We start from the raw sequence: 144,179 nt of genomic DNA, 5'->3' as shown, positions 1-144,179 counted from the left end.
ATTTGATTAATTGATTTGGAACACTGTCCCTGATTCAATTTGGCTGAATCTGAATCTGAAATGTGATGCTGATTCAGACACAGCTTTAAATATTTTTCTACATAGATTCATAGATTCATACTTTGAGGTACCAGCACGGCTTGTGAACGCTGTGATGCTGGGGCACATGGAGCATCCCACAGGAGTGCAGGGGGACCCTCCATGTGCTTGGCCGTGATCCCAGGTCCACTTCCGGGTCCACTGGGGAGCACACAGGGGGGCTTCCTGTGCTCCCCCAGCTCAGTGATTGGCCTTGGGGGGACCCCGGGTACCCCACCCAGACCCAGGAAGCACCAGTCACCAAGCCAGGGGAGCGCAGGGGGGCCCCCCAGCATGCTCCCCAATGGACCCAGAATTGGACTGGAAGTCCTACTGGTCCACTTCTGGGTCTGCTGCCGAGCACACTGGGGAGTCCCCTGTGCTTCTGTGGGACACTCCATGAGCCCCACCACTGCAGCATTCACAAGCAGCCTGCTACCTAGAGGTATGTAGAAAAAACATTTAAAGCTGTGTTTGTGTCTGAATCACTGAATCTTTCCAACCTCTATGAATCAATTCGGAGGGTTCTGATTCGATTCAGAAGGATTAAAGGGTCCCCTGATTTGATTTGGACTCGGAGATTCAGCCACCGAGTCAGGACGAATCTCGACTGAATCAAGGACCAAAGTTTCACACAGCCCTACAAGCTACCATACAGTGTGTTATGGGGGGAATTGTTAACACAAAAAGTAATAGAGAAAGCTGTGATAACCAGCCCCACTCTCCACCTGAATCCCCATCACCCAACTTCAGTTTTCTTTAAATGCGAACTCTTTAAGGGTCTACTGCAACCCTCCTGTCTACTGGGTCTCAGTGGGAACTACGCCTTATCTGCCATTGCCTGAATAGGTATTGGGGCTCCTGCAAAACTTCCCTGTCATCTCTTCCTAGGTTGCACATAGTAGGTATTTGTTACAAAACACATTGCAATGTATACCACTAGAATTAGACAGAACAATCTGACTACTAGTTTCCTAATATGGAAAACATTACACTGAACATGACCTTCTGACCAAGTGCAATGTTGTGATAATAAAATGCCTTTCTCATCTGCATCACTCAAGGAAAGCCTGTGTATGCCATGAAGTTTTAGCTGTGCTATCAATCTTCAGTAGGAAGGCAACTTGAAGCTCTGCTTAAAGAACTGAACAAGTCTTCTTAGTCTTTGTAATACTAACTGTAACTGTTTTTGCATTGTAGACATTAATTTCCAGATTAATCTGTTCATTTTTCTGAAATATAAGAAAATGTAAGTTTTAACAAACTGTGGTTCACACTGTTATGGAACTGCAAGCTACTTTCAAATCAGAGATAATAAGCCATCTGTGAAGTTATAGCAATAAGGCCAAATCCTTAGCTGGTGTAAATCAGCCTGATGTCATTTAAATCACCTGACGAACTGACTCAAATTGAAATTACAAATCAATCTGCCCAAGTGACTTTCTTCCATCTGCTAACTTATGAACTGTAGATATTGTAAGTTACACAATAATTAAAACAGTGAAGAGTCGGAATCTTTTGCATCACAAAAACAAAGCATGGTCTTTTTAATTAAGACAAATAATGTTTGTGGGAGTTCACATTCATATAAAACACATGGTGGTATTTAAGAACCCGATCTAGAAAATGACTTGGGCACTTATAGTAGCAGTTAGGCAAAATTTAGGTGTTTAAATCCAAGTAAGCAATCCAAAACATGTGCCTGGTTCTTGAAGCTCCCCCTACATTACAGATATCGCTCAATTAACTGATCGATTGCAAAATTACCTTGAAACCAGCTATACATGCAAAGCAGCAGGGCTGTGCAAAGTTTCAGTTGCTGATTTGATTTGGTGGAAATTTGGCCCAATTTGGCCAAATTTCTGAATCCAAATTGAAACAGGAGACCCTTTAATCTCTCCAAATCAAATTGGAACCCTCCGAATCAATTCTGAGAGATTCAGAAAGATTCTACAATTCAGATGTAGAGACAGCTTTAAATGTTTTTTCTACATACCTCAAGGTACCAGGTAGCTCATGAACACTGAGATGGTGGGGTGGATGGAGCATCCCACAGTCCACTTCTGTGACTGCTGGGGAGCACACAGCCCCCCCACAACCGTGCAACCCTGGTTTGGTGACTGGTGACTCCTGGGTCTGGGGGGGCACCTAATCATGGAACCAGGGAGGTATGGGGAGGGCCAGAAGTACTTCTGGTCCACTTCTGGGTTTGCCACCAAGCATGTGGTCCCTCTCCCTGTCGCTCCTGTGGGATGCTCCATCTGTCCCACCATCTCAGCATTCACAAGTCATGCCTGGTACCTCGAGGTATGTAGAAAAAACATTTAAAGCTGTGTCTATGACCGAATTACTGATTCTCCAAATCAGCATTGAATCTTCAGATTTGGATTCAGCTAAATTGAGTTGGGGACAGTGATCTGAATCAATGAATTGAATCACTGTCCCTGATTTTGGCCAAATCTGAACCCGAATCGAATATGGCCCATTTCACACACCCCTACAAAGTAGCTATCACACAATAAAAAGCTCCAACAGCTAGAAAGTTAGACTTCAAAAATGTGTACTAACTTTATAGCTGATTGCTATTGAGTTTTAATTTGCATATGTAACAGGGTCTCCCCTACAGCTGAGAGCCTGTCAGCTGTGATCTACAAGGCTCAGGGGGTGTGTGAAACCCCTGGGACCACATGAGGCTATGGGCCCTGGCTGTACCTCATGTCAGCTGTGGAGACTCTTGGTCCTGGCTGCATATGGCCCCCATAGCGGGGATCCCCCATAGCAAAGGGGGCTCCCATCTTTGGTTGGATCCTTTTTGCTGATGCAGGGGGAGCCCAGAATCAGGTTCCCCCCCTACACCAGCAATAAAGGTGCAATTGGATTTAATGCATGATCCCACAATTGTGCCTCCTGCCATGCACGTGTGGCATAGCAGGAGGTATGATTGTGTGGATCATGAATTAGGTCCAATTGTGCCTTTACCTGCACTTGTAGAGGGGGCATTAGAGGCCCAAGAGGCTGCAGGTGCCTACATTTTTCCCTTGTAAAGTTACTGTATTTTATCACATACAACATGCAACCCCCCAGGGTATGTACTCCCCAGAAAAAAATGATTGTTTGCCCAGGATAGAAGCATCCAGATGTAGTGAACAGGGGCAGTGAACAGGGCAAGCAATTTGCAGGCAATTTACTGGTCAGTTTGCAGGTCATTTTACCCCCACCCTCCCTCTTTTCAGGGGAGAGCCTTTCAGCTTGTTGTGAGGAATCACAGAAAAAAGAACCCTTCGGGGCCAAGGAACAGTAAACAGTGCAGCTTTCAGGCGAGTTCACTAGGGAAGGTATGCTTGGAAGAAAGCATGGTATCATGTAGTTGGGGTGCACACAGCTGAACATGCACCCCCTGAGATTGGTGGTAGACTCCCTGAGATTGGCAGCTGCTGCCAGTGCTGCTAGCAGTGCCTGCAGGCAGTCACTAATCGTTAGTCAGTGCTTGCCACCCTCGACCTTCACTGCCAACACCGCCGCAGCTGCCTTCCAGGAGCTCACCGCCACCATGCCCCCACCTCTGCCACTGCCGCTGCCACCTGTGGGTGGTCGCCGTGCCCCCCCCAACCTCGGAAGGTACGAGACATTCATGGAAGAAGGGCAGTAAGAGAAGAGGCAGATTATGAGACCCAAGGAAATGGCTGGAGGACGTCACAATGCCAGAGCCACTGCCTCTGCTTGCACCTGTGAGGTTTCTGTCTAGACAGGACCGCTCCCTATCGAAGCTTTCACCCAAGTCCAGGTTTGGTGTTGTGGGGATTGTGGCTTGCAGGTTCCTTCTGATGATGGTCAGATGGGGGAGTGCCTGCGATGTGAGTGATTCCTCCTGGTGGTATCTCTCAAGCAACAGGCAAGAGAGCTACAGGAGGAGGTAGGGAGACTCCAAAGCATTCTCTGCCATGAGTTCATTGCTTTGATGCTGAAGGATACCTCTGGGACTGGAAAGGAAGAACTGCCAAAGGCAATGCTAGAGAAGAGAGAGGACGTGGACTTCCAGGAAGGTGGAAGCTGGTGACCTCTGGCAGCAAGCAGAAATCTTCATTTCTATCTGCAGCAGTTCATCTGGAGAATAGGTATGGAGTGCTAGCAATAGAGGGCGAGAAGCACATTCCATTGATGGAGGACAGGACAGGCCTCTCAAGGTGGGAAGGATCAAGATAACTGCCACCAAGAAGAAAAGGGCGGTGGTAGTTGGAGACTCCATTTTGTGGGAGAGGGAGGGATCCATTTGCCAACTTGACTTGTTATCTCAAAGCCTGCTGCTTTCCCAGAGCCCAGATCCAAGATGTCATGGAGGGATTATCAAGACTCATCTGACCCTATGACTACTACCACATGTGGGCACCAATGATACTGCCAGGGGAGACCTGGAGCAGATCAAAAGTGGCTACAGGGCTCTGCATGCAGGGTGAAGGGGACAGGGGCTCAGGTGGTATCGTCTTCCATCCTTTCAGTGAAGGCAAAGGGGCTGGGCAGGAGTGGGTGCATCTTGCAGATCAATACCTAGTTGTGTAGGTAGTGTCATGAGCCTGGGCTTTAGCTTCTTTGACCATGGGATGATGTTCCAAGAAGGATTGTTAGGAAGAGATGGGATCCACCTGATGAAGAGAGGGAAGATCATCTTCACAGGCAAGCTCATTAGCCTAGTGAGGAGGGCTTTAAACTAGGTTTGCTGGGGTACAGAGACCAAAGCCCTGAGGTAAGTGGGGAAGTGGGTGACCTGGAGAAAGAGCAAGCAGGAGTGGGCAACAGGAGAGGTGTTCTCATTCTTCCTGAGAAATCGGGGCAATCAATTAATAAACTCAGGTGCCTGTACATGAATGCACGGAGCTTGGGAAACAAGCAGGAACAATTGGAAGTCCTTGCACAATCACAGAACTATAATGTGATTGGAATAACAGAGACTTGGTGGGATAGCTCGCATGACTGGAGCACTGTCATGGATGGGTATAAACTGTTCAGGAAGGACAGGCGGGGAGGAGAGGAGGAGGAGTTGCACTTTATGTAAAAGAGCCATATGATTGCTCAGAGCTCCAGTACAAAACTGGAGATTGGCCTGTCAAATGTATTTGGGTTAGGGTCAGAGAAGAGAGCAACAAGGGTGATGTCATAGTGGGGGTCTGCTATAGGCCACCAGACCAAGAGGAAGTGATGAATGAGGGTTTCTTCAAAAACTAGCAAAAGTTTCCTAATCACAGGCCCTGGTTCTCATGGGGGGACTTCAATCACCCTGACATCTGCTGTGAGAGCAATGCAGCAGTGCACAGGCAATCCAGGAAGTTTTGGAGGAGTGTTGGGGACAACTTCCTGGTGCAAATGCTAAAGTGGCCAACTAGGGGCCATGCTTTTCTTGACCTGCTACTCACAAACAGGGAAGAATTGGTAGGGAATGTACGAGTCAACAGAAACTTCAGCAGCAGCGACACAAGATGATTGAATTAAGGGTCCTGAGGAAAGAAGGCATGGAGAGCAGCAGAGTAAGGACCCAGGACTTCAGAAAAGCAGACTTTAACTTGCTCAGGGAACTCATGGGCAGGATCCCCTGGGAAGCCAGTCTGACAGGGAAAGGAGTCCAAAAGAGCTGGCTGTACTTTAAAGAAGTATTACCGAGAGTGCAGGGAACTCAGGGAACTTTTGATGGACAGGAAGACTACTAAGTGTGGCAGAAGATCAGCTTAGTTTAGTAGGGAACTCTCAGTAAACTGAATCACAAAAGGGAAGCTTATAAGAAGTGCAAACTTGCAGAAATAACTAGGGAGGAGTATAAGAGTATTGCTTGGGCATACAGGGATGAAGTCAGGAAGGCCAAAATGCAATTGGAGTTGCAGCTAGCAAGGGATGTGATGGGTAACAAGAAGCATTTCTACAAATATGTCAGTAACAAGAGGAAGATCAGGGAAAGTGTGGGTCCCTTACTGAACGGGTAGTGTTCAATGCTTTGAGTTTTTATTTATTTATTTTTTTTAATCTGGGAATTTTTCAGGGTTTATTTTCCAAACATAAAAACTGGGTTGAAATCGGGATAAAAAGAAGAAAAGAAAAAAATCAGTTTAAATTGGGGAAAAGAATAATACATTCCCGTGGCGGTGAGGGAGGGAGAAAGGCTGGGACTAGGGAAGGGGAAGGGTGCAGCACAGCACATTGGCCGCTCCCAGGGCTTCAGCAGGGAGCAAAGTAGAGGGAACTGTCAGTGGGTGTGGGCCACCCCCAGGCAGTGGCTCCAGCCACCCTCCCCCAGCCTCCGTGTGGCTACTGCAACCCCCTGCCCCACGTCCAGCCAGAAACCTGTGCCTCAGGTAACTGGCACTTTTAGCTTACCAGCACCCCTAACAATTCCCCACTTGTGCCGTTTAACAAGGATTTTTACTGTATCCGGTAAAACCGAGTGAACTGAAAAATGGGTGTAAATAAGTAAAAACAGGTGTAAATCTGAAAAAACTGAATAACTTCAATAAAAAAATCAGGGAATTTATCAGTGAAAATCAGTAAAAACTGAAAATGCAGAACACTATGAATGGGGGAGGCAACCTAGTGAAAGGATGCAGAAAATGCTGAAGTGCTCAATGGCTTTTTCACCTCAGTCTTCACAAGCCAGGTCAGCTCCCAGACTACTGCACCTGGCAGCACAGTTTGGGGAGGAGATGAGCAGCCAACAGTGGTGAAAGAACAGGTTAGGGACTATTTAGAAAAACTGGACATACGCAAGTCCATGGGGTCAGATGCGATGCACCTGAGGGTGCTGAGGGAGTTGGCTGATGTGATTGCACCATCTTTGAAAACCCATGCTGATTGGGAGAGGTCCTGGATGTTTGGAAAAGAGCAAACATAGTGCCCATATTTAAGAAAGGGGAAAAAGGAGGATCCAGGGAACTACAGACCAGTCAGCCTCACCGCACTCTGGAAAAATCATGGAGCAAGATCCTCAAGGAATCCATTTCTAAGCACTTGGAGGAGAAGGTGATTAGGAAAAGTCAGAATAAATTCACAAAGGGCAAGTTGTGCCTGACCAACCTCATTGCCTTCGATGATGAGATGACTGCCTCTGTGGATGCAGGGAGACCAGTGGATGTGATTTACCTTGATTTTAGCAAGGCTTTTGATATGGTCTCTCACAACATTCTCGCAGGCAAGCTAAGGAAGTACGGGCTCCATGAATGGATGTAAGGTGGATAGTAAACCGGCTGAAGCTTCGGATTCAGAGGGTATTAATCAATGGCTTGTTGTCTAGTTGGCAGCAGGTATCAAGTGAAGTGCCTCAGGGGTCGGTCCTGGGGCCAGTTTTGTTCATTATCTTCATCAATAACCTGGAAGATAGCATAGAGTGCACCCTCTGCAAGTTTGCAGATGATACCAAGCTGGGGAGAGTAGTAGATACACTGGAGGGTAGGTCTGGGATTCAGAGTGAATTGGAGGAATTGGGCCAAAAGAAATCTCATGAGGCTCAACAAGGACAAGTGCAAAGTCCTGCACTTAGGATGGAACAATCCCATGCACCAGTATGGGCTGGGGGCTAACTGATTGGGCAGCAGCTCTGCAGAAAAGGATCTGGGAGTTACAGTGGGAAATAAGCTGAATATAAGCCAACAGTATGTCCTTGTTGCTAAGAAGACTAACAGCATACCGGGCTGCATTGGTAAGAGTGCTACCAGCAGGACAAGGGAAGTGATTATTTCCCTCTATTCATAGTTTCATAGTTGGTAGGGTCGGAAGGGACTTGAGCAGATCTTCAAGTCTGACCCCCTGCCATGGCAGGGAAGAGTACTGGGGTCAAACGACCCCAGCAAGGTGTTCATCTAGCCTCCTCTTAAAGACTCCCAGGGTAGGAGCCAGCACCACTTCTCTTGGAAGTTGGTTCCAGATCCTAGCCGTCCTGACAGTGAAGTAGCACCTCCTGATGTCTAGTCTGAACCTAACCCCCGCCAGCTTGTGACCGTTATTTTTAGTCACTCCTGGTAGTGCTTGGGGGAACAGGGACACCCCCAATGTTTTCAGCCCTGGTGAGGCGACATCTGGAGTGCTGCATTCAGTTTTGGGCCCCCTACTACAGAAAGGATGTGGACGTATTGGAAAGAGTCTAGCAGAGGGCAACAAAAATGGTGAGGGAGCTGGGGAACATGACTTATGAGGAAACACTGAGGAAACTGGGCTTATTTAGAGAAGAGGAGACTGAGAGAGGATTTAATAGTAGCCTTTAACTACCTCAACGGGGGTTTCAAAGAAGATGGAACTGGACTGTTCTCAGTGATGTCAGATGACAGAACAAGAAGTAATGGTCTCAAGTTGCAGCAAGGGAAGTTCAAGTTAGACAGGAAAAACTTTCTCACTAGGAGGATAGTAAAACACTGGAACAAGTTACCCAAAGAGGTTGTGGACTCTTCATCCTTGGAGGTTTTTAAGACCCAGCTAGACAAAGCCTTGGCTGGGATAATCTAGTTGGGGATTGTCCTGCTTTGAGCAGGGGGTTGGACTAGATGACCTCCCGAGGTCCCTTCCAACCCTAACTTTCTATGATTCTATGATTTCTGTTCTGCAGTGCAGCAACATTACTATTCAGACAGATGAAGGAGTTGGTTGACTTAATAGCCTACTGTCCTTCACTCCACAGGTGTTAACTATAGCCTCTCCTTTATAATTATTTTGATATTCCAATAATACAGCTAACCCTTCTTAGGATACTTGTGTGTCTGCTAGCTGCTCCTGTTAGCCTAAACAGGAAAAAGAGGGTGAGTCAACTGAAGATTAGGTTTTGTCTCTCCTCTGTGCAGTCATAACTGTGGAAAAATCTTTTTTCTTCATTCTGCCTTTCAAAAACAAGGCGTGTAACATGGATTGTTAGGGGCTGGAAAGATCATCGCAGATCATTGGGTCCAGCTCTTCCGCTGTAGGCAGAAAGACAACAGGGGTCAAGTGACCCCAGTGAGGTGACTGTCCAGTCTCCCCTTAAAAACCTTCAGGGTAGGTGACTGCACCACCTCTGGAGGGAGTTTATTCCACAGTTTGGACACCCTAACTGTGAAGGAGTTATTCCTGGTATTAAGCCTGAAGCGGCCTTCCAGAAATTTATATCCATTGGTCCTGGTCTTCCCCAGGGGTGCCCTAGTGAACAAGTGTTCACCAAGCTCCTGATGCACTCCTCTGATATAGTGGTAAGCCACTATCAATTCCCCTCTCAACCTTCTCTTCTTTAAGCTAAAGAGGCCCAGGTCCCTCAGCCTTTCATAGTTTCATAGTAGCTAGGTTCAGAAGGGACCTGAACAGATCATCTAGCCTGACCCCCTGCCACAGGCAGGAATGAATGCTGCGTTCACAAGACCCCAGACAGGTGATCAACCAACCTCCTCTTCAGTTTTCCCAAGGTAGGCGTAAGGACCACTTCCCTGGGAAGTTGGTTCCAGATTTTGGCCACCTTAACTGTAAAATATTGCCTTCTGATCTCTAACCTAAACCTATTCTCCATCAGCTTATTACTATTGTTCCTCGTCACCCCAGGTGGTGCTGGGGAGAAAAGGGCTCTGCCTATTTGCTGTTCATCTCCCCTGATGAGTTTGTAGGCAGCCACCAGCTTCAGCCTCCTCTTGCTGAGGCTGAACAGGTTCAGGTCCCTTGGTCTTTCCTCGTAGGGCCTGTCCTGCTGCCCTCTCACCAAGTGGGTGGCCGTCCTCTGAACCCTCTCCAGGCTGGCCACATCCCTTTTGAAGTGCAGCACCCGGTACTGGACGCAGTACTCCAGCTGCGGCCTGAACAAAGTCACATAGAGGGGGAGTATCACCTCTCTGGACCGGCTTGAGATGAACCTTTGGATGCATGACAAGGTATGGCTGGCCTTGCTGGCTGCAGTCTGGCATTGGTGGCTCATGGTCATCTTGGAGTCAATAATGACTCCAAGATCCCTTTTCGCCTCTGTGCTTTCAAGAAGGGAACTCCCCAGCCTGTGTGTATGCTGTGGATTCCTCCCAAGGTGCAGCACCTTGCATTTGTCTACATTGAACCCCATCCTAGTCTCGTCTCCCCACTTTTGTAGTCTGTCTAAATCTATTTGCAGCCTCTCTCTCCCTTCAAGTGTGTCCACCTCACCCCACATCTTAGTATCATCAGCAAACTTGGACAGCGTGCTTTCCACCCCCTCGCCCAAGTCGCTGAAGATGTTAAACAGTGCAGGCCCGAAGAGCGACTCCTGCGGTACCCCACAGCTCACATCTCGCCACGTTGAGTACAACCCATCCACCACTACTCTCTGGGTGTGCCCCATCAGCCAATTTTTTTACCCATCCGACTGTGTAGCCATCAATGCCACAGTCGCTTAATTTATTGATGAGGATGGGGTGAGAGACAGTGTCAAAGGCCTTCTTAAAGGTCAGAAAGACTATGTCCATGGCGACATCGTCATCCAAGGATTTAGTTACTTGGTCATAAAAGGTTGGTCAGGCAGGACCTGCCTTTGATGAACCCATGCTGATTGCCCCTGAGCATGATCTGGCCTGCTGGCCCCCCACAGATGTGCTCCTTGATGATTCTCTCCAAGATCTTCCCAAGCACCGAGGTGAGGCTTACAGGCCTACAGTTACTTGGGTCCTCCTTCCTCCCTTTCTTGAAAATTGGGACCACATTAGCCAGTTTCCAATCCCCCAGCACCTGGCCAGATGACCACGAATGCTCATACAGCCGGGCCAAGGGCTCCGTGATGACCCCTGCCAGCTCCCTCAACACCCTTGGGTGGAGGGCATCTGGACCTGCAGATTTAAAAATGTCTAGCCCTTCCAGAAGATCCCTAACTATATCTGCACTGACTGAAGGCCTGACAGAGCTATCCCCAAGATTGTCCCTACCTCTGGTAGGTGGGATATCCCAGTCCCTGTTCAAGAAAACAGAGGCAAAGAAACTATTAAAAAAATCAGCTTTCTTGTCTGGCGTAGCCACAAGATTACCGTTTGCATCTTGCAGGGGCCATACATTGCCTGGTGCCCTCTTCTTGCTCCCAACGTACTTGAAAAAGGACTTTTTGTTGTCCTTAATCCTGGACACTAGCCTGAGTTCCACTCTACCCTGGCCTTCCTAATGGCCCTTCTACACTCACGGGCCGAGGAGGAGTACTCCTCCTTGGTGACAGCTTCTCCCTTCCACTGGTTGTACTCCCCCCACTTTTAGTCCTCAGGCATTCCTGAATGCCCTTGCTAAGCCAAGGGGGTTTCTGAGCACTCTTACCTCCCCTGCTTCTCTCAGGGACTGTTATTCTTTGGGCCTGGAGGATTGCCCCTTCAGGTACAACCATCCCTCATGGACTCCCATCTCCTCTACCTTCTGGGCCCTCAGTGCCTCCCCAACTAGTCTCCTGAGCTCATTGAAGTTGGCCTTTCTGAAGTCAAGGGCTTTAGCTTTGGTGTGAGCCTGTGACGCCCCGCGTTGGATAATGAAATCCAGCAGGTGATGATCGCTATTGCCCAGGTGGTCAAGGACCTGCAGTCCCCTTACCAGGTCATCCGCCATGGCCAGGACCAGGTCCAGCAAGGCGTTACCCCTAGTGAGGTTGTGCACCTCCTGGATAAGGTAAAGGTCCTGTAACACAGCCAGAAACCTACGCGAGCTGTCTGCTCCTCCCAGCAAATATCTGAGTAGTTTAGGTCACAATAACATCCCTTGACCTAACTGCCTCCATAAGCTGACTGGATAAGTCCTGATCCAGCTCTTCCCCCTGGCTGGGTGGTCTGTAGTAGACACCCACTGTAAGGTCCCTTTTGCCATGCCCCCCTTGTAGTTTGACCCATAGCGTCTCTGCCCAACTCTCCTCTAATCTGAAGCTAATCCTTGATGATGTGAGGTGCTCTTTGACATAGAGTGCAACCCCCCCACATTTCCTCTCTGTTCTGTCTCTTCTATATAGGGTGTATCCCCGAATGCCCGCTGCTCAGTCATAGGTGGGGTCCCACCAAGTTTCTGTGAGCCCTACTAAGTCTGGGTTCTTACTCGCAATCAGGAGGCACAGTTCCTCCTGCTTATTCTCCATACTATGAGCATTAGTGTAGAGGCACCTGAGTCCTCCTGAGGGTGCATATACCTCCCTCCCACTCCCAGGACAGTTGTGGCCCCTTGCTCCCTGGACATTGTTGCTTACCTGGGCTTCCCTTCCTCTTGCCACCCCGCATGCTGGTGAAGCATCCTCTCCACTCGAAGCAGCCCCTTCCCCCCGGCGAAGCTAGTTTAAAGCCCGCTGTACGAGATCAGCCAACCTTTCCTCATATGGCTTGACTTGCAAGTTTCTGATCATACGGGTGGCTCGTTTCACATATCCTAACGTGGGCTGTATGCCAGATAATATGGTATGTAGGGGTGTGTACATACATACTAACTTTCTGGCAGTTAAGTCAACCTAACTTTTTAAAGTTGACTTAACTCTCAGAGCATACACATGTATGTGGAGTACCGTTGATTTAAATGCAGCACAGGATAATACTCCTCTGAGTTGTGTTATCTTGAGTCGCATTAGTTAATATTGCCACGTGTCACAAGATGGCTGCCACCATGTCAAGAAGCTGTTTGTGTGTATGCTCCAATATGGCTTAAGTTGACTTAGATAAATCACCTTATTTAAGTGGACTTAACATGTGTGTATGCACCCTAGGTGTCTAAAGTTTTGCTACTACACATGCCCAGAACTGCTGCTATCATAGCTGCTCTGAGCAACTCAATCCCTATTTCCCACTTAAGACCACTGGGGATTTTCAAGCTGAGCATCCTGATAAGCCTCAGTCTTCTAAGGCACCATTTCCAGCATGCTTAACATACACAGACAGCATTAATTTCAGCACAGACCACAGCAGTTATAGCTGCTCCCATCTGGGGAGATGGCTAATGATGGTGCTGCAGCCGAGTTTTTACCTATAACTCGGTAGATGGATCACTCATCCAGGAAATGGATGACCTGAGATCAGGTTGAGGAGACTTGAAGCCACATCTCCCACCTCCAAGAAGAGTCACTCACCATCACCTCCAAAATAGTGTAGATGGGGACTGCTGATTTTGCATTCATTTCAGCCTGTGCACGGTCATTGCTTGCCACCCCCCACAACCTTGCCGCTGACACCGCCAGTGGCATCTGCAGGTGGTCGCTGATTGGTGCTGGCCACTGCCAATGCAGCCAGTAGCATCTGCGGGTGGTAGCCAACCACTGGTCAGCGCTTGCCATCCCCCCTCTCCCGCCACCGACACTGCTGCAGCTGCCTGCAGGAGCTCACCGCTTGCCGCCGACCTGCCCCCCCCCGCCACCTGTGGGCAGTCGCCGTGTCCCCCCAGCCTCCAGGGGCATGTATCGTTGTGGCTATGTGCTTAAAATTTCCTGGGGCCAGAGTAAAGAGAAATAAGCAAGAAGGAGAATTATTACTCTGTAGCTGAGTGATGAGGAAGCTTCTATGGGATGGGGGAACTCTGAGCCCTTGTCCATGCTCCTAACACTATTTCTGCTGTTTAAATTATACAGCTATATAGAATACAATGCCTAGGGATTATATAACCTAAGAAGCAACCAGACTGCTTCAGAGCTAGCTCACTACAGTACATTGTATCATGTAAATATACCTTTAGTATCATGCTGAGACACAGCCAAAATGCAAAACAGGTATTAGCAGAGAAAAACATAAGAAAAAAAAAATGGAGTTGTTGATTTGCCATCACCTGCATCATGAAAAAAACCTTCAGGCAATCTAGCAATTGGAAAATGGAGGATATTTTCAAGGAAAATGAAAGCTAAGCACTAAATGGGTAATAAACTGTTATTGTTATGTTTGAAAATTTCCTGAAAACTCTAAATGTTATAGAACAGTGGGGGAAAATCTTGAGATGGGGAAGACACAGAAATACAGAAGATGCATAACAGCCTCTGCAGACAGTCACCTATGTGTTAATACAACAGCTCAGTATTTGAGTGAAAACAATCAGTGACAGTCAAAGCCAGTCTTTTTCCTGTCTTTATGTCCTCTGAATTTAAAATAGCCTTCCTTTGCACAGGAGAACAACTGGAGAAAGTGGGGATAACTTACACTCCACATAGTGAGAACTGCATGGTCTGCATTCAGAGTCTGAAAACAAGGAGGATCGGGGATGAAAGAGTTGGGAAGATTTCCACTACATTTGGAGACAGTCTGTATGCAAAAAAACTGCTGGTGGGCTGGCTGGCTGGCTGCCTGCCTGAAAGTATGTACACAGAGCTGTTCTGCAGCACTCTGCCATATGTGTGAACTTTGTGCTACTTTTAATGTTTTTCCATTCTCTCCATTCAAAGCAAATAATAAAGACAATGGGCCTATTCCTGCTGCCACTGAAGCCAATAGAATTTTCCCCGTGAATATCTAAGTCGGAGATCTGGGGCTTACTGAATCATTTCACATCTCAGCAGCTAAGCAGTCTAAAAAAATCTGTGTCAAGAGTAGGGGGGCCATCATAGAGGACAGTCCGGTTGTCCTCTGTCCTCTATTGATATGAAACCAGATGCCTTTATGTCCTCTATTTTTCAGAGACAGAAAGAAGTGGGAGCTGAAAGAAAATGAAGGCAGTTCCCACCTTCATGTCCTTGCTCAGGAGCATGAGGTGGCAGAATGCACATGTTTGGCCTTGATGGGCATTTCATTTTGCATCTATGGGGGACATGTACACCTACGGAAGGATCAGAACTGATCCAGATGTAAAGGAGAACAAACAATTTTACAAAAATTAAAATATATTTTACATGGAGCAGGCTTGCCTTATGGAGCTTAGGTTGAGTCCCAGGCTTGAAATCTTGCTGTTTTGATTGGTGGAGCCCATCCACCAATCAGGAGGCAGCAAGAGGAGTTAAGTCATGCCCCTTTCCTGAGGGGAGGAAGAGAGGAGCTCCCCCTCCCGCCCCCCCCTGCCGTGGACCTGATTGAAGACTGCAACACTTAGGTCCGGAAAACTTCAGGGGAGGAGCCCTGGAGCATATAAAAGGAGCTGCATGCCCAGCATGAGGGGAGCACGTCGGGGACAGAGAAGAGCAGGGCTTAGAAGAGCTGAGGAGAGCTGCTCAGCAGTAGCCTAGTAGCGCCCCTGAAGACTTCCATCAATGGGGAACGGCGAATGGCTCCAGCAGCTACGCTCTTGGTGTGCAGACCCTGGGAGCTACATGAGGTGGCTCAGGTCTGCAACCTCTGGCGTGCAGCCAGAGACACGGTGCACAGGCTGGGGCACGGAGTAGGGCCTTTGGAGCTCTTGGGCGGCTCAGGTCCTCAACCCCCGGAACAAGGCAGGGAGCTCGGTGCAGGAGGCGCTGCATGGACGGTCCAGGAGCAGACCAAGCCTGGTGCTACATGAGGCAGCCCAGGCCTCCGACCCATAGCAAAAAGTTGAGTCCAGGGACTCAGACAGTGCTCGGGCTACTGAGCCAACAGACAGGGCTGAGCTCAAGGCCCCAGAACCCCTGTATAGAGGAGCCCTGTTCCAGGGGACAGCGACCCTGCTGAAGCCCACTGCAGGCGAGAGCAGCCTGGCGCAGAGGACGAGGACCACCCTCCAGGCCTGGGAGCCCTGAGTTGCAGGGAAAAGAGGATTCCCACAGGGGAGGGGGAGTCTCCCCTGGTTAGTTAAGGGCTTCTGAAAGTGGAGGTCCCACTGGGAGGGCCCCCCTAAAGTTACCAGCTACCTTGCAGGGCTTTGGAAAAGCCCAAGGGCATTGGGGTTTCCCCTTGGGATTAAGTTTATCTCTGGGGTTCTTGCAGCATAAGTGGTGTGATGGCATGCCTCATATTTTGTGAACTCTCATGTTTGTAAATTAGTAGATTAGCAGAGTCTAAGGGCTCTGCTGGGACCCCCTGTTGCTATTATTTCACCTGTTGTTTACTTGTATTTATTTGTGGCTTATTTATTGTTCACCCATACTTATCTACAGTTTATCTATTGGCTATCTATGTTTATTCTGGGGTTTATCTGTTTCAGATCAGATACTTACCTGTGACTTACCTGTATCTGGAGCACTGGTATGTCAGGTTTTATGTCATTTATCCAGAGGGTAGTGTTTATGTTATTTGTTTAGATATATATCTATATATAGATATATATTGTACATATGTTTATATCCATGTTCCTTTTCCTTGTGTTAAGGTAAATACATTTGTATACAGTTATGTCCCCTGACTGTCCTGGCCTGGTTCTATAGGGATGGAAGGAAACGGAGCGGTCTGCAGTTCCCACCCCACATGACACCTGCCAGCTAACAATTCCCTTCAACTGGAGAAGGGGAGTATATACCCGAGTTACCTGGGCTACATACAGAAACCATATGTAATCCACTGGAAACAAGCTGAAGTAGCAGTGGGGTTTTTTTTCTTTACTCATAGTATTTTTCAAGCCTTTTCATGGAGCTATGAGTGAACTGAAAAACATTTTAAGGGCATGGCGCGATGCTTAAAGCATTTGAATGACAGGAGAGCAATGACTCCATTGGAACTAGTCCATGTCAGTGTAATTCATAAAATAGCCTGGACTGTGAGAGACTTGCTTAAGCAGAACCCATAAATACAAACAAGGAAGCCAGGAGGCACTATTATATGTTTATATAATCCATGTTGTACATGTCACTTGATACTATAACAAATCATTTGTATCTACCATCTGACATACTTTAAAACAAACAGCAGAAGAGTGATGTTATTTCAAAACAATGTGTTAACCAGTCTGATATTAGACTGAATCTGGAGATATTACTGGATGGCAATGACGACTATTTCAGTGCATAGTATACTATCAGTATGATTTATCATTTTATGATAACAGTATTACAGTTATCAAAATAAGAAGAGCTAACACATCAGTTGTAAATCTGAAGTCCACTCTACTTGGTTTAATTATGCTCATCCTTCCCACAGGCCTATTTAAATTTCCTCACTATGCTTTCCTGTAGTTTAAGAGTATTATAATATATATCCTAGTACTTTTAAGGTTTCATACACCTTTATGAACACCATTAAGCCTCATGTGAAAACATTATTAATTGCATTTTACAAATGGGGAACTGAAGAACTGAGAGGTTAAGTGGTGCACTCAAAAGCACACAGAACATTAGTGTCCAAATCAGAAATGAAACACAGGAGACTTGACTCCTAGATCCTTGTTTTAACCACTGAAAAATAGCACTTTCATCAATGAACTTTCTCCCTAATACACTGTGGGATGGTATTCCTTTTACTAATATTTTCCTTTTAAAGATAACAACTTCTTAAACCATTTGACTAGTTTTCTGTGTAATACAGTGATCTTATTGAAGTAAATATTTCACAGTGTAGAACGTATGCTGACAAGAATGACCATGTCTAAAATACAGAACTGTTTGATATGCTGTTCCCTTGATAATATATACCTTCAATAGTTTTCCCTCTAAAAACAAGTGCAATTCAATATTAAATGCATCTGCAGAAGCCAATTATCTCTCTGAAGGTTGGACTTTCCTATCAATAGAGCGAAGTCTACTGAGGCATTTAGATTTTCTCAAATTATTTTCACCTTAACTGAACACTAGGGGTCACATGTAGATAACCACTGACACATTCAAAAAGATAACCAGAAAAATTAAACATTCCCTCAACAATTACAGAGGCACATCAGGGATTCTGCTGTCATGTATCTGCATGCCAATTTGCTAAGCAAATAAAGATACAAGATTGAATTGTACATTCTTTGTGACTTCAATAGGACACCAAAAGAAATTAATTAAAGCCTGCAACATACTGGACATGGGACCAGACTAACCTTTTGCCCCTACAGAGGAACCTTCTCAGCCACTCAGAGTTCTGAGAATGCTTGACCTGTCCCTCTCATTTTCTGTGCTTCCTAGCTCAGGAAGACTGAGCACAGCACCTTCTGTCCTTGATCTACATTAGTCTTGAGTTAGCTGCAGAGTTCTTTTAGGAGCTACATTCAGAAGTAGCAACACTTTTTTGAACTGGGTATTTTTCAGTTTGTTCAATCTATATATCTTTTAACTTTCAGAAGTTCTTAGCTTTGAGAAGCATTCTGTGTCTTCCATTATCTTTTATTAACACTCAGCAAAGATGATGAATTATTTAAAGCAAAGTTAGAGAAGTTCAAGAATTTCAGTGGACCCAAGATAATGCTACTGGGGGGCTATCATTACAATATATGGGTTCTTATAATTCTCTGACAGCATCACTGCAAAGAGATTTTAAAGTGTGTTTACTCTTGGGTGGTCAAATTCAGTCCTACTACAAGGAAGTATTAACTTTAGTAATGTTGCAGAGTTGTATCCTTTTACACTTGGATGGACTATGACAAGATAAATTAAGCACTCTCTCATCACTGTTTTCCAACCACATCATCAGACCCACTTCTGAGTGTACAGCTGTGTCTGAACTCATTGACAAATATTGGTATGGTTCATAGCACACTGAATCTCAATTGACTAAATTTAATGTATTTCTACTATCCCTAAGCCTTGGGAGATACTAATTCTAAAACAAGGTCTGGTATGTTTAAATATATCGTAATTCCAGTTTTATATTAATTTCCAGTACTGCATTGCTAAAGTAGCATATAATAGAAGTTAGAGAAAAAATAACCATTGTGTCAACTAGGTTATTTCTATGCCTTTCTTCCTGGTAGTACCCAGTTGCTTCCTACAATATAGTTTCCAATGATTTGTCCAGTGTTTTTTAAATGTTCTAAGTACTGGAGTTTCCACAACTTCCTTCGGGAGACTATTTTGCAATCTAAAGTCTCTCACTGTCAGAAAGGTTTTCCTGACATTCATCCTAAAATTTCCTTCTCTTAATATAATTCTGTTACTCCTAATTATATGCTTGTGTAAATAATTCCTTCCCAAAGTTGAGGCCTGAGGATTGTGGCTGCTCTGAATGTACAAGATGAAGGAGGAGGAGGGGACAAGAGTTCTCCATTTTATTCCTGCTTTTGCATTTCTGCACAGTCGGTGCATCTACATGTTCATTAATGTGCTGTAATTATGGGGCATTAAGTTAGTACCTGTAATTATACTTTTTAGTGATGCTAATGCACAGTAGACTAACTCTTCTGTGCTTTACTGCATTAGCATGGGTTTTACCCGCTGCGCTAATGTGCAATAGAATTAGTCTACTGCGCTCAAAGTGTCTTGTATAGACTCGCTCAGTGGCTGGGTTTAGTTTATTTGGGAAACTGGTCCTGCTTGAACCTTATTACCTGAAAGATATAAAGGTAATGTATACGATAGTCTAAGGAAGCTTCTTTTATTTTGGCTATACATTCTGATCTTCATTTGATCTTAACTTCTGAAGAGCAGATGGGCATCCCAGCTCCAAAATAATGAAGGGCTAATTTATGCCCATTTGATATAGTCAAAGGCACTGTGGTACTGCCTTATTCTAGGGTTATTTTGGGATCTTCTACCATTGCTCTTGCTGGTGTTGTGATGTGAAATAGCTGTCCATGCCTATTAAATACAGCGCTACCATCCTGCACACACGTTTTATTTTAATCCTTTTCTGAAAATGCTCCTTTGCTCTTAACCCTCTGTTTTACACAATTGCTTATAAAAGTCTCTATTTTTATTTGCATTTTCTGAACTAGAAACTGAGCTGCACCTGTACTTTATTGTTGATAATTCAGTGGGTAGTGGGTAGCAGTATTTCCTCTGAAGGTGGGGTGGCATGGGTGCAAAGGTGTGTGGTTAACAGCCCACAGGTTCCAAGTTTGAGACCATAGCAGAAGTGCTTACAGCATGGCCCTGTCAGGTTTCCAATAAGTACTTTGTCACAAGGACACAAAAAAGGAAAGGAAGTCATGATATGCAACAGTTCTAGGAGTTTCTGGAGGGAATGTCTTTTGAATGAGATATGAAGCTATTTGTAGTAAAAGATTTCTGGCAATAATGAGGGAATTAGATTTGTTGCTGTGGTCAAATTCTAATTTACAACTTTGCTGGGCTGACCTACATTTCCCCAGTAGTTTCAAACTACATATGTTATTCTTTACTTCTTTCTCAAAGTGCTGTTCAGAATTATTAATAAACATGGACCTGTGTACAGGACCTCCACCTGACACAGGAGGTACATGGTCCCACTAGGGGGAATGCCATACTGGATCTGGTATTGGCAATGGGGGATGACATGGTAGCGGACCTACAGATCGGTAGCCATCTGGGGGACAGTGATCACCTAATAATACAATTCACCATAAGACGTCGAGTGGGTAAAGTAACTAGTAGGGTGAAAGTGCTAGACTTTAGGAAAGCTGATCTCAATGAACTCAGGCGATTAGTCAAGGACGCACTGCAGAGTAGGAGTTTTGAAGTGATGGGAGCCCAAGAAGGGTGGCTGTGCCTTAAGGAAACGATCCTTCGGGCACAAAGCAAGACGATCCCCGTGCGAGGTAAAAGAGGGAAAGGGGCCAGGAGGCTTCCCTGGCTGACCAGAGAAATCCAGGGCAGCCTAAGGGCCAAAAGGGAAGCACATAAAAAGTGGAAACAGGGAGAGATCACCAAAGACGAATATACTTCCTCTGCTCGTGCTTGTAGGGAGGCAGTTAGACGGGCCAAAGCTACCATGGAGCTGAGGATGGCAACCCAAGTAAAAGACAACAAGAAATTGTTCTTTAGATATATAGGGAATAAAAGGAAGGCCCAGGGAGGAATAGGACCCCTGTTAAATGGGCAGAAACAATTGGTGACGGACAGGGGAGACAAGGCTGAACTCCTCAACGAGTTCTTTGCCTCAGTGTTCCTAAGTGAGGGGCATGACAAGTCTCTCACTGGGGTTGTAGAGAGGCAGCAGCAAGGCACCAGACTTCCATGCGTAGACCCTGAGATGGTGCAGAGTCACTTGGAAGAACTGGATGCCTTTAAGTCGGCAGGCCTGGATGAGCTCCATCCGAGGGTGCTGAAGGCACTGGCCAACATCATTGCAGAGCCACTGGCGGGACTATTTGAATGCTCGTGGAGCACGGGCCAAGTCCCGGAGGACTGGAAAAGGGCCAAAGTGGTCCCCATTTTCAAGAAGGGGAGGAAGGAGGACCCGGGCAACTATAGGCCAGTCAGTCTCACCTCCATCCTTGGCAAAGTCTTTGAAAAAATTATCAAGGCTCACATTTGTGAGAGCCCGGCAGGACAAATTATGCTGAGGGGAAACCAGCACCGGTTTGTGGCAGGCAGATCATGCCTGACCAATCTAGTCTCTTTTTATGACCAGGTTACGAAACGCCTGGACACAGGAGGAGGGGTGGATGTCATATACTTGGACATCAGGAAGGCCTTCGATACGGTATCCCACCCCATACTGGTGAACAAGTTAAGAGGCTGTGACTTGGATGACTACACAGTCCGGTGGGTGGCGAATTGGCTGGAGGGTCGCACCCAGAGAGTCGTGGTAGATGGGTCGGTTTCGACCTGGAAGGGTGTGGGCAGTGGGGTCCCGCAGGGCTCGGTCCTTGGACCGATACTCTTTAATGCCTTCATCAGTGACTTGGACGAGGGAGTGAAATGTACTCTGTCCAAGTTTGCAGATGACACAAAGCTATGGGGAGAAGTGGACACGCCGGAGGGCAGGGAACAGCTGCAAGCAGACCTGGACAGGTTGGACAAATGGGCAGAAAATAACAGAATGCAATTCAACAAGGAGAAATGCAAAGTGCTGCACCTAGGGAGGAAAAATGTCCAGCACACCTACAGCCTAGGGAATGACCTGCTGGGTGGCATGGAAGTGGAAAGGGATCTTGGAGTCCTAGTGGACTCCAAGATGAACATGAGTCGGCAGTGTGACGAAGCCATCAGAAAAGCCAATGGCACTTTATCGTGCATCAGCAAATGCATGACAAATAGGTCCAAGGAGGTGATACTTCCCCTCTATCGGGCACTGGTCAGACCGCAGTTGGAGTACTGCGTGCAATTCTGGGCACCACGCTTCAAGAAGGATGCGGATAACCTGGAGAGGGTCCAGAGAAGGGCCACTCGTATGGTTAAGGGCCTACAGACCAAGCCCTACGAGGAGAGACTAGAGAAACTGGACCTTTTCAGCCTCCGCAAGAGAAGGTTGAGAGGCGACCTTGTGGCTGCCTATAAGTTCATCACGGGGGCACAGAAGGGAATTGGTGAGGATTTATTCACCAAGGCGCCCCCGGGGGTTACAAGAAATAATGGCCACAAGCTAGCAGAGAGCAGATTTAGATTGGACATTAGGAAGAACTTCTTCACAGTTTGAGTGGCCAAGGTGTGGAACGGGCTCCCAAGGGAGGTGGTGCTCTCCCCTACCCTGGGGGTGTTCAAGAGGAGGTTAGATGAGTATCTAGCTGGGGTCATCTAGACCCAGCACTTTTTCCTGCTTATGCAGGGGGTCGGACTCGGTGATCTATTGAGGTCCCTTCCGACCCTAGCATCTATGAATCTATGCATCTATGGCTGCTCTGGTCAGATCCCAGATTACTATGGCTTCACATTGGGTGAAGTGACTGCTTTTTTTGTGATAAAGTACTTAAGACCCAATTATCGTGCAGAAGCAATGTTAGTATAAAACTTGAGTAGCTGTGTGACCTCTTTATGTTGAAATACACAACTTTATCATAAAATTTGCCCATAGAAACTAATACCTTTCCCCACATGGTACTAAAACACACCAGTTATATTAAATGGTTTGACACATATAATACCAGAAAATCCAGAAGAAAATGGTTTCTGCCAGGCCACACTCCCTCCAACCTATGAACATCTTATCGGGCTTATCAGGCACAAGACACAAAGCCACATGACTTGCTCCACATGACTGAATCCACCAAATCTGTCTTAAATTTTAGTGCATCAGGACAGCAACCTGGTAAACTTTGTAGACACTAGGATAGTGCAGGGGTGTTCAATGTGTGGCTCTTATAGAGAAGATTGAGGTTTGTTTACAACTTGGAAATGTACTCTCTGGGCTGTCTAAATATTTCAATTCAGACTTTTTCCTGTATGGGTGAAGCTAGCAAATACTGCCTCTCAAACTGTCACCTATTGTTTGCCCCCCAGTTCTGCCTGCATGAGTGGAGTAGTCAGTACTGTCTGCTCTCTGCATCACAGTGCAACGTAATGCTGGCTGCTCTCCTATCACCCCTTGGGGCTCTTACTTTGGCTAGCTAGGAATTGAGCCTAGGAGTACACCTAGTACAGAGAAGCTCAGGAAAGATTCTCATGGACAGTTTATGGAAATGAAAACAACGCCAGCAAACCAGTTAGTTGGCAGACACAAGTTAAAACAAAGCCCGGGCTGAGTTCGAGTATTACTGTAGCTCAAGACAAACAGTTCATGGATCTTAATCCTAAACTTGTCAGGCTTTGAATAACAGTATACTATTCATTTTAGTGAAGGGAAAATGATTGATCTGGGACCTTTGTCTTAGCTTTGGTCACACCTGAAAACTTTTTGGGGTAGCTTCTCCTTCTTGCTATCTATCTTCACCCCAGGGTACTCAAGGAGCTGGCGAGCATCATAGCACAGCCTCTAGCGCAGATCTTTGAAAACTCTTGGCGCTTTTGGCGCTCTGGTGTAGTGCCCGAAGACTGGAAGAAGGCCAATGTGGTGCCTATCTTCAAGAAAGGGAGGAAAGTGGATCCGGCTAACTATAGGCCCATCAGCCTGACTTCTATCCCGGGGAAGATCTTAGAAAAGTTTATTAAGGAGGCCATCCTTAATGGACTGGCTGACGCCAACATCTTAAGGGATAGCCAGCACGGGTTTGTTGCGGGTAGGTCTTGCTTGAGCAATCTCATTTCCTTCTACGACCAGGTGACCTATCACCTGGACAAGGGAGATGAGATTGATGTCATATATCTTGACTTCAAAAAAGCCTTCGATCTGGTGTCCCATGATCGTGTTTTGGAGAAACTGGCCAATTGTCGCCTTGGGTCCTCCACGATCCACTGGCTGGAAAATTGGCTCCGGGGTCGGACCCAGAGGGTAGTAATTGATGGAAGTCACTCATCGTGGTGTCCTGTGACCAGTGGGGTCCCCCAGGGCTCTGTCCTTGGACCCATACTGTTCAACATCTTCATTAATGATGTGGACACTGGAGTCAGAAGCGGACTGGCCAAGTTCGCAGATGACACCAAACTTTGGGGCAAAGCATCCACACCAGAAGACAGGCGGGTGATCCAGACTGACCTGGACAGGCTCAGCAAGTGGGCGGACGAGAATCTGATGGTGTTCAACGCCGATAAATGCAAGGTTCTCCACGTTGGGAAAAAAAACCCGCAGCATCCTTATAGGCTCGGCAGTGCTGTGTTGGCTAGCACTATGGAAGAAAGAGACTTGGGGGTCATCATTGACCACAAGATGAACATGAGCCTGCAATGCGATGCTGCGGCTAGTAAAGCGACCAAAACGCTGGCTTGCATCCATAGATGCTTCTCAAGCAAATCCCGGGACGTCATTCTCCCCCTGTACTCGGCCTTAGTGAGGCCGCAGCTGGAGTACTGCGTCCAGTTTTGGGCTCCACAGTTCAAAAAGGATGTGGAGAAGCTTGAGAGAGTCCAGAGAAGAGCCACACGCATGATCAGAGATCAGGGAAGCAGACCCTACGATGACAGGCTGAGAGCCCTGGGGCTCTTTAGCCTGGAAAAGCGCAGGCTCAGGGGTGATCTGATGGCCACCTACAAGTTCATCAGGGGTGACCACCAGTATCTGGGGGAACGTTTGTTCACCAGAGCGCCCCAAGGGATGACGAGGTCGAATGGTCACAAACTACTACAAGATCATTTCAGGCTGGACATAAGGAAGAATTTCTTTACTGTCCGAGCCCCCAAGGTCTGGAACAGCCTGCCACCAGAAGGTTGTTCAAGTGCCTTCATTGAACACCTTCAAGATGAAACTGGATGCTTATCTTGCTGGGATCCTATGACCCCAGCTGACTTCCTGCCCTTTGGGCGGGGGGCTGGACTTGATGATCTTCCGAGGTCCCTTCCAGCCCTAATGTCTATGAAATCTATGAAATCTATGAAAATAATTTATTGCATTATATCCATATGACTCATTCAAATGAATATAAGGAATGCCTTTTCCCCCTATAAATTGTAATGCTGAAAAAGAGGCCAGTTTCGTATTTATTTAGTGGTAAGAACTATTGGAGATGTTTAAAACTGTTCAGTAGAGACTCCAACCAAAGGACTAAATTTTAATAGGATAAGGATTTTCTGTCTTTCTGATTCTTTATTATAGACAATGATTTTGAACTAGGACTCATGCTTATTTCAGTCTGTTATCATGAGGGGCATGTGAAAGGTAGATAGGTGGTAACATAAGATTCTTGTTCAAAACAAGAAAGAAATAGTTAATATATGGTACGTAGCATTGAAAGCAAAGAGAGGGCCACATGCACAGACAATTGGGATGACTCATTAGCAACAGACAATTTTACCATATGGATGCCCTGGAACAATTAATACAAAGGTCTTAACAAGTAATCCAATTTCTATATAAATATGCTTGGATTGGCATTTAGGTTAAGTTTAACATCCAAGACCAGGTTTTGGACATATTTCCAAACCACATTTGAAGATTGGATGTAAAAAGAATTATATAAAATTGATAAGCCCTCTTGCTACAGCGAGAGGCTTCCTATGGACAAAGGTGCTGATACCGAAACCATTATTCATGCAAAATACCCAATAAAGCAATGGGCATTAGGCTTTAGGATTACAGAACTATACCCATACAAAAACATAAGTAACTTTAACAATTTTTTTTGTTTTGTCATGCCAGAAGAGGGGCAGAGAAAGATAGATAGCCATGGTTCTTGTTTTAAGAGCCCAAAATATCTTGGTAGACAAAAATATGCACTTGGGGCCACTTCAAACTCTTACTGCTGCAGAGGCAGAAGAGTGTGGGTGTTTTTTGGTAATATTTTAAGATAATTCATCCTTCAGGGTCATAATCTCCCCATTGGCAATAATATAGATTGAATCGCACAGTACCTTCAGGCAGCAGGTTCATAGATTTCATAGATGTTAGGGCTGAAAGGGACCTTGCGAGATCATCGGGTCCAGCCCCTTGCCCAAGCAGCAGGAAGTCAGCTGGGGTCAGATGACCCCAGGAAGATAAGCATCCAGGTATTTCTTAAAGGTGTCCACTGCCCAGATTAGGTGCTTGCACTACTTTGGGGGGGGGAGTCTATTCCAGACTCTGGGGACTCAGACGATAAAGAAGTTTTTCCTTATGTCCAGTCTAAAACAGTCTTCCAGCAGTTTGTGACTGTTAGACTTGGTCTTCCCTTGAGGTGCCCTGGTGAACAGATGTTCTCCTAGTTCCTGATGCACACCCCTTATGTACTTACAGGATGCCACCAAGTCCCCCCTGAGCCTTCTCCAGGCTGAAGAGTCCCATGTCTCTCAGCCTTTCCTCATAATGCCTGCTCTCTTGACCTCTAATCATGCACATTGCCACTCCCTTTGCCAGACCCAGGAGCCAGCTTCCTCATGAAGACCAGTCAGCATTTAGTTCCAGCTTTCAGTCCATTTATTGTACATGTAAGAAGCCTGTCATCACAGCAAACAAAGCAAGCAACAAAACAAGCAAATGTGCAAAAACAAACAAAAGTCTGACCTCTGATCTTTCCTCCAATCTAGAGAAAAGCAACCTAGGCTCTGTGCTTTGCTGTCCACATATCAGCCTCTTCTCTTCCTCCCCCTAAGCTTCCCTCTCTGGGAGCTTTTAACTTCCTCTGGGCCAGCCAATCATCCCTGTTAGCTGGTCCCATGCCCCTAGGCAGGTAGACTATTACCCATTAACCCCCTGCAGCTGGACTCCAGCCCCTTAGCCATGCACCATTACACTTCCCCCCTTTCCAAGAGTGGAGCCTGGGATACACCCTTCCAATTTTTTAGTCCCCTGCCCTTCTCAAGAGAAGTCTGCATTTGCATGTGCAGACTCAGTGAGGTGGTGTATTGAAGAAAAATGAAAGGTTGCAGGGACAGGTACCACTTTGTCAACCAGAAGTTGGCCTCCCACATAGCATTAAGCCATGTTAAAGGGGTATCCACCCCTGTCACTTACGTTAATGCAGGCTGTGAATACGGGCAGCGAGCTAGCTCTGGCATGTTGGGCTCCAATGCATCACTTCTGGAGCAGTGTGGCCCTGTGGACTGGCATGTGGCAAAGGGGCAATGAGGCTTCTGGCTCAAAGGAGAGGCCCCGGAATTGTTTTGGAGTCCTCCCAGAGAAACACGCCATGGAGAGACCAGCAGGTAGTTGGGGATGTGGCAGCTGACACAGTAGTGCAAAGCAACTGTTGGAGGAATGTCATGCCCAAAGAGGAGCCTGTGAAAGATGCAGGGATGAGCAGCTGGAGTTCCAGTGAGAGGAGCTGGAGAGAAAACAGATCCAAGTCAGACGAGGCTAGGGAGCATGGTGCCATGGCAAAGGGTGCCAGGCAGGTCACCTGGAAGTGTCCCTCATAAGGTTGGGGGGAGCAGTGAAGGGCTAGAGGGCTGGTTGACCCCAGATAACTGAGGATAAAGGAAAGAGACTGACAAAAGTAGAAGAGACTCCACAAAAGAGCATTTGGGCCCAAGGGATTACCTCAGAGCATGCAACAGTGGCAGCTGATATTTCCATTATAGTTTGGTGTTTGGACTTCAAGCTGCTGACGTCAATTCAGGCCCTGGATGTGGTAAGGGTGGGGTATAAGGGAGGTTGGAACCTCATGAAGAAGCCAGGGTGTAGGACCCAAGAAGTCACCTGCAGGGTGTCCTAATAAAATACGATCAAGTCGTGGCAGTTGAGAAGGAATAGTTACCAGAATACTTGGGTGACACACACTGGGACCCACCCTGTCATCACCAGTGAGTAGGGCATTAGTCATGAGGGACCCACACCCTACAATACATATCACTGACACTGGTCCTTCACCTGTTGGGCAGCTTCAAGATTTTCCTTTGTGAGAGCCCCCACCAGGTCCAATGCTTCCCATAACTTCAAAAATACTGGACTATGTTTTGTGTTGCGGGCCCCTGGGCCTGTCAAAATTCTTGCGACAGGTCTAACATGCCCTGGAGCTGCCTCCCACACAGTAATTCAAGATTACTCCATGGAGGACTGTGGAACCTCTAGAATGGCGAACAACAGGTATGGTAATAATTGGTCCCAAAAAATTCCAAGGCTCCTCCATGACAAATTTCCTCAATATCCCCTTCAGTGTTCAGTTAAGCCTTTTGACTAAGCCATCCGTTTAGGGATGGTACGCCATCCGTTTAGGGATGGTCTTTACCAAATGGACCTTCAATAAGCCCTAAACTAGCAGTTTCTAAACTGTGGGTTGCAACCCCAAATGGGGTTGCGACATCAGCAGATGGGGTCACATTAAACAGAGATCTAGGTTTTCCAATTTGTGCAGGAAAACAGAGAAAAATTCAGATTTTCTCCTTCAATGGAAAAAACTGAATTTTCTCCTTTAAAGGAGAAAATCAGATTTCTATATTAAAAGAGAAGAACATGGGAAAACATTAGGGCTGTCTGAAGCTTCAGCAGCTGTTTCATTTCAGAGGTGTTTTGGCCTGTTTCAGTGCCCAAAATACTGAATCCGAATGGGAACGGGAGACGGAGAAAAAGCTCTGAAACGAAATGAAAGCATCTAAAACATTTCAGAAAATTTTGAAGTTTCAGAACTGAGCTTGCAGGGAAACAAAAACTAAGAAGAGGGAGGGGGAAGAAGGGGGGAAAGGACTGCTCTGCTATTGACATCTGTAGCTGGCCAGTGTCTGCGGTCTGTCCCTGAGGTCCCTTCCAATCCCAGTGCTTTGGGGGAGGGACGGAGAAACACCATATAAGGCTCTGTATGTAAACTCCTCTCTGCCATTTCTCAGCTGTGTCTGCGTGTTTGCAGCATGAGCAGCAGCAGAGAGCAGCATCTGGAAGCTTGCAGCTTGCTAGTCCCTTCCTACCAAGTTGTAGCCATTCCTTTCCCACTTACCCTTGCCTACCTTCCCTATTGTTATCCCTTTCAACTCTGCCTTCCCCAAAAACCCTGTTATTTATTCTTGTTATTTCCATCCCCCCTCAAACAAAAAGAAAGCTGTGCTTTCCCTGGCAGTGTCTCATCACGGTGCAGGAAAGCACTACATATATACACACACAGACACATATTTTCCAGCACACCAAACATGAAGCGTGCTGGAAAGGCAAGCGCCAGGTCTTCTGGAAGGGGAGCAAGAGGGGGCAGAGGGAAAGCTCTAAGTTCCCCCCCACCCCGCAAATTTAGACGCAACCTTTTTTTACCAGGCACGAGGCTTCTGCTGCTAGTGGCAGCAAGGAGGAGGGAGCAGTGTCTCCACCTGTACCACTTCCACTGACACCACTTATAACGACCATGAGTTCCAGCATGACAGTCTCCTCCACCCCAATTTCAGTTCCCAGCCTAAGCTTTCCACTGCCAGAGGAGGAGCTGGGTCTGGAACCAGAGGAGCTGAGTGCCATTGCCAGGGAAGCACTGGGGAAGGAAGGGGAATCTGAGTTTGTGCTCCACACTCCTCAAAGTCCCCCTAGAGCCAGGTACCAGAAGGCACCTCGGAAGAGGTTGAGGTTGTGGAGGCAACTGGCTCAGCTGAGTCACCTCCTCCTGTTGTGCTGAGGAGAAGGATAAGGCAGAATCCCCAGCTGCATCCCAGAAGCAAGGGGGTAGTGTACTGTGGCATCATTTTGAGGTGGCAGTTGATCCCAGATATGCTATCTGCCAGCACTGCCGAAGCAAGACCAGCTGGGGCTACGAGGCAAAACACTTCAGCACCACAGGGATGCTGATGCATCTCAAGAGGCACCACCTCCTTCCCCTTGCTCCTCCTCAGCCTGGCACCAGGGGGAGTATACCCAAAGGGGGAAGTCCCCCTCTCACTCCAAAGACTCTGTCCCACAGAAGTGGAGGCAGGCCACCCTGGATCAGTAGAAAAAAGGTGGACACAAAGGGGGGCTCATTCCAAAGGTGAGCAAGATCACCTAAAGCATTGGAGTGATGCTTCCTCTGGATGGCCAGCCCTCCTACTTAGTTGAGCAGCCAGGGTTCAGGCAGCTCATGGCACTTGTGGCCCCATCATACCGTGTGCCCACATGCGCCACCTTCAGCAGGACAGTGGTGCCCTCCCTGTATGAGGCATGCAGGGAGTAATTGAGGGAGGAGCTGCACAAGGCGGGTCCACAAGTGGCCTTACACTTTACCTCAGACATCTAGAGAAGCTGGGGTGCAGATCATGCCTACCGCTCCCTCACAGGGCACTGGTGCAATCAGTCAGGCTGTTGGTGGGCTGTCCTTCAAGCACAGGTGATGGATGAGTCCCACACAGCAACAGAGATCATGGGGGCCATGAACTGCATGGTGTTGGGATGGCTCATTGAGCAGGGCGAGCTCACCCCTGGGTTCATGGTCACTGACAATGGGGCCAATATGGTCAAGGCAGTCCATGATGCCAACTTTGTTGGCATCTGCTGTGCGGCACACAAGTTCCACCTTATAATCAGGGATGCCTTGGAGGGGGACAGAGCTGCTGGTGAGAGTGCTGTCACAACCAGCACGCTCATTTCAAAATGCAGGAAGGTAGCAGACTACTTCTACCAGAGCATCAAAAGGCTCAAGATGCTGTGGGACAAACAGGCAGAGTTGAGCATCCCAGCATAAAATCATGCAGGATGTGGAGACTCAGTGGAACTCCACATACTTGATGCTTAAAAGGCTGGTCGAGCAACAGAAGGCCATCCATGAGATGGCCTTAGTCAGGGAGATTGGGATCAGCGACCCCTTAACAAAGTTGAGTGGGATACCATCTCCCAGATCTTGGTGGTCCTCAAGCCATTCTTTGAGGCCACAGAGCTTCAGCCCTAGTGATGCCCTCCTTAGCCAGGTGCTCCCCATAGCAAGGAAGCTTTAGAATGAAATGGAGAAGTTCCAGGGGATTGATGTTCCTGGCTGGGGCAAGCCACTGTTACCAGAGGTGCAGGCACTGGTGAAGCGGCTAAAGAAGGGTATCAAGAAACAGCTGGATCCGTTGCGGTCCAGTACAGTCCACGTGCTGGTGAGCATCTGCAACCTAAGAGTGAAGGGGAGTGTCTGTGGCAGTAAAACCCTTGATCACTGGACAGAGGTGCTGGTGATCAGAGTCAGGGACGCAGAAGGGCAGAGGTGGGGGGATGTGGAAGAGGGAGATCTACTTTCCCGGGCCAGCACTCCATTCACCAGCCAGTCTCCTCCTACATCACAGGCACTGTCAATGTGGGCCAAAGGAATGGCTTCCATGTTGGGGTCCCAGCATTGGGCAGGTAGCACCAAGGCCTTGGTGGCTACCTATCTTACCAAGGATGTGGAGCTGGTGCTCTGCAACCCCTTGGCATACTGGGCAAGCCACAGCCACATTTGGCAGGATCTGGCTACGGTTGCCTGGGAACACCTGTCCTGTCCACCAGCCAGTGTTCCAAGCGAGAGGGTGTTCAGCATTGCTGGTGATGGTGTGACACCCCACTGCATCTCCTTGGATCTTGGTTTGGTGGAGCAGCTGGTGTTCCTGAAGATGAACCTCCCGCTGCTGGGGTTCCCCAAGCTCCATGTGCAAATGGAGTGAGTGCTGCCCTCCACACTCCATCTGCACCTATTTCCTTTTTTTATTTGGTTTGGTTTCACAACCATTTAATGACCCACTCTCAGAGCTGTATACACTCAATGTATCACCAGTCAGCAGGGGAAGAACATCTCCCTGCTGAGCTACCATGCCAGGATGAACTTGGAGGTATGGCAATGTGGGTGGGGGGCAGGAGGGGGCACAGGCAATGCGGGGGGGAGGCAGGTGCCCTCTGAGATTGCTGTGTCCACAGCAGGGTGCAGGGCATGGTGCTGCAGTCGGGGTGGAACAGCTCCAGGCAGGAGCTGCCTCTGTGGTGCAGTGGGCAGGACCCAGTGCAGGAGAGAACATCATGCCAGCTTGCCTGGTGAGGTGAGGCACAGCAGCAGTGCCAGTTATGCCACTGCTGCTTCAGCTGGGAGGCCATAGCAGCATAGCACTCCCTCTCATGCCAGGTCCCACCCACTGGGCTGTGGAACCCCCGAGGGCAGGGCAGGGAGCCCCAAGCCCATAGTGGGCAGCCTGCATCCTCTCCACCTCTCCTGTGGGCTCCACTCTGACTATGCTGCCTGCATGTGAGTGGACTGGGGGGGGTCACGCTCCGCTCCAAATGCAGCAGCTGCCACCTCCTATGGGTGGCAGCTGGGGCTCAGGCACTATTGGGGGGAAAGGAGGCTGTAGGCCCTGGTCCTGGGGCACCTGGGGAAGTGGAGGGTTGTGGGTCAAAAGTGAGGAGCCATGCTGAGGAAATGGGGTCATGCTGAGGAAATGTTGGGAAGCACTGCCTTAGACCTCTTGGAGTAACTAGGACATGAAGACCATGCCCTGGTCAGTTAAAACTTCCATAGGAAGACCCATCTGGGAGAATATCTGTAGTAGCTCAGAGGCCACCATTTGTGCTGAAGCTGAGTATATCACCACAGCCTCAAGGTTGCGGGTGACATAGCTGACCAAGAATAGAATGAACTTGGATATCCTCAAATTGGCCTCCAGTGGTCCTACTAAGCCCACTCTGATTCATATAAAGGGTATGCCGTTCGAAAGAACAAGTACCAGTGGGGGCCTTAGAAGCAAGCCAGCAGGCAACCAGCTGGTACTTGGGGAAGGATGCACTATAGTCCTTGATTTCCCAGTATATCCCAGGCCAAAAATCCTCCATCCTCAGTCTTTTCCTCCCCCAAATGGCCCTTTCATTGTACATCATGGGCCAGATTCAAAGCCTGGCTTAAATACTGGTACAGGACTAACAGTTGGAACTGCCAGGTTGCTGTGACCTTGATTTTGGCCACACTCATCAAGAGGTCCCCCTCCAACTCAAAAAGGGGGTTGTGGCAGGACACTGTTCGTGCCTGCCACTTTAAGGGCCTGGAGCTGGCAGCTGCCAGATGCCTGATGAGGGCAGCCATTTTGAATCAGGGGCTGCCCATATAAATAGGGCAGTTCTGCTGCGGAAGGCCAGGCAACAACATTGCCTGGCTGGAGGGCTGCTGGTGTCATCTGGAGATAAGGGAGGAGCTGTAGGGGATGGATTGGAGGCTCCTGGTCCTGGGCATGACCTAAAACTGCACCCTGCTGGGAGTGGGTGGCCTGGTGGGGCTCTCAGTGGCGTGGGAGCTCCCAGGGAATGCCAGGCCAGTTACCACCCTGGTGATAGGTGGGTTGGGGTGCCTGAACCCCTAGTCCCCACAACCAGGTGGGTTACCCCTTGTTTGGAGGGCGGGCCCCTAGAGAGAGAGAGGCCATAGACTCAGGCCTGTCTGAACTTCCCCTGACTAGTCCATGCTGGGGCCAGGACCGGAAGGGTCAGAGGTCTGGGGGCCCACCACAAGGAATGCCCAAGAGCTGCATGCCTGGGGTCCCAACTGGCCTGAAGGTGGGCCAGGGCTAGCAGCCAAAAGTCCTAGGGGACCACACCCAAAGGAGAAGCAGTTCAGGGAGCTACGCTGCCTAGTATGAAAGTGGACAAGACCGCCAGAGGAGAGGAATCCAAGCAGGGTTCAATTAGTGGGATTCTGGGGCCCAAAGTGGGGCCAGTGATAGTGAGAACATCGTGATGCCATCTGCAAGGCTTAGGCTGTGGTGTAGGGGAGGAATGGAGCGCAGATAGTGCCCCCTGGCATTGGGGCAGGAAATGGGCAGCCTCCTGCTCTATTAAGATCAATTAAACAATTAATTCCAACAAGGCATGGCAGACAAGAATGCAGGAGGTTAACCCAGAAACAGGTGGGCAGGCTGCAGGGAAAGCAGCCCTGAATAGGCCCCCTGTTACAGGGGTCCTGGGCTTCAAAATGTACATCCACTATGGCCCAATTGTTCATGCAGAGGGGCATATACTGGCTCCTCCCTTTGATCATGAATGAAATCCAGGCTTTCCCCTCAAGTTCATTCTCCTGAGGAGCTCCTGAGGTTCTCTGATCTGCATCCTTTGGAGGGGGGTCCAGATTGCATTGACCCCCCTCTCCTAAGCATTTCCTCTGGCTAGCACGAGCCTCTTGCTTGACCCACCTCTGCTCTCAACAAGATCTGGATTGAGGTCCAAAGAGCTCAGGGTCCAAAAAGGGAAATATCTCCCTCAGCTTTGGTTCCATGGGATTGGGTCAGCTTAGTTTCTATCTACTCTTTGGGCCCCAGTCTCACCCCATAACCATGGGAAACACTAAATGGCTGGCCACTAGGGGTGCACCAATAAAGATTTTTTGGGCCAATACTGATGGCTGATTATTAATGAGCCATATTGACCAATACTGATCCAATTGCCAATATGCAGCCTGGCAGCTTGGAGAGCAGTATCCAGCCAGTAAGTCTGGGGTAGGCGGGGGAAGGGGCATGGGGGGACAGATTCAGGCTCCCAGGGTGATGGAGGGAGTAGGGCTGGGGCAGGCACAGGCACTGCACAGCTGGGACAGGGCAGAGGATGGAGCCATGGCTCATCCAGGGGGTGTGGATGGGGTGGCTCCTGCCACTGTGCACACCCCCAGGGAAAGCATGGGGTGGGGGGGGGCATGTGCCCCCTGATCTGTACACAGGACAAGGCAGGACTGCCTACTGCATGCTCAGGGTTGGGCTCTTCCCAGAAGCGGGGGCTGGGCTGGGGCTGCGCTTGGGGCAGGGGCAGGATGGGTGGCAGCAGCACTGGGAGAAGGATTATGGGATGGCTACGATGAATACTGGGGTGGCTGTAGCTCTCCCCATAGCCCCCCTCCCAGCACCACTGCCACTCACCCCCCTCGCAGGAATGCAGCTTCAGCTCAGCCCTCCCCTGCTGGGAAGAACCTGGTGCCACCCCCAGCCCACCCCATACCCTGCGCATTGATCTGGGGGGCATGTACCATGCCTCCCCCAGGGTTGTGTACAGAAGCTACCCACTGGGCCTCCTGGATGAGGTACAGCTCCATCCCATGCCTCACCCCAACCTGGCTGGGCAGCACCTGCCCCAGACCCACTCCTTCCCTCACTGTGGGGACCTCAGTTTGCCCCCACCCCCATGCCGCTTCCCTCCCACAACAGGCTTACTGGCTGGACACTAGTCTCCATGCTGCTAGGCTAAACCCCTGGCTGAATGTATGCTGAGACATGGACATGAGTGTACCCACAATCCATCTGTGAGCAATCCCAATACTGATGGCCCTTCTCCCCACATTGGAAGCAAGTCTTTTGAGCCTCCCTTCTTCTTCCTGGGCTGAGGTAATGCCCCAGGTGGCTTTCTTCTCTGGAGAGGCCACTCAAGGGCTTCCTCTTGACTGGGGACTCAGAGGCGATAGAGGTAATCCCCCTATTGGACACCTAGAGACCTGGCCTGTGTTCCCCATAATCCTGGCTTCCTCAAGCCTGGAAGCTGCTGGCTTCTCCAGGAATCCTGACAGTCTAACACTACCCCCATGAAATCCTCTACTTTTCATGTGGCTTCCTCCAAGCTAGTCACCCAGTGGTGATATCCCCACTTTTGGGCTTTGACTGGGAAGATGGCACAGAATTTAAGTCACCAGTTCCCCTATCTCTGCAGCTGAACGAGTCCGGGTGTAGCCAGCAAGTGCACAAGTCCTTTAGCTTCTGGACCATGCATTCAGGTCCCAAGTTTCCAACCAAAACTTGCAGTGACAGGCCTCTTCTGTAAGGCACAACTGGTCCAATATGGCCACCTTGACAGCACTGTAATCCTGAGCTGCATCTGCTCCCTGGGCCTTGAGTAATCTACAGGTCCAAACTTAGTGAGGACCCCACCTTCTACCCTCAGGGGGCCAGGTGACTCACCAGTGTGGATGGGGGTCCATCTTGACTCCAAATGCTGCTCCTGCTCTTTCTGGAAATGCTATTGCTGGAGTTGGAGCAGCTGACAGCTGTTGCTGTTGCTGCTGCAGCCTATCCAGCCACTTTAGCTCCTGTCTTCATGGTTGGAGTTGGATTTAGGTGCCTGAATTATCCACCATGCATAGTGGTTTACTACTCCCTTAGCTAGAGCCAGGATCCAGATTCTTCATAAAGGCCAGTCAGCTCTTAATTCCAGTTTTCAGTCTACTTGTTGTACATGCAGAAAACCTGTTACCATAACAAACAAAGCAAGCAACAAAACAAGCAAGCATTCAAGAACAAACAAAAATCCAACCTCTGGTGTTTTCTCAGACCTAAAGAGCAAGAGCCCAGGCTCTGTGCTTTTTCCATCAACATATCGGCCTCCTCTCAGCTCCCCTTTCTGTGAGCTTTTAACTTCCTCTGGGTCAGTCAATCAACCCTGTCAGCTGGACCCATGTCCCTAGGTGGCCAGGCTATAACCCTTAATCCCCTGAAGCTGGGCTCCAGCCCCTGGGCCATGCACCCTGTTACACCTCACTTCTCAGTTTCAGTGAGAATTAGCCAGCACCTAACAAGCCAGGGCATATATTTAGAGGGTGAAAAGTGCACATTTAACTCTGTTGTGAGAAATCATTTGAAAGTTGTCCAGAAATATAGTTTCTTTTCAGTAAATTCTGAATCCTCATTCTGTGGGCATTTACAAAAGAAAAGAATGTTCCAAAGCAAGGCAAAGAAGCATTATAAACCCCTCCCAGACCCTTCCACCTTTTTTTAACAGATGGGGAATTAGGAGCTGGATTCACACTAATTTTCATTGAAGCTTAGGATTGTAAGTGCCTAAATGCAGGTCTACACTGCAGCTGAAGGTATAACTACAGCTCAACTTAGAGCTAACTCAGGCATGTCTAATTTGGGTCCTGCTAGTAGCAGCAAAGAGCTCATTAATCACAAAAGCATTTACCAACTTCTCAGGTGAGTGTTGTAGTCCATGCTGAGCTCTGTCCTGCCATGGCTATACTGCTAGTGGTTCCAGAGTTACCTGATTTCAAGTTAGCCTGGGTATGTTTACCCTGCAATCACACCTTTGACTACATTTTAGACACCGAGAGTCATTAAGGAATACATGTTTCAAAAGCAATTAAATGACTTGTCCAAGGTCACAGAGGAAGTCTGTGGCAGAGAAGTAAAGTGACCCTTAACCACTGAATCAAGCCTTCTACTTCATTAAATACAGTATTCCAGTGCTCAAGGAAAAGAGAGAAGGCATGAAGGACTGGGATTACTGGCAGCCTTAAACAGCTAGGGCAGGGATTGTCAACTGGGGGTATGCGTACCCCTAGGGGTACTTGGAAAGATCCCAGGGGGTACACGTGGGTGGGCGGGGATGGAGTGCTGCCACCCACCACTCCACTCCACAACCTCCCAGGACCAGGGCTAGGGGGGGCAAGAGCCAAGGCACCCCTCTGCGGGCCACACAGGCACCACCTGGCCAGCTGGATGCGGTAGGGGAGCCTGCACACAGTGGCTGCTACCACCATCCACCACCCCATGCCACTGCCCACTGTTTTCCCATGTCCAGTTGCACATGTGGCTCCACAGGTTGCTGACAGGTGGCGCACAATTGGCTGGGTGTGAGCAGAGGCGGAGGGAAGCGCCACACTCAGGAGGAGGCCCTGGCTGATGCCTGTACTGTTGAAGCCGATGGCTCCTGCCTTCCATGTGTGAGTGTCCAGGATCCTGGAAGGGCAGGGCAGGGCAGGGGAGGGGAAGAGCCCAGGCCACTGTCCTGGGGAAGTGCCTGCAGTGTGGAGCCAGCCTGGGCCAGGTGTGCGCCTCAGGCCACCCCCTGCCCTCCTTGTTCCGCATCCAGCTGCTAGGGGTACACTTAAAAAAGGTTGAAAACCCCTAAATTAGGGGATGAATGAGATGAAAGAGGAACCAGATATAAAGCAGTTTATCTTTGGATTTCATTGAAGCTAAGCTAGTATATGTCAGCTGGGGATCTGTACTTCATACCAAGCTTTCCCCATTGTACCTCATTTTATAACAGTGGTGCCTCATCATTAGCTTTTCTCTGAAACCAGGAACTGTGGTGCTTCATTAAATGAACATCATTTCCATTGGCAGTAGTAGAAGTTATGCCTTTTACTGAAAGGAAGCTTTTTTTTTTTCCTATGTGCAACTTACTGCATTTGCAAAGTTGCTAAAGGGAAATAATCCATTAGAGCTCTGTATTTAACAGCCCCATAACTAAGATGGTGCTCTCCCCTACCCTGGGCATCTTCAAGAGGAGGTTAGATGAGCATCTAGCTGGGGTCATCTAGACCCAGCACTCTTTCCTGCTTATGCAGGGGGTCGGACTTGATGATCTACTGAGTTCCCTTCCGACCCTAACATCTATGAATCTATGAAGATCTGCAAAGAGGGAGATCAACATATTCATTAACACTGTATTTCCTAATTTGTCATAAAAGCCAGTATATTCAGAACAGCCTCATAGAAATTACAAAGCTGGGACCAACCCTTTGCCATAGCATGAACACTTCAGCAGATTATGCTTTACAGTGCAAATAACTCAAGCAATTAGGCTTCCATCACATACTTCAAGCACTGATTCTACCATCTGGTAGGCAGTGCTGTTGGGCCACTTTTCCTGGTTTTCCAGAAATGTATCCTTTTGATTAACCTGACCTAGATTAACCTCTCGAATAATGCCTTAGACTATCCAATTCCCTCTTTGCTGTTCATGCCATCCAGTATTTGTCTGAGTAGCCAGTTGTTATAACCCCTTAAAAAATCAATCCATGTAAATAAGCAATTGCAGTAATTAGGGAGAGCACAGTTCTGCCTCAAATATTTGCTCAAGTGAGTGTTGATCAATATAAAAAAGTGAAAGAAAATGAATGTTACATCGAATGGTGGTTTCTGTCATGCTGTAGAAAGGGACAAGTCCTTAAAGAAGCCATGGTAAGGCTATGGAAAGAAGGAAGTGATGACATCAGGTGCTGCCTGCTGTCTATAAAACATACTCTATGGAAGAAAAGGCTGGGGTCATTATTGGAGGGGATGTGGCTGAAAGGAGCTGCACTAAATGGTGTATGCTCCTCCTCCAAACTCTAGCTGATTTTCAGAAGAGCTTGTAAAAATGAGTGTTAAAGCAGAATTTTTATCCTTTGAGGTTTTTTTAAGACACAGCTAGACAAAGCCTTCAGTGGGATGATATAGTTGGGGATGGTCCTGCTTTGAGCAAGGGGTTGTTGGACTAGATGACTCCTGAGGTTCTAGATTCTATGATTCTATTAGTCCAAGGAAGCACTAATTCCCAATTCCTATGCAGAACCAGTGACTCCTCAAGGCTGCAAACTCTGGGACTGGATTTCACTGGCAGTATAGCTACTGTTATGATGGGGAGAGGCCGGAGCAGAACTCTCTCGGCATAGCTGACTGGGATCACTGAGTCCTGAAGCCTATCCCCATGCATTTGTGGTTCCCCACTGTCTTTTAAAGACCCATCCCTTGCCTCTCTACACTCTCATGGTGCTGGGGAGTTTGAGTGGACAGCCCAAGATCAGCAAGAACTGCAGAATTTGTGTGTGAATACATTCCCTTCCCTGAACATATAGGCAGCTTGCTTGTGCTGCAGTAAACAGTACAACCTGAACTTCCATTATCTTCAAAGGAAATAAGATAGGGACCTGAGAAGCTAGGAATGAAGTTACAGAAATAAATTAAAAAACACCAGATTTTTTTTTGTCTCTGCCAGCAATGTGTGATGTCTTTATGAAGTACTTAGCTTCTGCTATGTGCTGTAATCAGGTATGGTCACTCTTGCATCTGCAAAATACTTTAAGTCTTATCCTTTAGTAGCACTGTATTAAGCTTGTGAAGGTAAGAAGGCACACCAGAGACAGTGAGACTAAGGCAACTGTTTGTTTAGGGGATTATAGCAGCAAGTTATTGGGCTTGTCTACAAGTCATTGTAACAAGACACTGTTACTGTGCCATGCTTTAGTACTACCTTTTGGAAACACTAAAACACGGCCCAGTAACTGCCTGTACCACACTGTACAAGCAGTTCACACTTAAATTTCCCCACTACATTGCCATAGTGGTACGCTATAAGCAGGGAGCATGCTGCTATGGCAACATAGCTAGTTTCATACTTTCATAGTTATAAGGGACTGGAAGGGACCTTACAGATCATCAGGTCCAGCCTCCCTGCACACATGGGCAGGAAAGACTGCTGGGATCAAATGATCCCAGCAAGGTGGATGTCAAGACATTTTTTGAAGATCGCCAGGGTAGGTGACTGTGCCACTTCTGGGGGGAGCTTGTTCCAAACCCTTGGCACTTGGCTTGTAAAGAAGTTTTTCCTTATGTCTAGCCCGAAGCAATATAAAGCGATCATGTGTAAATCTGCGAGATCGCCACATTGCTGTAGCATGCTGTATGGTGACGTAGCGTGTCACTACATCACCATAGGCTAACACTCTAGAGCATCTTTGCATTGTTGATCTTGCCATGAATTTGGATTAGCGTCTTTGGCTGATGGAGGGGGTGAGAAGTAAATCTACACTATAGACAGGCCATAGGGAAAAAAGAATATTCCTATGTAGCGTGCTGATTTTTTCTTGAAGTAAAGAATTTAAGAGCACTTGTATGTACTACTCACATGGAAACATAATTATCAAATAGCTTACGCTCAGAATTAGCTTTTGGGAAAGGAAAAAAAAATTTCTACAAATCCTAATATGACTAGAAACTTCTTTTATTGCAAAGCATCACTGAAAAACAATTTTGGGGTTATATTTATTTTAAATCCCAAAAAGCAAGCATTGTCTTAGCACATGAGAACAAGTAAAGGGTGCAAAATGAATTCATGAAAAGCAGAGTGAATCTGATTAGTTTAAATTTCGATTGCCCAAACTGAAGGAAAAGTAAATATTAAATAAACAAGGGACATAAAGGCATGCATATTGATCTGGAAAAAGAAAAACCTCCAAGGTTTTAAATCTCAAGTTTCATTAGTACAACAGCTAAAGTAATTTGAATTGAGAGTGCATATTCAAATATCTTTCTAGAAGAGGTGAGAAGTCCTCAGCTTCACTGGGGCACTGGTTGGCCCCCTTGCAGTGGGAGTATAAGCAACTTTCTGCTTACCTTGTGCTGAACCCTGGGAATGCTACATGAGATTAAATTGCTCATGCCTGAGTGCACAATTTCTCAGTATTTTATCATTTGATCAAAAGATCAAACTGATACTTTTTCTCTGTCACACTGGCTTGGCACCAGGGGTATTCTGAGATTATTATGGAAACTGAATTTTGTTTTACAACTCCCACATTCAAACCTGTGCCAAAGACTCTGGAGCTCCTATACAGCAGAAATTGAATAATTTAAATTTTTAAAGGCTGATCCTCAGGTGATGCAGTCATAAGTTCCTCTTTAACTATTCCTGCCGGACTCAAAACATGTCCTTTTTAATATTTCTGTCATTAGCAAAACAAAGACATTTTCATTCATTTCAGAGGGAACTTTCCCCCCTGACTTTTGGCATTTAGGAATCAAAAATATTACATTAAAGACAGGTAAAAAGCCTTTCTGTCCAACAGCATTCCTTGATTGATGCTGATGCTGCTGATGGATTCTAAGATCTTGCAGGTGATATGTAGTTACTGTAAATATCACATATCACTGTGTTGGTTGACCAAATTCTAATCTAAAATATTCTGATATAAATCCAGAATGACTCAGTAGACTTTAAAACCTTTATCCTAGTGTAACTGGTTGCTGGTTAATGAGTGTATTCTTGAATTATGCTTATCAAATGTTATATAAAAGTTGAAGCCGGCATGATTTCACATTGAATATACAGAGCAAAAATAATTTTTCTATCACTTGCACTCTGATAGTTATTTACAGTATTTTCTTAAGAGAACTGCTTCACTTCCTGATCTCTAAAATGTTACTTTACAAATGTTCATAAAAGCAGAGCTTTTTCTGATAATATTCTATTGCTGATTTTTACCTATTTGATTTAGAACCATTTGAGAACCATTTGATTGTGGTATGCAGGTTTCATTCTTATTAAGGGGAAGGTGGTTAAGCAGTGAACGCAAATACTTCTAATATTTTCATGATTACATGATTACTGCTGATAAGTAGTTTGTAGCTGAACAGAATAATGCCAACTCCTGAAAACTGAACACGTTTGCCTGATGTCACTTGCTAGCGTAAAGGATGGATAAGATAATGGAACCCATTTTGGATTCCCTCTCGTTAAGCTAGTAGAAATTGTGTACATTATGGAAGTGGCAACATTTCAAAGACTGGACTAGTTTTCTGTTTCCTTATACCTGGTCCATTCATTTATACCAAGGAATTCAAAATGAGAGTAAAATATTTTTAGCTTGGTAGTATTTTACATGCATTTGGCCCCTGTGTATAAGCTGCTCAAGAGATGGAACAATGGAGAAGATGATCTTACTGTATGATTAACAATGAAGTTTCAATAGGGGTAGATTTGCTCTTGAAATAAAAAGGTTTGATTCTACTCCGACTTACAATAATAGACAAAGGAACTCCAGTAATGTTAATGGACTTCTGCCAACATAAAATTGATACAAGTCAGAGTTGAATAAGATCTAAAAGAAGATTTTAAAAAGGGATCCATTCTGGTCAGGAAGTAGCAAATTGCTGACAGATGGATCCTAAATGGATAGCAACACTGAACAGAGATTTTAACTGTCTGCTATGGCCCATTTCTAATGCTGTACCTCAATAAATCAAGAGAAACACTTAGTGGCCACCATACATAATTGTTCTTATTAAACAAACTTCAGAAGATTAAATACAGAACCCAGAGACAATACTAATTTCATGAATGTGACTTTCAATTTTTTTCCACCACTATCATACCTTGCTTGGTAGGAATTGGTAACTTATGTAAATACTGCTGGGCAGTGTTGAGATGGTCTTATCCAGCAAATAGTTGTGATTAGTGCCAAATTTAGTAAGTTTTTCTTTTAAATGCAGACAGGCTTTGCAAAAATTAACCAAAAATCCACATTGTGCCCCCCCTTCCCCCCCATATCCCCTCCATCCCCCAATTTCTTCAGAAGTGTCCAGGTACTTTGTTATGTTCCACATTCATGAATTCATTGTACTGAGTCTTAATATCCCAGCAGGGATAAACAGATAGTCATATCTTAAAGTTGTCTAATCTTAAGCACATGCTATTAGGATACACTTTGTCCTGATCGGTAAAAGGGAAATGTACAGCTGAAGAAATCCCAATGGTAAGACTTCTAGGCTAGTCTGAGGTTTTTCCTGTAAATGGGGTTTTTCCTGTGCTTTAAGTTGCAACCAGTTGCACTTCTACTAAACAATACTAGTCTAAGCAAAAGTGTTTTCTTTAAAAAAGAAAAAACAAACATCTTTTAAACTTTTCTGTAGAACAGAGGAAATCTAACAGACCTAAGAGCTCTGCTTTTCTTTTCACCTAATTATTTTTGGCTAGCTGTCTTAATGCTCACTCTTTATTTACTGATAACTGCTTTGAACCCCTGTGAGTTCATATGCCAAACCACACACTCTGTCACATCCACATGGCTAATTTAAATTGTCTGACTACTGTCTCTAATCTTCAAAATATGCAGGGCCTAATGCTGCTGTCTCTACTCAGAAGGGGCAATTATGGTATTACTGCCACAGCAAGGACTTCAGGGATTGCAGTGTCCATTTTGTTCAACATATTCTGACTGATCACAAAAATGAATTACATCCTATAGGATTTATTCTTGAAAGACTTCATGGCATTGTGATCACTAGATGACACTGAAATGGTGGCATTCCATGTGGTTAAAGACAAGAAAAGGAAGGGAATTCATTTTCTAAAGCTGCTCTTGAAAAAAATTTGAAATGACAAAGGACCAGATTATGGAGTAATACAATTGGATTTCCAGGGGAAGAACATAATCTACGACTTATTAGTTATAAATAAGATTATATTATTAATTCAACATTCATGTGAATGCTTCATGTATTACACTATATTGTGAACAATTCAGTAAATAATTAACTAGAAATGTTATTATTAAAATATCAGTATTTACCAACAGTAATCAAACCAAATACCATTTTTAATTTCTTTTTCTAACTCTAGAGCCCTTTGATGCAAGATATTGTTATTGTTGACTCTTGTCCTTTTATAGAATACAACATTTTCTGATAGTTCAGCACATGTCCTTATTATAAAGATCTGCAAATGCAGCCTGTGGGAAATTCATGTATAGTGTACTTGAAAACCTGCATCCTTTAAAACATGCCATCTATTTAAAGTCATCCTTTGGTGGTCTTCTTATAATAAAGATAGCTATACTGATTTTATGGGGGGAGTGGGGGCAGGACAGGAAGCCTGCCTTTCAATTAAGAGACTCATTGTCATTTACAAGAAACGAATCTGGTGAAGTAAGTGATATGAAGGCCACTCCTAGATTATAGAAAGGTGTATATTTCCAGGAAAGTTCATCTCTTTAAATATTTTGAATGCACATTTCCACTTCTCCCCAAACAATTAGCAAGCTAGGAGTGCATCAAAGGTTAAACTGCACTCAGTTTGTAAACCTGAATTACTTAGAAGTTGATTAGATGTGACTTTTCTCAATCAAAATCAAAATGATTCACATCCCAAGGTATTACAACTGGCTATACAAGTAGGCAGTAGCAAAAATACTTGGATCATTTTATGATTCTGATTATGACAGGCAACATCTATTTAAGCATTATGAAGCCCTTTGATTATTTTTTTCACCAGGATATTCAGCTAAGCTAACTAAAATACTTGCAAAATGACCCAGATACTAGATAGCAAAATTTTGCTATCTGAAATGCATTAACATATGGATTTGGTATGCAGGCCTACTTCAAGCTATTTCATCAGAAAGTAGTAAGCTGACCTGATTTTATTATTAACACAAGCTGCAACGTGACATTCTTCACACACCTTCTTTAGAAGGGATGTCCTTTGGATTCAAGTCTGTATCTTTCTGTTCCCATTAACAGTCTGCCAGTTCATTCCTGAACAGCCTAAAGCAAACATTTAAAAACAGAAAGGGAAAACAAATGAGAGAGAGAGAGATCTGAGACTCAGGGGAAGAATTAGATTTTCTTATAGTTTTTCTTTAAATCTGGCTCTGAGGAGTTTATTATTATTTATTTTTTTAAATAGTGCCATAGGCATTCCTTAGGCAGGGAGAAAAACGTTCAGCTTTCTTTTCCAGAGACAATTCAGATGTCTAACTTTCTTCTTCTGCAGCAAAACATGGTTATCCCATAAGAAAATGTGATTCCCCTTATTTTCATCCTATGGTCTCATTCTCATAAATTAAACAGAAATTCTGTCACTGCTGTGATTACCCAGAGGTATTTCTCTGTATTTTGAACATTCCATTTGGACCTGTTGTGTCACAGTTTCATATGTTCATTCTTTTGTTTTTAGCATTTCTGACATGATAAACATTTTCCTTTCATTATGGTAAATGAAAATGTCACTGCCCTCAGCAGACTTGGGCTGTGATTCAGAATTGAGACCCTATACGAATTTATTTCAAATTCAAGTTTAAATACAAAGCCAGTATCTACCATAATAAATATAATGAACAGTGTCCATCTGGTTCAAAATCTAATCTGATCATACAAAGCACCAGTAGAAAAATACTCCATTAATACTGCCTGTTGTTGGTACTGTGTGCTCTGTCTGAAAACATCTGTCAGTACTTTGGTTCCTGATCTTTATTCAAGCTTTATAGTGAATATAGCAAACCTAAGCATCTATGCCTAGTTCTATGTATCTATACCTAAACATTTCTGATTAGGTCATTCATTTTTATTTGCATCAAGACTTGGAGTATACCATGCTGTGATTACACACATGGGTTTCTTTTGGTAAGTTAATTGTGGAAAACATATATTCTACCACTGGAGTAGATACAGAGGATAATGGTAATAATTCTATCAAAAGCAAAGAATCTTAAGAAGCCACTGCATTTGTCAGCTAAAAGGTTTTTTTTAATATGCATAGGCATTGCAGTTTGTTGTATATTAAAGTATAATTTTAGAAACAACCAGTGATAAGGGCATTATTTCCCCCTTTGACTCAGAACCCATTTAAAATAGTCTATTAGACTGTCATGATTCATAGATTATTAGGGGCTGGAAGGGACCTTGTAGATCATTGGGTCCAGTCCCCCTGCACTAGGCAGGAAAAGACAACTGCCCCAGTGAGGACAACTGCCCCAGTGACCCCAGTGAGGTGACTGTCCAGTCTCCTTTTGAAGATTTCCAGGGTAGGTGACTGCACCACCACTGGAGGGAATTTGTTCCAGTCTGGACACCCTGACTGTGAAGGAGTTTTTCCTGGAATTGAGCCTGAAGTGGCCTTCCAAGAGTTTGTATCCATTGCTCCTGGTCTTCCACAGGGGAGCCCTGGTGAACAGCTGTTCACCGAGTTCTTGCTGTACTCCCCTGATGTAGTGGTAAGCTGCTATCAAGTCCCCTGTAGGCTGAAGAGGCCCAAGTCCCTCAGCCTCTCCTCATATGGCTTGTCCTGCAAATCCCTGATCATACGGGTGGCTTTTCTCTGGATCCTCTCAAGTTTTGTTGTTTGCCCTGCTGGCCACAGCATCACACTGCCGGCTCATGTCCATGTGATGGTTGATCACTACCCCAGGTCCCTTTCAGCCGTGATCCAAGTCAAATCATCGCCACCAAACCAGTAGGCATGTTGGGAATTGTTTGCCCCCAGATGGAGAACATTACACTTATGAGTGTTGAACTTCATCTGGTTCTGGTCCGCCCAACTCTCCAGCCTGCCCAGATCTGCCTGTATCTACAACCTATCTTCTGGCATGATCATGCTCCCCCATAACTTGGTGTCATCCGCAAACTTGGCCAGCGAGCTTTTCACCCCCACATCCAAATCATTGATAAAGATGTTGAAAAGCACCAGTCCAAGCACAGACCCCTGAAGGACACCACTGGCCACTTCTCACCAGGACGGCACAGATCTGCTCATGAGAATGCCCTGGGTCCTACTATACAGCCAGTTTTCCAACCACTGAACTGTTGAGCAGTTAGGCCCACAATCATCCAATTGTTCCGCAAGGATATTGTGGGATACTAGATCAAAAGCCTTTTGGAAGTCTAGGTACATAATGTCAACCTTCTCTCCCATGTCCAGGTGGCGAGAGACCTGTTCGTAGAAGGAGATGAGATTGGTAAGACAAGACCTACCCATGATGAAGCCATGCTGGCTGTCATTCAGAATCTTACCCTCAACGAGCGTATCACACACAGATTCTTTAATTAGTTTTTCCAGGATTTTCCCTGGGATGGAGGTTAGGTTGATTGGCCTATAGTTGCCCAGGTCCTCCCTCTTCCCCTTCTTGAAGATGGGCGCAATGTTGGCCCTCTTCCAATCCTCAGGGATCTCCCCTGTGTGCCATGATTTCTGAAAGAGTTTTGCCACGGGATCTACGATGACCTCGGCCAGCTCCATCAGCACTCTTGGGTGAAGTCCATCTGGTCCTGCTGACTTATAAATGTCAGGTTTTTCTAGATGGTTTTGCACCAGCTCAGCATCCACAGTAGGAAGGCTATCATTCCCACCATGCCCCCTGTGATCCTTATCTTGCTTATCTTTCCCCTTGGTCCAGTGAAATACTGAAGCAAAGTGGGCACTCAGGAATTCAGTTTTTTCCTAAGTGTCTGTTACCAGCTGTCCCGAGGTGTTAAGCAGGGGTCCCACACTTACATTTGTTTTCCTTTTGCTCCCTACATACCTAAAGAAGGACTTCTTGTTGTCCTTGACTTCCTTGGCTAACTTAAACTCAGTCACTGCCTTAGCTTTCCTAATCATTTCCCTGCAAGTGTGGACCACTGTTGTATAGTCCTCCTTGAGGACTGTCCCTAGCTTCCACTGTATGTATGCCTCTTTTTTCTTTTTCAAGAGGACTGTGATGTCCCTATTGAGCCAGAAGGGCTTGCCAGCCCTTCTGCTACCTTTCCTCTTCATGGGAACGGTCTCTTTTTGTGCTTCAAGGATCGTGTCCTTGAGGAAAGACCACTCTTCATGCACCCCATTTGCCTTCCGTCTCTGGTCCCGCATCGCCTCCCCTACCAATGCTCTGAGCCCGTTGAAGTCAGTATTTTTGAAGTCCAGGACTTCAATCCTGCTAGTTGATTTGTCAACCTTGGGGTGGACAGTGAACCTGATGAGGCATTCCCTGGGTCAGAAAGAGCTCCTTGACTACAGTTAAGAAGCTACATGACCAATCCGAACTAGCCAAGTGTTCTTCCCAATCTGTCTGAGGAATTGAAGTCGCCCATGACAACCAAGTCCCTTGCATGCATGGCCTCTGTCAGTTCTTGAGAGAACTCCATATCAAGCTCCTCCACTTGGTTCAGTGGCCTGTAGTAAACTCCCACAGTTAGGTCTCCCTCTCCTCATCCCCCTGAAGCTTGACCCAGGGAGTTTCAAGCTGCTTATCTTTGGAGCCAATGTCAGCCTCCAGAGAGGTGTACTGCTCCCTCATATAGAGAGCTACCCTCCGTCTTTTCTCCCTGCTCAGTGCCTTCTGTGCAGGGTGTAGCCCTCTACAGCTATGCTCCAGTCATGTGAGGAGTCCCACCAGGTCTCCATGATCCCTACCAGGTCATATTGCTCACTAGAGAGCAGGAGGGCTAGCTCCTCCTGTATTTCCCATGCTCCTGGCATTGGTGTACAGGCAGCTGAGGCCCCCAACTGACATCCTCAATTTCCTGGGATGCGGTGGGAGAACTATTCTGTTAGCATTTTCAAAAACAGTTATCATTGTGTCTTCCACATGGGAGCTTTCCTATGTGCCTGTCCCCAGGCATGCTCCACTTGGAGTTTCCCTGTCCCCCAGATAAGAGATCCGGGTTTTCCATTTCCCATGGACAAATGGAGTAAAACACGGACTTCCTCCCTTACCAGAATAAAATGCGGATTTCTCATTTTAGCAGAGAAACCCATAGACTTTGCCATTTTGCACGAGCTCCCTGCAGGCTGGCAGAGTTCCAGCCTAGAGGGGGCTGGCAGGGGGTGCCATGTGCACATGCACGTGGCCCCAGGCAGCCTGGAGAGCAGCTCCCACAGGACAGTAGGTGGGGGGACTGAGGCCTGCCTAGGGAGGAAGGTGGGAGGAGTTGGGCAGGGCTGGGAATGCCGCTGGGCGCTGCGTGGGGCTTGGGGCCCAGGATTGCAATGCACAGCCACAGGGCTCCAGCACAGAGTGGGACAGGGCCATGGGCAACTTATTTGTGGGGCAGGGATGGGGCCGGTTCCTTGCTGCCACATGCACTTCTGGGGGTAGGGGGAACCTGCGCCCACCAGATTTGTGCACAAGGTGGGGGTGGAGTATGCTGCCTGCTGCGGGCTCAGGCTCCAGCCTTGCTGCCTTTCCCCAGGGCCTTCACAGCCCAGCACGTGACCTAGTGCTGCAGGGAACAGCAGAGCCACACAGATCTCTTTGCCACTGCGAGCTCCGTGCTGCCCTGGTGATGCATCCTGTGTGCACAGGAGCAACAGCGTGAGGTTATGCCACTCACTGCAGCCCTGCACGCAGAGGATGCATCACCAGGGCAGTGCAGAGCTTGCAGTAGTGACAGCTTTCCTGCGCAGCTGCACTCTGCCCAGCAACACTGCAGGGCAACACTGGGTCGAGCCCACCGGACTGTGGAGGCCCTGGGAGAGGGCAGTACAGTGGGAACCCAAGCCTGCAGGGGGCAGTGGGCCCACCTCACACACAGATCACACGGATCGGAGGGGGGGGGCATGGGTCCCTCCTGCCCACCCTGGGAGTGCATGCAGGAGCGGGGAGCTGCCCCCTGCCTGAGCCCACAGTAGGCAGGCAGTGGGCAGCGGGGGCGGGGAGCCGGACTCTGTGCTCTGCTCCACTGCAGCAGCAACAGTCTCCTGCAGTGGGCAGGGACCCGAGTCCCTGGCCCCGTAGTTCTGGCAGCTGGGGTGGGGGAGCAGGGTGATGGAGGGGTGAGGGGCCCCAGCTCTTTGTAAAAAAAAAAGCCCTAGCACACCAGGTGCTGCCAGGCAGGGGGTGATCCCTGCTGACCCCCACTGCCCCATACTATGTGGGGGGCTCTTCCATGAGCTCCCTGACCCCCCCTCACTCCCCCAGCGCCCCCATGGGTGCCCCGCCAGGGCCACCCCTGGCCTTTTAAGGAAAAAAATGAAAACCCCCCAGATCCACTGCTCCCTGCTGTGCCCTGCTGCCCCCAAAGCCCCATGCCCCTCTGCATGAGCCCCCAAAGCCCCAAGGCCACTGCAGGAGCAGTGAGTCCCAGGGCTTTTCTTGGTTGTTTTTTTTTCTTAAAGGGCTGGAGCCCCCTGTGGGCAGGGTTGGGGGAGCGGGGGGGGGGGGTCGGGAGGCTCGTGGCAGAGCCCCCATAGAGCGTGGGGCAGTGGGGGGCAGCAAGGATTGCCCCCCTGCCCAGCAGCACCCAGTGAGCACTGGGGCTTTTTTTTTTTTTTTAAGTACTGAGCTGGGGCAGGTGGGGCAGCCATGAGGGTGGCTGTGGGAGCAGCCAGGGGTTGGGGGGGTGCTGGAGGAGCAGAGGGGTTGGGGGGCTGGTAGGGGTCCCCCCATGGTCCCCTCCCCCGCCCCTAGTATTTACCAGCTTGGAGTCCAGCTGCAGCTCCCTGCTGCAGCCACCAGGGACTGCCCAAATCATCAAAGCTCTATGAATCTTTTCCAGAGATTTGGAGAGCTTTGAATTGATTTGGACCTTTAAATTGGTCCCGATTCAATTCAGATTCAGAGATTTGGCTACCGAATTGGGCTGAGTCTCCTCCGAACTGAATCACCACCCAAAACTTCGCACAGCTCTAATGAAGATATTGAACAGTATGGGTGCGTCCACATGAGTGCGCACATGCCTCTTACCCCGCCTCAAACCCCTTTGAGGCAGGGCAACAGGGATGTGCTGGAACAAAAAAATGTGAGATAATTAGACCGCTGGATATCCAGGGGTCTAAAAAAAGTGAAGTTTTAAAAAGTGGGGCAGGGCACAGCCCCCCCGAGGCTCCTGACCCTTGCTGGGGCTGGCCCTTCCCCTGCAAGCCCACTTCAGGCCCCTGACCCCTGCCCTGGCCGGCCCCATCCCCCACCAGATCCCCCCAATTGCTGCCCCCCCACCCCATACTTAAAAAAAACAACCCCCAAAAACCCTGGCACTTACCTGCAGTTGGAGCTGCTGTGTGGCTGACTGGGGCCCTGCCCGCACAGTGCGGGGCAGGCTGACAGCCCCAGCAGCCCCAGCCCACGCCCTGCTGCCCCTCCACTGTCCTGTGCTGCCCAGGGGGGCTCTGCCAGAAGGCCCTGGAGCCCCCCCACCCCTGCTTCTATGGTAAGCAGAGGCTTTTTTTCCCCATTATTTTTCTGGGGTATTTTTCTGGGGTTTTTTTAAGTGATGGTGCCTGGGGTTGTAGGATAGCCATGGGAGCCTAGTGGTGCAAGTTGGGGGGGATGAGGCTGGGTGGGGCAGCTACTGAGGGGCCTGGGGGAGTGGGGGTGGGGCTGGGTGGGGCAGCCATGAGTGGGGCTGCAGCAACTGGTGGGGGATGGGGCCAGGTAGGGCAGCAATTGGGGGGGTGGGGTGGGGCATGTAGGTCTTGCAAGGGGCCATACCCCTTGTGTGGGGGTTGAACCCCCTGTTGGGGGGAACCCCCTTTTGGGGGGCATATCCCTTGTGTGGGAGCTGAACCCCCTGTTGGGGGGCTGAACCTTTTGTTGGGGGCCCGTACCCCTTGTGTGCAGGTTGAACCACCTGTTGGGGGGTCATACCCCTTGTGAGAGGGCTGAACCCCCCTGTTGGGGGGCCGAACGCCTGTTGGGGGGGCAAACCCCTTGTGTGGGAGCCAGCACCCTGTGGGAGTGCAGGAAAACATGTATTCATGAATTCATGAAAAATATATTTAGAGTTCACTTTATTATTATGATAAGAGACTTGCTTTAATACTGTAGATATATCAATAAAACATTGTCCAACTGATTGCTGCCTCTGTCCTGCTCTCTGTCTTTATAGTGGTCTTTTGTTTTACTTGTGAAGGAACAATGGATTTAGGGGTATTTTACAGAGTGACTTTGAGATTTTTTTTTTATCAGGGATGTTTCAGTTTTCCAATAGGGAACACCAGAATTCCTGCTAGGGAGGCCAGTGGCAGGACCCTGCCTGCTCAGAGCTGGCATCGTGGACCCAGCTGGCCATGGCTGACCTCTTGGACATATGGGGCCAGGAGGACATGCTTTGACAGGTCAAAGCAGGCCACCACACCCAGAACATCTTCCGGGTGATAGCTGCCCAGATGGCCGGGCAGGGGGCACACATGGCAGTAGTGCTGCACAAAGGCCAACCCTGCAACCACAGTCCACTGGCAGCTGTCCCAGAGGGGCAGATACCTCTACCGGCTGTGCAGTCCCTATCCAAGTCTGGCAGGTGCACAGCAGGTCACAGCCAGGCAGCTGCCCTCACTGCCAGACTGCTGCAGTGGGTAGAGGGTGCAGGGAACTCTCAGGGCTGCTTCAGCAGTCCAGCTAGCACAAGGGGTAATGTCCCCAGGCACCAATTGGCTGGGCTCAACAAGCTCCTGAGAGCAAGTATCCCTGAGCTACTTGCCAGGGCGGCTTTTTATACTACTGGGGCCAGGATAGGGAAGCTTTTTATACTGCTGGGGACAGCACAGGTGCTGGCCCTGGGCTCTAGCTCCCCCTGGCTGAAGATCCAGGAGGAGCCAGACAGGGTTATTTTGCCCTTAGCGGCACAATTTGCTCCACAACAAAGTGCTGTCCGAGTACGTGCACTGAAGCAAAAAGCCCCGGCTCAAATTTGCACCGCTTCTATTTGAGCTGTTGCAAGTGCACGTGCTTGTATGTGTGGATGTGCCCTATTGGTCCAAGGACAGAGCCTTGGGAGACACCGCTGCCCACATCTCTCCAGGAGGAAACCGACCCATCTACCACCACTCTCTGGGTGCATCCCATAAGCCAGTTTTTCAAGCATCTTACTGTGAAAAAATCCACATCACAGCTACTCAGTTTGCTTGTGAGAATTGGGTGCAACACTGTGTCGAAAGCCTTTTTAAAATCTAAGTAAATAACATCTATCTCCACTCCTGCATCTAAGCACTTTGTGACCTGGTCATAAAAGAGACCAGGTTAGTCAGGCAGAATCTGCCTGCTATAAATCCATGCTGGTTGCCCCTTAACATTGTATTACTTGCTGACCCCCCACAAATGTGATCCTTGTCCCTAAGGAAAGTCTTGATCATTAGGGATAAGATTATCTTTCATTATCATGGGTTATATCACAGCACTTTCTAGCTTTTGCAACACCTCAAAAGATAAAAAATGAATTATTTCTTTAAAAAAAGTCAGAGATTGCTTGTACACACCACGGGGGTTTAATTTGGTTTAGTTCTCCCTAAATTGAAATGGTGGGTTTTTTAAAACACCATTTCAATTTAGGGAGAATTAAACCAGCCTAAACCCCTGTGGCGTGTACACAAAGGTAGGGGCCTAATCCTTACCTGCCTCTTCAGCACTGGGGGTGGGGAGCGAGCTGCCAGTGGGCTGCTCTGAGCTGCTGGCAGGCCAAGCAGTCCCAGGCAGCACCTGCCTGCTGGCACTGGGCCTAGGAGGTCCCGAGGGGTGCCACAGTGCTGGAGGGAAGCACTAGCTTCCCCACAGCTGCGGAGGGAAGCACTTGACTCTCACACAGCTTGGGCAGGTAAGCTCGGGGGAAAAGGAAAAAAAAAGATCATGCTCACCACTCTTTTTTTTTCTCCAGTGGAGCCTGCCTGCATGGGCTGCCGCTGGGTCCCACAACCCCTGAGCTGCATGGGGCCCACCAAGCCCCAAGCACATCGGCTTCTAGGGCCCTGTGCACTGTTGCACTTTGCAAACTAAAACACCTCAGAGGTGTTTTATCTTAGTATGCATCAAAGTAATTTAAAGCGGAATATGATGCCGAGTGTGCAAGCAGCAATGCCATTAAGTGGAATATGCCACCAAATGTGCAAACAGCAACACCATTAAATCAGTGCAAAAGGGCATTTAAGCCACTTTAAAGGCCAATTCTGTGGTGTGTACAAGGGCCCAGAGACTCCAATCCCAATGCTGAGAAATACATCAGCAGCTGCAACTTGCACCCAAATCGGTCTGCTTGGAGCTCTGTTGAATTTTGCCCAGTCTGGGCCAGGCTTAGGTCTTGCCTAGTCTTCTGTGACACATTCCAGATGGAGGACAACCCAAAATGTTAGCATTGTTTTCAGAGCTCTGGACTGACTCTCAATCCAGCGTACAAGATGCATTATCCTGATACAGCTCACAGATAAGATCAAAATGTTGGAAATTACTATCTCACTTACAGGACAATTAAATCTCTTTTTAAAAACACTTCCTAAACTTCTGATCTAACCATTAAACTGACTCAAAGCATGTATGTTTTCATGATCATTTCCCATACCCCGTTCACTTTCCTTATATTCAGTATAGGCATTTGACTGAACACTTTTACTCTTAGGAATGTCTAAGTATTTTTGTTATAGTAGATCCATTTGAACCCACTGGGCATGCCACCACATGCAGAGGCATGCGCTTGCAGCAGCAATAATAGTAACAGCACAAATTTGTGCTGATACTTTTTGCTGCAGTGCATGCCCCTGCATGTGCACTTTGGTGTGGGGCAAACTGCTCCACTTTGGGGAAACTGCCTTTTCCCCGCTCCTCTCAGCTCCCAGTATGCTAGAGGAGCTGCGGGACAACTAAAGGAGCGGAGACACTCTGGCTGCCTGCCAGAGCATGAGCATTCCCTCTAAGCTGCGCAGCGTGCACAGCCGCATAGGCATGCCTAGCAATGCGGCATGAGTGCGCTTGCGCAGCTGCACATACCACACAGCTTAAAGGGAATGCTGCAGAGCATCTCCTGGGAGGACCAAGCCTCTATGTCTGCCGGTGCACACGTGCACCACGCTGCTTTTTTCGCTTTTATTTTTTTTTTTTTAGCTACCGGAATTTCCCAGTAGCAAAATTTGTCCCTGAACTGCAAATTTGCAGCATGGGGACAAATTTGTATAATGGGATTGTATAAATTGCAGATCTCTACAATCAAGCCATTGCTAAGCCGCCTCTATCACTTCTGGAGATAGTTTTGGTACTCTTTCGTTGCATAAAAGGACATTGCATGTCAAAAGGCTTTATTTTCCACATTGGCTTGCCAGCCTATCACTTTTTGTTATTGTATAATAAGGGAAATATTCATTTTTAATAATGGATGCAAACCAAGTTTTATTTCCAGTTATAATAAATAGATTTTTACCAGAACAAGTCCATTGACTTCAAAAGCATTCATTCAGAGTTATATCCTGGTAACTGGCCTTATGAGGGAATTTTTGATGCAGGCTTTTTTTTTTCAGTTTTTATGCATGATGAAATATAATTGTTCATCAGAAGCCATCCTCCCATTGGCTACTACACTGCTATAGTAGCAGGGTGCAGAAATTCCTTTATTTCAATGATTCCTGAAGACAGTCCAAAGAGAAATGTGAAAACTGTAATGCCATTAACGTTTGTGTTAAAAAAAAAGTTTAACTTCACAAATCTATGGAAGAAAGATGATTTTCCATTGGTTGATTTGGGACTTTTGGTTTGGTAAATGTCAGCAGCCATTAAAAATTCAGTATGGGGCACAGGGGGCCAAATTATCACAAGTATAATTCTAACAAATTGGTCACTGGCTGAGACCAAAATATATTGATATACCTGGAAAAAATAAAACAAACTAGACCTAAAGCATGATAAATAGTCTTTGCCTTGACAAACCAAGGTGCCTTTTCATCTGTCTTTCATTTCTTACCTTATAAAACCAAACTAATGATTTGTTGTAACCACAAAAGCTTTCAAATTACCCTCAATGTGTAATTTTTGTCAAGTATGCAGTAAATTTAAATTTGCACTTCTTTTCCTCACACCAATGGAAGGTTTCTTCTTTTTTGTACCCATGTATGTATTTGTTTTGTTTTTACTGTGTCATATAAGAGTTCTCCTTGTTTGTAGCTAAGGATTAGGTTATCTGTGCTCTTTGGCTAACACAGTTCTGCACATGAGATATGGGCATCTAAGTTGTAGCCACTTCTTTTGGAACTTCATTCGTTTTGATGTCGTTGCATACAGTGAGCGATAAATTAATTCTTATGAAGCCAATACTGCAATTATAATATTTAAGGAATTCCTTTTGGTTTGGTTATATTTATTTTTCCAAACATTTTGTTTGAGAGAAAACGAGATTGCTATCTACTGTTTCCTTATTTTTTGCAGGAAAGCAAAGGGTTGTTGACTTCCTCTCCCCTCCCTTCCTTCCTTCTTTCTGAAGGTACTGTACTCATCTGAAAAAAGAGAACGAAATGATTGTTCCTGTTCTCTTTCTTAAGTTGTTTCAGACACTGTCCCTACTAGTTTTCAAAGTTTATTGCAATCTCCACACACGGGGGGAGAGAGAGAGAGTACAGAGAGTGAGAGCGATTGCCAGCAAGAGAGCAGGTAGGGAGTATAGGGCAGGGATCATTCCAGATTCAGCAACTGGTAAGTTATTCATGAAAGTATTTTTGCTTAATGCTTTAGAAGTTTAATATACACCTTTATATTCAGGAAAGTAATTTATCAAATACAGATTTTTCTTGTTAAAAAGATAATGATTGTGCACACTGGCATACAGTATATATTAAAACTTTGGATATCAATAGTCTGTTTTCTCGATACCACCATTAGTAGCATGAAGCTTAATCTAGGATATGTTTTCAATTAACTTGATGATATTTGCAATGTTAAATTGTATAACTCCTTGCTTATGAAGCTGGATAGGTGACTTCTTACCAGGAGTCTCTGTAGCTTATTATAGGCTTCATTCACTCTCTGTTGAAGTTTTGAGCAAGCTTCACTATGGCCATAGCAGAGGTAGAGATAGGTAAGTGGGTAATGTATGACTAGTGTGTTTTATGTATCACCTGCCATTAACATCCCAAGAATTAATTAAAATGGTAAATCAAGCTACTGAGCTTCAACCAGTGTGTCAGAAATGAGGATGAATTGGTTTTTTTTATAAACAGAACTGAATTATGTGCGAGTATATGTGTGTATATCTCAGCACTTGTGCAAATGTATATAGTCTGAAAACTGTGCCATTTGACTACTTAAGCAAATTCCAGTTTCATTTGAAAACCAAAGACTTAACATGACAAAGTATGTGACCAATACTAAGATTAATTACCAAGGCTCATGAAATGATAGACTAAAGTGCTGTGCATGCATTTACAACCCTTATCTACCACTGGCTTGTCAGCTACAGTTTCCGAGTATCAGATACAAGATATTTAATGTAAGCTAGCAAAGGTTTACTGCACAGCAAATACTGAAATTTAAGCATGCATTTTATTTGTTGTAAAGCAAGTGAACAGAAAGATCAGCAGAGACAACAAAGATTAGAATAGGTGATCAGATTTCTGTGAAAAAGCCCAATCATCTCCTAGGTTAATTCTTATTTGCAAGTGGAGACTTCCTGATCTTTCGTACCTTTTGTTGGATGTTTAAAATCTCAACAATGTTGTTCTAAATAGGGTGCGGGAACAGGGCATCCCAGAACTGATGTAGACAGTCAGCTTTGGCATCTAGTAGAGCCTCTGAAGTCTGTGGGTACTAGAAGTGACTGCCTTTTCTCAGGAGAGGCATATTTTGCCCTTCTGATTGAACAAACCGTTCAACAGATCCTTTCACCCTCCCTCTGCCTCCTTTCTATGAGTTTTTCCATTGCAGGTAGTGATTTACCCCAAATTACTAAGATCTCCCTTACCCCCCCCCGGCACATTTTAACATAGTGATAACAGGAGGAGTAACTGTTTACAGATATCAGTAGTGAAAAGCATCAGCTTTGTCTAGTTTGGTGCAATTATGAGCTTTATTTAGATCATATTTCTCCCACAAAGAGTTATGCCACTATTATAGAGACCTCTTTTCAAATGCACACATGAAATAGGTTGGGCATGTTTTTCATTTGGGAAATTGGTTCCCATTTAGCTGATCAATTGTCTGTTTTTCCTGACCAAGCGTGGATTTAAACAATCAAATGGGGATTTAAGCACCTATTTTGGCAACTGCATTTGAAGATTGGATCTTCACCTCTACATCAAACAGAGAAGCCACTTGCTTAATCAACAGGTTCTGTGGTTGTTAAAACAATAAATAAATCTCAAACTGCCAAATGACCATGAAAATAGCAAACACCTCTAAGTTCTGAACTAGTTGGATCCAGAAGTTTGTTTCAGCCTACAGTAAAGACAGGAGCCAACTACACAGTTTATATTACAAAGTTTGAAAAATTATAAAAAATCATGGATGTTTGAGGTCATTGTTTGGGTTCATGCTTCCAGGCCTTTCTTCAAGAGCTCTAGGAAAAAGGCAATTCTACAAGTCTAAATGAAAAAATAAAACCACCCTTCCCCAAGCATAATTTATATTTGTAGTAATTAGTCAAAAGTAATATTATGCTATTTTAAAACTCACTTCCTCATTAATATTCTATTAAAATAGCCCTGCAGTGTAATACTGCATAATTGAATTGTAACTGGAAAGTGGAAGCTTTGCATTTATTCTTGGATTTCACCTTTCAGTTTCATTTTTGTTTGATGCAGTATTTCAGTTTTGGTCACTTGCAGCTTTTTTTGTACATTTTTATTCTAAGCACATGACAGTAGCATTTTATATAAAGACAAATTTATAAAACAGGTGCACTTCTATTTGAGAGTTCAGGAAAGGGAGATTTTTGGTTGATATGTTCTTAGCTCACATTGAGAGAGAGTAACAGGCAGAGAAGCATCCCTTATGAAAACAAAAAACTTTGTACAGAATAGTAACTGGTTTATGGCAAAAAGTTGAACGTTTGTGAAATGTGGTTTTAGTGATTCATTTCTATACATCATTAAAAAAGAAATTGTTTTCATGGAAGCAATGACAGATATTTTTTTAACATGCTTAAAAACTTGTTTTTTAATAAAGATACTAGTAACTTTTGAGAATTGTTAAAGTTGAACCATTTCATTTTAAATAATGAAAAAGTCATCTTGAAAAGTACTTCAATAAAAAATGACAATATGTTCTCATGGTAGATATACATATAAGTGAACCCAATCCCACAGCCCTTAATTTCTGTGGGCCCATGGAAGTCCAAGGACAAAGAACTTAATCAAAAACCCATCAATGTCAATCGGTATCTTTCTGTAAATTTCAGTAGGCCTTCTTTTGGGAGGCAAGAACTGTGGACTTAGGGGTAGATTCTCTGCTAACATAAATTCATGTCAATCTGTGTGTTACCAATGGCAGCGCATAGATTTTCATCACTAGAGGAACCTGTTCTCTGGCACTACATGTTTAAAACACAATATTTCTTCTCACATTTTAGCATCTATTTTATGGTTTTTCAGCAGTAGGAGAATTCAGTCATTTAATTATCTGGTATTTTACACAGAAATCTAGAAGAATCTCAACCTAGTGCTTATAATGTAGATATACAAAGTGCCTAGAGCACTGGAGGACACATATCCAGAAGAGATATGCATTGGTGTGCCAGCATGATGCACGTGTGCGCTGGCAGACATTGAGGCTTGGTCTATTTGTGAGGTAGAATTATGATGGAAGAAAAATTGATGGTAGGTTCAAACCAACAGCTCAAAACAAAACAAACTTACAGCATAGATAACCAATCATAGAACATTCATCACTGTGGCTCTGATATAGTAAAGACACCTGTATGAGTGGACCATTTCAGAAATGCAGTAAGTGCTATATACAGCCAGAAAGTAGTTGAAAGAATTAATTAGTATTTAATCAACAGAACTTCGACACATTTATTTCCTGAAAGCCATATTTTCTCCTAAGCATCTTCTTGGAAAATATTGTTAAACCAAATTAACTGTTAAACCTTTTTAAAAAAATAGTTTTTCCAGTCCCGCTCCCCATTCCAAGGGAGCTACTGAATAGGGTGAAAGAGCAGGTCGGGTCAGAGAAAAGAGTATTAGCCAGAAAAATAAACTAAAGCTTTTAAATAAAGGAAGGATTTGCAAAGAAGTTAGCGGGGGAAAGCAAACACTGGGAAAGCCAGATACCACCCTTCTGTTCTTGTAGAAATAGTTGACAGTGCTAAAACTAAGCTTAAGCTAGTAGTTACAATGCTGGTAAAGTTGCAATGGTATATTTTAAGAGTGATATTGAGTGAAAGGGTTAACAATGTTTGCCCAATCAAGAGACTGGACTAAAGGAACATTCAGCAGTTATCTATGATAACTATTGTACTACACACAGGATGTCTGACTTGCTTGTGTATCCATTTGGCAGGGATATTGTCTTGCGTATAAAATTCTAATGATTCTAGGAAATAATCCTATCTTTTTGGAAAATGTGTTTAACATTTTTGTTTAATGATCAGCTATCTTAAAGCTATGCACCAGAGTCTGCACTACCCTGGTTTGGTTAGTCAGAAAAACATGTCTCTTATAAACTGATGACTATAAGGGTGCTGCAGTGGGGATTCTGTGAAATGAAACAATTGCACTAAAACTGGTCATGTATTAAAAGAAAATATTTGAGATATTTCTGAATTTTTTTTGAAAATGTATAAATATTGCCCTGTTTGGTGATGCACACTCTCTTTATTGATTTATTCCCCATTTCTTTTTCATAGTTTGGAGACTTATATTACCAGTGGCACTCAGGGATTCGAACTGGGCAGGAACAAAATTATTTTCTTTCCCAGCTGCATCAAGCAGAGCAAATACTTTTTGGTCCCCCTTTTTAGATTTAATTAGGTGAAAGCAAAAACAGTTTAAACAATTTAAGGAATTTAAAAAATAAATTCCAGTTTAAAAGAAATGGGAGGGGGGAATGTTTCACTGACTGGAAAGCAAACTTACCTGCCCTCCTATGGATTTTTGCAAATGGATTAAAACTGAAAATATCCCAATTCCAGTGGCCTATTGAAATTGGGAATGTAAGGTGTCATTTCATATGCACAGGATTCCAGAAGCCAGAAAAAGAAGCTTTTGAAGATTCCTGCTCTAAAATTATGAGAGATACAAGGCAAAATCAGTTAAGAAGTCTGGGGAAAGCCTCACTTCTCAGTGAACAGAAAAATCCACAATCCACTTTTCTATAATTGGTTAGGAAGAAGTGTGATTGATTTGAAATTTGTAGCTCTACTTCAACAGAACTGCATTGCTTTGTTGGTGGTGGGTGCTATCACCATTATTATTATTATTATTAGGTAATGCTGTACTAAAAGGAGAATGCTAGCATCTATCAATAAGATACTAAGGACCTGATCTTTGGGGCTAGGGACAGAAATTACACATAAACCAGTATAAGTGATCAGAAACCGGTTCAAATATGAACATAGCACAAGTTCAGTTCACATAAACCACTTTCAAAATGGCCAAAACATATTTAAGATAAACATGGATGGCTGCAGTATCAGACTTAACTGATTTAGGTTAAACTGGTTTATTGAACTTCTGTTGCAGATCCTCTCCAGATTCAAGTTAACTCACAGTTCCCAGTATCCCAGGATGCTTTGCACCAACCCTGCAAATCTCCTTTCACAGGGTGGGTGGGCTTTGAGCACTTTGAGCTGGGGCAGAGTAGGCCCAGGCTGACAGCCGGCTTGTGGGGTCAGCCACATGGCTTCACAGTTTCCACACTAATTCTCCAGCCAGCCCCTCTGCTACCTGATGCTGCCACCCGGACCCCGGGGCTGACCCCCTGAGCCTGCTGCCAGCCCAGGGCTGCTCCTCCCCAGCTCAAATTGCTGTGGTCTCAGGTTCATCTGTAGATGCTGCAAATGAAGTCAGAGTTTATTGCTGCACCATAATAGCATAATGAAAATAATATACACAGTTGGAAAGGAATTTAGATTTATGTCCTCCTTTTGGAGGGGTACAATTTCCTTTGTTTCTAATGAGCAAAGTAATTTGTTAGAGCAAGCTATCGAGGCCTCAGGCTCACAAAGGTTCATGAGTAGAGATTTCAGCAACTGTGCAGAGTCAAAGCAGGATTCATGTCTTAATGTAAATATTGTGGAAAACTATAGTGAAGTCACTGAATGGGGATGAACTGACAATAGTACATTCCTAAGTTTAACAGGAATTAGAAGTGCTCATCTCATGGAAAAATATTCACAGATGTGAAGGAAAAAAGTGTTCTGCAGTAGTACAATTTATGCTTTAAAAATATGGGGAACCACAGAACCATGTAAAGTTTACAACCAATTTCCTTGCTTAATAATGAACTCAAAAAACTTGTTCCTATTACCAGAAGTAGTACAGATTGGAAGGCAGTAGGTGCATCTACATGTTCATTAATGAGCTGTGGCTACCGTGCATTAAATTTAGTACTTACGTACAGTATCATAGCAAGGGGCATGCAAGTGGGGTGACCGCCCTGGGCGCCAAAGTGAAAGGGCACCAACAGGCACTGCCCAGCCAGGTTGGGTGCAGGATAGAGCCACGAGTGGCTTGTTTGTGGGTGTGTGGGGACAAGGGGAGGCCAACTCTCACCACTGCGTGTGCTCCTGGGCAAGCATGTGGGGCATGTACCCCGTGATCTGTGTGCAGGGTGAGGGCGGGCTGACACTGTGGGCTTTGCCTTGGGCACCAAACTTCCTTGTCGCACTGCTTGTATAATCAAGTACTAAATAAATGTGCAGTAACTGGAGTTACTGTGCAGTAGCACCAGAGAATGCCTTTTAAGTGATGCTACTGTTCAGTAGCCTAATAAAACTGCATAGTAGCATATAAGTACTGTTTGTGCTGTGACACATTACTGCACACTATTATTAGGTTACTGTGCTGTTAGTGTCTCGTCTAGATGAGCCCAGTTTCACCTGAATGCTGGCTTTGGGGAATGTCAATGGAAACAGAACAAGACTTCTATCTCCGCACATATAGAGCTCCCACACTTTGTTGCAGGAGATGCAAGATGTCCCTCAACCTACATTTAGGCCACAAGTCAAAAAAATGTAATTGAATGGGAGTCAAAAAAATGCAATTGAATGGGGCCTATTACCTTTGTTAAGTCACCAATTCATTGTCTTTTCTTCTCATGGCATAAAGCTTTCTGCAGCCAGATTGGAACATGATAATCTAGCCCAGAAGAATGACATAGTTTTCACCCATGATCAATGACAGGCATCCTGTGAGAGCATCAGGATCCAAGATGACTTTAAATGAGGAACTTCACTATCTCATCCACCACTGACAAAAAGAGGCGTAACATATTTAATCCAACAGGAAAGAGGAGAGAACATGCTCTTATTAGTAAAAATTCACACAAATTAGTTTGACCATTTGTCTTGGGGTTTCACACTGCCCCAAATCATTCTAGACTCTAAATGCTTTCCACCATCTCCAGCAATAATGAAGGATATTTCATGAAACCTCTGACAATTGCCCCTTTTCAGGGTAAAAACTCTGAATGACTGTTTATTAGTTTTATTTACTGTTTTAAGATCAATTCATTTTAGAAGTTGGCTGTTTGCCAGCTTTGTGGATGCGTGTCCGTGTAGTAGGAATTTAGTTGCTTGAGCATTATTCTTTTGACAGAAAAGACTTGTTTAAAAAACTAGTCCTCTGGGATTACTGATGGCTAAAATGATTGATAATGGCCTAAAAATGTTATTGGAGCTGTTTGAAAATACTTTCTAAATGCTGATGAAGTTTCAATTTAAAAGGATGCAATTATAAAGATTTTTTTTGGTAAAAATTACTTTTCTTTTTTTTTTTTTTACCAGATAAAACAATTGAATATCATCATATTCATGATGCTAGGTTACAAATGAACTGCAGTTTCCATTCTGTGCTTCATTTTTCAATAGACGTGCCATTTTAAATTGCATTGGGTTAAAACTTAGTCTTTTGTGTATTCCCCTCCACCTAAATTGATTTAAAATCATTTATTTTTAAAGCAAAACTTGGTGTCAATATCAAGTTGTTTTTCAGGTGTTGCTGCTAAGAATGGCTTGTTCTTAAATCCTTCATTTTTGCTGTCACTGAAGTTAGTAAAATAATAAAGTAATAAATAAAATAATAACACAGGACATATTTTGGTAGATCACGAGGAAATACTGGCTTCACCTACTACTCAACTAATTATAAGGTTCAACTTTGGCACTACAGGGTAAGGGAAAAGCCAGAGAGGAAGTTATCTTAAATTACTTCCTTGAAGGTTTTTGGCTTGATCAGTCAGAAACACTTTTTTTTTCATTAGGGCTAGAGTACTGTGAAGTGAACCCTGCTCCTTCCACAAAAATCAGCCGTTCCTTTGGACCTCATATGTATGAGATAAGAATCTAAAAAGTATAAGTTCTTTTTTTCTGAATTTTTCATTCAAATAAGAATAATTATTTGCTTTTCATCACTTATAGGCTTATTTATTATGCCTTATCAAAGAAGAAATGCCAAAGCATACAAGAAAGGCCACCCTGGAATGAAAGTTATATGACTGCAATTTGCTCATCACATCCCTTGTAGTCACATATTTGCCCTAGGGTTCAGTAGAGTACATAGGAGAGGACAAGAAGAGCAACAAGTTAAGAGGGGCATCAAAATGGCCCCCTATCCCATGGAGTCCATGCCCCAGCAGCATTGCTGGGCTAGGGACTCCAGAACAGTTCCTGGCTGCTGTTGCTTTTATGAGCCACAGAGCTGGGATGGGCAGAGCACGCACAGCAACAACTCAGCAGGGACTGTTTAGAAGTTCCTGGCTGGGTAAGGTTACTGCCCCCCCCCCCGCCCCTCACAACTTTTGCACCTGTGCCCTCCCTCATCCCTGCTCTCAAAACCTGTTCCACAACCATGCCCGGCTCCACCCCTAGGGCGCCCTCCTATCTCACCTGCCACACCTTCAAGGAAATATAAATAAATAGGGAGGCTGCCCACAGACCTTCATGTAGCTCTGGTCCCACTGACTCCCACTGACTCCCTGGCACCCTACTAGTCCTCACTGATCCCTACTAGTCCTCACTGATCCCAGGCCCCTGGCTGGGCCTCTGTAGCTAAGTGCCTAGCTCCAAATCCTTCCCTTTATCACGCCCCATGCCTCGCAGGTGTTACAGGTATGTTGTCCCTCTTTTGAGGCTTTGGCCTCCTTGGCCTCTGCCCCTTTAATCTAGCTAGGCCTTCTAGCCTAGGCCCGCTGAATTAGACCTGGCTTTGAGGCACTAGCTTCATTTGTCCCTTCTGTCACTGGGCCCTGGCCCCTGTATACTGAGCCCCTGGCTCCTGTGTGGCTACACCCTCCCTGGCACCAGGCCCCTGCCCCCTGTGCTTTAGCTTGCCCCCGGTAGGGTTCAAGGCAATCGAATGTCCCCTGGGTACCAATGAGGCCTCCTTACCTCCCCTTCCAGCCTCATCCCAAACCACCAGTAGCACACAACATAAACACAAGTCCCTGGGCTATAACATAACTCACACTGGAAGTTGCCTCCTGCTCCTTTAAAGAGTATAGGCCTTCACTCACTATTACAGCATCCTGGGCTCCACTGTTCCTGCAGGCAGTTGCAGCAGGCAGCCAAGCATCCCTGAGGGTTCTCCTGGGCAGAACCTCCTTCCTCTTCCAGCTGCCAGGGAGAGAAACCCCTGTTATGAGTCAGCCTCAGCCTCAGCCTTAGGCCTATGAACTCCCAGGGTCCTGCCTACATCTGGTCAGCAAACCGCCAGCAGGTGCCTGCCAATTGCTCCATTAACCTGTTGCTCTGGTGACCTGCAACTGCAGTGTCCTGCCTAGCCTGCAGTACTCCCTGGCTGGGCTGCTTCTTCCCTTAAAGAAACAAAGAGCCCCAGGCTTTCTGTTACATACGCATCCGACCCAAAGCAGCTGAGCCCTCACAGTTCTTCAACACTTACACAGTTGTCAAACTGAATTGTCAAAGGACTTCAACGTTTGTCACTATTATATCAGTTAACCCAAAAGAAATTATGTAGGAGTCTTTGTCATGGTTTCTCTAGCTGCCAGATGGGTCTTCTCTGTCCCATCCAAGTCTCATATCCATACACCAAAGTCACTAATATCACTGCCTTGCAGACCTTCAGCTTGGCACACAGTTGAATCCCCTCTACCTCCACACTTGCTTACTGAGCTTGCAAAAGTCCACACTAACAGATAAAAGAGCTCATCTTCCCATTAATACTGGTACAACCATTCATGAATGACAGGTAGTGCATTTCTGCCTGTGTTTATAGAAGACTTGACATAACTTTTTCCAGGACTTTGTTGGTATATGACCTTTGTTTCCCTCAAGTTTCTGGTTTGCCTGAAGCTGGCTTCAGAGAAAACTAATTGTTTCACCAATAACTGGTATTTGTCCTCAGATGTCACCAATGCACAAATCACCAGCATGCAGGAGTGTTGCTGGATGGTTTAGTCATGTTAGGCCTTACCTGCAGTCTAGAGAAGCCAAGTAATTTTGCAGTGATGCTGAATGTACTTCTTCACTCATCTGGATGTGAGTGGGCACCTCTCCCAGTACACAGAATCATAGAATCATAGAAACACAGACCCAGAAGGGACCTGTAAAATCATCAAGTCCAGACCCCTGCCGTGAGCAGGAAGTTACTGGGCTCAGATGAACTTGATAAGGTGCCTGTCCAGCCTCACCTTGAACACCTCCAAGGAGAGTGACTGCACCATGTCTGCTGGGAGTGTTTTCCAGATTCTGGTGACCCTTACAGAGAAAAAGGTTCTCCTTATGTCCATCCTGAATTTGCCCTCTACTAGTTTATGCCCATTGGTCCTCATCCTCCCTCGAGGTGCCCTCCTGAAGAGTTGCTCTCCTAGTTCTTGATGTTCCCCCCGATGCACTTGTAGGCAGCTATCAAGTCACTTCTCAGCCTTTTCTTTCTCAGACTGAACAGGCCCAGTTCCTGCAGTCTTTCCTTATAGGGCCTACCCTCCATGCCCTTAAGCATATGGGTGGCCCTTCTTTTTACCCTCTCGAGTTTATCCACATCCTTCTTGAAGTGTAGTGCCCAGAACTGGGCACAGTACTCTAGCTGAGGCCTCACCAAGGCCAAATAGAGAGGGAGGAGTACCGCCCTGGATCTATTGGCCACACATCGGCTGATGCACACCAGAGTTTTATTTGCCCTTCTGGCAACCTCATCGCACTGTTGGCTCATGTTCATCTTACAGTCAATCGTGACCTCCAGGTCTCGTTCAGATGCTGTGCCAGCCAGTGTACCACCACCCATTGTATAGTTGTGGTGAGAGTTCTTCCTACCCAGGGGGAGGACCTTGCACTTCTTCCTGTTAAACCTCATCTAATTTTGTTCCACCCATAAATCCAGTCTGTCAAGGCCATCCTGTATCTTTGCCCTATCCTCTCGTGCCCTATCCTCTGGCGCCATATCTTTGCCCTATCCTTACAGATACACAAACTAGAGTTGACAGGATGCATTCTTGTTTCACTCCATTCATGATGAAAAGTTTGCACAGGCCACAGTCAATCCCAATTTGCTATGTGTGCCCTCATGGAACTGTGTAAGCAAAGTTAGACTCGAGCAGAGCTAGAATTTGTCAGCCCCAGCCAGGAGAGATTTCCAAATACATTATTGCACTCTTACTTCTCACTTTTGCCCTGGTAGATTTTAAGAATGCTCAGATCCTAAAGGACCTTTTCTGCCTTATTTGACAGAAGAACTGTAACCTCTCCTGATGTCGTGATCTTGCACCTTTGTACACAAATTATAAGTTAAACCAGGATTTAAGAGTGGACAAACATGCATCTGTCTTCGAGTAACCTTTCCATTTGGTCCAGGTGCAAACATTACACTTTTACTGGTATAAGTGATCAGAAACCAGTCTATACCTATAACAGAACAGAAGTTTGGCAAACATGGACTGGCTTAAAAATAGTGGAACTCAGTCTAAGATTTGTACCCTGCCACCAAAGGGCAAATGTGTGTTGTGTTCACTATCAATCTAAACGACTCTGCTTACAGAAAGCTGCATAATTTAGATTGATTCTGTCTCAGGCTTTTTGAATACCTGTACCTAGCCTTGGTGGTTGAGACCAGGTAAAAGTAAACAGCTACGATGGGTAAGCTGTGGCCATACAATATGTATACCAACTTGTATTAGTGTGGTTTAACCCCTGATTTTTTTCCAGAGTAATTCTAAACTGTACTGAGTATATTGGGCTGTACTGAGTGGGACTCTATATTGCATGTTCTGCTCCTTAATTATAACACTCATGAATATCCAGGAACTCATTTCCAATTTATTTCTTGGCCTCTCCATGTAACACAGTCAAAAAAGCATTAATGGACTATAAAGGAACTGATCAGAGACCACCATGTCATTAGATAGGCAGTACTGAATCTATTTGAGGGTAATTATTGAGTCACTACTGACTGATGATGGCTTAAAGCTAGAAATGCAAATTAACAGTGATTAAATCTCATCCAAGCAGTTTCTGCAACAGTAAACTCTTTTCAGGGTCCCCTACCACCACTCCGCTTCATCTTTTAGTTTCATCACCACCTCTTGCATCTTTTTAACAGCATGCTCAAATGCTGTACCTCTGACTGAAATGTAGGCAAATAAAAGCATCAAAGACACCATTGGCTCTCAGAATAATAGTTAACACAGAACATTTAAATCACTTCTCAGGGAAATAAAGCTTCCTAATTTTAAAAACAGTAGGACAGTGGAAGAAGTTGCCTAGGGAAGTCGTGCAATCACCTTCTGGGTACATATTTGACATGGATAACTTAGGAGCAGTGAATTTTGCATCTGCAATGGGACCAAATAAGTCCCTTCCAACTCTATGAAAACAAGAGTGGATACACTAAATGTTGAGACTTTACATCCCATATTTTTATGTGATCATCCTTTCCAACTAATTATTTTCAGCACAGCATTTTAAGGTCTAACTTGAACTTGGGGAGACTTGTGATCTGTATGGAAAAAACATACCAAAATATGTCCATGTACTGCACTACTGCCTACAAAACATGCAACTACATAATGACTTTTCTGTGTGCAGCTAGTTATCTACTTTGTGCACAGTCAGCATAATTGCCCAGGCAGCTATAGGTGCTTGTGCATTGCTACTTTGCAAAAGTTGGCTGTAACTGTTTTTGTGGGGCATTTTCCTGGGAGGCTAGATGGCAATGCAGTTAGATGAAGTATAGGAGTTGGATTAAGAGAGCTAAATTCTGTTCTTTGTTCTGTCATACACCTACAATATCCTCAGATGTAATGCACTACTTAAGTGCTAGGTTGTGTCTGAATTGCTCCTATCTGGAGTTTGGTCACCTGTATCCACTTAGGATCCAGAACCTGAAATATTCTCAAGATTTTATGGCAATGGTAGCCTTCGCACTACACTATACAGATAATGATTAGAGCATTAGCTCCCAGACTAGGAGACCAGACTAATCACAGGATTAGGCACTAAGTAGGAGCTTTTGGAGTCACAATTTTGGACTTTTAAACTTTACCTAAATCCTGGTTTACGCAGTTAAGTCTTTTTTGGTGGCCCAACACTTAGCTGTTCACTAGATCAGATCTAGAGTCAACAATATTCTAGTTATTTAAAGCTATGAGAAGACCCAGTAAGAATATAACTACCCAGATCAGAATTTGGCCAGTACAACAAGTAACACTCCAGTTCTTATAAAGTCAGTGGGATCTTTAACAATCGCAATTTTCATTTGAAACTGAACTGAGTTTTCATAATTGTAAGAGTGCATAAGGAAAGCTATTTATGCTGTATAAGTGATCAGGGATGCATGATTTGTGAACTAACGTTTAGGAACTGAGAACTGAAAGACATTAGTGGTGGACAGATTATCAGTACTATTGTCAGTTTCTAAACCTGAATGAGGCCCTCTTGTTTCAGTTCATCTTAGATCCACCAGTCTTACTGGAAGGTTTGACTCCTAAGGTTTCAGTATCTTTGAATTTCATTTTGAGTTCCATAACTGAACAAATTCAAAGCCAAAACAAAAAGTGAGATCCTGGCTTTGTTGAAGTCAGTGGTAAAACTCCCAATGACTTCAGTAGGATCAGGATTTCATCTGATTCTGAATCATTTTGGAGATTTCATATGGAAGCTCATCAAAATTACCAGCGCTCTGTCTAGAGTGGTTCCCCTTCTCTTCAGCTGACTTCCCCCCCCCACACATTCATTTTACCTGGTGCTCCATGGGAGGTACCTGAAGCATTCAGGGATTTCATGGGCCTCTAGTCCATGAAAGACATTTCTAAAGACTCATGATTAGGAGACAAACCCAATGGCCAGCTTCAATATTGAAGTGAGGAAGGAGGTAGCTATAAACTCTTATCTGGGTAGAGTCGAGGATACCTGGCTACTCTCCTAGCTCTAAAAGAAAACAGAAGCAGAAGAGGAACTACAGTGGGAAGGAATGATCCCAGCCAGTATAATTCCTCTTTTGAAGGGCAGTGAATGGGAGTGAAAAGGTTCAGTCTCATAAAAAAGCTGCAAAGTAGGATTGTCTTACAGATTTAGCTTTTTTACTCTGGAGGTATTTCAGGATCCCACTAATCACCAAAAAATCAGTATGGTACACCTATTGAGAAACTTTTGCAAATTGATTTTCATACACACAGCATTTAACTGTTGTGTTTGATAAGTGATATGTTTGTGTCCAGAGTCTTCCATTGCTCTCAACTGTTGGATGTTAATATGGTTCCAATTTTTACATGAGAGCTCTTACAATTCTCCATTTAAGATATTTAAGAAAAGTATCCTGTCAGATATCACATCATAACTTGATGTCCTAATACCAGATCCTGTCCTCATACTTACACCCATGCTCTCCACTGAATTTAGTGGGGTAATATGGGTGAAACTGAGGGCAAAGTGTGTTTCACCATATAGTAGAGATTATGAAGATTTTTTTTTAATATTTTCATGCACACTAGATATAATATAAAGCTCCATGTATTAAAAGGGTAATGTTCTTAAATTAATTTTAACAATAAAAGCTAAGAATTGACAGATCCCACACAGTAGGAGGGCTGAAGATGTAATAGGTAAAAATTGGCACCATAAATCAAATTCCACATGAACTCCCATTGACTCTATATGAACTACGCTTAAGCCATTATTTAGTATATTAAACCTGTTAGCTGGATCTAGATTTATAGCTAGTAGCAAATATGAACTATATCTATTTATTAATCAGTCAATCAATCACTTAAATACTTTAGTCCAAGAATACTACTTGGTGCCTGAGAGTCTGTACAATTACTTAGGCATCTAATGTTTGCTACTGCTCATGCTCAGAAGTGTATGATGTTGGCTCCAGGTTTACAAATAGAAAGCCTGGGATTCACAAAGCAGGTGTCCCTGTGTTTAAGGCCAATGAGAGCCCAAGCTGATTAAGTGCACTCTAAGCATACTTAACATGCTGACAGTGTCAAGTTCAGCATAAAGCACAGTGGTCACCTCTACTTTTGTTAAAAAAAACCCAAACAAAAAGAAACATAGCCAGAGGAGATGGCACTGTGACTGTTTCATATAACACTCCGGTGGCTAGAGCACTTGCTTAGCAAGTGACGGACTTGGGTTCATTGCTCTCCTCAGTCTGAGGGAACTGAAATCTAGAGTTTCCAGGTGTCTGCAGGGTTGCCTCCAGGGGCAGTGATAGGGGTTGGGCTGCTAGCAGGCACGGATCCAGAAGGGGTGCAGTGATACAGTCAAACCCACCTTTAAACCCCCAAAGCAGATAAGAATTCCAGCACCTCCCTTCCTCTTTGTGCTTAATGTCACTTCCTGTCCCCTCCTCTTACATTCCCCCCCTCCCCACCTGCCGCTGCCCCAAGCTGACCAGAGCCACTCCTGCTCTGCCCTGCCTCACCCAGCTGTGTAGGGAGCTGGGACTCAGCTAGGAATAGCAGCAGTGGCAGCAGCAGTTGGGCTCCTCCTTCTTGTGTGGTTCCCCCTGGCAGCCCAGGACCAAGCTCAGTGAGGGAAAAGCTGCCCACACTACCACTGTCCCCACATGAGCCTTTACACAACCTGGTTGCGGCAGGACAGGAGTGGCTCTGGAGCTCCACTCCCACCCCAGGTGGGCCAGAAATAATGGCGGCAGCAGCCGGCTGGAGGGAGGAGATAGAGGGGAAAGGAGTATGTACTGAGATTGGGGTGGAGGGTGGGATTCTTACCTGATTCAGGGACCTGAAATCCCCAGTTGTTACTGTTCCTGTGGCATGGTCTGCCTGCCCTTTTTAAGGGGGAAGGATAGTGGGGAGGACCTGGAAATGGGGGTGCCACCACCCCTACAGCTCCAGTTGCTGCACCTGCACCTTCTTCACAAGATTCTGGATCTGCCATTTGTTTCCAGGGGCACCAAAAGCTGCTATTTTTGCCCCCCCCAACTCAGTGCCTGGGGCTGGTGCCCAGGTCACCCCTGCTTTGTTATACTATTGCCCCTGCCCTGCCCAGTCTCACCTCTAGCCTCATAGTGAGAACACTCTCCTAGGGTATATTAGATGTGGGTTTGAACTCCTTCAGACTGAGGTGGCAAGTGCTCTAACCACTATGCTATTGTATAAAGTTCACACCCACCACTTGTTTAAAAGGAGAGAGTGACTCAGTTCCCCATACCCAAAGATGTGACCTGTGCACCTAAGTGAGGGAGCAAGTTTCAGGCTGTGAAGTCCAGTTTTAGTTTGGGATAGATATGCAATTTCCCCTATCTCAGAACCTGACTAGGCATCCATCCACTAATCATGCAGTCACAGGCATCTAATTCTCCCCCTCTACTGTATAGGGAATGCATGCAACCAACTTGTTTTTCTGAATCCCATCCTCTGAACTGGTACTCAGTCTCATCACAACCATATCTTTGCTTTAGTACCCTATTCTCACTCTTTCTCCCACACCTATTACTACAGACATGCTAACTTGCTACCTGCTCCTGTTGTCCCAACAAACATTTCCATGAAGTATTCAGTCCACAGAAACACAGAAGCTTCTTCAACAGGAAAAAAGATAATTAAATATTCATATAAGTCTAAAGTGTCATGCACTCTGCTGAGCCTGCTTGAGTTAATGACACACCACACATAAGCGATTCAGACTCAAATCATTTTGGAGAGATTCGGAGATTCGGAAGGCTTGCAGCAAACAGAAATTGAGAAGAGGGAGGGGGAATGAGTTATCTTCCATATATGGAAAAGGCTGAGAGAGGGGGAAAGACTGCTCTGCTATTGACATCTGTAGCTGGCCAATGACTGTGATCTTTCTCTGAGTTCCCTTCCAATCACAGTGCTCTGGGGGAGGGACATAGAAACAACATATAAAGCTATGTCTGAAGTGATCTATGCCTTTTGTAAGCTGTGTCTGTCTTGGAGCAGCAGCTTTTGAAAGGCTCTGGCTTGCTAGCTAGACTCTTGCTAGCCAGTCTCTTTTCTTGTAAGTTGTAGCCAATCCTTTCCTACTTACCCTTGCCTACAATCCCTATTGTTATCCCTATCCATTCCTTTCAACTTATTCTTCCCCACAAATTTTCTTGTTTGTTCTTGTTAGTCTGTCTTGATTCTTTCCCCCCACAAAATAAATCTGTGTTTTCCCTGACAGTGTGTCATCACTGTGCAAGATAGCACAACATATATTACACACACACAAACATTTTGCAGCACACCAAACATGAAGCATGCTGTAAAGGCAGATGGCAGATCTTCTGGCAGGGGAGGGAGAGGGGGCAGAGGGAGAACTGCAAGTTTCACCCCCACCCCGCCCCAAACAGAGATGCACCCTCTTTCCTAGCAGTGATGAGTCTTCTGCTGCTAGTGGGAGCAAGGAGGTGGTAACAGTGCCTGTGCCTGCATCACCAACACCAACACCACTAACCAGCAGCAGCATGACATTCTCCACCCCAATTTCAGTTTCCAGTGTGAGCCTTCCAGTGCCAGAGGAGGAGTTAGATCTGGAAGCAGAGGAGCTGAGGGCCATAGCAAAGGACATTCTGGGGAAGGAGGGGGAACCTGAGTTTGTGCTCCACATCCCTCAAAGTTCCCCTAGAGGCAGGTCTCCTTCTCTGGAAGGCACTTCAGAGGAGGTTGTGGGGGCAGGTGGCTCAGCTCCTCCTGTTGTGTGCCTGTGCCTGGTGAGGAGGGGGATAAGGCAGGATCTCCACTCTCAACCCAGAAGCAGGTGGGTAGTGTAGTGTGGGATCCTTTTGAGGTGGGAGATGATCCCAGGTATGACACCTGCCAGCACTGCTGAAGGCAGATCACCTGGGGCAAGGACATGAAACACTTCACCACCACAGCAATCTTGCTGTATCTCAGGAGGCATCACCCCCTTGCCCTTGCTCCTCCTTAGCCTGGCACCAGTGGGAGCATGCCCAAAGGGAAATCCCCCACTCGCTCCAAAGCCCCTATTCCCCCAAAGTAGAGGCAGGCCACCCTGGACCAGTGGGGGAAAGGCGGACACAAAGTGGGGTGCATTCCAAAGGTGAGCAAGATCACCCAGAGCATTGGGGACATACTTGCTTTGGATGGCCAGCTGTTCTTCTTTGCTGAGTGTCCAGGGTTCAGGCAGCTCATGGTGCTCATGGCCCCATCGTACCAAGTGCCTGCATGCACCACCTTTAGCAGGATGGTGGTGCCCTCCCTGTATGAGGCATGCAGGGAGTGCTTGAAGGAGGAGCTGTGGAAGGCAGGTCCACAGGTAGCCTTGCACTGCACCTTGGATGTCTAGAGCAGCCGGGGTAGAGATTATGCCTTCCTCTCCCTCACAGGGCACTGGTGCAATCAGTCAGGGCATTGGTGGGCTGTCCTTCAGGTGGAGGTGATGGATGGGTCCCACTTGGCAAGGGAGTTCATGGAGCCCATGAACCACATGGTGCAGGGTTGGCTTGTTAGGTAGAGCAAGCTCACCCACAGGTTCATGGTCATCAACAATGGGGCCAATATGGTCAAGGCAGTCCATGACGCCAACTTTGTTGGCCTCCGCTGTGTGGCACACAAGTTCCACCTCATACTCAGGGACACCTTGGAGGGGGACAGGGCTCCCAGTGAGGTCACCATCACAATCAGCCAGCTCATTTCAAAATGCAGGAAAGTGGAGGGCTACTTCCACCGAAGCATTAAGGTGGGCAAGATGCTGTGGGACAAACAGAAAGAGCTGAGCATCCCATAGCACAAAATCATGCAGGATGTGGAGACTCAGTAGAATTCCACATACCTGATGCTAGAAAGGCTGGTGGAGCAACAGAAGGCCATCCATGAGCCTCAGCCATTCCTCAAGGCCAAGCCATTCCTCAAGGCCACTGTGAGCCTCAGCACTGGCGATGCCCTCCTTAGCCAGGTGATCTCCATAGTGAAGGAGCTTGAGAATGAAATGGAGAAGTTCCAGGGGATCAGTGTTCCTGGCTGGGGCAAGCCGCTTTCACCAGTGGTGCAGGCACTAGTGAAGCAGCTGAAGGAGGGCATCAAAAAACGGCTAGATCCGTTGCGGTCCCCATGCTGGCTGGCATGTGTGACCCAAGGGTGAAGGGGAGCATCTGCAGCAGGAAAACCCTCAATCACTGGACGGATATGCTGGTGAACAGAGTCAGGGAGGCAGAAGGGCAGAGGTGACGTGGAAGAAGGGGATCCATTTTCCCATGCCAGCACTCCAACCATAAGCCAATCTTTTCCACCACAGCTGCTGCCAATGTGGGCCAAGGGCATGGTTTCAATGTTGAGGTCCAGAGGCACCAGATCCCACCATCAGGCAGGTAGTGGGGAGGCCTCAGTGGCTGCCTATCTCACCAAGGATGTTGAGCCACTGCACTGCGACCCCTTGGCCTATTGGGCAACCTGCAGCCAGGTGTGGCAGGATTTGACCACAGGTGCCTGGAAACACCTGTCCTGTCCACCGACCAGTGTTCCAAGTGAGAGGGTGTTCAGCATTGCTGGGGATGCAGTAACACCCCACCGCACCTCCTTGGATCCTGGTTTGGTGGAGCAGCTAGTGTTTCTGAAGGTGAACCTCCCACTGCTGGGGTTCCCCAAGCTCCACGTGTAGTGCCGCCCTCCTCACTCTTTCACCTATTTGCTTTTTTATTTGCTTTCAGAACCTTGAGGTGCAATTTCACAGAAACCCCTGCACCTATCTCCTTGAAACGTGGCATGCTTCATGCCCTCAGAAGGAGCTACCATCCCTGCTTTTTAAATCTGAATCTGCAGTAAAATGACAAAGTTATAGGTATTTTAGTGATTTCCCATTATAGTCTATGCCTGAATCTCTGAATCGGCTGAATCAAATCGGGACAGTCATTTGAATCACTGAATTGAATCACTGTCCCTCTGAATCGGCCAAATCCAAGGTGAATAACTGCTGGTTCGCCCTAATGCATACTTACTGCAACAACAGGTACTAGGTCAAGTAACAAAAACTAGATACTCTGCAGCTTGCCAAGAGACAACCAGTCTTTTTGTTTTTGGTACAAGTGCAGTTGTGCTGCTGTGGAAACCTCCAGGAACCTGAGGTGTTTTGCAGCACTTAAGCCTCTAATATGCAGTGATGCAGGTATGTGTTCAAAACAGATCCAGTGAAACAAGGAATACAGTATTATCCCCAAATCCCCAAATGTTTAGCCACATGAAAACACAACTAAAACCATGTCTTTCCATTATAGCTGCTTCACTGTCACGTTAAGTTGTTTAAAGCCGTCAGGAAATATGTTTTAATCTTTCAAGTTTATGCATGTACTAAAACATCAGCCACTACTTTTTCATCTTCTGCCTTATAAAAGTTGTTAATATTTAATTAAATGACATGTCAAGAATTCCAGCTGCTTCTTTCTTCATACATGCAATTAATATTCCAAAAGTGTGAAATATTAATCATGGTTCTAGTGAATTAAAAGGGGAAAAAGTTACCAATAGAAAATGAAACCCAGTGACAAATTATATGGAAAATCATGCAGGACTTTCCATTGACTTCAGTAGGATTTGGATTAGGCCTGAAAAATACTTTCCAAATCATTAGTTCCACTTTACAGCATAAATGTTGATGAGAAACGCTTTTTGCTGGAAAGAAGAAGTCTTATCCTGCAGCCCAAAATCAGCACATAAAGGTAATTTCCCAGAGAGAAGTGAAAAGACAACCAACCTCTTCACAGGACCATGTTCATGCAGGGAGAAAAACCTGACTTTACCCACATCCTGATTTCAAATAATTCCAAATCATGTTTGCCACCAATGTTTTCTTATTTCCAATTCCAATACTACCAGTAATGACAATTAGTGAAAAGGAACAAAAATAACTAATCACCAATCTCTTATCGTAAATATACTTACTTAGGAAAACACTGACCTAATTTATGAAAGCATATTCCACAAGACACTTCAAAACTGATGCTCAGATCCTACTGACTTCTTCTTAGACAAGATCCGATTATGCAAAAGTGTGTGTGGAAGGCAGATGTGAGGGAAGGAGAGAGCAAACAAGGGTTCAAAAAGAAAGTTAGTATTGGGAGAGTAAAAAAGTTTTATTTAAGCTCCAATGAGTGTTCATTTCTCAGTTCTGCCCCTCCTTTTCCAGGATCCCCTAATGAATCTTTGCAGCCACTGGTTTTAAGAAGTTCTTTTGAATTTACCTTCATCTTGAAAATACAGTTTCCCTAAACCCTGGTCCTGCATGTAGGAAAAAGCGGTTTTAATATTACAATTTAAAAGCAAGTCTTCTAGACTCAATCCGAAAGAATGCAGCATCAAAGAGGGATGAAGCAGAACTCAGCTATAAGCCTAACACAGCCCATACTTCTCTTCATGTGTTTGAACGCGTGGCTATTCTGTATGGGAATCATAGTTGGAAAGTACACCCTAATTTCCTTCCTATGCAAGGGAGATCATTCAACATCATGGTTAAAGGATCCATAAGGTATGTGTACACTGCAGTGGCAGCATGTCACAACAAGGGAGCCCTGAGCATGCCTCATCTACCCACTCCCACTAATGCTCACTAAAGCCTCACCAAATAAACTAGTGAGGCTGCTCCAGGATCATCCTCAGGTACCACCCCTAAGTACACTGGAGACTAAGGTCTCAAGAGCAGCTGTGGTGCACAACCATGGGAGTGGGAGCAGTGAGTGGGAGCAAGGTGGGTGGAACATGCTTGGAGGCATCTGTTGGGACATACTGATGCCAAGGGGTATGTCTATACCAGTGGTTCTCAACCCTTTTGTACCTGAAGCATCCCTTCATATACTTGAGGCACCCCTCAGAAAATGCCAGTTGTTAGTTTTGACCCTTTTGACTGCAGATAAATAATACAGCAATTCTGTTGCAAAGAACTCAGAAAGATCACAACAATCAGAATGCTTTTAACACTATGGTTTCTGATCTGAAAGCTCTGGTTTTATCTTGTGAATCATGCTTGCACACCTAACAGTACTAAGCCTTATAATTCTCCCATGCTTTGAAAATAGCCAGATAGTGAGTAACAGTGGAGTGAGAAATGTCTAGTCCTGATATTATTTCTACTTGTTAAACTGTGAAGATGTATTTTACCTTATGTAAGAAGTATCAAGACTATCCTTGTCCTAATGAGCTTGCAACATAGATGACAAACAAATGGATCATGGGCTTTAGATTATCATATCAGTCTTCTCTGGATATAGTTTGATTTCCCGCATAACACAGGCCATAGAATCAATTAGACACACAAGACACATTGGAATAACAGGGGGAAAAAATTACTATTAGTTTTCAACTAGGATCCCCCATAGAAGAAGTGAAAATGAGGGGACCCATACCAAGAGTGGTATGTCACTCGCATGTAGGAGGAAGCACAAAGATAACAGTGGAAGGAGGAAACAAAAGAGATATTGAGGTTGGTATTTTTGCCAGAGCAAAGAAGTAGAGGGAAGTGTGATGAGAGAGCAGAAATGTTGGTTCAGCGAGCTGAATGAAAATTGAGCTGCAAAACCAATTAAAAGTTGTTTAGCTAAAAGCAATGCAAAACGAACATTTGCATAAATGTACATGGCAATTTCACCAATTTAAATTATGCTGAGTGAAATACTTGACAATATTTTGTAGGTAACAAAGTTAGATTAGTTTTGAGTGACTTAGTGAGCCTTTACTAAAGCTAATCTCTATCAATGGAGTTTTGCATAAAGAAAAAATAAATAAAAACTGAGCAAGAACTTCAGCTTTTGACCCCACAATTTTATGACTGAACACACTTAAGAATAAAACAAACCTTAAAGCTGAATTATGTAAAAAAGAAGCCATTAAACCTACTGAAGCAATAAGAAACAGGCCAGTAAAATTATTACTTACAAATGTCTGCTATGAAAAGCAGATGCTTGTTCAGAAAGATTTGTGAAGCTTTCCAGTTACTCAGCGTCCTTCAATCCATGAAGGAGTGCAGCTTTATTTTATTTCTTAATGTGTCTTTAGCATAACATATACAGGAACAACAGTAAAGTAGTAAAAGAACAACTCTTAGAGACGATTCTTTCCTTGCAAATACAGCTTCAGTCTTTCAAGGTCCATGTGGAAAGTGGGAAGGCACTAGTACATGCTACATTCAGCTATGTTTTCAGACTCATGTATGGTTGTCAAAGCACACCATTCCTATTGTAGCTGAGTTAAACCCAAACTTGCTCCCTTCTATTTCTAAACTCATCTCCATTTCTTGTTCATTTCCAGACATAGGACCTAAGCATAGATCTCACATGAAACTAGCATAGGCTTCCCATGTCAGAGGATGCTCCCCTTATCTCTACTGTATGATAGGAGAATCATCTATTGCTAGGGTCTAAACTGGAGCTATTTAGAACCCTTGTACTTATGCTGGTTTCCTTGCAGCTCAGATAAATAGCAGTGCCTTCCAGACAGGGGTTAAAACAACAGGGGACCTGTAGGAGCCAATGGAACTTTTGCTCTTTATTTTAATATGGCAAGGATTTCATGCAGTCAAGTGACAAACAATATGTATGCAGGTAGAATGAGTCACATGATTTAAGTGCTATTTTAGGGTATTTTTTTCTGTCTATGGACATATTGTGCTTGGAAATAAGAAAATTAAAAATGATTCATTTTCACTGTTAAGTTCTCTACCTCTTTCCTATAAATTAATCCAACAATATTACTTAGCTCCTGTGTAGTTATTTGTGTCTCCTGGAAAAATCATAGCAACTTTCTGAACTCAATGTAGAGATGGAGAGTTTTTTTGCTAGTTCTATTTTTATTAATCTGACCTATTCAATATATCCTTTTATAGAAAGGGGGATTTATGGAAATAGTACTTTGTATAAGATAAGGGGTGGCTGGACGAATCTTGGGAAAATAAGAAACACTTGAAACAATCTACTTATTTCTAGACTCCAGGTAAAAACAAACACTTTCAGGAACTCTGAAAAGTGTAGATATGTTGTTTTCAATGTTCAGGTGCTGAGATAGCTAAGGAGTTCTGTCTTAGTGAGACTGCCAGATTAAGTGTATAGGATAAAGGGACTTCAATGATCCAGATCAACATTTGTGCTTTTAGGTGTTTATCCAGATTTTAAGAATTGAACTTTGTTTAATATCTCCGTTACTATTGTGCTCACTACAAATATATAAGTGCAGAAAAAGAAAAGAAATTGGTAGTGCTTAGTGCTTAGGTATTAAGGTGATAGGCATCTATGAAGTACTTGAGAGAGAGAGAGAGAGAGAGAGAGAGAGAGAGAGAGAGAGAGAGAGAGAGTTCTTCCCTTCATGTTATTAACTGTTAAAGAAGGTCATGCTACTCCAGAGTCAAATAGGCTGAAGTAAGGTGGAGTTATATTAATTTAGTATGATGTCCTCTACTACCATTACTTAAAGCAGAACAGAACATTCATTCTATCTGTTGTCACTAAGTCTCATCTATATTTTGCCAACCTTTAAGCAGGAGACCTGGCTTTATGGAGTTAATTGACCAAGGCAAATATCCTGCTCCCATTAAAGCTAACAGAAGTTAGGATGTTGACTTGAGGGGGAGCACAAGCACACCTCAGATTTGATCCTTTGTCCTACTCCATCCCTATGTGAGGCTTGACAGAATGAGATGATTCAGACTGAATTGATGCTGCTGGCTTGCACCAAACACATAATTTCTTGATACATTTTCTCTCAGGGGAGCAGGGTGTTTTTAAATTCTCCCTTCTTAGATTCTTTATTCACTTCAGTCTGACTGCACAGCACCTTTGTGGTTTTGCTGGCCCTTGAATAATTAAACTCCGCATTCCTAGATATGCCCAATCCAACAACTGTAGAATGCACTGTTGAATATAGTACCATGATATCTGCCTTTTTTGCAAGACTAGTTCTTTTCTGAGCAATAAAATAATTCCTCAACAGCAATTTTCCTATTGTCTCAAGGATACTCTTTCAAATAGGTTCGTGGCCTGTCTCTACTTCAGTCTCAAAATGGCTCAAAAACCCAGGTAAAAGTTAAAGAAATGGGACCTGAAAGAAGAAAGCAGCAAAGAGCAGAGCAAGGAGCCCCAACTTCAGCACCAATTAGGGTGTCAACAGTAAACATATGAGGCACAATTCTCTGTTGCCTTAGAGTAGAGGCTGAAGGAAGGGTACTGTGATACCTGAAAGCTTTCTTACCAAACATACAGCTGGTTCAATAAAAGATACCACCCACAAGACTTCTTGCCTTTCGCATATCTCCTGGGCCATCTTGGCCACAAAGTTGCCTCAATATTTAATACATGTTATACTTATTTTGAACATATGAAAATGGCTAAACAAGGCATTAAAGAGGTAGGCCCACAATGTTTAGAGAAAGGTTACGGATACATAATTATATGTGTAACTATAATTTTGGAGAACCCAGGCCTTGCTCTTCCAATTACATTTCTCGTGCACTGTGGCATTCCCATTCATTCACCAATGAGCTACAGGTGAGCAATTTTCCTAAATATTTTTGCCTTACAATACTGTCTCAAACTTTCATTACCTAACCCTTTCCCCATATACTGCCTCAGAGATCTCTCCAAAACTCCCTCTATTATTACTCCTATATTCTGAAGATTTAATCATCCATTTGAAACCAGGTCTTTAAGATGCTTTCTGGTCTCCATATCCTAACTAGGTCATGTAAATATTTTTTATCTATTTTAGTAGGTTTATCCAGAGCTCCCTAAAAAAGAACAGAAGCTTCCTTAGCACTGTTTCTTTGCCCCCCACCCCATCCCCACCCCCACCCCCACCCCCACCCCCACACCTGTGTTTCCAAGAATAAGGATATTTATAGCTCTCAACATGCATAGATGGAGAAGTGGAAAGATGTCTGGTTCTCTGACTTAATCACTTTCTGGGTGTTATACAAAAAATATATGGTTCATTGGAGGGCCAAAGTAAAAATCAGTGCTCTAATTTGAAGGCACCAGATCCTGTGATCATCAGCTTTTACCCTATCATTTTTCAGAAAAGGCTCCCACTGGCACTAGTGGTACATGTAATTTGTGCATGGCTTTCAAGATTTTGCACAATAAATTTATTCCATGACAAGGCATAGAAGTGTTGCCAAAGTAGATCTGGCAGCCACAGGATCTCAGCTGCTTTGGAAAGCCAAAGGGGAGTCAATATTATTCAAAGTTCAATATGCTCTCTTTGTTCAAACATTGCCATGTTTACTTGACTAGGTTTGGGGTAACTAAATATTGCTGACTATCTGAATCCTAGTCAATGGTTTAGCCTCTTTTCGTTAAAAAAGAGGAAGAAAAAAACCCTACAACCACTCATTGTTTTACCTTCATATTACTTACAGAGTGACAGAAGTCAGGAAATGCAATGATGGTACACAGCATCCTGAACTTATTTTGCCATTGTTTCCCTCTGCAGCAGCAATACAAAAAGAGTTCAAACTTGAAGTTTTTTGGCTTTCAATTTTCATGTGACAACCATAACAAATGTACTTGTTTAATTATTGGATATTTTCAAGGAAGAACCAGGGCATGCACAGTCAAGAACAGGAACAAGCCCACAGATGGGCTGGCTGAATTAAATGAAGTAGAAATGTTAGAAGATAAATTAATCTGCTAAACAATATAAAATTTACTATGTGCTTGAATATATCCTAAAGTCAATGCATGAACCAAACTTGACTTAAACCACTAATTCTAAAGGAGAACAAGCGGCTTTGGCCTGTCTCCACTAATAAACTTTGAATAGCAGAAAAAACTGGTATTCTTATATGGTCCTGAAACCACTATATGAGTGCTTATTCTTTTTTAGATATGGATTAAGCAACACGCTATATGTCTTAGGAGAAAGAGGGAAAAATTAAAAAGGATTTTTTTTGTTTGCTTTTGAGGCAGGCAGAACATGCAGAAGGAATTAAATATGATGAAGAATGAGAACAATGTGGACAATACACAGGCATCTCCCTTGTCACGCTGCCTGCAGCCACTAGGCCCTGTTGAAAAGCCTCACAGAACTGTACCACTCAATGAAGAGTTTGAACCACAACTTGCACAGTTTCAGTATGGTCCTTCCCTAGGGGATATAGAAACCTTCCATGGATCCTTGGAAGGAGGGTCCCGAAAACGCAAAAGCATGCCCACAAAAATGCCTCCTACTGTCACACCAGAAGATCCCACCTCACCATCACACAGATCTGAAGACAACAATAGTCTTCCTTTGATGTTTCAACAATCCTCACAGCCCAAGTACAGCTCCCAAATGATAGACTTGTGTAACCTAGGCTTTCAGTTCTACAGGACTCTGGAGCATTTTGCAGCAAAGCCCATTAAACAAGAATCAATAAAGCCTAGTATGATGTGGCCTAACACACCTGCTTTTGTGCAGTCTCATTACTCTTATTATCCAAAAGTTCATCCTGGCCTGATGTTTCCTTTTATTGTCCCCTCAAATTTTCATATCAGGAATCCCTTTCAAATGAAAAGTCCACCAGAGCCATCATTCAGGAGGACTGAAGCAAGGGAAAATGGTGAAAATAAACAAAAGGTGGAAAGAGTAGACGTCAATCTCCAAATTGATGACAGCTATTATGTGGATGTTGGGGGTGAACAGAAACGCTGGCAGTGCCCGATGTGTGAGAAGTCCTACACATCCAAGTATAATCTTGTCACCCATATTTTGGGACACAGTGGTATCAAACCTCATGCTTGCTCTCGGTGTGGCAAGCTTTTCAAGCAGCTGAGTCACTTGCACACACATATGTTAACACATCAGGGCACTAGACCACATAAATGTCAGGTGTGTCACAAAGCTTTCACCCAAACCAGTCATCTTAAAAGACATATGATGCAACATAGTGACATCAAACCCTACAACTGTAGAATATGTGGCAGAGGTTTTGCCTACCCAAGTGAGCTGAAAGCACACGAATCCAAGCATGAGAGTGGCAGAGAGAATATTTGTGTGGAGTGCGGTCTAGACTTTCCAACTCTTGCTCAACTGAAGAGACATTTAACAACCCATCGTGGTCCTATACAGTACAATTGCACAGAATGTGATAAAACTTTTCAATATCCAAGCCAGCTGCAAAATCACATGATGAAGCACAAAGACATCCGTCCATACATCTGCACAGAATGTGGCATGGAGTTTGTGCAGCCCCACCATCTTAAACAACACTCTTTGACCCATAAGGTAAGTCTGGAAAGGTTATATCTACCCCTGCTCTGAAGGCCAACACCAGCCCTGGATGCATATATCCTCACAAGAACATAAGTAAGGTATAGGCCCTTAGAATAGCTGTGTGTATGGATGTGTTTAAGAAAGCAAGCTGTAGTATGGGCAATAAGAGAAACCAGCTCATGTGTTAAGGAAGGCCATGTCAGAAGGTCTTACAATAACCTGGGAGTTCAGTCAAGCCATTTGCATTGTTGACCAAAAACAAAATTATACCCTCTATTTCAGCTTGTTTTTATCTTCAGCACAACCCTCTATTTAAAATCTTAGTTTTGTATAATGCTCCTTTATCAGTTAACATTCCAGTTTTCTTCTATTGAAAAATATAACTTAGTCTTCTGCTTAACTTAACTGGGTATTTAGTTTATATGTACTGGGGTGCATAGATGAATAAGTCAATAAAACATATTGCTTGGCAGACTTGGAATAGCCAGTACTGCACCATTATCCTGTTGTCCTGGGGTAACTGCATATCAATAAGAGAACTGGGCAAATAGGACCTGATCCAGAATGTAGCCTCAAATCACAGAGCTAAATATCTAAAACTATCATTTGTATCCACAGGTAAAAGCTTTACAATTAATTGTGTACAAACAATTAATTTGAATGTAGATACAAAACTATTGGCATGAAAGCAAAAGCTAAGGTGAGCCCTCTTTATATGCATAGTCAATTGGATCAATAGTCTTAGATAGCACTTACAGCTTATTACTTTTCCCTACCTGCCTTACTGAGGTAAGGTAAGATTCATTAAGGTAGTTAGGCATGTAACTTCCACGTCTTTTAATTAGTGGAAGACACCTAAATACTTTTGATCTAGGTCTTAGGCCATATCCAGGTCAAAGGAGGCTTGCCTTTTCTTTCAGCATTCTGGTTGGATGATATGGATGGCACTTGAGATGTCCTGCAAATACCAACTGAAACTGAATAATTCATTTCGGGTTCAGTCAAAAGCCCATTGGAGTGTTGTTCCATTGGCTACATGGAAAGGGATCAGGCTCCAAGATAAGTGTGTATGCCTCAGTTTACGCCAGACCTACTCCGTGTTCTATAATATTAAAAAAAATCAGGCATTTTCTGGAGATTAGTGCCTTATTTTATGACCCAGAAATGGTCAGTAATCCCTATGAAATGTCCAATTCCAATTATACTGTTGCTTAATTACATGATTCTTCTGCTTCTTACAGAAATTCTGTAGGATTTTTCTATATTATCTTCAAAATACAGGCATACTCTTTGTTATATAGAGCTCGTTCCTTTAGACATTGAAATCAACCGGTGCTAGACTTCCACAGGTATTGCTCAGACCATTAGTTACCATGACCCAATATGCTACATTATATCATCCTTAACATACACGTTTGGCCAACATGCAGTTTTTATTTAAGTTGTAACTGTGGGATAGTGGAGCTTTTCCATCAGTGAAGCTGCTCAGTAGATGTACTGATGGCAGTGAAATTCATTATTTCTTAATCCCAGTTGCACAGTAGAGTTTCTTTTTTCTTCCCTTAGATTTGTATTTACTTGGGGGGGTACGGGGGAAAGTATCCACACATATATTACTGGAACTAGTAATATTAAAAAGAAAAGAATCTATGTAATTGCTTTCCTAGCATAGCTTGAATGACCCATATTTTACTGTGCTGAAAGTAAAACAACTGAAGAAGTCATACCTAGTTAGCTTTCTGATTCTTTATTTCTTTCCAGGGTGTAAAGGAGCACAAATGTGGTATCTGTGGTCGGGAGTTTACCCTGCTGGCCAACATGAAGAGGCATGTGCTGATCCACACCAATATCAGAGCCTATCAGTGTCACCTTTGCTTCAAGAGCTTTGTGCAGAAACAGACTCTCAAGGCACACATGATTGTTCACTCTGATGTCAAACCCTTTAAATGCAAGGTAAGGATGTCTCATGATGTCTTAGGGTTCACTATTACTGAATATTCCAAACATTTCTTCACACATGGCAGGATATAATTATATTAACAAAACCTACACTTGTTAAAATACTTTAAAATCACTTGTAAAGTCTGTTGGGTTAATTTTTGTGTTTGTTTTCTTAATCAAAGTAGTTTCAGTACAGGTATAACAGCCAAATGAGGCAGAGGAACATCCAAAGTTTTCATTTCCCCTCTTCAGAATTATCAGTATTCTTAACGCTGGGGTTATATTTTTTCTGAAAGAGAACATAGCTTGATGATGATAAAGTTATCTGACAGTAAGCTAGCACATTTCATCCAAACAGAAGTCAAAGTGTTTAATAACCTAATATACCAAGTAAACTTAAGGTTTAATCTGTGCATAGTGTGGGGAGATATGGAAACATCACAGCTTCAGTATTGCACAACACAACAACACCAGTTCAGGCAGGACATAAAAAGCACCACAGCAAAACAGAATTGCATGGGGAATTTCAACGGGTTAAATATAAATAACAAAATTTAAATTCGGCCAGGATGCTAGTATCCTAAAAACACTGCCTTTTGAAAAATGCACATTGGTATTGGTGGGAACAGGAAAATAATATAAGATGACATAGCAGGATCGTTGCCTTCTTCATGAACCTGTGATGGAGATTAAAGGATCCTACTGGATATCGATTTCCCATAAAGTTGGGACATTTGGATTTGGGGATTTTGTTAATGCCCGTTTCTAATGTAAAGGGAAAAGGTTATTTACATTCATTTTCTGGCCCAAGACTGGCTTTTATACTCATCCTTTTTTAAATCTTCACATATATCTTTAAGCAGGCCATGTGGCTCAATCTGACAGCCTTGGTTTATGATGTAGCCAAAAGTTATAGGTTTCATTCCATTTTAGTTACCTTGACACACACAGTTACTGAATGTAGAGTAAATATCTAAAATAGACAGCATTAAGTTGTTCAGTTCCCAGATACATAACTTCAGGTTCGTTTGAATGAAACATCAATGAGTCTTTCGTGCAACAGTTATATGGAATCAAGATCTTTTAAGGGAATCCTGCCAACCGCAAGTAGCTCTGATTTTAAAAAGTTTGATGGAATGCTTTCCCATTGGAAAGTGAACCAAAATCTATATATGTACAAGGAATGTGTGAATGTCAACATTTTTTAAATGTGAAAACGTCAAACGTCAGTCTTTTCACGCCTCTTATTTAGTTTCACGCCTCTTATTTAGTTTCAACAATGTCAAAGTGTTTTGTTTTTGGTCACTTAAAAAGCATTTTGCTTGTATCATCTTATAGTTTCATAGTTTGTAGGGTCGGAAGGGACTTGAGCAGATCTTCATGTCCGACCCTCTGCCATAGCAGGAAAGAGTACTGGGGTCAAACGAGCCCAGCAAGGTGTTCATCTGGCCTCCTCTTAAAGACCCCCAGGGTAGGAGCCAGCACCACTTCACTTGGAAGTTGGTTCCAGATCCTAGCTGCCCTGACAGTGAAGTAGTGCCTCCTGATGTCTAGACTAAATCTACCCTCTGCCAGCTTGTGACCCTTATTTCTTGTCACTCCTGGGAGTGCTCGGGGGAACAGGGACTCCCCCAGTGCCTGCTGGTCCACTCTGACTAGTTTGTAAACGGCCACTAGATCCCCCCTCAGCCTTCTCTTGTGGAGGCTGAACAGGTTCACGTCCCTCAGCCTCTCCTCATAGGGCCTGCCCTGCTGCCCCCTGATCATGCGGGTGTCCCTCCTCTGGACCCTCTCCATGTTGTCCACATCCCTCCTGAACTGCGGCGCCCAGAACTGGACACAGTACTCCAACTGCAGTCTGACCAGTGTCACATAGAGGGGGAGGATCACCTCCTTGGACCTGCTTGAGATGCATCTGTGGATGCATTACAAGGTATGGTTGGCCTTCTTGACTGCGGCCCCACACTGTCGGCCCATGTTCATTTTGGCATTAATAATGACTCCAAGATCCTTTTCTGCCTCTGCACTGATGAGGAGGGAGTTCCCCAGCCTGTAGGTATGCTGCTGGTTCTTCCTCCCCAGGTGCAGCACCTTGCACTTGTCAGTGTTGAAACCCATCCTGTTCTCATCTGCCCACCCCTGTAACCTGTCTAGGTCCAATTACAGCCTATTCCTGCCCACTTCCCCCCACATCTTAGTGCCATCTGCGAATTTGAACAGGGTGCTTTTTACCCCCTCGTCCAAGTCACTGATGAAGATGTTGAACAGTGCAGGCCCGAGCACCATGCCCTGTGGAAGCCCACTGCCCACATACCTCCAAGTCAAAAATGACCCGTCCACCACCACTCTCTGGGTGCAACCCTCCAGCCAACTAGTGACCCATTTGACTGTGTAGGTGTCGACGCCACAGTCCCCTAGTTTTTTAATGAGAATGGGGTGAGAGACAGTGTCGAAGGCCTTCCTAAAGTCCAGAAAGACTACGTCCACTGCTACCCCTTCATCTAAGGGTTTTGTGACCTGGTCATAGAAGGCCACCAGGTTGGTCTGACAGGACCTGCTTCTAATGAACCCATGTTGGTTGCCCCTAAGCATAATCTCCCCTGCTGGCCCCTCATCGACATACGCCATGATAATTCTCTCAAAAAGCTTACCCAGGACAGGCCTATAGTTTCCTGGATCCTCCTTCCACCCTTTTTTTGAAAATGGGAACCACATTGGCCCTTTTCCAGTCCTCTGGCACCACACCAGAGCACCACGAGTGCCCATAAAGCCATTCCAGGGGTCCCTCAATGACCTCTGCTAATTCCCTCAGCACTCTGGGGTGGAGATAGTCAGGACCAGCTGATTTAAATATGTCCAGTCCCTCTAGAAGTTCCCTGACTAGATCCTCACTGACCCTATACCTGGGTGCGCCTCCCCTGGGGCCTGAGGGGGTCCCGGTGCGGGGGGTGATCTGGTCCCTGCTCAGGAAAATGGAGGCAAAGAAATTGTTACCTTAAATCTTAATTTATTTTGTATTTTTATGCTTTAATATTTTGTCACTACGAAGTTTTGGGATTACCAGCATTAGATGTTTTTATCTAACTGAAATGTTTGGATAATCCCAAATCAATTATGTCTGGAATTTTCCTTATGTGGGAAATTTTGAAAATTCATTTTTTAGTTCTGTTTCAGAATCAGTTTTTTATTCCGAAAGTCAAAATGTTTCACAGAAGAGAAATTTCTCAGCTACCGAAGAGTCAACGTATGGCCTCAGACTTTAAGAGAGACACTGTTAGGGCCTTGTTGCACCTTACACTGAAAGCCTCACAAATGTTAATCAACAATGTTGTTTGGCTTAGTGGAGCAGTCACACAGTAAGGCAAAAAACCTACTTTGACTGCCCCTTGCCTGCACAACTGTGACTTGCCAGTAGAGCCGAGGTGGGCAAAATATGGCCTAGAGGCCAGATTCATCCGATCCACAGCACCTACCAATGAATTGTACCCCGCCCAGTCCATCCACCCATGAGGGTGGGAGCAAGGTGCCCATATATACACCCCCTCCACCAACATACCCTACTGCACCTCACTCCCACCCTCATGGGTGAAAGGGCCCAGGCCAACCACCACACAGCTTCTGAGCGAGGCTGCTGCTGCCACTGCTGCAGCTGCTGGGGGATGTGCTTGGCTTCCCACGTGTCCTGCTCGCTCCAGGCACCAGGTAGGGAAGCAGCAGGGGTGGGGCCAGGGATGAGGGAAGGGGAGCTGCAGCTGGGAAGAAGCATGGAGCTTGGGGCTGCCGGCAGTGCAAAACCTGTGTCCAGGGGGGCGGCAGCAGTTCAGAGCTTGGGTGGGCAGGATGTGGGCGTGAAGGAGGATGGGAAGTGTGGGGACCTCCCCACACTCCTCCCATGGTGCGCAGCCCCTGCCAGTGGTGTCAGCAGCAACAGTAGCAGTAATAAAATTAAAATATGTTATAGTTGTTTGACTTTTAGTGTATGATTTGGCTTTTTTCTGGTTTTAAGATGGCAATCCCCCCCCCCCCCCCCCCGAGTATTTCTGGAGGAGCAAGGGGTGGAACTTCCAGCGGCAAAGGTCAGGAGTCAGGGACAGAACTTCTGGTCCCAAGATGGCAGCCAGGGGGTGGGGCAACTGTCAAGTGACAGGGCTACCCATGCAGCCCTCAAAATATCACTCACCAAACTTTGTTAAGCCACCCTTCAGCTGAAATAATTCCCCACCCCTGTAGTAGAGGCTTGGTGAGCGGGGGCAGGGGTGGTCAATTATTTGGACCTAAGGGCCATATGGGGAGTTTAAATGAGCTGTTGTGGGCCGGGTAAGCATTCTCCTACCCCCACCACAACAACTCACTAAAACTCTCTATTGGGCTGTAGGTGGGTGGGGAGCAGTGTTCAGGAGTAGGAGAGGCAGATGAGGCTAAAATCACATGACCCTGCCCTCTGGGGGGGGGGGGGTGTGGAGGGAGGGGAGCTGCCTGGGCACTAGGGCCCAAGAGCTTGCTCTGAATGACGGGGGAGGGGCAGCGGGGACCACGTGCAGCAGAGCTTGCCTAGGTGGTGTGGTTGACATTGCCCCCACAGCAGTCCACATGGGGCAGAGCCCTGTACCCACTCACACTGCGGCAGCCCGCACTGTGGTCCTGCTGGTGTCCATGGTTCATCTGAGTGCTGCTTTACTCCCCCTGCCTCCAATGGCATCTCCTACTCCTGATCTTGCCCCTGCCATGCAGGACCACGCCACTTTGGGTGAACAGCTTCAGCTGGGCTCCTGCCCCAGTACACAGGGCTCTGACTCCAGCTCCTAGGAAAGTAGCCAGGAGCTAAAGCCAGAGTCCTGCATGTTGGGGCAAGAGCCACCTGGTTGAAGGTGCTCACCCATCCACCCAAAACGGCATGGCATGGTGTGGCATGGCAGGGGTAGCTTTCAACAGGCTGCAAAGCTACCTCAGTGTGGCTGCTGCTAGCCAGGTGCTGTGCTGCACCACCTCCCCCCACCTCCAGCAGCATCTCCTAGCCCTGCTCCTACTGTATTTCACCGCTCCTGGTGCATCTTACTGGATGTGTGGGGCTCTGGCTTCGGCTCCCGGTTGCTTTCCAGTGGACGGCAGCTGGGATACGGAGCCAGAGCCCTGCATGCTGGGGCAAGGAATCACCTGGCCAAAGTTGCTCAGACAGCATGGTGCGGTGCAACAGGGACAAGATCAGAAGCGGGAGCCAGGTCTGGAGGTGGGGGCTGGAACAGCCTGTTGGAAACTGTGTGCTCTGGCTGAGAGAGGCCTGAGGTGCTGGCTGGGCAGGGTCATTAGGGCTCTTCCCCAGAGTGCTGTGGGGGCAGCCATAGGCTGGATTCAGTCACCTGGTGGGCCAGATTTGGCCTGCAGAGCGTATTTTGCCCATGTCTGAGCTAGAGAAAGGAGAGGCTCACTGCTTCTGCTGGGCAAAATGAGTGCTACAGCCCCAGAGCACCTGGCAGCCACAGAGCCTCCCACTGAGACTTGGACTGGCTCTGTTCCCAGAGCCAGCAGGAGCAAAGTGACCCAAACCAAGCCAGGGGGTACCACCTCCCCACTGCCCCTCCAACCAGCTCTTCTCCCAGTGGGAGCAAAGCGAGTTGGTCTAAGTGAGGGGCACCTCTCCACTGCTGCTGGAACCAGCTCTGCTGCTGCCAGGAGCAAAGCATGCCAGTCTGTGCAGGGTGGGGGGGGGGAGAGGGGGGAAGACACCTCCTCCCTGCTGCTGCTCTGACCAAAGCCAGTTGGAGTGGCAGCAGGAAGGAGGCTATCCTCCCCCCCCCAACCAGCTCGCTGTAACTCAGCCAAGAGCAGAGCTGGTCCCAGTGGCAGCAGAGACAGTGTCCTCTACTGTGACTGGCTTGCTCTGCTCCCACCAGAAGCAGAGCCAGTCTGAGTGGCAGCAGGAGGCACCAGGCACTCTGGGGCTGCAGTGCTTGCTCTGCTGGATGTGCTGGGGGGGAAGGGGAGGTGCTGTGCCTAGCTCCACTGTGCCCTGTGTCCCCGCTCACCCTGATTCAGGAGGACCTATTGCTTCCTGAAATGCTGGAAGAATTCAATTTGTCGGAAAAGCCATGGAGAGGGGCCACAAATTAATGGAACCGGAGGAAAAAAATAGGCAGATTAGAGGTAATCCTGCCCTGGAGTGCCATAACGTTAAACAGACTAACAAGTGCTGTGAGTCACTTAAAAGGTGTTCACATACAGCCAGCCCAGAGGTTAAGATCTCCAGAAGCCACATAAAATTACCATGCAACAAGGCCCTTAGTTCGTATTCAGGATAGACTTGATGACAACAGGCTGCCTAAACAAAGAAGTGCCAGTACTGTGAGCAGGGTAACTGGAATAGCAGCAACGTGTTTTTCAGCGGTAGCACAAACTTCAGAGGAACACCTGTTTTTTCCTATCTCCACCCAAATGTCCCCAAACAGAACAGAAACAAGAAAGCACTCTGAGCCAGATTCTTCTTTTGCCACACTGGGCTAAATCAAGAGTAACATTTCTGAAGTTAACTGAGTTCTGCTGCTATAAGCCAGGGGAGTCAGGACCCCTGGCTTTAAGGACATCTCTTGCCTGTCTGGTAGAGTCCCCCCGAAGAAACTTTGATTACTCAAGCCTCCCTGGCTGGTGTTCAGAGAGTTAAGGCAATGACCAGATAGCAGCCTTTTGGCACCAAGCTCCTCCTCAGCAGAAGGAAGGATATTGCTGTACGAACTGCCTGCTTAACAATGGCTCACATGTCCCTGGGGAACCGCCTGCAAATAGATTTCATCTTGCTTTCTCTTGTACTTTTCAAAGCTTCCTGTTTTCTCACGGTCCTTTTGGACAGTTTACAGTCTTTCTCCCGCTCCCTCTCTCTCTTTGAGGAAAGGAACACCCTTCTTATGAAGAAAAAAAAAAGGAGAGGAATGGAAGGGAAAGACCTCACAGCAGTGGCTTTTCACTGCAGGCTGCAGTTTTCTTTACCTTTTTCTTGTGGCAAAAGCAAACACCAGACTTTCCTATACATCTGCTAATCGCAGTGGTGCACAGACTATCTGGTGCTGGAGAGTAGCACATATTTGTGCCTCATGTTTCCTCACCCAGCTGCAGTTTGTAATCCCACTAAAGAGTGGAGATCTTTACAGCTTTTGCAAACCTAAACTGATGCTTCCTTGTTTAAAAAAAATACTGCAGTATCCTACAGCTGTTGCCCTGGATGCTGCAGCATTGCTACTAGAAGACATTAGGCTGCTTCAAGTGCAGCAAATAGGAGTTTTACCATTAGCACTGAAGTCTGTAGAATACACTGGCATCTTCTCTAGTGGTGCCAAGCACACTTAGTGTCAGCTAGTCTGGATTTCCTTGCTCTTCTGGAGATATAATCTTGAACAGCTTTGCTTTTGCTATTTTAGAACTGCAGATTGAACTCAGCTCACCTCTTTTCTGAAAGCACTGCTCCCTCAAGTAAGGCCAGATCCTCCCAAAATGCCACTGAAATGAAATGAACCCTAAACCTTAAGGGTACCCTGGCTCATAGTACATGGAAACTACTTGAGTCTCCTTGCCCATTCTGTCCCTAGTTTGTACCAGTCTTTCAGACCACTGTTTCAAACCAGGAACCAATAACAGAATCAAAAGCTTTAAAAACTTTAAAAATTATTATTAAAAAGGCTGGACAGGATCTAGTGGCCAGGCTTTGGAAGATGGTGCTTTGTGCAATGAGTTATTACAGTATGACTGAATGGCTTGGCTAATTCAGCCTTCTGTAATTAAATGTTTTTAAGTCAGTGCATTGAGGCCCCTTAGCAGACACACAAGTTTAGTCCCCTTCTTTTACGATGTTGGCTGTAAGTCTTAAATAAATCAGCCATTAATTAACAGTAAGAAGTTCCACATGTAGATCATATCTTTTCTTCAGTTCAGGATCTCTTACAGGTTTCACTCCACTCCAACTTTGCCTGGGAATTAAGAGTTTCTTTATTCCTTTCTGCTGGGGATTTCCTACAACAAACTGGCTTTTCCTCTTCGAACCTGCTTACTACAGAGATGCTCTCCCTAAAAGTTGACACCTTCTCTGTTCCCTACCCTCAATGTTCCCTGACCTGAAGATGCCATTTATATCCCAGCACATAACTCTTTAACACTGAACAGCTTCCTCTGAGTTACAGTCCTATAGCATGTGACTTACATGTTTTCACCTGGAAAGGTGGATTGAGCCTGACAGAGTACCACTGAGCCTTTTCCTCTGGAAGGGCTAGGGGAACCTGTAAGAGGTCCCTCAGTAGAACCATTCTGGAAAACCATTTTCCCTCCTTCATTTTATTTTCCTCTAACTCCTCTTTCTCAGGGAATTGTTTCCTTAATGTTGCATAAGAGGGATGGACTTTCCTAAGAGGGGCAGATGCACAGTTGTGAATGACCTAAGAGAATAGAAACCTTACCTTTGTTGTCCAGAGAATCAAATCTGAGCTGTGCTACATTTCAAGTCCTCTTATGTTTCCTTCAAAGAAAGTAAAATATAAACATGTGATACTTCCCAAAAAGGCTGTCACCAGATTTATTTTTACACCTTATAAAGGCACTGTGAACTACTTTATTTATTCAGACAGCTGTTCAACTTCATTTCTTTGGTTACCAGTATAGATGGACAGTTACAGGTATCAAATTGCCTACTGCTAGGTAAAAGCTGACAGATGAAACAGAGTAGCCATGCTACAGACAGATAACCAAAAGACTTCTGCTATGAATGATGTTTAATAAAATTCATCAGTTCTTCTCTACACAGTGTTCTTTTATTCAGAGACCTACTGGCACATCATAGGCTGTTCCAGCTGCTGTTGAGATAGCAGCAGAGTTGGCATTGTCCTTTATGAATTTATTATGCTAGTCATAGATTCATAGATGTTAGGGTCGGAAGGGACCTCAATAGATCATCGAGTCCGACTCCCTGCATAAGCAGGAAAGAGTGCTGGGTCTAGATGACCCCAGCTAGATACTCATCTAACCTCCTCTTGAAGACCCCCAGGGTAGGGGAGAGCACCACCTCCCTTGGGAACCCATTCCAGTCAGTACTTCTGTTCCTCTCCATTCCTCTCCCAATACATTTCATAGGATGCTTTTTGATGCACTGATTTCAGTGGTGATTGCTCACTAAATGTGAATAAGGGCAGAACTTGATCCTGCAGCCATATTTGATCGCACAGGTTTGAGAAGTCAAATGCTGTGGTTACTCCTGCATAAAAGGTTAGCAGAAATACACATTAAAAAAGCCCTAGATAACAATTGAGGAAAAGCCAATAAAAGCTTCTGCTTTTTATCTCAGTACTAGCAAATTCCCCATCAAGAATGACTCGGGAGGGAGGGGAGGGGTAAGCTTGCTAACTCTAACCCCTGTCTCCCTGCACTGCCACCACCTCCCAGGAGTGCAGGGGACAGCACCGCTCCACCCCCTCCATCCCTGCCATCACCTGACTCCCAGTTATCTTTCCTGCTTGGTGCAGGGAGCTGGACCTGAGGATTTTCTGAGGTCCCTTCTGGCCTTACAATCCATGAATCTAATCTATGAATCTATGGCAGTGCTCCAGCACGCTGCCACCGCCACTACCACCTCCTGTCTGTAATCCTTTTGGAGCACTGATTGGTTGTTTCAGTACCCAGAGCGCTCCAAGAGCATTACAGACAGACAGACCAACTAAGTCCTTTATTATATTAGAATGTTATCACTTCTATATATTGTATGTTGTGAACAGGATCAAGTAATTAGTTTGAAACTATTCAATTGATGAAAATAACTTTTGCTTCATTTTCTTTTTGTGAATTCTTAAATTTAGACATCTGAAATTTCCTATGATTTTTTCAAATACTGCCAATCTGATAATTTTGTATTAGCTGTTTGTTTCAAATGTTCAACAGTCAAAAATGGAAATAAATCATTAGGCCAGTTAACTTTATCTGGCTACAGAGGCTATGTAGTCCTGTTTTCAATTTGCGTAGCTCTTATAATCAAGAGTTTTGTGTGCATAGTTACATGCATAAATAAATTACTCTTTTTCTGTGACACTGAAATTTTTACTTAAAATTGGCTTTTCCTGTGAATCCTTTTCCCATAAGTTTATTTGTTAGAATATTAAGACAAAAACAATCACAAAGAGGAGACAAACACCCAAATCATTTAAGAATTCAGGTGAATACAATGAAGAACTTTTCTGTAGTATTCACCCAGCTCTAGCTATCTGTCAATCTCTGCAAGCTTTTACCCTAGTTACCTGCATTCTGCTCCTCTTATGAACATTTGTATGAAACACAATATGGTGGTATTCTACCCAAGATTAGGCCAAAATGTTAGGTCATCCCCTCCAGTGACATGCTTGGATAGATAGCTCTGTAAATTTGAATTAGCCCTTAATAATAGCATAGTAGATTTGCAAAATGTCGTAAATATCAAAATCAGAATAAGATAAAACCAAAATTTTGCATTTAAATTCAGTGAAATCTTAAATACACTGTCAACATTTTCTATTTCTATTACAAATATTGGAGAAAATAGTTTCTTTAGGTATGGAATAATGGTGAGGTCATGTAACATGAAGAGTCCGATTAAATAACTCTATTAGAAAAGTATTTAACTAAAATTTTTCCAGAAAGGAGTTAAAATGTAGAGGTTCTACAACTCATGAAAACATTATTGGTTGGGGAAGACACCAAATTGAAAGGAATAAGTAAATTTATAATTCCTAATAAGAGTGTTATCAATTCAGTTGTGTTAATCCAGATAAGGTTATCAGACTTCAGTGTCCTTGAGAGTATTCCTTTGTAGGAGAAGAGACAATAAAAGGAGACTTATAGGGGGAAAAAAAGAAAAAGTATTATCTTATCAAAGGGAAACCTACTGAATCAGTAGCTTGAGCTGACAAGCATGCAACAGGGAAGTCTGAGTCACTAGTGTAGCCTCAGGACTGTCTAAACTCCAGTTTACTCATCACAGGCACAAAAATACAAGTAGTAGTCAGAAAAGGAGCAGATTAGAGGAAAACTAGGAAAAAAAGGAATTGCTTGTTCTATCTTTAACCTTAAAAATTCTGTCATCTCAAGTCAAGTAAAGAGGAAGTTATAATCTTGATAAGTGTTCCATAGGTTCCTTTTCCCCACCTGATCTTGCATCTAAAGGTCTTCCTACCCCTTTTCAATAGGGCATTGCTCTTGATTAAAGTCTAGATTTAAAAAACAGAAAGTGTAACACTTCCCAGAGACGAGCCTATGAACTCCATTTCATCAACCTCCTGGATACTAGAGATCATGGACTAAATATAGACATTGGATTTTTGACACATTATAATCTGCCTGACATCTGATTCCCAGCCCAGCCCAGCCCCTGACTTGTTTAACTTTTCATTCCATCCAGGAAGAGCACACACCAACTGCTGAAACTTCCTTAGCCTGACGAAGGGTTTTTGAACCCGAAAGCTTGCTTAATAACTATTCTCCAACTATTTCGGTTGGTCTAATAAAAGATATCAGATTCACCCAAGGAACCTTGTCTGCCTATGGCCTAGCTCAGTGATTTTCAACCTTTTTTCATTTGTGGACCCCTAAAAATTTTTGAATGGAGGTACAGACCCCTTTGAATTGTAAATGTGGGTATTCACATACTTTAGATTGATCATAGTTGTCTTTGGCAGGTTACTTAGACATAGTCTGCAGACCCCCAAGGGTCCGCAAAACACAGATTGAAAACCATTAGCCTAGCTGAACAGAAATATGTTACTTGTGACTAATTTAAAGTTAAGAGCATGACAGGTTATAGCATTAACCCTCTTACTTTCTTCGGATGACTTCACCAGTTTTGAAGGGCCCTGGATTTTGAGTCTGCCATAAGTCACTGGAAACTTAAAGTGTAGCTGTGTAAAAGTGTCTGGACAGAATAACCCCAACCACATTGGTCCAGTACTGGGGTATTTTGGATGCAATTCACCGTGATAAAATGCAGTGAGATGCTGTTGGGCGCAGTACATTCTCATCTCATGAAGTGGGGATTGTATTTACCTTTAAAGTGTTCTTCTTGTCAGTATATCTACAAAATAAATCATTTTAATTTCCATTGTTTTTGACAGCTTTGTGGAAAGGAATTTAACAGAATGCACAATTTAATGGGACACATGCACTTACACTCAGACAGCAAACCTTTCAAGTGTCTCTACTGTCCCAGCAAATTCACCTTGAAGGGAAATCTCACCAGGCACATGAAAGTCAAACATGGGGTCATGGAAAGAGGATTTCATTCTCAAGGTAATCATTAGCAACACAGTTATTTTTGCAGCAATTTGAATGCACATGACAAACACTCTAAAAGAGTAACAGGAATCTGAAAACATAGACATTTCCTCTGTTAATAATATTGGAAGTGACTAAAACTCATAATGTTGGGAGATTATTTTTCAATTATTATTTTATTACTAATACACCTAGTTTTTGCCTGTGGGGTCCTTGCCTATGACAAAGGCTTGGTGTCTTATAAACACAGGACAAAAAATGGTCCTTGACTCAAAGAGCTTTCAATTTCACTGAAAGACAAGAGGAAACAAACAAAGAGAGGAGAGAAGCACAAGGAAACACCAAGACAGCATTGGTCAGCCTGAGGAGCAGTGTGTCAGCACACCAGCAACTTAGCAATAGACAAGGTTTTTGTAAGCGCCAAGGAAAAGGGAAGCGTTGAGGACAGGAATTTTTTAGTATGAGAACAGAAATTTATGAAACACTGGCCCAGCCTGATCTGTGACTGCTCCCTATTCTCCACCACTTTGGGGAAGGTGAGCTTCCTTCCATCTACAGAGTAGTGGAATTTCTCTTGAAATGCCTGGATGCATTTGAGGCTCAAATGAGAGAGAGTTGGTTATGATTCAATCTTGCTAAGACCAAGGCAATTATTGTGGGCTGGGAAATAATTAGAGAACGTGGCTAGGATTACACTGACCCTCCTGACTGAGAGTGTAGTTTCATTATTTTAAAATAATTTTTACAACTTAATTTGGTTAGATTTCCACAGAATAGCAGAGCTAACCTGGAGGACTTTGCTCCAACTGCATTTGGTCAGAAAATTGTTATTTTTTTCTGGTCTTTATAACAGTCCCTCCCTTTATCACCTCTTGGTGGTCATCTGTGAAGATCTATACAGGGCAACACATTTAAAGCTGTTGCCAAATAAGGCAGATCACATGTTGGGCGTCTCACTGGGAACATGTAGCTCTAGGGCTCCATAATTCTTTCTGGTTTGCTCATTGGTTTCCAATGTGTTTGGTTTGACCTAAAAAGTAATTAATTCCTGACCAATTGCCTCTTTTGTGCTGTACTGACACAATTTAGAAAGAGAAACTCTAGAGCTCGCTTAGATTATGAGAAGTAAGCATTCATGAGTGTTTTCCCTATTGAATGCCACATGACTTCAAAATCCATTCATTTCCCTCATCCAAAAGCACCTGAGTTTGTGGTTGTTTCTTCAAACAGAGTCAGCACATCAGAGAAGGAGATACTGTTAGGTTGGATTTTCTTGATAGCTGGCAATTCTATGCTGGGTGAGATCTATCAATGTTCATGGATACATATTTCCTATATACTAGAGGGTGATATACATGATCTATCATTGTGTAAGATGAAAAAAGAAAGGATCCTAATATATAACAATTTAGATGAACGTATATTTACAAATCAAGATGTGGGCATTTGTGAGTTTTGGGGGTTTTTTGGGAATGTGTTTTTTAACACAGTGGATCTTAGGCTAGTTACACAATTGTTCATAAGTAAAAGCAGGCTGTGTACATTTTATTGTAAACAGATTTTCCTGCTCCTAAAGCTTGTTTGATCAAGACAGATTGTTTGTAAGCAGAGACAGATCCAGAGGGGAGGTGCAGTGGCACAGATGCACCAGCCTTTCAGTTGACGGTGTGGGAGCAGCAGTTGGGGATGTAATTTCAGGTCCCTCAGGGGCACATCCCATCCTCATATCCCCCTCCCGCACCCACCCCACTGTTGATGTCCCCAGCTGCCTCTGGGACAGGGCAGCTCCAGAGCTGCTCTTGTTCGGCTTCGGCTGGGTTATATAGAAAGCAGGGGCATGCTGGGCCAGCAGGCAGCTTTATCCTCTCCACACAGTCCCCTTAGTGTTTCGTGCCAGCCTATGAACAGGCATGGGGAAGGGGAACCAGTCTGCTGCCACTTCTGCAGCAGGACAGGAGTGGCTCTGGAGCTTCCTCTCCATACCCTGGATCATCTGGGAAATGGGGGACAGCAGCAGCAGCAAGTGAAAAAGGGGAAATGGAAGAGAAGGAGAGGGGATGTGCCACTGAGGATGGAGGGGATGGGATGGGGGACTGAGAGGATGGAGGGAACATTTTTATCTGATTGAGGGGACTTAAAAGTCCTTGTCTGCTGCTCCCATAGGGGGTGGAACTGAGAGCAGGGCTGCAGCCACCCTTGCAGCACCAAACGCTGCTCCCACACCCTCCTTAACAAAATCCTGGATCTGCCTCTGTTTGGAAGGGTGGCTATCTGGTGAGAAATCCTTTCAACAATAACTTGTCACACCATCATAGTATCATAGTGCTTAGGGTTGGAAGGGACCTAAACAGATCATCAGGTCTGACCCCCTGCCCCGGGCAGAAATGGGTGCCAGGGTCATATCACCCCAGCCAAGTATCTGTCCAGCCTCCTCTTGAAGACCCTCAAGGTAGAAGAGAGTACCACCTCACTTGGGACCCCATTCCAGAGCCTGGCAGCCCTACCAGCTGTAACAATAGAGACTGCATCAGTTGTTCAGAAGTTGTTGCTAGTTATTAAAGAAATAAAACCCAATGAATGAAATGCTGGCCCCCGTGAAGTCTGTGGGAGTTTGCTATTGAACTCAGTGGCTGCATCTACACGTGAGCTTTACTGCAGAGCAGACTAATTAGCTTCAGAGTAAAGTATTACCATACTACACGTTTGGTGGTATTAGACTGCGGTAATTTAGTACTGTCCCTGACAGTACTATCTTATGCCAGGGTAATTTACTACAATTAAACATACATGTAAACACTGACCTTAGGCATAAATTTTGTCTAGGCAGTCCAGCTAGCCAGGGGCCAGGCTACTCCCTGCACCTTTGTGCCCCTGCCAGCCCCTCCGCTGCCCAGTGCTGCCACCCAGAGCTGGACCTGACCCCCACGTGCCCTCTACCAACCCAGGCCTGCTCCATCCCATCTCAAATTGCTGCTGCCCCAGGCACATGTGTAGACACTGTGCCCAGGAGTAGTTTACTCTGGCACAAACTACTCTGATGTTTATTGCTTTGCATTAATTGCACATGTAGATGCACCCAGTGATACAAGGATTTCACCCAGTGAAGGGACCCAATCAATAGGATCTCCAGATTTGAGTTTCTTTGATAGTTGAATCTTTTATTTTTCAATAAGCATAAGGAGAAATACACAGAGCAGATACTTAGGCAATACTGAGAGAAACACCAGTAAAAGGAGAAAAAACTCCAGCTGATAGGCCACAGTTCAAATGCATCACTTGACTATAACCATTTCCTAAACAACTAGATGAAAACAGAACAGTGCACAGCAACTTACTAGTGACACTCAGTGAGGACAATCAAATGATAGAGAGAGGCCATGTATTAGGTATTTAGAAATGAATGTATCCTCCCCGTCACACTACTGCAACCAGAACATTCATAAAATGTGGTAAAAAGATTAAAAATGTGTCATTTGCCCTGCAAGAAGGAGCGAATGTCACAATGCTGGTTGGCTGTGGGATAATCAATATCAAAGCATAGAAAAAAATAAAGAGAAAGAAAGTGGATGCGCCTTATGGCAAAAGTAGGTAACTTAAAATAGATCTCCTTGCTTTTCTATCATTGTCACTGAGCATTTTTGACATGTTCACCAAATTATTTTGTGCCTCCCTTTCTCCACTTGTAAAATGGGCAAAAAAAAAAAAAAGAAAAGGTATACTACAGTAATTAACAGCAGTGTTTGAGATTTTTAAGCGCTTGTTCTTTTAAACCACTATAAGGTTTTGGAAGAGGAAGAATTACACTGTCCCAAGCAAGTGTCTTGAGAAGCTTGGAACAGGAAGAGCCTTTCGATCTTTCCCAGAAAAGCCAAGGGAAAGGAATTTCTTTTCATTCTGATGGTGAGAGTGCCAAGGGAAGCTCATGTCAGGAGGAGGAAGAAGACAACTGCTACGAAGCAGAGCAGTACAGTCCTGGCATGTACCATGATGACAACAGCAAGCTGTATACACATCAAGATCTGTCTGGCAAACCAGAATGTATAATAAAAGATTTCAGGGAGTCTTACTGTGATGAGAAGGAGGAAATACTGAGTGAGGGAGGAGTGGAAAAGAAGAAAGGAAATCCAGACAGAGAAGAAAACCAAGGAAAGAGAAACTTTTCAAACAACAAAGAATGCATGAGCTTTAAACCCTTTGAAAAGACCAGATTCAGTCATTCTCTGTCTGATTATCTTTACTTCAAACACAGAAACAAGAGTTTAAAAGAACTACTGGAAAGGAAAATGGAAAAACAAGCAATGTTTATAAGCATCTAAATGGGCCACTTAAGTTATAACTGGAAACAGGAAGTAGGCAGCTCAAATATTATAGTTTTAACATGAACTTTACCAAAGAGTGACAGTTTGTAATGGTCTTTGAGGATGAACCAGATCAAATCAATACAGATAATTGGAGGTAAACATGTAGATAATCTGTTGCATTTCTTTGTGTCATTGGACTGCTTAATTTTTCTAAGGTAAACTAACATTTTTATACATATCGTTTAATGTATCAGCAGACCATAAGGTGGGTACAGAGGTTTTATTTTCCTTTGTCTAGGACAATAGAGAATATTCCAGTTACCAAAACACAATGTACTGTAGTGTTTGATGTATTATATGTCTAAGGAACATGTAAAAACACTTATTACTGTAGATGTCACAAGATCAGAAGATAATAAGTATTTTTTAAATATATGCAAAAGTATTGCTAAATATGTATGCATGAAAATACTGCCTGCCATGCAATCTCAGAACTAACACCACCAAGAAGTTTTGAGTTACTGAAAATGACTACTTTAATATAGCTGTTTGCAGTGGGGAATGGGAAACAATATAAAAGGAAACTTGAATGTCTTGTCAGATGGAGAATAACAGCTTTATAAAGCACAGCCCAGTTAAAGTCCTGGGATTGCTTCAGGTAACACAAGCTTTTATGACATGCGGGATCTTGATGCTTTTCTGCACTTCTGTCAATATGGGAGAACTTATCAATTCTTCAAATGAAAGTGCTTGGACTGAGCTGACATTTTATGTCATTGTTCATGCAGACCAGTACACTTGTACAGCAGCACACATTACATTTGCTATAATTGTGCATAAACAATAAGAGTGAGAGAGAATTCATTTCATTGAGGGAATGATGATTAAATTGTGGTCAGTTGTCTATGAGCTTGAGCTGGAAGGGCAGTGATAATTCGAAATTCAATATACAACTGGTTTTGTTTTAGCAGAATCAGTGTCAAACAAAACAGCCCTCCCTGCACCAGAACACCCCATAGAAAGTAATGACAACTTCCTGTAGTTTAAATCACCTTCTATTGGACTCACAAATTGTTTCTCATTAATGCAAGTGACCTATAGGATCCAATCTTTACACATAATTAATAGAAAATAGAGTTTCACTCATGCTGTTCTTTATGAGTCAGTCTCTCAAATTTTCATCCTCTGACTCGCATCTTATTTTATGTTACTGGGCAGGGAGCATTTATTTTTAATTAGTGCCATTACGTTGTCATTGAGTATTTATGTGGAACACATAGAACTACTGGTCCTTTTCTCTGCCCACTAGAAACAAGTTGTTCAAAGCACATTCCTTCCAACATATAATTTGTTTGACCACTGCCCTGATTCCTGCATCTTCAAGATTTATAACAAACAGCCCCAGGCTACATTGTTACTTAAAAGGGAAGTGATAAAGTCTTAATACCTGGTTGACTAATTTCTTGTGTCATTTTAAGATCCTGAATTGATAAGTAAACATGTGCTAAGATTTTATTTACAGGTACATAATATATTGAAAACAATTTCATTTTTTATGTACCTGACACATCCTTAATTTTGAACTCTGTGCACCATGCAATAAAGGAGGTCTACAGCATAGGAATTTGATATGATACACACTTATTTTATATAAATCATATATTTATGTGTTGTTAGGTTTAGAGACCTGTTACTTCTGCTTCAAAATCTCAGCTATCTACCACTCAGGAAAATCCCCCTTGGGTTACATAAGTCATGGTTCTCGTACCCTTTCTCTGAGCATGCTATTACATGGCAATATCACCCATTTGTAGGCACATGCAGACAATCTGCAGCAGGAAGTGTGTGGTGGTGAATGTTCACCTTCCATACAGGGGACACAACATGAAACACAGACCCTGAATAAGTGGCACAAAAATATGGCTCTTACAGGACACTTAAGGAGATGGGGTTTATTTCTAGTGACATTTTTAGAATAAATGCCAGGTTACACTGCATTTGTTTGAACTGTAGGTAATTTTAGGACTATAAATGTATGACATTCCTCAAAATGAGGTATGTTTGAAAGGCATGAGGTATGACATTTTATGGTAGGTCCAGGCCATTTTGTCAAATGCATTTAGTTTCTGCATTATTTCCAACAAGAGACTATACCCATCCCAGTAGTTGTATTATAAAACAGACCTTGTTCTTCGGTATCTATTTTGCAATCAGGCAGCAGACACAATGGACAAAGGAAAGGGCTTGGGCATCAGGAAACTTGGATGATATCTCAGGGTCTGCCACCAAATTACCGAGTCACATTGGGCTTGTTGCTTCATCCTCATGCCACAGATTTCCCTTCGAAGTGGGAAGTCGTCTCCTTTGTAATATACTTTGAAATCTATGAGTAAAAAGAGCAAACAGAGTTAAGCAGAAGGTAGGGCAGAGTAGCACCATAGAAACTAGAAGGTTTAGAGGGACATGAGCATTCATTAAGTAACAACCTCCTTTGTCAGATGCTATGTGAAAAGCTAGGTCACATTATTTTGTGATAAGAGAAGTGAAGGGCAGGTCTGCACTGCTTCCAACAGTGCTGGGGGGCATCACAATGAAGTATGCACTACAGCTTCTAGAGGCATACTAGAGCTGGTGGACAACACTTGCATGTGCTCAGCACTACTGCTAAGCTTTCTGCTGCAGGGTTAGGACCACTCTAATATCAGCTACATTACATGTTTTCGCACCTTCCACACACTGAGTGGGAGCAAGCAAGCAGAGCCTACTTCATGGTGATGCTCCTAGGTGTGACATGGAGGCAGTGCAGATGTCCCCAATCATTCATGTGACAAAGTATCCCAGTCAAAAGACACAAATCAACATATACTCCCTCAACAGAAGCTTGTGCCAGAAGGTTTTCAAGGGTTTAGTATTCACAATCAGCTGGACTTTTCAAAACAGCTCAGCTCCTACTTAGGCACTAAAGTGGCTAGATGTTCAGAAGTGCTCACTAGGGTGCAGATGTTTTTTTAAAAATCTGGCTTCAGGTGGGGGTGCTGCACACTTGAAAATCTGGATATATGAGCACAGTTGATGAGGTCTTATCCTTGTGGGTAGCCAGTGGAAAAGCTGTGGCACAATTACATGGTATTCAGAATTCCTTTATTGATATTAGGGAGTCTTCGGTGAAGTGAGTGAGTACAAATATATTATTTTGCCTAGACAGGTAACCCAAAGCTTTTAACCACACATTTGCAGAGATTAACTCTACCCTGTTATATGATCCCCTCTTACCCTTAGAGCAATAGCAACAGCCATCACATACAATGCTGTAGCAGAAAGGAAGAGGTAGTCATAGATGGTATGAAGGGGAGGATGGTCCTCTAAAACAGAGGTGTTCAACCCCCAGTCCACAGGCTGGATCTGGCCCACAGAGCTATGCTATCCAGCCTACAGTGGACCCCATGGACCTGAAAATTTAGCAGTGTGGAAGTGGTGGTACCAGTTATGCTCCCCTGCTGCCATATTTCTAAATCCATTGTGTGGAGGTGACCCAGGGTCCTATCTGGGCACACATGCTAGCTGACAGTGGTACAGGGCCCAATTCAGCAGGTGGTACATGCCCCACAGATATAGCGCAGGGCCCCAATCTGGCAGTGCAGGCCCTGGGGAGATGGCACAGGACTGAGGGAAGAGACGTGAGCCCCAGGGAAGCAGGATGTGGCCCCAACCTGGCAGTGTGGGGCCAAGGGAAACAGCACTGGGCCCTAATCTGGCAGCACAGAGCTGATAGAGATGGTACAGGGCCCCAATCCGTGGGTATGGGGCAAAGAGAGTTCATGTGGGGACCCAATCCTGGTGCATGTGGTCCATTCCAGCCCATGGACCAGCCCCATGCCACTCATCTGGCTCACAGCCCCAAGAGGTTAAGCACCACTGCTCTACATCTATGAAATCACAACACGTCAGTGGAATCACAAACAACACCGTCAATGAGATAGGACAATGGCAAAAAGCAACATAGGCAAAGGGATTCCCAAATGACTCTCTGTCCAGAGGCACCTTCCCATCTCAGAAGATAGTGTAGCTGAGAGACCTGTTACACAGAAACCTCAAGGACACATTTCAGGATGGGACATCAATCTTTATTGAGAAATGTGTTGTTCTTCTATTATAGTTTTCTTCACATTATTTAAACTGCTATTTTTTTAGGATAGTCCTTAAGGGCTTTTGCTTTTTACAGCTCTGCAAAATTCCTTGTAGAATTATAAACTGCATTGATGACTAAGTTCTTCTCCCATTATCATTAGTGCATGCTCATTTTTGATTTTCTGCTCTGCCACAGAACTTCTCTAGGATTATACTACAAAGGAGACATTGAGGCCTTGGGGGAAGTGGCACAGAACATTTTGCTTTATTAACCATAACCTTTCTGATGTTTTAGTGATTTAAAAAAAAAAAAAAAAAAAAAAAATGATTTAGAGGGTGACATTGTTTTTCATCTACAAGACTCCTCCATACTCCCTGAAGCGACATTTTGGCACAATGGTTAAAATTAAGTCCAGTTATGTCAGTACTGTTGACTTTGTTCATGTTACAGAATTTGATTCTCCCATTTGGAACTGCTTAGTGACAAATAGAAAATGTACACAAATTTCTTTGAATTAAATTATTTCTTTAGGGAGCTCCATAGAAGCCTAGTGAAGGCCAGTCAATCTGCAAAGACATGACAGTGGGCAGTGGAAGGGGTCAGCATCTACATGGGTAAGACTTTACTATCAGGGCAGCGCTGCGATGCCAAGTAGCATTCTGCAAGGTACTGTACAGAGCAGAGTAAACAAGTAAGAAATGTAAAGGAATTACTAATCAAATCCAAGGATTGAGACACACACAGCACATTCTTCAAGAAATCAGAGTTGTCAATAATTTGCTGTTCCCTAAAGAAAAAACATACTGAGTTTTGCCTCAGAGAATCTGGCTATCTTTTAGTTGACCTCAGTTCTACTGACTGTTGAACACTGCTTATGAAGTGCTCACCCTGATGTAAATGGCAGCTGCTAATGGTCAGTCTTGCAGCAAGCATGTAATGTCTCAAAAGAGTAAGCCCTTGATGAGCATTTTATAAAAGGTTATTGCAATTTGCTTCCTGTGTTTTATCACATGCAGTTTGTAGCTTGTTTATCAGAAAAACCAAGTCATCTTTCGATGCTGCCACCGTGCTCCTCCTTTTAGAGGTCTGTTTCTTAATCTCACTATTAACATGGTGCTGTTGTACGTGGGTGTAGCTGGTGTACAGTTAAGAAGTGTAATATATGTATTTTATTTATTATGCCAAATAGTATTTAATAAGTATTAACATGGTTTTGATGATAACTTGTGTCTACTTAGCTGAACAAGATGTAACAGAGCTAACACTTTGTAACCTTAACAGAATTTGAAAGCATTGCAGTGGATGTTTATTTCATACAGAATGATGGTTTGCTATTAAAAATTAAAACTCTGAAAGAGGGAGAAAATCTAAGTTGTGAAGGTTCAGTTTTCAGCTGTGTATCTTGATAGCAAAAGCAGTTCACTTGAAAATAACATGTAAAAATGTGTTTTGTTAATTTAAGCAAATAAAGATATAGTGAAGATACCGCTGTAGTTCTTCTTAAATTGACCAGCACATCTTTACTCCCTAGTTAGTGCTATATGATAACACACACACACACACACACCCACCCCCACCCTGCACTCAATGGATGAGCGCTGCTTTCTTCAACTGTGATGGAACATCATGGTTATACAGCAGTTCCTTGAAGGACTAGTGGAGAGGTAACTGGGGCATCTGAAGGAACCTGGAGGGCTCTTTTGGTAGGACCTTTTATCACAGATTACATGGAGTGCATGTTGGGGAGGTAGTGCGGGGGGAGAGGACATTACTCCAGGTTGTTTCATCTATAGTATTACTTGTTCAGCCCTGTTCAAGATACAAAAACAAAACAAACAAACAAGACTCAGTTCTCATGTCAAGCAATTTTGGACCAAAGGCTGCCATACTACAAAGACTGGAAAGGGTGCTTTAAAGGCTACAATGCCTTTAGTTAGATTTTGTTTAGTTTTATTTTTTTGTTTGTTTGGTTGGCTGGTTTTTATAATGGGACAGTGACAGTATTTTCCAAGTAGGTTTGACTTTGGCAGGTGTTGCACAGCAGTTTGAAAGGAAGGAGAGGGCAGTTGGCCTACTGGATACAGAGGAAATATAAATAATGAAGGAAATCAACACGGTCCATGACGACTGCCAGTAGAATAGGTCTGTGTGGCGTTTCAGGGATCTAAACTACTTTAAAATGCATAACGGAGCTTGTGTGCGCAACTCCCAATAATAAAAATCCAGAGATCTCATGGATCAGAAGCAAAGCTTTTAGTTGCTTGTTTTTTTGATTGCAGATAACAACAGCTATGAACATTATAAGCTTATTCTGCATATGGAGGAAGATATGCCTCTTTGATAGCCAGGGAGTGACCTTGTTCATTCCCAAGTGGCTCAGTATCAGTGGCTCTCAACATTTCCTCTTTGCTAGATGCAACAATATATTTTAGAAAAAATGATGGTTGGCCCTTTTCACAATTTTCCTTTTCATTTTTGTTGAAAACTGAACTGTGTTCACTTGAGTCTTCAAACAAACAAAGAGGAAGTAGAAGAGAAAGGGTCTTTCTTAGATTCCCCCATGGGGTTGTTGTGTTTGCAATGAAGTGTGGGAAAAGTCCTGGTGTATCTATGGTATTGTCATGTAGCACCAGACATTGTCAGATTAACAGTCTTTATGACAAAAAAAAAAAAATAGGGGAAAAGTAATAGGGAAAATTAAGTGCATTTGTTGACTAAATTACAGTTAAAGCAAAATATCTTCATTTTCAATCAAGATGCCACTACCATTACAATTTATATAGGATCTAAATAGATCAAAATCTTTACCCATGTGTAAAACATGAATATACAGTGCAGATTCAAATGTAGCTGCATATTTTTATGCATTGACTCTGGGTGTGAACATTTTCCAAAATTTGGTCTAAAGTATATTTGAACATCAGCAACCTCAGAGCTCAATAGAGATAACTGGGATTTTTCCAGCTACATAAAAGCACATGACCACAGTCCACAAACCTGTCAAATGATAGTCCTCCCAAAGTCACAATTGGAAAGGCAGTATTTACCTTTTCATGCATGTAATCAGTAGAATGAGGGAGATGGAATGTATTGCCTGTCCAACACAGGGCTGAAGGCTGCAAAGTGGGATGCTATACTGCAACATTTCAGGGCTCTATGGAATTCACAGAGGGTCTGCCCATATAAAGTAACTGCCTGGATCAAGACCAAGATATTTAAAGGGACACATTCTCTGCTAATGTGAACTAGCACACCTTCACTGCATCCACTGGGGTTGTGCCAATTTTCAATCCTTGTTCCTAGCTCCTTGGAACAGATCCTGTCTCTTCTGTAACATATGAGACACACCCCATATAATTATGTAAGTGCCTGGGGTGTGTCTCATATGTTACAGAAGAGACGGGATCTGTTCTAACTGCCTGGATCAGATATATAGCCTTTATAATAAAGAACACAATGTTTTCTTGCTATATTTACAATTTTAAACAATTTGGAAGCCTACCCCTGCTCCAAATCACTATAATAAAATACATTCTAAATAACTATACATTCTGGTAACTAATTTTGGATTTTTTATCTTGGGCTGGGGGGGGTGGGGGAGGCGTGGAAATCAGAGCTCCCTCTGCCCCCTTCACTCACAGAACATAGGTCCAGGCCCCTTACTCCCCACCCACAGCACCGCTGGTGCCCTTCACTCCCCCCGCCACAGCTCCCTGGCCCCCCTATACCTCCCCCAGCCCTGCTGGTGCCCCTCAGCCCCCACTCACAGCCCCCTGCCCCCCCAGCCCTGCCAAAGGGGGCCCCCTGCTGCCATGGATGTGGGGCCAGAGACCTGGGTCCACAGCCCCCTGCCCCCCACAGCAACATCTGAGCCCCAGCTGCTGCCCACAGGAGGCAGCAGCTGCTGCAGCAAAGTGGAGCATGGAGCCCAGCTCACTACACCACTGCCTGCTGCACCCAAACCCACAGCTGGCATCAAGTGTGGGGCTGGCTCCCCACCACTGCATGCATTCCTGGGGGGCCAAAGGGAATCCATGCCCCCCAGATCTGTGTGCAGGGTGTGGGTATGTGCAGGCTGCCCACTGTGGACTCGGGCTCCCCGAGTCCACAGTGCCCTGTGCTGCCCTCCCCTGGGGCCTCTGCAGCCCAGTGGGTGTGACCCAGCACAGCAGGGTAGAACAGGGCCATGTGGGGAAGCTCCTTGCTGCTGTGAACTCCGTGCTGCCCCGGTGAGGTGCCCCCTGCCTGCACGGCAGCAGCAGGAGCAGCAGTACAGGGTATTGCCCTTCACTGCTGCCTCATGGGCAGGGGCACCTTGCCAGGGCAGCACGGAGCTCACAGTGGCAAGGAGCTTCCCTGTACAGCCCTGCTCTGCCCTTCAGTCCCAGGTCATACCTGCTGGGCTGTTGAGTCCCCAACCGAAGGCAACAGGATGGGGACCCCGAGCCTGCAGCAGACAGCCCACACCCGACCCTGCCCTATGCACAGGGTGTACGCACAGCAGTGGGGAGCTGGCCCCACCCCCCCATTCCCTGGATGAGCCACCTGTGACCCCATCCTACTCCCCACCAGGACCCTGCAGCCATACATTCCAGGCCCCAAGCTCCATGCACCCCCCCCCACAGCTGAGCAGAAGCCCCAGCCCTGCCCAACTCCCTCCCTCCCTCTCTATGGGGACCTCAATCCTCTCTCCCCTCCCCCAACTTACCTGCAGGAGCTGCTCTCCAGGCTGCCTGGCAGCCATGTGCATATATACATGCACATGGTGCCCTCTGCCTGACTGCCCTCCCCCAGCTCCCTCCCAACCCCTTGCAGGCTCAAACTGTGCCAGGCTGCAGAGAGCTCTTTGCAAAACTGCAAAATCCGTGTTTCTCTGTCAAAATGAAACATCTGTTTTCCTCAGGTAAAGGGGGAAATCTGCATTTTTTTCTCCATTTTCCCATGGGAAGTAAAAAAACCCAGATCCCTGATGATAAGCAAAGTTTTTATACACAGGAAGCCACCATGCATTTTAATAGTGGTGAAACCAGTAACATAAGAAATTCTCTAAAGGGCATGAAGATTGGAGTGACTAGAGGAAGACAATATCTGCAAACTCATAAAGACAAAAAGAACTCTAACAAAGTTATATTCTATAGAGTTCAACATTCAATGCTTAATCTCTACAAACTTCTACAAGAGTTTTCCATATAACAATATAGTTATCTGGTAAAGATCATTTTTTCAGTGAGCACAGAGTATGAAAGAGCATAAAATGTATGAGAGAAACAACTCTAACCATTCAAAGGAATATAATGAAACCTGACAACAATGGCAGAGTCCTGCTGTGAAGAAAGTGACAGTAAAATTGAAACAGGATTATGCGTCGTATTTGGATTTCTATTAAAGTGACACTGAAGTAAGCAGTGTACAAGATAACATTAGTTTTTTAAGATGGACTGCAAATGTTAGCCACAAACTGAGATTACCCTAGTCCCTACTGAAGGCAAGAAATTTAAATGTTGTTATCTCCCAGTGTAAATAGTAGTAGAACATGATTCACTGTGTTCCTGATTCAGCAAAGAAGTTAAGTGTGTGCCATACTGATATATACAAGTAGCAGCAACTAGTAGTCACATGCTGAAATTTAAATGTGTGTTTAAGGTTCTTGCTGAAATCAGGAACAATACAGTTATTGTTCCTTTGAACCTGCATTCTCACATTATCGATTCTCTCTACTCTGCTGGGTTAATAAGAGCTCCTTGATTCTTGCTGCTATGAAATTCTGTAAGAATGTCTAATATTATATAAGGGAAAATAACACACAGTATTTAAGACAGGTATTAGAATTCAGGGATCTTCTCAGTTCCTTAAAATGAGATATTTTCATTAATAGATTTTAATCCAAGATTTTAGTCCAAGATTTTAATTCTGCATCTATGGTGTTCCCAGAAAACTCTAAATTACTACTAATTCCCATGCTGAACTGCCTCCTGCAACCTTCTGCAGTAATAGCAAGCAATAGTAACTAATTATACACTCGCTTTTTTGGCAGCTTGTGGTAAAATAGCAAAATATAAAATTTCTCTTGCTTCTGCTTCCTTTTTAATATTTCCCTTTTCCATTTCACTCTTAGATCAGCTGTTGAATGATTTGGTGCATGTGACACTTACTGTAGGAGATCATCACCATTACAGGGTGACCTATTCTAGACCCACTGCTCAACTGTATTTTACATTCTTTCCACGTGAATTACATTAAGTGCTGCTTGAGGGAAAAGAACATACCCAACTGTGATAGATAATCAGAAAGAATGACAGAACCAGGTGCACTTGGCAATGTTCCTGAGTGCCAGTACCAAGATAGCAGTATACTGGTTCTGATTCCTAAGCAAGATGGAGGAAATAGTTTAGGAAACTAAGAAGAGATCATTTTTACTATGCAGGCTAAGGGAGACAGATGGAGTGGATGTAAACAGAAAGTGGTAAGATTTCGACTTCTAGTATTCCTTCTATTCTATTAAGACAACAAAAATGTTTATATATTTATATATCCACCATACTTAAAGGAACATTTGCTAGATGGTATTTCTATTTAAAAAGGCAATTATGGAAGATCAATTTTAATACAAAGACTTGCAAAATTCAGATTGGATTTATATCAATAATGGAATCCACTTAAGCCATCAGAACTACATAGGATGGTGCAAATGGAAGATGGATACTATAGCAAAATACTTAAATCTAGTACCATGGCCTGAAAGTCACAAAACCTTGGCTCTTATAACATTTGGGGGTGTAGGGAGGGAACAGAATTAAATCCTAGAGTTAAAGACCCTCTCTGAAGAACACCTGCCACCTGCTCTTTCCCATTTAAACTAGGAGGTGTGTTAGCTCAAGCATCTCAGTTACTGTAGTGTTACAAGAGGAAAGAAGCATTTTCATTTTATGTTATAACAAGACTTCCTCTAGTTATGGACTGTTTTCAGTTGCTTCTAACCAAAATACATTTTAATGCAGGCTGAAATGCTTTATGTTCAATCCTTGTCTTAAGTTAATTTCTTTTAATTTCTGAGCAAAAAATGGCATAAATATTTCAAAGATCAAAGTTCATAAAACTATTTATCCTTTTACCAGTGTTATATTCTGAGACTGTTTCTGAGCAACTCTACAACCTTCATGCCCTGGAGCAGGATTTTGATACTGAGTTAATTGGGTATTGCCTGAGACTAGAGGCATGCCTTTCACTGTCCAGGTTTGGGCAAGTTGTATAACTAGTATTTGTCTAGGGTCTACAGATTTAATAAACTCTGTTGAAGACTGAGCTCAGCTAAGCTCTCTGCATATATTCTGAAGCTGTCAAGCAGAAAGAGACCTTCAGACAAGATGAACCCTCCTGTGCTTTCTGTTCCTTCCACCCTTCCCATAGCTTCCAGACTCACATCACCTTGGTGGTTTAAATAATTCTGGCTACTTCACAAGTCTTATTGCTGAGGAAAGTCTCATATGTCTGCTTTGGAAGAAAGCAAATATCTGCCACACTTTTTTACCAAAAGGAACAATAGATAGTTGTCCAAGGTGTGTTGTGACTAGAACCCAGATCTCAAATACGGCAGAAACAACCAAGCCTCAGCCACTTAAAATTAGACTCCAGACCAAAGTAATTTGTAACAACAGCTGTTAGTCGGTGCCAGCCCATTTTGTCAATATCTGACCAGCTTTCAAATGCTCAAAGCAAGATTTTAATGCAACTGTGCAGAGAATGCTTTGAAAATTAGACTGCACCATTTCACAAGCCAGAAATTTTTATGGCTACCAAAAAATTGCTCTCAATTAATAGCAATAGCAATAGGGACTAATTGTAATAAGCTTACTCCCCATGTTTGACCTTTCATATATTCCCAAGCAAGGAATTTGTACAGGAATAGAACTAACCGTGTTCCTCTTTTTCCAAGTATTTCAATCTGACACACAGTACTATAAGTCTGTGACTTCTATAAGCCTGAGATCAACATAGTCATACAACATAAACTATGATGTGCCATTCATTGTAAAAAAAAAAAAAAAATAGGTGAGACCAATGCAAATCATAAATCTGTAGAATTTGGAGTTGTTTCCATTTCCAGTCACTTGCTGTCACATTTATACATCATTTATGGTATAGAATAAAATTAAGTTCTGGCTTACTGAAGAGACAGAAAATCCCCCTCAGAAACTCCCCGATTCCCAGCACAAACTTACTGCAGAGAGACATCCAATGAACGTACCTATGCTGTTTTGCTTCAGAAACTCCCAGTCTCCCCTTCAGGCAACCAGACAAACACTATAAATTCCAACTTGCATGTTTTGAAACTTCAGTCCCAGTGGTTCGGTTTATGATACTTTAAATACCTACTCCAGTTTCTCAGACTCACACACCATTAATGCTGCTCTCTAGGAGGTACAACATCAATACTTTCTTCTTCCAGCAGTAACAATCATGTTGGGGCCTTGAGTTCTCCTAAGGCAACATCCGTGGTAAACACCATATACCAAAAAGAAAAATTCCTAGGTTTACATCCCACACAAATTTTCTAATCCATCTATTTATTAGTGTATACATAATAATATAGTATTTTTTTTCTGTAACGTCTTCAGCAGGGTGGAATTAGTAAACCTATCTGACCTTCCAAGTAAAACCTTGTTTGCTTTGATTAATGATATGAACAAGACCTGAAAAAGTCTTTTCTAGCTCAGCGACTCTCCTTTCTCTTCTTCTGTCCAACTTTAATCTAGCTTGAATTTGGGGGCAAGGAAATGGGACATGGACAGGGACAGAGACAGACAAAAATAATTCTATATCAAGTGTGATTCCCATAGAGAATCAATTTCCTTGTGTGTAAGCAGTTCAGCCTCTTGACAGGGCTGAAATGGTCCTTTAGGCCTATGCAACCTAGTTGCCTTGACCTAAATGGGCTAGAATGCAGTCATGGAGTTAGCATACACCACAGTCTATGTTACTGTGTGACCTATTTTTCTACAGAGAGGTCTGACATAAACTTGTTTTTCTGCAAAAAGTCTGATAAAAACACTTGCTATGGATAAAAGGGCTTGTTATGGTGCATCCTAGCCATATCTGGTGCCAAAAGAAGGGAAAACAACAATAAAGCAGAGACATAGCTCAGGTTGGTGATGAAAAACAGAAAACTAGCTTAATCGGTTGCTACATGATTAAAGTATATTACCACCTGCACAAAGGAAGCCGCATCCCGTTCCCCTCATCCTAATGATGCCTGAGGGTTGAGGACATCTGATCTCTCTTCAAGGAACCAGCCTTCTCCGAGATGCCTGGCCAGCTCTTGAGGAGTGTATTATTAGGACTGGTAATATACAATAACTTGCTTACTAAGATGATATCTATATGGATGCCTGAAGTTAATACTTTATAATGCTCAATAAAACTAATGCATTAAAGAATGAACTGGGCTCTCATTTGGAGAAAACTGAAGCATACTTTAAGGCAATATCAACCCTGCAGTTTGCTCTTCATTTGGGAGGAGAACCAGTTCTCTCTGGTTCTTAAGGCAACACTTGAGTCAGAGAGAATTTTCCATCACAATTTTAGTAATACATCCAAAGACTTTCATTGCAATGGCTTACATTCCACTGGAAGAATTTACAATGGCTTCCAGGTATACTTTATTTTGAGGGGAGATCTAGGATTTTGAAAGGGGGGAGGGGTGCAGATGGTGTGGTGCATCATTAGATCTAACATAACACATTTTTTCCAGTCAAAAATAAACTAGAAACTACTAATATGCAAAGAGCCTAGAACTGTATTATTCAGTTTAAGATTGAAGCAAAAACAAATATAACTTCACTGCAGTGAGTTAAAACCAGTCTGCAGGGATGTGAAATAGGATCTTCATTACAAGGAGCAGCTAATGACCCTCTTTTTAATGGTTTTGATAGTATACTAATCGTTAGGGCTGTGCAAAATGGGCGCTATTTGATTCAGATTTGGCTTGAATTGGGGACAGTGATTCAATTTGTTGATTCGGATTATCGTCCCTGGATTCAGTTCGGCCAAATCTGAAGATTTGATGCTGGATTCAGACAGCTTTAAAAGAGTTTTTTTCTACATACCTGGAGGTACCAGTGTGACTCGTGATCACTGCTGCACATGGAGCATCCCACAGGAGCATGGAGAGCTCTCCAGCATGCTCAGTAGGGAACCCAGAAGCAGACCAGAAGTACTTCTGGCCTGCTTCTGGATCTGCCAGGGAGCATGCTGGGGGTTTCCCCATGCCCCCCAGCTCAGCAATCAGCTGGGGGGAGACCTTGGGTGCCCCCCCCCCACCCCAGGAGGCACCAGTCATGGAGCCGAGGGGGGGGGCCCTGCACGCTCCCTGGTGGACCAGAAGTGCTTTTGGTCCACTTCCAGGCTTGCTGCCAAGTGCGCTGGGGAGCCTCCCCTGCTTCTGTGAAATGCTGCATCTGCCCCAGCACTGCAGCATTCAGAGCCCCGGCTACCTAGAGTTATGTAGAAAAAACATTTAAAGCTGTATCTACATCCAAAGTGATTCGGAGAGATTAAAGGGTTCTCCGATTCAATTTGGATTCAGAGATTTGGCCACTGAATCAGGCCAAACCTCCGCTGAATCGAATCAGGGACTGAAGCTTCGCACAGCCGTACTAATCATACTATCCTTTGTTCTATAATTCTGCTGTCTGTTAAGTCAATTGAATTCAACTGACTCCCTCAGATGCCTGTCTAGAAGTGCTGCTGCCACTGCCTGGCAGTTTAGTTTTAAACTTTGGGTGGACCTGGAATCAAAGGAGAGAGGGTGCAACTACCCCAGTGCACTCCCTCCTGGATCTACCCCTGCTTTATTTTACTGTTTAGTTCACCGACCTTTGGCCATGATGAAGGACATGCACACACAGACACCCCCACTCACCTGCCCACCCATACCAGCAAACAAGAGACTTTCATAAAATCAAGAGAACAACAAACTACAAGAAAGGATAGAAGAGAAGGCAAAGCATATAAAGTAACATGGCTCATGCTTTTTTGGTCCAAACTCCAAGCAGAATTTGATAATTACTGTTGTCTTCAAAATGCAGGTGTTACCATATAATAAGCATGGATGTATATATCCATATCTGGCACTGATTAGAACTTTTTCTTACTATCCAAGGTGAGAGAGTACTATTTCTTATGGGGGTAAAATGCAGGGAAGATGCACATCTATCATAACATGGAAGAATGAAACCCTATTATCAGATTTGCAGTCTCTATCTAAATTACTCCATACAGAAAATTCTGAGAACTGGATTGTAGAGCTATCAAAGATGGACATCAGTAATTGCATTTATCACCCCTCCTCCCCCCCAAAAAAGGAAAAAAAAAAAAAGAAAATAGGTGAAGAGAAAAGCAGCATTTTTCTATGGGCAGCTCAGACAAAGGTGAATCTTTGGGCCCAGAACATAGGGCTAAAATAGATATCAGACCAATTTCCCTAGATGAGAGAGCTAATGTTTCATGTATGCCAATCCATGTGTTTTCCCCCTATGATCTAAAGTACCATATTTTCTTACATACCATCCACCCCCAAATAAGACACTAAACTTTTGGGGGGGGGGAAAGGCAGAATGTAGAAACTTTTTTCCAGAGTCATGGTCAACTCTGTAACAGAGTAAGTCTTTAAAGAAACATGGTGTCCAGGAAGCATGGCAACTCAGCAGACAATCTAGGTGATGCAGCAGGAACTTCCTGGCATGGCAGTACAGTAACAAGGCTAAGCCCCAGACCCTTGCAATGAGAGCAGAAAGACTATTACTTCTTTTCTGTAAATAGTTTTTGATGCAACTAAAATTCTATAAATAATAAAGCATTTTTTCACCACACCAGAAGCCTCATCAAGATACTACAGCCTGCATACAGTAGCTCACTTGCCCTGAACCAGCTGAATTACTGCTTCAGGCACAAGCTATAGTGCTCAGCCAACAGGCACTACAAATGCCTTAGACTGAGGCAGTGAGAGTTCTCTAGATCTTCTCCCCCTGATGCTTGTTAAGTCATAAGAAGTGGCAGCTATTGGAGTACAGCCTCTCCATGCATTTATTCCAGAAAAGAAAAATCAGCTTTTCCATTTAAGATACACAACCCAGTGTTGGAGGACTGATTTTGAGGAAAAATATGAGTGTGGTGTTCTAAAGCATATAGTATCTGATAAAACAGAGTTATAACAAAATGCATGTCCTACACTTCATAGCCTTCCATGGCTAAATCTTTGGCAAGATAGCATGAATACTTTTGGGATTATTTCTGAAAATATTTTCCCCCTGAATACTAGTCCTAGAGCAGTGATTAGAAAGAAAAAGCTCAATTCTATTTCAATGTAGTTGATTCCTGCATTATTGCAAGGTTCCCCCAGCTAACATGAAATAGAAGTTCCAGCAGGTACTGAAATAATTGTTTAATGTGCTCAACAAGCAGTCACCAATGGCTCAATGTCCAGTTGGGAGGAGATGTCCAATGGGGTCCTGTGGCAAGCTAGCTCTGATGGGCAACAGCAGCACCCCTAACCGACAGACTAGCCTGCCCCACTCCCACTCCTCCATACTGCTACCCATTGTCTCACCTAGTATGCCTTGATGTATCAAGTATCTCTGTGGGAGGCTCCCAGAGTCCTGGAAGGGTGCTTTGCAGTGTTACCTTGATCTGGGCTTCCTTTACTAGAATGGTAAAGTTCAATCAAGCTTGACAAAACTTGACATACTTCAGCTATGGACCAAAATGATCTTAAATTGCTTTAAGGTTTTTAATTGTGGTCTCCTCCATAGCCATACCCTGCCTTGCAGATATCCCTCTGCCAACATTTCTCCATAGAGCTGCCTATCCCAATGAGTCACATCTGTCTAGGCTTTGACCCTTGTGGTTTTGGACTATTTATTCTGACTGCAGCCTTCCGCCATGGCCCCAAATTTTAGCTTTGGCTCTTCAGCAGCAGCCACTCTGCTAGGGCTTTAAACCCTGAGGATTAGGTTCTATCCTCTATGTGTCTGCTGGCCTTATTGGTCAGTAGCACAATCTTCCCTTGGCCCTCACCAAGTTAACTTTTCCCTCTTTCTTTTGATGTTCTGGCCTAAAAAGGATTAACCTCACAGGATGCTTTAAAGCACCTGCGATGCAGCCTCCAAGCCTCTCACACAGCTGCCCCCACTCCTCTAGTAGTTACCCTCAGAATCACAACACAACACAGCCCTTTCAGGTACACACAAAATAAACCCCAATCCAAACTCAAATCTTCACACCTCTGCATCAACTCACCACATTTAGAAAAGGCTTCTTCACCCTTGTTCATCATGGTTCCCCTTACTGGGACACTAAATGCCATGATAGCCTTCCTGCGAGCTTTTCATCCTTCCCTAGCCAGGGCTAGAGGGAATGCCTCTGGCCTGAGGGCAAACCTTTCAGTCTGAGTAGAAGGGTTTCTCATTATTCTGTGCAGTCCTACCAGCTGTCTCCCTTGGCCTGCAGTCGCTGATTAGTTCCAACCCACCTGTGGCAGGGTTGCTGGTGATTGTAGGTACCCTGTCTCTTTTCCCTTTGCTGCTTGCTGGGGCTTCTCCCTAATCGTATTATTGTCTGTCCCTGGAGCTATATTTTCTTTTCCTGAACTCTTATCTCTTCTGGTTACAGAAATGCTACTTTTAAAGGGCCTTTGCAGATTTTGTTTGCCCCACAGACTTTCCCTAGTAACAGGACAAGGATTTCCTGTTACAGGTTCTGCAGAGGTCTGTCCTGGGTCCTTTATTGTTTAATATCTTAATTAATGTTTTGGATGATGGGATTAAGCTCATGCTTAAAAAAATTGTGGTTGATATCAAGTTGGGTGGAGCTGCAGACACTCTGAAGGGTAGGGCTAGGACCCAGAATGACCTGAATAGCCTGGAGCAATGATCCACAAGCAATCTGGCTAAATTCAGCAAGGACAAATGTAAAGTCCTGTGCTTGGGAACAGAATAATTGTATGCACAAATACAGACTGGGGAATGAGTGACTATGCTGCAGTACTGCAGAGAAGGACCTAGGGCTATACTAGACCATAAACTGAATATGAGCAACAGTGCACTCTTGTTGCAAAAAAAGGCCAACAACTATACTGGGTTGTATTAGCAGGAGTGTCAGTTGCAAATCAAGGGAAGCGATTCTTCCTCTTTATTCAGCACTGGTGAGGCTTCACCTGAAGTACTGTGTCCAGTTTTGGGCCCCACATTCAAAGAAGGTTATTTAGTCCAGAGAGGAGAATATTGAGGGTGGGGAATTTCATAACAGTCTTAAAATACCTGAAGTGCAATATAGAGAGAATGGAGATGGGCTTTCCTCTGTGTCCATAGGGAACCAGGATGAATGGTTTTAAGCTGCAATAGAGGATGTTTAGATTGTAGATAAGGGTGGTGAGAGCTGGATGAGATGAGAAGCCAGAAGAAGGGGAATTGGGAATGGCTGATTAAGGTGATGGGGATTGGGAGTGAATCACTGGAACTGGGATAGGAATCTATAATCCTCCTACTGAGGATAGAAACAAAGACTAGCATAAGAAACCTGAGAGCAGAGACTGGGATTGTCTTCAAGAGGGGAATGGAACTGGAATGAGGAGCCAGGGGGGAAAAGGGACAGGACTGAGACAGAAATGAGCTGGGAGACTCACACAGATTACTGCAGCACAAAGAGCCATGGTGTATCCACAGTGATGTTTTTGCAATATCTACAGCTAAATACAGTTCCAGTGAGTTTCAGGGAGACAGCAGTTCAGATATGGCTTTTGCAATTAACTCTGGAGCTCAGACCAGGGTTCTGATCACCTGAGTTAAGCCGGCACTGGAGCCATGCCTTTGGTGAACAGCTATTCATCGTTTTCCTTCTCATTCTTCAATGTTTGGCAACATGTATTGTTTTCTATTCAAATCCTGCTCTCAAGACAGAATTACTGATTTCCCTTATAGATTCATAGATGTTAGGGTCGGAAGGGACCTCAATAGATCATCAAGTCCGACCCCCTGCATAAGCAGGAAAGAGTGCTGGGTCTAAATGACCCCAGCTAGATACTCGTCTAACCTCCTCTTGAAGACCCCCAGGGTAGGGGAGAGCACCACCTCCCTTGGGAGCCCGTTCCAGACCTTGGCCACTCGAACTGTGAAGAAGTTCTTCCTAATGTCCAGTCTGAATCTGCTCTCTGCTAGCTTGTGGCCATTGTTTCTTGTAACCCCCGGGGGCGCCTTGGTGAATAAATCCTCACCAATTCCCTTCTGTGCCCCCGTGATGAACTTATAGGCAGCCACAAGGTCGCCTCTCAACCTTCTCTTGTGGAGGCTGAAAAGGTCCAGTTTCTCTAGTCTCTCCTCGTAGGGCTTGGTCTGCAGGCCCTTGACCATACGAGTTGCCCTTCGCTGTACTCTCTCCAGGTTATCCGCATCCTTCTTGAAGTGTGGCGCCCAGAATTGCACGCAGTACTCCAACTGCGGTCTGACCAACGCCCTATAGAGGGGAAGTATCACCTCCCTGGACCTATTCGTCATGCATCTGCTGATGCACGATAAAGTGCCATTGGCTTTTCTGATGGCTTCGTCACACTGCCGGCTCATGTTCAACTTGGAGTCCACTAGGACTCCAAGATCCCTTTCCACCTCCGTGCCACCCAGCAGGTCATTCCCTAGGCTGTAGGTGTGCTGGACATTTTTCCTCCCTAGGTGCAGCACTTTGCATTTCTCCTTGTTGAACTGCATCCTGTTGTTTTCTGCCCACTTGTCCAACCTATCCAGGTCTGCCTGCAGCTGTTCCCTGCCCTCCGGCGTGTCCACTTCTCCCCATAGCTTTGTGTCATCTGCAAACTTGGACAGAGTACATTTCACTCCCACATCCAAGTCACTGATGAAGACATTAAAGAGTATCGGTCCAAGGACCGAACCCTGCGGGACCCCACTGCCCACACCCTTCCAGGTCGAGACCGACCCATCTACCACGACTCTTTGGGTGCGACCCTCTAGCCAATTCGCCACCCACCGGACTGTGCAGTCATCCACATCACAGCCTCTTAATTTGTTCACCAGTATGGGGTGGGATACCGTATTGAAGGCCTTCCTGAAGTCCAGGTATACAACATCCACCCCTCCTCCTGTGTCCAGGCGTTTCGTAACCTGGTCATAGAAAGAGACTAGGTTGGTCAGGCACGATCTGCCCGCCACAAACCCATGCTGGTTTCCCCTCAGCATAATTTGTCCTGCCGGGCTCTCACAAATGTGAGCCTTGATAATTTTTTCAAATACTTTACCAAGGATGGAGGTGAGACTGACCGGCCTATAGTTGCCCGGGTCCTCCTTCCTCCCCTTTTTGAAAATGGGGACCACGTTAGCCCTTTTCCAGTCCTCCGGGACTTGGCCTGTGCACCACGAGCATTCGAATATTCCCGCCAGTGGCTCTGCAATGACATCGGCCAGTGCCTTCAGCACCCTGGGATGGAGCCCATCCGGGCCTGCCGACTTAAAGGCATCCAGTTCTTCCAAGTGACTCTGCACCACCTCAGGATCTACGCATGGAAGTCTGGCGCCTTGCTGCTGCCTCTCTACAACCCCAGTGAGAGACTTGTCGTGCCCCTCGCTTAGGAACACTGAGGCAAAGAACTCGTTGAGGAGTTCAGCCTTGTCCCCTCTATCTGTCACCAATTGCTTCTGCCCATTTAGCAGGGGTCCTATTCCTCCCTGGGCCTTCCTTTTACTCCCTATGTATCTAAAAAACAATTTCTTGTTGTCCTTTACTTGGGTTGCCATCCTCAGCTCCATGGTAGCTTTGGCCCGTCTAACTGCCTCCCTACAAGCATGAGCAGAGGAGGTATATTCATCTTTAGTGATCTCACCCTGTTTCCACTTTTTATGTGCTCCCCTTTTGGCCCTTAGGCTGCCCTGGATTTCTCTGGTCAGCCATGGAAGCCTCCTGGCCCTTTTCCCTCTTTTGCCTCGCTCGGGGATTGTCTTGCTTTGTGCCCAAAGGATCGTTTCCTTTAGGCACAGCCACCCTTCTTGGGCACCCATCCCATCAAAACTCCTACTCTGCAGTGCTTCCTTGACTAATCGCCTGAGTGCATTGAGATCAGCTTTCCTAAAGTCTAGCACTTTCACCCTACTAGTTACCTTACCCACTCGCCGTCTTATGTTGAATTCTATCATAAGGTGATCACTGTCTCCCAGATAGCTACCGATTTGGAGGTCCCCTATCATGTCATCTCCCGTTGCCAATACCAGATCCAGTATGGCATTCCCCCTAGTGGGACCATACACCTCCTGTGTCAGGTGGAGGTCCTGTACACAAGTTAGAGTCCTTGTGGACTCTTCCACAGCACACATTACCATAGCATCTAGACGTTTCACAAATTCCTTTCACAGCACCTCAGGAAGCCAGGGAATGTTATTATTCCCCATTTTACAGTGGGGCATTGAGACACCAAGAAATTAAGGTCAATGGGACTAATTTTGGGTACCCAATTTGAGAACCCAAAGACTTTTTCAGGGTACTTAGTATTATACAACACCTTATATATTTAATGCCAGGCTCCCACTGACTTCAGCTGTAGCCATGAACTATCAGACAAAAGGGGCAAGGGGGTGGCCACATTCCCACCCTCCCCACAGGGAGTCTCTCCAGGGAGGCACCCTGCCCCCCACCAATGCTGCTGCTGCACCCCAAGCTTGCCCCTGCTGCATGTGCCCCAGGCAGTGCACGATGAGCTATCTGTGCAGGCGGAGGGGTGCCTGAGCCGCTACACCCTCCTGCTGCTGCTGATCCTCCCGGTGCCCTGCAGAATGGGAGGCAAGCCCGGGCTGCCCCGCAACCTCCACCATGGCCTGGAGGCTACCTGTGGCAGCGCTAAATACTCCTGCTGCCGAGGAGGACATCACTGCTGGTATCAATGCCTTCCTCAGGATGTGAGAGACCCATACCCACCCAGATGTGGGACCTGGGCTGCTCAATAAAGTACTGAACTGTGTCCTGCCTCTCTGAACACTAGGGGAAGACCACCCAGGTCAAGGGAGTGTGGCCAGGTGAGGCAGGGATCAGGGGCAGGGGCTAGGGCCAGAGGCAGGGGTGGGGACTGGGAGGATCCTCTGCCACTGCAGGACTTACCATGTGTCCAGAGCTGGCAAGGCTGGAGGCTCAGCACAGGCCTGCCTGTTGGCATGGACAACTGCCTATGCCCAGTGCCCATGGCGTGCAGTGCCCCCCCCCAGAGAGGAGCTGGTACTGCTGTTGGCCAGCAGTGACATTGTGGCGGGGCTCATGGTGGTGGGGTCTGGGGCTGCACTGAGGGTGAGGTGGCCACTGGCCAGGGCTCCCTGAGCTGTCAATGGATGCAGCAGCTGGGGAGAAAGGTGGAACAGGGCACTAAAGGCCTGAGGGCCTCTCCTCTGGAGAGGTGTCACCACCGAGGGGTCAGGGCAGGGTGGGAGCTTGGGCAGGCTGCCCCTGCTGGTGCCACTCACAGGGGTGCAGTCTGGGTCCTGGGGCACCAAAATGAAGGTCAGCTCCCACATAAAGGCCATGGTCTTCCAGGCATGATTGGACCAATAATTCTAGTCAGTCACAGCCAACCACTGCATCTGCAAGCCTTGACCTTCATGTAGCACTACCGCGCTGACTGTGAGTGCCCTTGCTTCCACGACCTGCCTGACAGGGCCTCATAAATGTGGGCGTTCATGCACCTGCCCTGCACGGACTTCCTTTGTACGTCAGCATGGCTCCAGAGCGCCATGAGGTCACCAATCTCCTCCCAGGTCCAGTTGGGGGCTTGGGCAGTCAGCACAGGTGTGCACACACAGATGGGGCTGGGACTAGACAGGGAGAATGACAGTCTCATCCTGTGCCAGCTCTCTGGGCCCCCACACGGTGTCCCTGTATGGTCAGCCCTGGACAGCGCTCAGGCGTGCTCAGCAGAGGTGTGTGTGGCCCAGGGCACAAAATGGCTGCAGGCTTTTCTACCCTGCAGCTAGGGCCTGGCAGAGAGCAACCCAGCCCTGGAGCAGGAGAGGTGGCCAGCCAGAAGCCCTGGGGCTGGGCTCAGGCCGGCCCCCTAGTGGCTGGGCAGACCCAGCACTAAAGTTAGACTAGGGTCATGTCTACATGTGTGTTACTGCACATTACCTACATTTGCAGGCATCAAGTTTTGTCATGATTAGCCATTTTTACTGTGGAGTAAGGGCACACATGTGTAGATGTGCATCTGTACTGCACAAATTAGGCTAATGTACATTAACACATCTTGTGTAGCTGTACCCTAAGTGTCTTGAGGCCTAGGCTTGCTACAGGATCAAAATCTGAAAAGCAAGATCAGACCAAGAATACCATTAGAAAGAGTAGGCAATAATTCCCAGGCTGTGCTACTCTTGGAGCCCAGTTTGCTATCCAGTAGAGTAATAGCAGCTTCAAATATCCTATAGATTCCAGAACTAATTACACCTTCAATATTGAAAGAACAGTTTTTACTCCAGTTCCTTTCATTCATTCACCACTGCATAATACCTCCAGTTACCTGAGATAAACTTTACCATTTTTGAATGACAATACCCAGGATAAACTCCTCCTTTTCTTTTCTTCATGGTTATTACTTATTAGACATAGTTATGATCAGGGATCCTGGTTTTCTTTGTTTAAAAATTGCAAATTCTATGATTTAAAAAGCAGCAAAATCCACATTTTTCCATGATTAAAATGACACATCGCTATATATCAGTTGAACAGGGTTTTCTTGATATATTTACAATTTGAAGCCTACCAGTGCCTCAGTCATAAAATAAAATAAAGTCTAACTATCTATACATTTTGGTGTTTGAATTTGGGGTTTTGATCATGGAAAATCAGAGCTCTCCCACCCTCTTTGTTCACCAGGACAGGGGTCTAGTTGCAGTTGTCCCCCCCACTGCTTTGTGGTTTTGAGCAGCCCTGATATGCTGATGCTCTGCCAATGTCATTGTCCCTCACTCCCCACCCACAGCCCCCTGGGCACTGCTGGTGCCCCTCTCTCCCTACCAACAGCCCCCCACCCCACAAACCTGCTGGAGGGAGCCCCCAGCTCCCAGGGCTATGGAGCCAGGGACCCAGGTCTGCAGCCCCCACCTCCTGCAGTAGTGGACAAGCTTTGGATGCCACATGTGGGAGTCAGTGGCTGCTGCAACAGAGTGGAACATGGCTCCCCATCTCCCATGAGCAGCATGGCTGGAGTGGAGCCCATTGTGGGGGAGGATGTGGCTGCCCACTTCAGGTTAGGGTAAGGGGGACTGGTTCCCCACTGCTGTGTGTACTCTCAGGGTGAGGCATGGGAGACATGTGCTCCCCTGATTTGTGTGTGGGTGTAACATGAACTGAACTAATGTAGCTGATGTTAACATAAAGTGTAATAATAGTAAAACATAACCATGTTAGTTTCATCCTGTAAGCAACTTGAAAACTCCATTTTGTATCCTTCTGCTTGACATAAGTGAATGAACTCTGCCTAGACTTTATGTATGATTGTGTGTAAAAGGGTGAATGGTGAGAGAATTGCATAGAGATGGGAAAAGAAAATTTAACTGTTTATGTAAGCAACAAGGCACCAAATGTAAGTTACCAGCCAGTAACTAACTAACAAATGGCTGAAGAATCCCTTTGAAGCTCAAGGGCACAAAGAAGATAACAGAAGAAGAAATTCTGCCAGATGGGCAACAAGAACACTTCAAGGCTAAGATAAGCTGAAGACAAAATAACAACCACAAAAACAGAAGCTGGGTATAGAAATGCCCCAAAGCACTGAAACAAAGGATGCCAATCCCTATAAAAGCACACTTTGAAAATGCCAAGTTGAATGAGTCTCTTTCTCAAGTGCACAGATGTATCTGTTCTCCCCACTCCCGCTGTTATCTTTAAATCTGCTATCTTCAAATCATCACCATCTACTCAATAAGCCCGCATTGGCTACCCTGGGCTGATATTGAGCAACTCTTGCTGGTAACTATATCTGGTGTATGTGTGGATGAAATGGTTGTTTTGTGTATGTGTATGCTTGTGTGTAATGATGTGTATGATGATTTGTGTGTTTGTATAAATGGTGTGTCTGAACCTCTATGTCTAACTCATATAATCAATAAACGTGGCAACTTGCCTTATCCCCCTTTATAAAGTCTCGCTCATGATTTGAGCAATTGGCAATTTGTGTAACATGGGGTGGGTGTGGGCTGCAGGCTAGGGACTCCCTGCCCTGCTGCCCTCCCCTCAGGCCTCCATGGCCCAGTGGGCAGGATCTGGTATGGCAGGACAGAGCAGGGCTGGGCACTGCTACCATGAATCCCGCAGCACCATGGCAAGTCACCCTTTATGCCGCCACCCCTGCTGATACCAGGTGGGCAGGGGGAAGCTTGCCATTGCAGCATTAGATTCATAGCAGCAGCATCAAGCTTTCCCATACAGTCCCACTTTGCCCTGCCGCAATGGGTCCTGCCCACCGGGCCATGGAGGCCCCCAAGGGGTCCAGCAGGGCAGGGAGCCCGAGCCTGCATTGGAAAGCTTGCACCTGCTCTGTGCAAATCTGGGGGGCATGTGTCCCCCATATCCCCCTGGGAGTGCACGCAGTGGTGGGGAACCAGTCCCCCACCAATGAACCATCTGTCAGCTCCATCCTGCTCCTTGCCCGAGCCCTGTGACTGCACATTCTGGCCTTGGGCCCCAAGCCCCCCACATTGCCCAGGCTGGGCAGCATCCTCAGCCCCAGCCCTGCCCAACTCCCTCCTTCCCTCCCCCACTATGGGGGCCTCAATTCCCCCCAACCCTTCCCCCATGCTAAACTTACCTCCAGGGAGCTGCTCTCCAGGGTGCCTGGCGGCCATATGTATGTATATGTGTGCATGTGCACATGGTGCCCCCTGCCTCATCACCTTCCTCCCACTCCCCCAGCCCCTTTCAGGCTGGAACTCTACCAGCCTGCAAGGGGAAACCCACCATTTCCCACCCTTTTCTCCTTGAAAGGAGAAAATCTGTGTTTTACCACAGTGAACATAAAACCCGGATCCCTGGTCATGACGCACGTAAGAACACAAGGAACATGATCTGGCACCCACTGGAGACAATATGCACCTTTCTAGTTTCTACAGTGGGCATTGGACTGGACCCTCAAAATAAGGGCAGGATTTGTGTCATCTGCTGAAAACTAAAGTGTCATCATGGCTATATGCCCTCCAAGAAAGAAATATACCCAGGACTTATAGTTCAATAAAGTTAGTTGGCAATAACCATTAGTCCCCCAAAATGCAAGACTGGTCTTGTGCTATCAGTGCAGGCTGCTGTCTATCCCATATGCCTTCCCTAACTAAGGAAGGGATGCACCTCACAGGTGTCCCTAGACCTTTAAACTCTGAATCGCTAACCAGCTGCCAGTTGGCTATTTACAGTGGAAGATAAACAAGTTTTCTGACAGGCAAACTTCCTCTTCTTCTTATTCCTTGTCCCACAGCTGAACTGATTATGATCTAAGAACACTGTTGTTCTAGTGTGTGGCTAGAAAATATTAACCCAGCAGAGAACAAATCTGACATGCTTAAACATTTGTTGTTCAATTTTGAATGGCAAACGGCCAACTTGCTACCAGTTGGGTTATTCACACTGCAATAGGAAGCAATTTTCCTGACATGCAAACTTCCTTCTCTCTGAACAAGAATTTGCATGGTCAAAGTCACCAAGCTTGAGAAAGGACCATTTGACTATATAAAGACATGGGCTCTGATTCTGGGCTGCATTTCAACTGATTTGTACTGCTCTAGCAGCAGAAAACATCCTCAGAATTGACAGATCTAGCCCCTTGAAGATGTATCATGCACTGGATGAGCTTCTGGCAGCATAAATTGCTGTCATTGCTCCTGTACCAACCCAACTCTAAGTCCAGGGCTCCTTTCTGGTGTAGGGATTGCTAGCTGCTCTAACAAGCCCTGGGAGTTGCTGGCAGCTATCACAGCAGCCTTTAATTTGCTCTAACTGGCTTCAGTTTAAAGTAGCATCAGAATTAGGAGACCACAAAGGGCACCTGTATGCTCATCTGTGTTATATGCTTCTTCAGGATTTGCCTCATTTAAATTGGCCCTCTAGATGCTACTATATGATTTATCATTACTAATCTTGATATTTAAAATGCTAGCTACATTAGAAAAGACTGTACCCAAGAGGTCAGTCTTCATAGGCGAGGTCAGCTCCCAGACTATTGCACTGGGCAGCACAGTTTGGGGTGGAGGTGAGTAGAAAGAACAGGTTAGGGACTACCTAGAATAGATAGATGTGTACAAGTCCATAGGGCTGGACAGAATGCACCTGAGGGTGCTGAGGGAGTTGGCTGATACGATTACAGAGCCATTGGCCATCGTCTTTGAAAAGTCATGGCGATCAGAAGAGGTCCTGGATGATTGGAAAAGGGCACATAGTGCCCATATTTAAGAAAGGGAAAAAGGAGGATCCAGGGAACTACAAATCACTCAGCTTCACTTCACTCCCTGGAAAAATCATGGAGCAGGTCGTCAAGGAATCCACTGCTAAGCACTTGGAGGAGAAGAAGGTGATTAAGAACAGTCAGCATGGATTCACCAAGGGCAAGTCATGCCTGACCAACTTGATTGTCTTCTATGACAAGATGACTGGCTCTGTGGATGCTGGGACACTGGTGGATGTGGTGTATCTTGATTTTAACAAACCTTTTAATACAGTCCTCCCACAGCATTCTTGCAGGCAAGCTAAGGAAGTACAGGCTGGATGAATGGACTGTAAGGTGGATAGAAAACTGGCTGGAGCATCAGACTCAGAGTGCAGTAATAAATGACTCGATGTTGAGTTGTTAGCGGTATCAAATGGAGTGCCCCAGGGATTGGTTCTGGGCCTGGTTGTGTTCAATGTCTTCATCAGTGACCTGAAAGATGGCATAGAGTGCATCCTCAGCAAGTCTGCAGATGACATGAAGCTGGGAGGAATAATAGATACACTGGAGAGTCAGGCTAAGATTCAGAGTGACCTAGACACATTGGAGGACTGGGCCAAAACGAACCTCATGAGGTTCAACAAGGACAAGTGCAAAGTCCTGCACTTAGGATGGAACAATCCCATGTACCAGTACAACCTGGAGGATGACTGGCTGAGCAGCAGCTCTGCAGAAAAGGACCCAGGGGTTACAGTGGACAATAAACTTAATATAAGCCAGCAATATGCCCTGTTGCCAAAAAAGCTAACAGCATACTGGGCTGGATTGATAGCTGTGTTGCCAGTAGGTCAAGGGACATGATTACTCCCCTCTATTCAGCCCTGGTGAAGCCACACTTGCAGTACTGCATTCAGATTTGCCTGCCCCCTCCCCCCCCCCCTAGCAAGGATACGGACAAGTTGGAGAGTCCAGTGGAGAGCAATAAAATTGGTGAGAGGTCTGTGGGATATGACTTATGAAGAAAGACTGAGGGAACTGGCCTTATTTAGTCTAGAGAAGAGGAGACTGAGAGGGGATTTAATAGCAGCCTTTAACTACCTGAAAAGGGGTTCAAAAGAAGATGGAGCTAAGCTGTTCTCAGTAGTGGCAGATGACAGAACAAGGAGCTATGGTTTCAAGTTGCAGCAAGGGAAGTTTAGGTTAAATATTAGGAAGAATTTTCTCACTAGGAGGGTAGTAAAACACTGGAACAAGTTACTTAGAGAGCTTGTGGACTCTCCATCCTTAGAGGTTTTCAAAACCTGGCTAGACAAAGCTTTCACTGGGATGATCTAGTTGGAGATGGTCCTGGTTTGAGCAAGGGATTGGACTAGATGACCTCCTGAAGTCTCTTCCAGCCCTAACTTTCTATGATTCTATGACAGGACATAGGGTAATATAGCCCCTTTTCAAGTAACTTCCAGATATACTTGTTATATTTAACAAGTAGCTTCCAGATATCCTTGGCCTAGGATAACTCCCCTGTCTTAAGGGAAGGGAGATTCTCAGAGTGGAGGGAGCAAGGAAGTGGGCGCCTATGCATTTATTTTTCTGTTTAAACAAAACCTCATCATCTAATTGCTATAACTGTTTTACAACGCATCTTATTGCAGATGTACTTGACAAAGTGGCTTACACTCCACTCCTGAATGATGGGGCAGTTTCAATTTGTGAAATATGAAAATCAAGAGGATTACTAAGATCTAATATCATTTTTTAGAGAAATTAGAAAAAAAATAGCAGCATTCCAATCCAAAAATGTGGTGTACGGGAGTCAGTGTATGAAGAAAGGGATAAAGATTAAGTGGGGCTGGGATAATTAGCAATATTCATATAAGTAAGCTTCTCAATGGGCAGCATTTCATTCAAACCCACATCATGATGGTGGTGGCATTTCTAACTCCAGTTCCCAATAATTCCTTCCCACATCCTTCCAGCACATCACCAGTTATTAGTGTTGTTTTTGTTTTATGGTAGACTTAGCACTAATCCCAAACAGCATTCAAAGAATCATAAAGTAGGTCTGGAAGGTACTTCCACAGGCCATTTAGTCAAGCCCCTGCCCAAGACAGGATCAAGAACCAGGTCCTCAGCTGATGCATGCAAAAGGAACTGTCGACATGAACCAGCTACAGATCAGGATTTATATACTGAAAACTGATATTAAAAAGAAAGCTCTTGGTAAATAGAATCTAATTCTATCCTTATGGTGCTTATAACATCTGTCATGAAATGATAGCAAAACCATCCCTTTTGAAAGACTAACAGGTTCTTTCTTGGGAGGCACTCTATGGAATAATCAGTGGGAAAAGCAAATTCACAATAAACTTGATGAAAACAAGACCTACATAAATGTACTGTATGTAGAGAGAGAAAGTTTTAAATGTTTCCATCAACTCATTTTGTACCTTCTGATGAATACTCACTCAGATCTGCACATCAGGAGATAAACAGTTGAACTAGTCAAGATACATATTTAGTAACTACACAGTAAATATTTGTGTGCTTGCGGAATTTTAGTTTAGATATTGGCACCTTGGCCCACAAGAAGCTCCAGTCGAAGAGTTGGGTATGTCATGGGTTCAATCATGGTTATTTACAAAGGGTATACACAAAATCCTGCTTCTCTGAGCATACTAGGAGCAAATAGGAGAGTTTCCTTGCTCAGAAATTCAAACGTGCTCAGCTTGCACTCCATCTAAATAAAAATCTCTTTCTTGGCTTATTCCCAGGGCCAGACTATCAGTGTTTCCCTGGCTTCCACAGAACGTCTTGGCTCCTTTCCTACTAGCTTTCTGCTTCACTCTCTTATTCAGAAACACAAAAACACTATAATCCAGTTAGTATCCAGCCCCTGAATTTGTAGTGGGTTCCCAGGGAAACCTATTAGCTCATATGGCTTAGTTTCTACTCAAACTTTGTCACGCTGGTCTGTGATTTGGATGGTGACTTCTGTTGTTCCAGTTATCAGCCATTTTAATTCTGTATGAGAGTTCCCACACACCAGTTAAAAACAGCCTTAGTAGTCCACTTTAATAGTTAATTCAGACTAATTTTCCCTGAGTGTCCCTGTGTAGCTGTAAGATTTAACTGCATCTCCACAACTCCTTTTGTGATTTCCATAAAAATGAAGTAACAGTCAGTCCAATATTAATATATACTGACATGATCAGAAAGACATATATTCTTCTGAAAGTTATTATTATATCATTCTGTTTTGCAGCTTAAGTCCAAGCCAAATATGCTCTTAGCAACAGTGGCCACTAAACTGGACTAGACAACCTTGCGAGGTCTCTTCCAGCTCTACTTTCCTATGATCCTATGCCTTACATAAACTGTAATTTGTTTTCTTCTCATAGCAAGGCATTCTATTAATCAGGTTCAAGCACCGGCTGAGATAGCTCATGAAAACCATCCAGTCTCTTCCTAACAGAGCTGTTTAAAATTTAAATTTTCTGCTTCATGGGAAATTTTACTGTTTGGAAATGTGTTTTCATTTTAACTTATAAGAAACCAAATATTTTAAAATTTCCCCCATCACAAAATTTGCAAAACTGTTTAGAAAATTTCTGTTAGAATTTAAAAGGTTTTTTTTTTTTTAATTACAAACTTAAATTCTTATGGGTATCATTCTTATTATATTGTTATTGCTATTATTATTTTCCTAATTAAATCATATTCCATTTTTTTATTTTTAAAATCATTAGGAGTATCTGTAACAGTATGGTTTTGAAATTTCCTTTCTGGGTCAAAGTATATATCTTACATTTGTGCTCTTCTGGAATTTGTGCTCTTCACACTTTGATCTAGAAACACTTCTTGAGTCAACATCTCTCATTTGTGGTACAATAATATAATCTGCCATTTCAATGTAGTGTCAAGCCATTTCATTACAAACACTGGAAGACACGTTGATCTGTAAAAGAGGAGAAGAGCAATCAATTAGTACCAAGTAGCAAATATCCTGAAATGTGTTAAAAAGAAATATATTAGATTGTACTATGCGACAGACGAACATAAAATAGTAAAACCAAAAGAAAAAAAAAAATCAATAAAAATACAATTTTGACATTTCAAAGTCAAAGTTTAAACTTTTTTGAAAAAAAATATGATTTGTTTCAAAATATGTTGGTGGGGTTTCCATTGAAATCAATAATATTGTGTAAAAAATGTTTTATTGGAACAGGTGTTCCCATGAAAACCTGTTCTAACATTTTCTCCCATCCAATTCTAGTTCCCACCTTCTAAAAAAAGTGGTGTTTTCTCTGAGGTTGTAGATTGTAGCTGTGTTGGTCTAAGGACATAGGCAGACAAGATTCTTTGGGTAAATCCGACATCTTTTATTAGACCAACTCAAATAGTTGGAAAAATTCTTCTTTGCAAGCTTTCAGGTACAAATACCCTTTGTCAGGTACAAATACCCTTTTATCTCTGGACAGAAAAACTTTGGTCAAAGACCTGTTCATTTGTTTATTTTTCAATGGTGCATGTACTGTGGTATACCAGTAATTAATAATGTAATATCATAAAACAACTATTAAAAACTCTGGCTTTTAGTTCTCTATTTCATAATTTCAGGTATCCCACCCATAGTCACGTCCAACAGTGCTGTGATTCTATTTCACTGTCATTTCCTTCTATTTTATCTAACTGTTTCAGTGTTTTCCCCAGGAAATTCTTTCAATTCATTTTCAGTACTTTTAAGGGAGCAAACAAGATGAAAGTCTGGGGAAAATGTTGTCTTTCTTGACATTGTAAATATATCTTGTGTTTCCTCTTTGTGTAACCATGCAGAATGCAATCTGAAAATCATTAGACCAAATAGCTTAAAAGAACCAGCATTTAACATGCATGGCAAACATTGTAGTGAAGTCAGTTATTCTTCTAACTGAGCTTGTAAGCCACACAATATCTGAGCAGTGGGATTTCACATTATAGCACTATATCTAAGGACTGCCCTCCTTGAAAGCAAAATGTTGCAAGTGTCTACAATATATGTTGGTTCGTAGGCATTTTACATAAACTGTATTAAATCCGGGAGTGTGTCTTGGTTGTTCTTTCATGGGGTAAATTAAGAATAACTTATCTGAAGTCAAGGAAGTTACTCTTATATGGGCAGAGATTCAGGCTCATGGATTTTAAACTGACTGTGGGGACTACTTAAAAATGGGCCTTATTTATGTGCCTTATCTTTCCTATCTTGGGATAGGAAAAAGGATTTTGCATGTTTCTTACTAGCACTAAAGCGAGTCATGTAAATAACCACCTGGATATCATCTTATATAATGTTCTTCTGCATTTCTACTGGGAACTGGGTTTGTCCTGTTGTTCAGGGCCCTGAGAGAAAGGGACTCTGATTTTGTTAAAACACAAGAATGATTCTAATAAATAGGAAAGGAAAAGGAGTTGCTTTAGTCACTATAGAAACTGCACACACAGGGCCTGGTTTACAGTCCTTAGTTGGGGAACTCACCCATTTGACAAAAGGAAATATTTGCTTTATTAACTACTCTGAGAGGAAAAAAATTGATATTTTATGCGAGTGTAGTTTTGCTAATGATTTTGGGCTAGACAAAGGAATGGGAGCATGAGCTAATTGGGTAATGAGTCCTAAAGATTCCAAGGTAACATTTCAGAATCAAACCATTTAAGTTTTTATCCAAGATATATGATTGAGGGGAAATGAGTCTGTTTTGGGGTATTCAGAGTTTTGATGAAAAATCAAATTTTCTGTGGAAAATGGACATTTCTTACACCTAATTTTTAGTCAAAAACCCAATTTTCTATTAATAAACAGTTTAGATGGAAATTTTTTGATTGGGCCTTATGCTGAAGATAAAGCTATCCTTGGCATAAGGATGGGAAATGCATCTCCATTCTATTGGTTTTGTCAACACTAAATGATTATAGGTGGAATGGGGAAGAACAAAACAAAACAAAAACACCAGTTTTAAATCCTCAAATTCATTCTAAAAAACAGAATGCCTAATTATGACATGCAAGAAGTAAACTCTTTTCTGGCAATAGCTGTTGTTATTTCCTGTACTATCATGGCTACAACAACAATCCAACCCTACTAATTATAATATGCCTATTCAAATTAACAGTGGGCACATGTGTTAACAGTGTCAACATTGGCATTACAGTTGACTATTTTAATTTATTTTACCCAAAAGTAAGCTACATTCATATGTAGCTTACTTTGGGTAAAATAAACAAACACGTCACAGTGACTGTGCATATCTAAGGAAAGAGAACCACTTAAATTTACAGAGGGCAATATAAATCATCCCTTACATTTTTGGGGTGGGAGAAGGGGACTGGCTAAAATATACTAATTTATTCACAGCAGATCTCAGTGCTCCCCCAACCACTTACCTTGTCTATTTATATTTTTCTTTGTTGTTGATATAAAAAAAACCAAAACTCATAAATCCTTGACATGTAGCTCTGACATCTCCGATACATTCCTTCTGGGGCCATTATAACTATTTCCTCGTGACCCATTGTCAAAATATGACTTCACTTGCTCATATATCACTCCCTCCTAGATGACATGAGTCATTTCTCACTCAGACATACTTAAATGCACTTCAATCCAAATTAAAGCATTTCATTGTTTTAATCCAAAATTCAATTTATATTGAATCTAGCCCTGTTAAATGCTAATGTTTCTCCATGCCATGGCTTCTTTTATAGTAGAAGTAAAGAGTTCAATTAATGGGGAATTATAAAAGGAAATCCTGTTACAGTACATATGATAAATGCTTTAATACCAAATAGGCTAGCTAGAAGCCAAGTTCATTACAAGAAAAGAACAAAGAAACCAAAGAATACGAAGTCCCTCCTCCTCATTGTGTATTTGCAGGGTCCACTAGTCAAGCGCTGTCCCATAGGAAGGGGAATAAGGAGAAGTGGTTTCATTTTCTAGAGCTAAGGTAGAATTTCTGTGGGGTAGCTGAACAAATCCTGTGGCGGGTCTGCAACTCAGTTTCCCCATGTGCAGAAAATGCAGAGAGAGGTAGTGAGCCATGTTAGCCTGAAGTTAGGCAGAAGGCACATGCAGAAAATGGAGAGGCTTAGGTTGCTAATGTTTGTGACGCAAGGACTTCAGAGGAAAGACCTGGACTGTGACAGGGGGCACCATTCCGGGCCGGGTCTCATGCCAACCCGCCCACCTGTCTCTATGGGGCAGTCCACCCAGTCTTGCCTGCCACAACTTTGCTGTTCCCATAAACTGGTGGTATAATGTGGGAGGCTGCCCATACCGAGCCCTGATGCCAGGGGGCACTATTTGCAGCTGCGAACCTTCCCTACACAGCAACCCATGCCTCGCAGATGGCATCCACATGATGCAATCATAACCTACATCATGACTAGTGCTCCAGGGTCTCAGAGGGACTTTAACTTTCTCCATGGAGCAGCAGGTCATTGTACTTGCCCTTTAGGTCTTTCTTTCATCCCACTCTCAGCCTCCGTGCAGCAGAGGAGTTAGCAGGGTCAGGACTCACCCCTAACTCTCTGGCTTAACCCCCCTATTTGACCTCTAGCCTAACTATGGCCTCAGGCATCCATGACCATGCCTTGGCCTCTTCACCACACATAGGGTTCCTACTATACCCCCTTTACACCACAACCTACCCTGAGGTCGTCTCATCTTCATGATCAATTACTCATGGGGCTGGCCCTTGCGCTGCCCTTCAGGCTTACTTCCAGTACGGCCCTACTCAATGCACCCCTGGGACTGCCCTTCAGACCTACTCCCATTTTGCCCTACTCTGTGTGGGGCCACACAACTATGCTCTCCACGCTACCGCCTCTGGGGTCTTGCATCCCTGCTGGGCTCAGGTGGCACTCTGCTTGCCATGCCTGGCCTCACTACTCCCACAACTGCCTCCAAAGCCCACCCAAAGATGGGGGCTGGGGTTAAGGCACCCCTCCTCACCTTTCACCGGGGAGGTAACTGGCCTGGCATTTCCTGGGGGCTCCCACATCACTAGGAGCCCCACCACACCACCAATCCCCGGCTGGATGCAGTTTTAGGTTATGCCCAGGACCAAGAGCCTCCTGCTCTTACCGCTAGATGTTCCATGAGCTCAGTCAGGCAATGTTTCTGCCTGGGCTGGCAGCAGCAAACTGCAGCCTTTATATCTCCTGATCTCAAAATGACTGCCCCCCATCAAGCACCTGGTAGCTGCCTGACTCTGCCCTTAAAGTGGCAGGCACCCAAAGGTGCCCTGCCACATGGACATGTAAAATATTCCACTTTATATGAAGTATATTGAACCCATCATAATCCATCTTTAACACGTTCCTCAGCACATATGTTAATTAAGATGTGTCATGAATCTGCTACAAAACCAGCAAAATACTGAAATAAAATCACTCCTACCAAACTTAATATGTGGTACAGCAAGAAGCAGTAAAAGTGAATAAGAAAATTAAAAAAACCCCAGTATTTGGGAGCATAAGAATTACTGAAATATTTTCAATATATAGCAAAAGTATTGATTTTTTTTCTTGACACACACAGAATATTTCGGTGAAGAATTCCTGAAAAGTCACTTGTATGCCTCACTACATAACAATAAACAACTAAGTATTTCCACCTAGCTGGACATTTTTGCATAGAACAGCTTTCAACTCAAAGAAAAATATCTATATGAAGAAAAAAACCCAGAAAAATTAATATTGCCTTCTTGCATGTTAGAGAATATTGAATTAACCTTGCCAGTAATAATGCTTACAATCATGTGGCAACTGTGCTCTGAAATTGTAACATTTTGTTTCTATTAAATATTGGATAAACTACGATAGATTAGAGCCAAAATTAGGTTGTATGAAAAAAGCATAAATCAAATGTGTTAAACATCTCCTTTCACTTACATCAGGACTAAATTTGGCCCTATAAATTTAAAATAACTGATTTCAAGCAACTCTAAAAAAGCAACCAATATTTTCCAGGTCTGTAGCTTCATGTTGCTCAAGGTTTCCTAAGAGAAACAAGAAGCATCCTTTACTCATTATATTTTTTTCTCATTTTTCAAATAATATCATGCTCACTACTGGTCTTTTAATCAGTTATCAGTACAAGTACTATATGGGGTTGCTCTTCAGTGCTAGGACCCTAGAGCTGGTCTTCTACTGTTGTATATTTTCATAACTCCACTGCAATAAAAGGGGACCACAGCAAGTTGCATCAGCAGAGAAGATCTGCACCCATGCTTTCCTTTGTATTCTTACAAACTTGGCACCAAAGGCCTCCAATCCTAAATGAACGTTGTAGGTAGGTCAGGAACACAAATAATCACTACAGAAAACTTAACAGCAGATACAGAAATAATACAAATCATTGAAACTCACCAAGCAAAGCCAGCTTTACTGAACTATCCAAACCTCTCTGGTTTGCAAAACAATATGGGAAATGTCCTGAGTTTCAAATTGCCAAGATTTCAGGTACTTTTAACTCATAGGTGGAAAAGGTGCGAAAACACACCCTTTGCAATGGTACGCTAGTGCTTCTGCTTCCAGTGCTAGAGTGGGTTCTGGAATCAGAAAGCTTGACCTAGAACACCAGGCATCCACCTAGGTACCAGGAACTACTAAGTTCTATTCTTGATTCTATTATTTTCTCCTGATGTGGCCCTTAGCAAACAGTAGAGGCAAAATATTTGTAACTGTTCTCTGAATCCAACCTTGTGCCTAGTTTTCAGAAATGTCAGAACACCTGCAACTCCCACAGAAGTGACACCTGAAAACCAGGTTCTAGGGGCACTTACACACGTGCAAGTAGCCTGCTCTGATGCACCTGAAATCCAGCAGGTTGGAGCAGACTCAATTAATCAAGTCTGCTGGAGCATGTAAATTGACATGCTCTGGAAGCCTTGCGCATCATGTGTATCAACTGTGCAGCACACCTCCATGCTGAGAAAATGGCGGTGCTGTGCTTTAAACTAAAACACGTTTACTATGTTTTAGTTCAAAGCACAGCGTAACCATTTTCTCAGTGCAGAGGCACACTGCTACATTGATACATGTGGCACATGGGTGCTTTTAATTAGTGCAGCTCACTAATTAAAACGCCTGGGGCTGCATCAGTGGCATGTGTAAAAATTCGTTAAGTGTTTAAAAATTGTAATTACATACTATTTCTGAAAAATGTGGCTAGAAACCTCTATTTATAAAATGGGTGGAGATAACTCCATTGTGTTAACAGTGTGAGAAATCCAGTTAGCAGTCTGGCATTTTGAAATAGTTTAAGGATTGTATTAGTGCCAAGGTTTTATACAGCACTTTAATCTCAGTTTTTTTAGTTACCGAGATAATCCTGATACTCCAAAATGTTTTATTAGAGATTTGAGAAAAGATCGATTTGTTTGGCTGAACTGATCTCTGGTAAAAACATTTGAGTTCTCATGTCAGTTTCTGATTATAATCATGGCAGCATTCATAGTAGATATCTTTATTTCTGCCTGGGGATTAGAGAGAAATGTTGTTTATCTATTATTCCATTCATAGGAGATTATTTCCCAAATAATTGTGTTACATAGTGACACCAAATCAACTAATTATCATTGTAGCAATTTTCTATGTTTTTGTTAACTAACATTTTAGTCAGGATTTCACTGAACTGTTTAATAAGACATCATTCCTATTTAATAGTTTATTCCCACTGTGACAGGGGGCTCTTTTCAGGTCGCTCATGACATCAGCCCACCCATCTGTCTAGGGTAGTCTGCCCTGCCTTACCTGCCACACCTTTGACATTTCCAAAAAATAGGTGTTTATATGCAGGAGGCTGCCCATTTGGTTGCCCTGATGCCAAGGGTGAAAAACACGGCTCCTAACCTTCCCTTATACTGTGGTCCCATGCCTTGCAGATAGCGTCTAAAAATCACTTCCAACTTCCCGGCCCCTTAACTGGGCTACACTTGGTGTCTGGCCCACACTGGGCCTCAGATGTCCTCACACATGCTTTGGCCTCTCTGACTCTTGGGGTCACTGCTCCACCCCTCACTGAAGCCACTGGGCCTTATGCCCCTTGGGCCTCAGGCCCCACTCAGTGGGCCTTGGCCCCTGCCTCAGGCCCCCACCACTCAATAGTCCTGGACCCTGTGCTTTTCTGTCGGGGTGTGCTTGTGGCAAAGTGGGGCTCCCCACCTAGCCACAGTGCTAGGTTCCCCACTTGCCTATGGGCATACCTCCCACCTGACTCACTTGCCATGCCTTGTTCTTATTAATTAGGATGTTAAGAAAGCAGGAGGCTGCCTATTTTATGCCCCGATGCCAGGGGGCACTATCTGCAGCTCCATACCTCCTCTACACTGCAGCCCATGCCTCGCAGATGGCATCCAGCTGTTAATCACACCAGCCCCACACTGGGCTCCAGAATCCTGCTATCAGGACCCCCGTTTGATCCCTCCACTCAAGCGGTCTATTCCATCATCATTCGGGCTGCCGAGCTCCCCGTAGCTAGCTCCCCTCTTGGGCGTGGTCCTCCCAGGACCTTTGGGCACACAGGCCCTGGCCTCACCTCTAAGGCCAGGTGGGACCCCAGACCCTCAGCTCTGGGCACCCCTTGTGGTGGGCCCCTGGCCCTTTTGACCTTCCTGGTCCTGGCCCCAGAATTGACTTGAGGAGGGGGTACTCTACCTCTCTCACTAGCCTCACACACTCTCTCAGGTCCACCTTCCTGGATGTGGGAGGTGGGGTACCTCACACCACGACTGGTGCTCCAGGGTCTCACAGGGGACTCTCACTCCCCCCTGGAGCAGCAGGTTGTGTTGCTACTTAAGTTCTTACTTTTGACCACATTTGGCCTCCCAGCAGTGGAAGACTTACCAGGGTCAGGACTCTCCACTCTTTCTCTTGGGCTGAGCCCCCTTTACTTGGCCTCTGGCCCAAACTTCAGCCTCAGGTGTCCGAAGACCTACCTGGGCCTACTCCCCTCACTCGGGGCTCCACACAGCCCCCTCACTTGGGGCTCTAGATCTCCACCCCCTTCACCTGGGGCTCCACACCGCCCCCTTCACTTGGGGCTCCTTATCTCTTCCCCCTTCACTTGGGGCTCCACACCGCCCTCTCACTTGGGGCTTCACACCGCCCCCTCACTTGGGGCCACAGGGCTTTACTCCCCAGTGGGCTGAGGTGGCCATAGCCATGCCTGGCCCCAACTCTTCCTCTTTGGGGTCTTGCACCCCACAGGGCTTAGGTGGCTGCAGCCATGCCTGGTCCCCAACTACCTCCAGTGTCTCGCAAACCCACCCTAAGGTGAGAGCTAGGGTTAAGGCACCCTTACCCACCTTTCACCAGGGTGATAACTGGCCTGGCATTTCCTGGGGGCTACCGCACCACTAAGAGCCCCACCAGGCCACTCACCAGGCCACCCACTCCTGGCAGGGTGCAGTTTTAGGTCATGCCCAGGACCAGGAGCCTTCAATCCATCCCCTACAGCTTCTCCCTTACCTCCAGGTTGTTATGGAGCCTCACAGCCAGGCGATGTTGCTACTTTCCCAGCCAGCAGGGAACTGAGCTCTTTATATAGGCAGCCAGAGATCTAAAATGGCTGCCTTAATCAAGCACCTGCTGGCTGCTTAGCTCTGGTCTTAAAGTGGCAGGCACCAACATGCCCTGCACACACCTTCCCCCTTTAAATGGTACCTAGGGGGTTTCCCCTGCTGCTCCTCCAAAGCAGGCTCCAACCAGAGCTGGTGGGAGCCCCCAAGTGGCGAGCACCCTCAAAGGTGCTCCACCACAGTGCTCCCCTAGCCTTTCCCCTCCACAGGGTACCCACAAGGCAAAAGAGGCTGAGGCTTTACAATGCCCCAACCTCACCTTTTATTGGGAAGGCACAGGTGTGGCATTTCCTGAAGATTGCCCTTCCACAGGCAGCCTCAGCAGGGTGTAGTTGCAGATCTTACCCAGGATGCACAGGAACCTCCTCCATCCCCATAGTTCCTACCCTAACCTCCAGATGCTCCAGGAGATGTTCTCCTCAGGATGTGTGATGTTGCTCCACTGGCTTCCTGGATGTAACTGCCAGCTCAGCTCCTAGGGTCTGGGTTTATACCCTAGCTGCCCAGCACTCATCCAATCCAAGGGGCCCCTTGCAGTCATGTGACCACCTAATTGGGCCTAACCACACCTGCTGGCATCTCTACACCCACTATGCTTGTTAACTATTGATTTGGGGTTTTTTCCTCCCAAAACTGTGTGATCCTCTCTAATCCATCTAAAACAGAAATTTGAATGCAATTTCAAAAAAATTGAAATTGAAAGGAAAAAGGGCTCTGAGAAAAATATTCACACTGCAGTTTGTTCTGAGATGGCAATATATTCCTCTCTTTCT

The 144,179-nt window shown here is 44.8% G+C and overlaps 1 protein-coding gene and 1 long non-coding RNA gene across 6 annotated transcripts; one reads left to right on the top strand and one right to left on the bottom strand.

Annotated features, from left to right (window-relative positions):
• The first annotated feature begins 56,484 nt into the window (after positions 1 to 56,484).
• ZNF366 (zinc finger protein 366) lies at positions 56,485 to 108,837 on the top strand. Of its 2 annotated transcripts, none has more exons than XM_019482695.2 (5): positions 56,485 to 56,649; positions 83,433 to 84,729; positions 86,479 to 86,670; positions 98,763 to 98,937; positions 102,703 to 108,837. In XM_019482695.2, exons 2-5 carry the CDS (start codon positions 83,440 to 83,442, stop codon positions 103,236 to 103,238), a joined length of 2,193 nt encoding a protein of 730 aa, XP_019338240.1. In that variant the 5' UTR covers positions 56,485 to 56,649; positions 83,433 to 83,439; the 3' UTR covers positions 103,239 to 108,837. The 2 variants fall into 2 exon arrangements, with proteins under 2 accessions (XP_019338240.1, XP_006268874.1); XM_006268812.4 differs by having other exon boundaries at positions 83,429 to 84,729.
• On the bottom strand, positions 86,664 to 143,856 carry LOC106738548 (uncharacterized). 4 transcript variants are annotated; one of them, XR_002088910.2, is made up of 6 exons: positions 143,666 to 143,856; positions 134,598 to 134,747; positions 105,408 to 105,606; positions 98,695 to 98,722; positions 95,094 to 95,152; positions 86,664 to 86,947 (listed from the first exon to the last, which is right to left on the bottom strand). It is a non-coding gene; the product is annotated as an uncharacterized LOC106738548 (long non-coding RNA). The 4 variants fall into 4 exon arrangements; XR_009461108.1 differs by lacking the exon at positions 98,695 to 98,722; XR_002088908.2 differs by lacking the exons at positions 86,664 to 86,947; positions 95,094 to 95,152; positions 98,695 to 98,722 and having other exon boundaries at positions 105,161 to 105,606.
• Positions 143,857 to 144,179: the final 323 nt, after the last annotated feature.

Source organism: Alligator mississippiensis, chromosome 3 (genome assembly GCF_030867095.1).
Source record: "Alligator mississippiensis isolate rAllMis1 chromosome 3, rAllMis1, whole genome shotgun sequence".
Classification (NCBI taxonomy): Eukaryota; Metazoa; Chordata; order Crocodylia; family Alligatoridae; genus Alligator; species Alligator mississippiensis.
This window is presented reverse-complemented; position numbering and strand designations above follow the sequence as displayed.

Coding starts and splice junctions, on each gene's coding strand:
- ZNF366 (XM_019482695.2), top strand. CDS start 83,440: ATGCAGAAGGAATTAAATATGATGAAGAATGAGAACAATGTGGACAAT. Junction 84,730..86,478: donor AACACTCTTTGACCCATAAG/GTAAGTCTGGAA, acceptor ATTTCTTTCCAG/GGTGTAAAGGAGCACAAATG. Junction 86,671..98,762: donor TCAAACCCTTTAAATGCAAG/GTAAGGATGTCT, acceptor TGTTTTTGACAG/CTTTGTGGAAAGGAATTTAA.